The sequence below is a fragment of the Phascolarctos cinereus genome, unplaced genomic scaffold (genome assembly GCF_003287225.1).
Source record: "Phascolarctos cinereus isolate Bilbo 61053 unplaced genomic scaffold, phaCin_HiC Scaffold_4;HRSCAF=312, whole genome shotgun sequence".
Taxonomy (NCBI): Eukaryota; Metazoa; Chordata; class Mammalia; order Diprotodontia; family Phascolarctidae; genus Phascolarctos; species Phascolarctos cinereus.
The window spans coordinates 16,025,742-16,147,637 of NW_027555847.1; the positions used below are offsets into that span (position 1 = coordinate 16,025,742).

The 121,896-nt window shown below is 46.6% G+C and overlaps 1 protein-coding gene and 1 pseudogene across 12 annotated transcripts; one reads left to right on the forward strand and one right to left on the reverse strand.

Moving 5' to 3' along the window:
• Positions 1–2,651: 2,651 nt before the first annotated feature.
• On the reverse strand, positions 2,652–101,088 carry LRRFIP2 (LRR binding FLII interacting protein 2). Of its 12 annotated transcripts, XM_078152082.1 has the most exons (29): positions 100,815–101,088; positions 76,171–76,455; positions 68,946–69,094; positions 51,215–51,301; positions 50,435–50,485; positions 48,237–48,293; positions 48,097–48,141; positions 45,034–45,075; positions 43,535–43,600; positions 41,134–41,208; positions 40,564–40,611; positions 40,438–40,482; positions 38,820–38,867; positions 38,131–38,184; positions 36,193–36,261; positions 34,784–34,873; positions 31,663–31,707; positions 31,200–31,316; positions 29,637–29,708; positions 19,478–19,648; positions 17,921–18,013; positions 16,383–16,475; positions 12,526–12,627; positions 12,217–12,349; positions 10,769–10,818; positions 9,633–9,753; positions 5,559–5,638; positions 4,643–4,747; positions 2,652–3,542 (listed from the first exon to the last, which is right to left on the reverse strand). In XM_078152082.1, the coding sequence occupies exons 3-29, from the start codon at positions 69,033–69,035 to the stop codon at positions 3,432–3,434; spliced, it is 2,160 nt and encodes a 719-aa protein (XP_078008208.1). In that variant the 5' UTR covers positions 69,036–69,094; positions 76,171–76,455; positions 100,815–101,088; the 3' UTR covers positions 2,652–3,431. The 12 variants fall into 12 exon arrangements, with proteins under 12 accessions (XP_078008208.1, XP_020835194.1, XP_078008209.1 ...); XM_020979535.1 differs by lacking the exon at positions 76,171–76,455; XM_078152083.1 differs by lacking the exons at positions 40,438–40,482; positions 76,171–76,455.
• A 1,329-nt stretch (positions 101,089–102,417) lies between these two features.
• On the forward strand, positions 102,418–121,338 carry LOC110203084 (large ribosomal subunit protein eL36 pseudogene; annotated as a pseudogene).
• Positions 121,339–121,896: the final 558 nt, after the last annotated feature.

Consider the following 121,896-nt stretch of genomic DNA (forward strand, 5'->3'; position numbering starts at 1 on the left):
TAGCACTGTTGACCGTGCCATTTCCCTGTACACCACCCTTGGGCTTTCCTCCTGCGTGAGATCTCCTTGGCCTATTCTGCTGGTTTCTCTTCCCACCTGCTCACCACAGATCCTCCCTCTATCGGCTCTTCTTGATCTCATCAGCTACGCTTCTTTCTCTGAAGGTGACTAACTGGCTTTCTCTCCCTCCTGGCACATTGCAAACTGCCCCCCACCGTCTTGTACCTGGTTGAACCAAAGACTCCTCAGACGTGACATCTTCTGACCAGATCCTCTTCTTTCCCTACGAGTGCATCCCTCCACCGAACTCACCGGCTCCCACGGACGGCACCACCACCTTTCCGGCCGCCCACGTTGATAGCTTTGGCCCCCATTGCTCCTCCTCGCCTCTGCGCACACGGCCCTCTCCCTAACCTGTCATCACCTGGGCATCTGTACTAGCGTCCAAGTCGGCCTCTCTGCCTCCAGCCTCATCCCTCTGCAGTCTGGCCTTCTCGCAGCAGCCAAATTACCCTGAACGTCCAAACTTGACCGTATTTCTCCTGTGAATGTCTTCAGTGGCTCCTCTCCAAGCATATTCAAAGGTCACGTGGCCAGCTGGCTCGTGCTCACTGGATCTCTGGCTGGAAGAGCCTGCTGGCTCCTCCCCGTACACAGCCCGTCATCCTCCCTCCTTTGCATCCTTGAGACCCCACGCCTTCCTCTAGACCCTCAGGTGCCGTTTACTCTTGGGTCTTTTTTTCTTACTCCCCCCGTTTTAAATGCTCCCTCCTGGAAATTACACTGTATTTCCTGACTTGTGCCCACTAGAGCGTATGCTCCTTGAGGGCAGGGATAATTTTTGTCCTTGTTCCCCGTGTCGATCACATGGTAGGTGATTTGGAGAAAAAGGATTTCCTGAATTGTAGGTCTTACGTGACTTACCCAGGACCAGAAAGCTAGTAAGCATGGGGTCTGAACTTGGGAGGCTGGACTCCAAGGCCAGCACCATACCGTGGGACACTACTTTCAACAGTGCTTCTTCCCCGCTGCTAACCCTAGAAGGGCATACCTTCCCTCCCCTTTCCCTCCTTCATTACTGAACCCTTCTGTGGTGTGGACTCTGTCCTAGCATGCCACCAGGACCCCACTCTCTGTGGTCACCAGTGGCTGGATTTAGGGACCTCTAAGTCCCCTACCTCAGTGACCCCGAGTTCTCTCACCCTGATGGCTCCCCAATCAATCCCCTTCCACCCTTTCCTCCCTGGCCCTCTTCTCATCATGCTTTCTCTTGGTCGTCTCCTCCACCCCGATGGCCGTTAACTGACACCTCTAAGCAGACAGGTCCACATAACTTCTCGGACTCACCCTCCATCTCCAGCCGCCCACTGGTACCAGCACCGCAGATGAAACCTACTCGGTGCTAAGCACTTTTCCCCTTCCGGCTTCCTTACTCCTGTTGATGCTGGCCCCTGAAGAAGTTAGCACAGCCTCCCAACTTTCCCCAAAACCACTGGCAGCTCCCCTCCTGCAATGAAAAGCTCCTTAGCTTGACATTCTCGGCCTCAGCAACCCGGCTGCAACCCACTTTCTTCCCAGACTTAGTTCCCATAACGACTCCTTCCCACGTTCCTGGTATAGATGCGACTCCGTGGAGTTTCCCCAAGTCTGCCTCCTGAAATCTGGGATTCCGCCATCCTTCGTTCTCTCAGACCATTCTAACCCTGCTAAAGCAGTAGATCATTTCCTATCACATTTGTGTACATTTCACACCTTCCCTTCACCAACTGGATTTTAAATTCTGTGACGGCACAGACTTGTTTTTATCCAGTGAGAGCCTTGCACATGAGAAGTACTCACAAAACGTGGGACTGAATGTTCCAACCTTTACTCGTTCATTAAAAACGAGCTCATTAATTCTACCTAAATACACGATGGCTGTTCTAGGGCAGTTTGGGAGGAGCTCTGACAGCAGCTGTTACATTGGCCATAGGAACAGCTCAAGGCAAAAGGTTTTCGTCCTTTGGCGACCCACGCCCAAGGCTCCAGGAGCTGAAGTTTAAAAATCAGTGATTCTTACAGTAGCCACGTGTACATGGAAATCAAGATGATTGTCCCTTAAACGTCTCGTTAAACTGAGTCATGTTTCCCTAAGAATTCTTTCTATGAAGAGTCAGCTTATGGGTCACTTTAGTCCAGGGATGGGGTGAGTGTGTTCCAGAGCCCAGGGAAGGAGCGCTAGCTAGGGGAGGGTTGGTGACCGCCAGTACGTGTGTCTTAACAGAGGGGCCTTTCCCCTGAACATGCCTGGCCTCTCGGGGCACCACTGGCTCCTTGGTTGGGCTTCTCGAGAATAGCCCCACTGCTCTAATTCTGACATTCCATTAACCCAATCAAAGGGCTCATGGGTGCAAGACACGACGGATGCGCTGACGGTTCTTTTTCAAGTCACTCTTGTGAAACCACTGACGGTGTCTAAAATCTGAAGAAATGGCCACTGTTCTTCCCCCCAGGTGACAGCAAGTCCTAACCCCTTGCAATGGCCTTTGCTGAGGACGATGGACTTATATCTGAAAACAGTAATAAAGACAGTAAGCTAAAAGACAAAAGGTTTGAGGAAGGAGGGTAGGGTGGGCCAGGCAGGGTTCAAAAGAACGCAGCGACAGCCCTCATTGGTCTGGAAAGTGTCTGTTTAATAGCGTTTCCATCCAGATACCAGGCCCACCTGCCTGACCCCTCCCTCCCCACCACAATTCGTCAGCTCTCATCCCAAGAGTAAGCAGCAGATAAAATACAATTTACAGTGTACACCATCTTGTCCCTACTCTTCCGAGTCTCAGGCCTTGGACATCCCATGACAACAAACTAGGACCACAGGTGTGCCATCACCCATGCGATAAAGCAAGTTGATATACATTTAACATTTTCTGATATAAATTTAAATATTTTACAAAAACAGTTTCCCTTAAAACATACAAAGTTCACCGAGCATACTGCCCGAGCCCCACATGCGTCTCTCTTAAAAATATAAACGTTATTTGATTTCCAGGGTGCACCACGGAGAAGGCACTTGTGTTACAGGCTGTCTCGAGCAAGTCCAGAGGGAAGCAGGTGCAGGAGCAGCCTCCTCCTCTCCTCCTCTGGGCATCGGCGGGTCCTCCAAGCCCTCGGGCGGCAAGGAGGGGGATTGTACTGCAGTCAAAAAGTCACAGGGGTCGACCAGCTCTTCCTCTAGAATCAAACTGCTAATAAAAGCCAATTCGTTCACAGGTTCAAACCGCTTTCATTCTCTCATAAATTACACAGTAAAAGGATGCCACTTTCATCATCAAAAATAGTACTGGACAGCAGGGTATTCAAACGGTTGTGTCAATGGTGGGGGAAGAGCCTGAGCTCACCCACCCCCGGGGAGAGGCGCAGGTGGGCAGAGCCCCACGTGAGGAGGCTGCAGTCTACTGCTGGGACAGGAGGGCTGTCCGGTTGGCCTTCATCTTCTCCAGCCTCTTCACCAGGTGACTGTTGGTCATCTCCATCTCCTCGATCTTATCCAGCGCCGTCCGTAACTGCACAGAGAAACAGCACCGCTCAGGCGCCCACGGGCCAGAAGCCACCCGTGCCTGGGTTCTGGTGGGCATGCAAAGGCCGAGGGCCCCCCAGGAGAGAACACAGGAGGAAGGCCTCGTTCCCTCCCTTGCAAGTGCAGTGGGAGAGCTTTGTTGGGGGAAAAAAAGCCCCGGTGAAGAGGGCCCATGATGGGATTCTAAGGGCCCCCTCAGGGCTAAGGGGTCCATAAGGGGCAAGGGGCCTGGAAAGGCTGACTCGAGTCAGTGTTTGAGCCCCAGCTCCCTGGCTTCACCCTTGGCTTCAGGAACACAACTGTAGCAGGAGGAGGATTTGTGGAGCACAAGGAGGAGGGGAAGGCTCAGAAAGTCCCGAGTCTAGCTGGGAACTGTTGCCAGAGAAAGAGACAGATGCGAAAGGCATAGAGGGGCCACAGAAAGAGCGCTGCTTGTCACCTGATTGGTCACAGGAGGTGTGGGAAGAGCATGGTCTGGCTCCAGGACTGGGAATGTAGGTGCCAGGAATGGTGTGGGGACACAAAACAGAAAAAGGGAGTGTAGGGGAAGAAGCCTGCTTTCAAGAGAAGCTAATTCCATCTGGGAAGTGCTAAGTTAGAGATGCCATGGCACATCTGGACAGACATGTCCAGCTGGTGCAGGTGAAGGAGGGTTCGAAGTCAGGAGAGAGATGGATACAGGCTGGATAAATGGATCTGGCCAACAGGAACGACCAAGGGGGCTACTATTAGCAGGAGAAAACATTCAGGGCTCTGAAAATGGGGCCAAGGGCTCTGCTTGGGCTCTTGGGCTTCCTGGGCCAGGCTGATGCTGGGGAAGGCAGGGCCATCACCCAGTCAGGTGCACAAACGCTGGCCCATTCTGAGGGACTGGTGCAGCCTGTCAGGCTGACCCTGCAAACAGCCAAGGGCCAGGGCACTCAACCAAAGGACCTGTGAGACGTCCACCTCATTTGTCATTATGTGAATGATCAGCATTCTGTCTCCCTTCCCATTCCCTCCCGCTGTCCCAGAACCACACAGAATCTTGACCCACGGGCCTTCTCAAATGCAGGTGCCACCCCTCGGGATCTCTGAAGCAAGTACCTCGCGCTGAAGCTTCCTCTTGTCCGCTTTGAGCTCATCTTCCACTTTTTCTGCGTTCTCGGCCGCACTCTTGTACCTGGCCACCTGTCCTTCCAGCCTCCCGATCTGTAAGCAGGAGTCACCCATGAGGCCGCGTCTCCCAGCGTGCCCCCCCACCCTCTACCCCATGGAAAGCAGCTGGTGGCAGAACCAGCTGACATGATGGGAAATCCCTGGTGGAAACATCACATAACCAGTATCCGAGTGCTATACCAAGCCCACAGTCCCTGCCAGTGACTCATGGGTCGCCATTTATAAATCCAAAGCACCCCCCCCCCGGGATTCCAGCTGGACGGTCCTCAGAAGGCCAGGCCACTTCCCACGTCCACGTTTTGTGGTTACCCCTTTCTTGGGGATTGAGGCAATGTCATTCAAGGGGACAAAGAAGACAGAGTTTGAGCAAGAGCACAGACTTGTATCCCAAGGGATTTTCACTTGGACTAGTGGGCTGCTGATTTTCCCCCCACAATACTTGTCAAGTGGAGAAACTATGTTTTGAATCCCCCTACTAGCTTTAATAGCCAGCCACGGAATGAGATCCTGACAAATACTGAGGGGCTGAGGGGTGTCGGACAGCCCGTGCCCAAGAAGGCATTTGATACACCAGAGGAGGGTCTCTGAGCAAAGTCCCAGACGGTCATGGGATTGAGAGCTGACCATAGCAAATGGGACGAAATTGCTCAACCGAGGGCAGGGACTGGGGGCCACATGGGGATGAGGCGGGTGGGGGCATGGAATGGGGACCACGTGGGGATGAGGCGTGGGGGGATGTGGAACGCACAGGCTGGCACTGGAGGCTGCGACAGATGGCTGCAGTTCCCCTCCAGCTCCAAAACGATGGGATTCTGGGGACAAAATATATCCAGGAAGCACTTACGTTTTGCTCCATGGTTGCTATATCTTGTTCTGCTTTTGAAAGCCTGAATTTGTATTCACTAATTTGTCTGTTGGCATCTCCTGGAACAAAAGACAACAATGAGCACTCACACAGGCATCAGCAGCCACGGCCCCCAGGTCAGAGGGCATGCTGCCAGCTGGTCTACCTCCCAAGAGAGAGGCTCGCTATCTCCAAGGGCTGTGGGCTGGGATTACAAAGGGAAGCAGTACTGATGAAGCACCTACTGTGTGCCAGGCACTATGCTAAGGCCTTTTCAAGTACTAGCTCAGCTGGTCTTCACAAGAACCCTGAGAGGGAAGGGCTATAATTATTCCCGTTTTACAGATGAGGCAGACAGAGGCAAAGTGACTTGGCCCGGGTTCTACAGCTAGAAAGTACCCAAGGCTAAATTTGAACTCAGGCCTAGCCCTCTGTGCATGGTGGTGCCTTCTATGGGCCCACAACAGAAAACCAGGGCATCTCCACCTCTTCTTTGATTCACATAAACACAAAGAAAGATCCCAACCCCACATGCTAAAAACGGCCAGTTCCAATGCCCTAAATCACTATTGATTAGACAAATGCAAATCAAAACAACTCTGAGGTACCACATCACACCTATCAGAGTGGCCAACATGACAAAACTGGAAAATGATAAATGTCGGAGAAGAGGTGGGAAAATTGGGACACTAATGCGTTGTTGGTGGAGTTGTGAAATGATCCAACCATTTTGGAGAGCAATTTGGAACTATGCCCAAAGAGCTGTAAAAATGTGCATACCCTTTGACCCAGCAATAGCACTTCTAGGGCTATATCCTAGAGAGATCATACAAATGGGAAACGGACCCACATGTACAAAAATATTTATAGCAGCTCTTTTTGTAGTGGCCAAGAATTGGAAATTGAGGGAATGCCCATTAATTGGGGAATGGCTGAGCAAGTTGTGGTATATTAATGTAATGGAATACTATTGTGCTATAAGAAATGATGAGAAGGTGGTCTTCAGAAAAACCGGGAGAGACTTGTATGGACTGATGCTGAAGGAAGTGAGCAGAACCAGGAGAACACTGTACACAATCACAGCCACGTTGTACGATGACTAATACTGATAAACTTAACCCTTCTCAGCAATGCAAGGATCTAAGACATTTCCAAAGGCCTCATGATGGAAAATGCTATCCACATCCAAAGAAAGAACTATGGAGTTTGATGCAGATCGAAGCATACTATTTGCTCTTTTTTTTCCTTCTGTTCTGTTTTGTTTCCTCTTTCTCGTGGTTCCTCCCATTGGTTCTAATTCTTCCTTAAAACATAACCAATGTGAAAATACATTTAGTAGAAATTTATGTGTAGAGCCTATATCAGAGTGCACACTGTCCTGGGGAGAGAAGGGGAGAAAAATTTAAAACTCAAAAGCATATGGAAGTGATTGTTGAAAACTAAAAATGAATTAATAAAAAAAGAAAAATATGTAATTTTTAAGAAAATAACTCCATCTGAGGATTTTTGTGGCCTCTTAAGTTCAATGTGTGACATGACAACCAAGCTGCCCTAAGAGAGGCCAGGCTTCCTGGGACAGGCAGAGGGGGGCATCCTGCAATACTCGGCCCTGCTCAGATCACAGCAGTGTTCTGCTCTGTGACCATGTAAGGTCACTGAGAGGCTGAAGGGCAACCAGGGTCCTGGGGGGCTCTGACAGCTGTCTCCATGTGCGAAGGGCTGTCATGGAGTTTTCCTACATAATTTCTTGAAAGATGACATCTAGGCTCTTTTTTTTTTTAAATCATGGCTTTCAGGTAGTCTAATAATTTTTAAATTATCTCTCCTGGATTTATTTTCCAGGTCAGTTGTTTTTCCAGTGAGCTATTTCACATTGTCTTCTATTTTTTCATTCTTTTGGTTTTGTTTTACAGTGTCTTGATTTCTCATAAAGTCACTAGCTTCCAATTGCTCCAATCTAATTTTTAAGGAAGTATTTTCTTTAGTGAGCTTTTGGACTTCCTTTTCCATTTGTCCAATTTTTCTTTTTAGGGCATTCTTCTCCTCATTGGCTTTTTGGACCTCTTTTGCCATTTGGGTTAGGCTATTTTTTAAGGTGTTATTTTTTTTCAATTTTTTGGGGGGGTCTCCTTTAGCAAGCTATTGACTTATTATTTTTCATGATTTTCTTGCACCACTCTCATTTCTCTTCCCAGTTTTTCCTCTACTTCTCTTACTTGCTTCTCAAAATCCTTTTTGAGCTCTGCCATGGCCTGGGACCAATTCATATTTTTCTTGCAGGCTTTGGATGTAGGAGCTTTGACTTTGTTTTCTTCTTCTGATTGTATGTTTTGATCTTCTTTGTTACCAAAGAAAGATTCTATGGTCTGACTTTTTTTGCACAGTTTGCTCATGATCCCAGCCAATTACTTGAGTTTTAAACCCTTCATTAAGGTAGGGATCTGCTTCCAGTGTGGAGAATGTATTGTCCCAAGCTTTGAGGGTTTTGTGCAGCTGTTTTCAGAGATACTTCTAGGGATCTGTAAGTTTTCATTTCTTCCAAGGTGGTATGATCAAGAGCGAGGTGTTTACTCCTTTCCTGGCCTGGGGCTCTGGTCTATGAGTAATCACAAGCTCTTCTTTTCTGCCTTGGAACTGTAAGGAGGATTCCCTCTCTACTGCCACCACAAGCTCCACCACGCCAGCACTCCTCCTTGCCCCAGGACCACCACCCAGAGCTGTGACCCAAATCCAAGCACAGGCAAAGCAAGAGAATCCTGCACCAGCACCAGCAAAGAGATCCCTGCAATCCCCCTCTGATCAGCCACTTGATTACCCCTCAGTCTGTGGGCTGAGAGCTCAGGAAGCAGCTGCCGTCCCGGGGATACACTGGGACTGGGGCCAGACCGAGGCCCTCTCTCACTGTGGTCTGACAGACCTTTCCTACTGACCTTCTAAGTTTTCTTTGGTGTTTCTTGGTTGAGAAGTCTGAAAACCACCACAGTTCCCCTTGATTCAATACCCTAAGGACTGCTCTAAGTTCACTGAGGACTATTCTTTGCCTTTGCAGCCTGCGTGGCCCATACTGAACTGTGCTCTTCTCCCAGCCCAGCACAACAGACCTTTCCAATCAACCATCCAGGTTGTCTTGGGCTGGAAATTTGTTTCACACTGTCTTTTTGTGGGTTCTGCTGCTCTAGAATTTGTTTAGAGCCATTTTTTACAGGTATTTGGAGGAGTCTGGGGGAGAGCTCAAGCAAGTCGCTGCTTTTACTCCACCATCTTGGCCAGGGCTGTCATGGAGGAGAAGGAAGACCACCGTTGTCCTGACTCCAGAGGGCAGAAATGGGGAGCCGGGCTAGGGACTACCTAGAGGTTGGATAAAGTAAAACTCTCCACCACCACCAGGGGGAGGCAGAGCGGGAGGGTATATCTAGACACGTTGGTGTGGATGTACGTGAGTCTAGGTCAGGCGTGGGGAACGTGGAGCCTTGAAGCCAAATGTGGCCCTCTAGGTGCTCAAGTGTGGCCCTTGGACTGAATCCAAACTTCACAGAACAAATCCCCTTCAAGAAAGGGGACTCAAGGCTGCAGGCTCCCTACCCCTGCTCTCGTTTCTCGCCTCAACATGGGGAGGGGGATCTTTAATAAAAACCCAGGAAGGAAATGCGCCGGCTTTCCCTGACCACTTCCTTCAGCCAACACCATCTTCCTTTCACAAGTGAAAGGAAGACAGCCACCACCGCGCCTACTGTAAATTGATGATGAAAAGCCACTCCGTCAGGGAAAGGAGACACAGCCCCAAGGCCTCTGCATGGAGAGGGAGCCCTCCGGACTCCTGAGAGGGGAGCCTGGACACCCCAGGCCTCCGACTGAGCCCTTCCCAAGGAGAACTCGGTTTCTGACGGCCCGTCTGCAGCTCACCCTGTGCTGAGGGCCTCATGAATGAAAGCCCCAACAAAAAGCCCCTGAAATCCAGTGGAGAAAGAGCCTGGGGCTGCCCCATGATGTCCATCTGGACACATGAGAGGGAGGGACGCGGGTCGCTCTGGGGTGGGCTACCCCACCCCACGCCAACTCTGGTCCGATACATACTCTGCATCTCAATGAACTGCAGGTCTGAGCCATTCTCCAGTCCCCCGGGTTCTCCAAATGTGCCGTCATGCCGAGAGCACTTCTGTCTTTCTTCTTCCAGCTGCAGTTTCAGCTTTCTGATCTGAAATCAGGACAGACAGACATCGTAACACGAGGGCACACTGCCACCAAGCTTGCTATGCAAACCAACAGGCTGGCTCCGGGAGGGCCGGGCCGAGGGGCAGAGCATGAGCACACAGCCTGGCCAAGAAGCACCCGATCATCTTCTCCAAAATGCAAAGCCACCCCACTTTACAATCTGAGTCCTTTCTGAAGGGAGGGGAGTCGGTTTAAAAAAAAAAAAGACCCATCACCATTTTTAGGGGTGGTGTGGGTGTTCTAATCATAAATGTTCCCCACCTCAACAGCACCTTCACAACGAGACAAGGGGAGGGCGAGGCACGCTGCTGAGCTAGGCCAGAAGCCCCTCATCAGAAGGCGCACCTGGAGGCGGGTGCTCAGAGTGGCCCCAAGCTGGCTCTGGGACTGGCTTCCTCACTCATCGTAAATTTAACAGTGGTGGACCCAGCTCACGGACACACGACTCGAGGACTTTTTAAGTACCTAAAGCCCAGACTCTGAGATGAATGAAGGCCTAGGCAGCCTCTCTCAATGCAAGCCACCTTTCTGAGCATCTCAGTGAGGGTATGCTGCACCCACCACCCTGTCTGGGAGAGGGAGCTCCTGAAGAGACCCAGGGCACGTGGCTCACTGCCAACGAGTTTGCAGCAGGGATGGCTAAGCCTGTCCAACAAAGTACAGACAGGAAAAAGATGCCCATGTCTGATTAATCTTGGGAGGGAAATCAAAGAGGAAAGCCATGACCCTCCAAAGAAAACACCACCTTGCTTTATTATCCTGACTTCATAATCCAGGGACACTAGAGATGTTCTGCAGTACAGGCCCTTGGGGGGTCGAGCCCAACTCCCACCTTAGACAATGTGAGACAAAGGCCTCAGGGGTCCCGGGAACTTGTGACGGGGGCTCACACCAGTCCAAGTGTGGTAGAGCTGAGCTCTGAACCTAGGCCCCAGAACGCTTTCCTCTCCCCGTCATACACTGGCGCCACACGTACAGTAGAAGGACGCGGTCTTTACCTGGGACAGCAGCTCCTCTTTTTCTCCAGCAAGTTTTCGTAGCCTTACATCTAAGACAAACCAAAATACGAGAAAAAGACAAGGTGGAATTTTAATGACTTGAATTACCTTTTAGTAAATGATACCGCTCAGAATTCATGGCTAATCACAACACACCTGCTTAAGCACGTTTAAAGAAATGGTGGGAACACCAAAAGAAATAAAAGTCTGTATGAAAGATGCCAAGCACTTATCAAAGCTCCGCTCCTATTTCCACACCAAGACCCGGCAGGATCCCATGGTCAGGGATGCTTCATTTTAAAGCCAACAGGAAGTATAAAGGTGCCCATTTAAAACTGGCATGGCCCCATCAGGAGGAAGGAGGTTAACCCAATAACCCCGTGCTGACAATTTCCAAAGGAAACAGGCTCTACAATCTCAGAGTCAGACACACGAGAGACTGGGGCCTCTCACGGCTGCCGCGGGCAGCAGGGAACAGAAGCGGGGGAAGGGTGGGTCCAGCCCCACTCATCTGACCAGCGTGGAAGTAGCAGGGCATCCTGGCCCCCGACCAGACACTCGCTCGTGCCCCAGAATACTGGGAAGAATAACACGGGAGGCAGAGGGCTAGCAATAACTGTCCGCAGGCGCCTGACCAGCCCCTGCCGTGGGCTGCCCATGCCAGCCACAGATCTCTGAACTCCTCTTTGGTGGTAGCAGCCTGGTGACTCCTGGCCGGCGGGTACCGTGCCCAGGGCATCTTTCCTCCAAAGTATCAGACCTACACAGTGGCCTTTTTTCCCTCCTCCCTACCCCAACACAGCCCTAATTTATGGCTAATAATGCGACTGTTTTCAAAGGCTCCCTTCAATTAATTTTACCTGGCTGCACCTCCCACCTCCCACCTCCCACAGTCCCTGCCAAACATCTCTTGTTTCCCTATGAAGACTCCTAAAAGAAACCCAGAACTTCTTTGAAAAAACGATTGAGGGAATCTCTTTGCACTCTGTGTGAGTCTGTGTCAATATTCCCTTTTAGATATCCTACTCTGGGCAGAAGGGCCTCAGTCCTATCAATTACGATTGCTTCATGCTTAGAAAAGCTTATCTGGGATCAAGAGATAAATAAAGAATTAAAACATCTGCAACAGGTGCAGAGAAGTGAAATACTCTGTCGAGGAGGAAGTCTCAAATGCATGGGCAAGGCTCCTGCTGCCCCTGCAGACAGCATGCCCCTTGCTCACTCTTTTCTAAATACTGTGTGGACACCTAACCCACTTGTGTTCAGCTTCCTGATGGCTCATGCAGATACAGGCCCTTGACCATCTCCTCAGAGAGAGAGCCATCGTGAATGGTCAAGCATCTTTCTGATTCCATTCCAGGCCATGGTCCAGAAGAGCCACAGACCCCATACCCCCATGAGCAGGCAACAGAGACCCAACTCCCAGCAGCCCTTGGGCTCACTCTTACCTAGCGGCCCTTCCCCTGCGGATTCCAAGACCTGAGCTGCTTCCTGAGACACCACGGTGATGGCGCCCACCACAGGCTCATGACTGACATCCCCATTTGGAGTGCCATCAGGGATTATAACTAAACCATGCTTCTGAAAGACAAAAAAACCATCACAAATGAGAACACACAAGGAAATCCAACATTCGGTGACGCGGCTGCCCAACGGAGGCCCCAGGCCGGACACGTGCGAGGGCCATCAGACATGGAGGTGGCTCGCGAGCACCCAGCCCCCATCAGGGAGTGTTGGCAGGATGACTGCTCACCTACCTCTCCTGTCTCCAGGGTTTCCTTCAGCTCGGCCAACTGCTCTCTGAGCACATCTCGCTCATTCCTAATGCAGTCAAAGGACTCTTTCTGCCTCTCTAGGGCCTGGGGGGGGGCAGAGCCGCAGGGAAAGAAGAGAGAGTGTGACAGACAGCAGAGGTGCAGACCTCCCAAAGCCCAGCCAAGCGGGGGCAGAAAGCCAGAAGGATCACCACTCTTAGAAGGACGGTGCTCATGCACGAGCTCGCTGCTGAGAACATGCTCACACACACGTAAGCACCGAGCACGGACGCTCACCTTTCTCTTCCAGACTATGGATAAACAGGAAGAGGAAGGGGAAGATGGAATTAGACACATAACCCATTAAGTTTTTCTGGTTGACTTAACTAAGAGTCTAAAATTATTTTTTTTGGGGGGGGGTTGCAAATCAGATTAAATTGAGGCAGCTAAGTGGTAAAACAGAGAGAGCACAGGCTTGGAGGCAGGAAGCCTTGAGTTCAAATCCAGCCTCAGACACTTTCCAGCCTGGGCAAGACCCTTCAGCTCTGTCTCAGTGTCCTCATCTATAACATGGGGACGACAAGAGCACCCACCTCCCGGGGTTGTCGTGAGGAACATCTGTACAGTGTTTAGCACAGAGCCCGGTGCACAGCAGGTGTATATGTTACCTACTGTCATTACTGTTTAAAAAATCAAATGCACATTTGCCTGATTTAATCAAAAAAGACCACCAAACATCAGTTCGATTAAAGCAACCTAAAAAGCTGTTGTTTCTGGTGACAGCTGTTATCCTCCTAAGACAGGAGATCAAAAATGTCCCCCAGAGACACACGCACCTGGTTGAACTGGAAATACTCCCACAAGTGACCCCTCCTCCAGCAGGGCCTCTCACTAGTGGCTCAAATATTTTAACCTGTATTATAGTGACCTGGGCACATGCTCTCCTCCCCTACTGGACTTCAATTCCTCAAGGGCAGGGCTCTTCTGTTTCTCAGCTGGATCCCCAGGGTTGAGGACATGGCAACCACGTAGAGGTGTTTGTGGAATTTCATTAACTTTGTCCAATAAAATAAGCAAATCAGCATTGATTTTTCTAATGGAACTACAAAATTCATATGAAAAAATTACAAGACCACTGCTTCAAAGCGTATGATGCCTCCCTCGGCAATGCCAAGCTGAGACAGGCCCCACAGCATGACCAAGCTTACCGCAGAACCGTGGCCGCCCCGGCCGCCCTTTTCTTTGGTGCCTGAGGTGGGGCGCCCTGGAGGGGTCCTCACCAGAGCCTCCTGAGGAAGGCAGGGCAGGTCCTGGAGCCCGGCATCACAGATAAGGAGACAGGCCCAGAGAAATACCTGGGGCCCACCTTCTTACCTCAAGTCCTGTGTTCTTATCGCCACCCACCAAGAAGTCGCCACCCTCGACCTCCCAGCTTTCCTTAAGGCTGATGTAAACCTTAAATCTTAAAATTCACCCCCGTGTATAATCAAAACAACCTGAACTCTTTCAAATGCATCTGAGTCTAGCATTCCTGGCCGGGACTTACTCTTACCAAGGACATTTCTGGCTAAGGGTATCAGCACCAAAAAGCCAGCTGGGTTGCACCTCTCACCTATGTGAAGTCTCCTGCATCTCTGTCATTGAGTGAAGGTTGGATGGCCAAGAGCGAGGCTACCAGACCACATTTCACCACCAGCACACTGGCAGAAGAAATGGGCTAGTTCCTCAGCTAACAGCTCCATGGCCACTTAGCATCAGCAGAGCACCGGGAGAGATGATGGGAGAGACGATGGACAAGGACACAGGAAGCCTTCCCTCTGGCTTTCTCACATATCCAAGCGTTCACCAAAGCAGTCATTAGCGTTCAGAATTACACAAACACTGACATTCTTAAACACCAACAGCCTCCAAGTGTGAGCCTAGTGAATCGTGGGATGAGGAGAAAGCAAGGCCCACACTCTTCCCACTCAAGTCTTGCCAGTACCTTGCATACGAGAGGCACTAAGCAAACTTTTGTTAGTTGGTGACTTGAAGAGGGCACCATCTCAACAGTTTTCACGATGAAATGCACGAAGTAGGCTTCCGCATCTGCTGCAAGTCACCCACAATCCTGGCCTCAGCTGATAATACCTATGTGCTCAGCATCATGCAGAACATGCAATTCTGTGAACAGGACAACGGTGGCTAAGCCAACAACATGCTTTACTGAAACAACTCCTAAACAAAGGCTGTCTTCATGCAGGATTAATTAGGACCAGACCGATATGGAACCAGGAACAGCAGGAAAGCTCTGTCCCACTGGGGTGGTGGGCGTTTGGTTTGTTTTTTTTCTGAATGGACTTTCACTTTTCTCTTCCCATAATTGTAGATGGGAGCATAAAAAGACATCTGTGATACCCAAGCATTCTACCAGGAAGTCTGAAACCTCTTAAAATACTTCATGACGGAATCAAGTGAATTGAAACTGCCCTGACACACACATTACACTGACCATCACCATCACTGACCTTGTATTTGTAAGAAAACAATTGTTTTTTAATCTGAGTGTTTTCAAAATAAAATCACATACTTCTTGGGGTCTAATCTCCTTTTCCCAACATCAAACTCTATTATTATAAAGCTAGCAGAAGTCAACGTGCACAAGGTTTTCTAAAAGGACAGTCAAGCCCTGGGGAAGTCTTCCCACATGGAGGCAAAAACTTTTTCTCAAATAGCAAGACCAAAGCTCTCATTGGGCAGGTAGAGTGGGCAGCCTTCAGGTGGTTTCTGCAGCACAGAGCCAGCTGAAGGAGGCAGAGGGGCAATCTGAAGGGAGAGCTGGACTGACACTGAAGTCTGGCCCATGGACAGAAAATGGGCATAATATACTCACTAAGCAACTAAATTCAAAGACTGAAACTAAAGCTTCAGGCGTGTGTCTTGTAAAGTGGATTTATTGCTTCTTTCATGTGAGTAGGAACCCCCCACACCCTTCAGCACAAAAATTCCCTTGGGTTAAGAAAATCCATTAGTTAATCTTGATTGTCAGAGAAGACAGCCGCTTGCCCAGACCATTCTAGAGCTCAGGAATGCAGGGGCCGTGGGTCCTGATTCTGCCGTCACAGTAAAGCTCTCTAACGGAGGGCTCCCTTCTGGACAGGTGCCATGTTAAGGCACCAGCAGCCACGGCCCATGGAAGCACCAAAACCTGCCGGAGAAAGTTTTCGTTTTCCACCAACTGAATGGATTGGGCGCCAAGATCCCTTCAGTTCTGACGCGGCCCCTGACAAAACTGGGCAGGAGAAAACCTACCTAAATGCTGAGAAGTGTCAAAGGCAAAAGCCAAACCTCTCAGGCCCTCTCGCAGTAACACTGAGGCTTCAGATCTGCCTTCAGTAGTGGGAAGCCAAAGGATTTATGGGGTGTTAAACACTCCCCATTCTTCTGCCTTGTGTCTTTGCAGATCCTTTGGCCACAAGAGCGCTGGACTCCCCTCTGGGCCTGCCTGAAGTGGGCTCCTTGTGGGGGCAGGGAGAGGGAGAAGTCTGCTGATTTCCCCATTGATTCCCATTCCATGCTGACCAAATATGCAAATACGTTCACAGTGCACATTGGGGGTGGGGGGAATGGAAAAACTAATCCATATCGGGCCTGCCTGAAGTGTCATCTGCTAAGTGGTTCTTCTGAATGGAGAGGGGCTCCTTGTGGAGGCAGGGAGAGGGAGAAGTCTGCTAATTTCCCCACTGGTTCCCATTTGATGCTGACCAAATATGCAAATACGTTCACAGTGCACACTGGGGGTTGGGGGAATGGAAAAACTAACCCATATCGGTCTGTTCCAAATCAGCACACTTTCCCCAAAGCCCCATTTCTTCTCATACCCCAATTTTTTTATCTTTCCAAATAAGTGTCTCCTGGAGGTCAAACAACTCTTTGGTTATGGTGTCTACTCTCTGCTGCATGCATCGCTTCTCCTGCAGGGAAAAGAAATAACCAAGAAGCAGAAAGAAAACAGGAGGCGAGGGGATGAGAAAACCAGGGAAGGAAAGGAACCGCCAGGTGATGGAGGGAAAGATGCACAGAGCGGGAGGGGGCTGCCTTGCAGAGGAGAAGGTGGGCGGGCGCCTACGCCAAGGGGATTCGCCCAAGATCACCCAGCGACCGAAAGGACCAAGGTTCAACCCCAGCAAGCTCCCAGCACCAAGCTCCATCCATTGTCACACACTAATTAGTCTGCATGTCTCGAAAAAGGGGCCAGAGACCCAAGAGCACAGACGGGCCAGGGCTGTGATCCCATGACGTCTTCAAAACAAAGGAGCCCAGAGAACTGCTGGAACCATGCCCCTGTGGCAGGGGGACGGCAGAGCCCCTCACACTCCTGCCCCCTCTCCAGGTATAGTCTCCTGAGGCTGGCCTGCATGTCACAAAGGGCTCTCGGCTGTCGACTTCAAGAAGGATGGGCCCTTCTCGAGGAGAGACAATCGACAATCAAAGACAGAAGCACAAGGCCTTGTTACAGACTTCCATGGTCTGCACTCATCTAACCAGTAAAACGGACCCTTGTATACACTTCCCCACTAACCAGACACTTTCGCACCTTCCTGGAGAACATGGCACGCTGTCGTCCTGGGAGTAACACAATCAGTGAACCAGCAAGAGCCATTACAATCAGTGTTCATTAAGAACCTGAGTTCAACGTCCAGCAAGACAATGTAAAAATTAGAATGTGGCCCCGTCTACTCTCCCCCCTCCACAGCAGAGTCCTCGTTCCTCAGGGTAATTTCTGGGCAACTCCGGCTCCCCTTTGCTCACTCGTCGGCCTTCTCCGAACACCTCTCTAGGTCACCTGTGCTCCCTACCTGCCTGTACCTACGCCTGACCACCAAGAACAGAGCAGAAGAGGAAGATTCAGCTACGTTACACTGTCGTGATATGGTGCACAGGCATGAAGAAGATGACAATTCTATAAAGAAAAAACCAAAACAAGTATGCAACTTGTAGCTCACCCCCCCTTCCAAGCCACGGGCTTCTAAGGCACTCTGCACATGACAGAAATATCGGGGTGAGCAGAGTGGGTGTCATCAGCCTGCCACAGCTCCACAGGAAAGTCTCTGAGAGGGGCTTCTGTCTAAGTGAACCAGAGGGGCCTCCTTGAGGCTTCCCCAGACTGGCCCCCGCGGGGCTACAAGGAAGCAGGCATTTCAGCAGCAAACCCCACGAATGACCCAGAAAGAACAGCCTGACCAGCAGCCTGAGCAGCACACAAAGCTGACAAAGCCACTGCTCTCTTTAGGAAAGGAGGCAAAAGCAAGAGGAAGGCCAAAACAACGCTAACTGAGAATGGACGAGGACCTTCTCTGGTCCCTTCTGGGCCATGCCGGGAGTCCAGCCCCACCCCACCCCCCATCCCCGCCCCTACCTCAATAAGCTCGTCCCGCTGCCGCAGCCCCTCCTTCAGCATCTCCATCTTGTGCTGCAGCACGGCGCACAGGTGTTTCTGCCGTTCCAGCTCCTGTGGGCACACAGACACCATCCCACTCACCCACCAGAGAAGACCACGGACCTGGGCTACCCCCACTCTCAGCCCTCACAATGGTTATGAAACTTTAACCCTCAAAGCAGGCCGAGGAATAAGGACGCCCCACTGAAATCAACCTGGGCAAAAAGACAGCTTGGAGGGGGAGCGGCGCACTGAGTTCCTTCCCCTCACACTTGCTGCTGCTGCTGTGTGTGCACGCACGCCCAAGGCCCTGGATGTGAATGTGCTGACAAATCGGGCAAGACCACCCCCCGGGGACAAGAAAGCTCCAAATGACGGTGTTTGAAAGGGCTATGAATGCAGAGAAAATGTCCCCTGCCCAGGTCACTGCTTCTTGGGGGATGGCAACGGTCTCGAGGCAAAGTCAGGACTTCCAAATCAGCTTTGGAAAATGGGGTTAAATAAAAAGCAGATACTCACTTTGGTATAGGACTTAAAACATGTGCTAACAGGACAATGTGCAAGTATTCTTTTCACTTTAAAAGTCAAAATGAGGCAGTGAACAATTCTACCGAGGCAAGGGGGCCAGGAGCACAGCTCATCTGTAAAGCTCCAATGTCACTGGGCAGTACAGGATTCATATTCGAGAACAGGCCTCCCAACAGGATACTACACGACTTTCTCGTGTGTTTTTTCCAAAACACCAACTTTTCCCTCTTCTAACGGCCCAGGACAATTCACCATCCTTAACTGTGCTACTGGGCAGCAGCACTGTCCAGCCCGGCAGGAGGAGCCACAGCCTGGGGTCAGAGAGACTGTCATTCCCAGGCCAGGAAATCTGGGCAAGTCCTCTCCCTCCCCTTAAGGCTCTGTAAAATAAGGACCACACCACTTACCCTGCCATGCTCCTGGGGCATTGTGCTCAAAGCATGCAGGACCTGTGAATGCTAGTACTATAAACATGGGGGACTGAGGGAGCCACACTGGCCACAAAGAGGGGATGGGGGACAAACTCTTCCATGTGTCTCATGACAGGCCCCTTCAATTCTTTTCGAGAGGACTTTAACACGCTCAGGGGACAGACACCCTGCTTCTTTAACACTTAAATGAAAGCAGGCAGTGGACTTCTAGCAATGTTAGGTCCACACATGGTGGATTACTTCTCTTCTGTACTTTTTAATCATTCTATTCATAGGTTACAAACTCAGAAATCCAAACCTCTTGCCAACCTCCAGCCCCTCATTCATCTCAGATAACAGTCTCCTCTAACCAAGTGGGATGCCGCTTGGCTCTGTTATCAAACTACCAACAGAGTTTGTAGAAAAAGCTGAATTCATCAGGCCAGGACACTTAGAACGCTGTGGAACACTCCCAGTCACTGAAAAACCAGGACCAATGACCAAATGACGCCTCCGAGGCTTCCAATGATCAGATCAGTGACCTTGGACTAAAAAGGGAGCAAGGCAAAGCTCGGGAGGCTGCAGAGCAGGGTCTTACCTTGGATTTCTCCTCATTCTCACGGTAGAACTCTGCCATCTGCTCTTCCTGTCCCTCCAGCACATCCTTCAGCGTATCCACCTGGTAGATCAAATTGTTCTTCTCGTTGTCAAGCTGGGCATTAGAAACCATGGCTTTCTTGTATTTCTCCTCCACAGCCGCCAGAGAGTCCTAAGGGGAAGGCAAAAGGATGGACCTCAGGGCCGGGCAGGGCAGGCTCCCGTGGCCGCCACGGACTCCGGACTGGGGTGACAGGAAACACCACAAAGATTCATACAACACCAACGTTCTTACAGAAGACTGACATTTTAGGGGCTCACTCATTTAGTAACATGCACACACACACACACACACACACACACACACACACACACACTTCCATGAAACCTGAAGTCATTCCCGAGGTTTTACAGATAGAAAAGTAGCCCTCAACAAGCTGGTAACTGTCTAGGGGGGACCTATGATGGCCAAAGATGAGGCCATCCTCCTCTAACTACAGGGCAGATTCTGATCTCCTAAGAAGCAACGTGGACATCAGTATGCACGATTTGTAGAATGAAGTGCACTCACACTGCCAGTAGAGTTTATTAACTTCAGAAGTTTCGGTAACAAGCAGGCAGGACTCTCTCATCATGGCAAATTCCTAACTCTCTTGGAATTTGACCTGTATCCTTAATATTTTCTGAAGAATTTTCTGGTATGGATTGCGCACCGTCTTGGGGAGGGAGGTGGGAAGGAAGGGGGAGAAAAATTTAAAACTCAAAAGCTTATGGAAGTGATTATTGATAAATCAAAATAAATTAATTTTAAAAAAGAATTTTCTAGTACGGGCGGTTTTTGGATGAGGAAATTAAAGCCGTCTATAGTCATGAAAAAATGCTCTAAATCACTATTGATTAGAAAAGTGCAAATTAAAACAACTCTGAGGTACCACATCACACCTATCAGACTGGCCAACATGACAAAACAGGAAGATGATAAATGTTGGAGAGGATGTGGGAAAATTGGAACACTAATACATTGTTGGTGGAGTTGTGAAATGATTCAACCATTGTGGAGAACAATTTGGAACTATGCCCAAAGGGCTACAAAAACATGCATACCCTTTGACCCAGCAACAGCACTTCTAGGGCTGCATCCCAAAGACAGCATAAAAAAGGGAAAAGGACCCACATGTACAAAAATATTTAGAGCAGCTCTTTTTGTGGTGGCCAAGAATTGGAAACTGAGGGGATGCCCATCAATTGGGGAATGGCTGAACAAGCTGTGGTATATGAATGTGATGGAATTGTCCCATGAGAAACAATGAGCAGGAGGACTTCAGAAAAACCTGGAAAGATTTATAGGAATTGATGCTGAGTGAAGTGAGCAGAACCAGGAGAACGTTGTACATAGTAACAGCAACACTGAGACATGACCAACTTTGATAGACTTAGCTCTTCTCAGCAATGCAAGGATCTAAGACAATTCCAAAAGACTCAATGATGGAAAATGCTATCCACATCCAGAGAAGGAACTACGGAGTCTGAATGCAGACCGAAGGATACTATTCTCTCTCTCTTTTTCCTTTTCTTCTTTCTCATGGTTTATCCCTTTTGTTCTGATTCTTCTTTCACAACATGACTAATGTGGAAATATGTTTAATATGATTGTACATGCATAGCCTATATCAGACTGCATGCCATCTTGGGGAGGAGGAGGAAGGGGGGAAAATTTAGAACTCAAAATCTTATAAAAGTAAATGCCGAAAACGAACAACAAACAAATAAATAATTTAAAAAGGAAACAAAAGAATTTTCTGTTATGTTAGTCTCTCTAAATTGTATGAACTTATCTGCTAATAACTATTTCTAATTGTCAGTTAGAAGTTTCTAAATAAATAAGCAATACGAGTAAAAATATGGCTTCCTTTAAAATAATGAAAACTTTACATTTAAATCTCTCTGTATCAAAAGTTATATTATCCTGTTTTAGGTAAAATTTTTACTTGGGAGCATTTTTCCTACTAAAGCTAAGGACTAAATAAAGATAACTGATAATATAGCTGAGAATTATGCTGCCATCAACAGCAGAAAAATCAAAATCTGCCATAGCCAACTTTAAGGGTAAAAAGCCTTCAGATCATGCTCAGGGACCAGCTATTAGAGCTGGGAATAAAACATATGAGAAGGCTGGGTTAGCAAGCACATTAAAAATCAATACCTAAAAATGTGAGTCCATGGCAAGTACAACCATAGTGGTGTCCATTCCTTGACACATCCAAAGGGATACTGTTTATCAGAAGTATAAGAAACAACAGCTCATCATAACACAGTCTCACCAAAACCTATAAGATGAGGGAGGGAGGAGGTTTCCTGCCCTCTTGGTACCCTTCTAGGTCCATGATCTCACACCCTACGGGGCCACTGTGCTCCTGCCATACAGAGGAGAGAGTGGAGTGCTGTGATATAAACTAATGCGTCATAATAACTCTAATAATAAAGAGAAGGCTATTTCATAATGATGTAAAGAAGTCTGTTCCAATCTCTCTTTAAAATGGTAGCTGGAATATAACGGCTAGGTCTATATCCCAAAGAGATCAAAGAAAAGGGGAAAGGATCTATTTGTATAAAAATATTCACAGCAGCTCCTTTTGTGGTGGCCAAGAACTGAAAATCAAGAGGATGTCCATCAACTGGGGAATGGCTGAGCAAGCTGTGGTATATGACTGTGTGGTATATGATTAGAGAGTTACAATTCGCCTTTTCCACTTGGTGATGGAATATTACTGTGCTATGAGAAATGACAAGCAGGATTATTTCAGAAAAATCTGGAAAGACTTAAATGAACTGATGCAAAGGGAAATGAATAAAACCAGGAGAATGTTGTGCAGAGTAACAGCAATACTATACAACGAAGGACTCTGAATGACTAATGACCCAAGACAATCCCAAAGGACAAATGGTGAAGCATCCGATCCCCCTCTAGAGAAAGAATACAGACTGAAGCATGCTATTTTTCTCTTTCTTTCTTTTCCCAGTCCTCTTGACTTATAAGAAAGTGTTTTACATGATTGCATATGTGGAAACTAGAGTGGATTGCTTACCATCTCAGCAAGAGGAGAAGAAAGAGAAGGAGGGAGGAAACTCAAAACTTTTTTCAAAAAATGTTTAAAAATTGTTTTAACATATAATTGAGAAAAAATGAAATACATTTCAAAAATAAAATGACAGCTGGAGAACTGATTTTTCTTTCTTTCTTACTTATGATGTCATAGGGATACAGACATTTCTGGCCAGTTCTGATTGTTTCAAATTTACAGAATGGCCCAGTTACTGGCAACTTTTAATTAATGCATCTGCAGCTCAGCTCTGAGCCATCCCCACCTGGTGTTCCCTTATGCGCCTCACAAGTGCGTCCTTCTAATTCTTCCATCCATGTGCTTCCTGCTCCCTTTGCTTGCTCAGTACTCCTCTGGGGACTTGACTTTGAAGGTAAACTCAGGCTTCCAACCATCCTCTCCTCTCTGCTAACTAAGTCCCTGGGGTACAGAAGCCGCCACCAAGAAGGTCTTGCCAAGGACCACATGTGACTCAACAGTCAGGTCTACCAGTGTATCCGCGTACAGCGGTACATGGCGCACCGTGTACAGCGCTTTGTCCACATGCTGGCAGAGACATGAGAGGCAGGCAGGCAAGGCTGACGTCACAAGGGCTGAGACCAGGCTGGTGTCAGAAGAACTAGCAAGGAAGAGGCAAAGATGACAGAGGCTGAAGGAAAAACAGAAAGATCTGGAGGAAGAACTGAATGGAGGGAGGGGAATGAAGGGATGGAACTGTGAGTCTGGGCAGTATGAGGAAAAGGGCAGCACCGTCACAGGAAACTCAAGTCAGGAGGGAGAACCAGTTTGGGTTTGGGAAAGTAATGAGGAGTTTGCTTTTAACATTCATTCTGCTCATTTCCAGATGTTGCTGGGTCAAGCACAACTAGAGAAACGTCACCACAGTAGCACGTGCGCGCGCGCACACACACACACATACACACACACACTCTCTCTCTCTCTCTCTCTCTCTCTCTCTCTCACACTCTCTCACACACGCATACCCCCCAGAGCCTGGCAGAGTGGATGGAGCACTGCACTTACGAGTCCAGCAGACATGTGCTTGAACCCTGCCTCTGATACTGACTAGCTGTGTGGCAATGGAAAGATCATTCACACCACCTCCTCTCGTGGGGTTGTTGTCAGGCTCAAATGAGAGTGTACGTTTGACCCTCGGCAAACTTTAGAGTGCTTCAGTGTTTCTGTGGTAGTTCTTATTAAATGTCCAGCAAGCAGCCGAGAGCATCGGACTGGAAAGCTAGAAAAAGCTAATGCCTGGAGACATTAATACGGGAACCATCAACTTAGAATTAATAAAGCTATCGCACCTGGAGATCAGTAAGGTGGAGCTGGTAAAGAGAGAAAGACAATGACAAACCTGGGGGTAAGAGTCATAGTCAGGAAGGAGAGGAAGAAGAGAATGAGAGGAAAGGAGCAGTCACAACTAGGAAGGCCATGATGATGATAGAGTCTAGCGTTAGTCAAAGGGAGAGCCATGTGATCTCTGGACACACGTGTCAACATGACTAACGTGCAAATGTGTTTAAAATGATTGTAGTACGTGTAGAACCTATATCAGACCGCTTGCCATCTTGGGGAGGTGAAGGAGAGAGAAAAAATTTGAACTCAAAATCATACAAAAGAGAATGTTGAAAACTATCTTTACGTGTAATTGGAAAAAATAAAATACTATTAAGTAGGACACATGTGTCAGACTGGGATGACTTTTGCTGTTCTGGGAAGTTCAGGGGTCAGTAAAGGCACTCCACCACTTCCAGATCACTGCACATATGTCCCACTTGTTCAGGACACACGTTTATGAGGTATCCATTCAGACCTATGCAGAAATCTGGGCAGCAGGTAGGTTTCATCTATGGGTCTTTCCTATGTAGACAGACAAGCCAGCCCCTGAGTGTTGGCAATCAACAACGCCATCCACAAGTAAGACCTTCTGGAGAACATCGCCATTCAAAGGGAGTCCTCCCTCTCCCTATGGATTCCCTCCATCACAGTGGCAAAGACCTCTGGTGAGCACACAAATATGTCCTGCCTGGTGTTTATTAGCCCACTGAACAGGGTTACATCTGCTGTTCTATCCCTTCGGTGTGGGTACAGACAAGGCCGATGATGACTTTATATAAATGGGGGAGTGAGCCTATGGGCTAATAGCTGTTTATGCATTCTCGGTCGTCTTCAAAGTCCATGAAAATCCTGGTGGGCTTGAAAGCCATTCAGAAACTGGCCTCTTCCTGGTCTCCAGGCCTTGAATGTACTCTACAACCCAGGGACACAGGACACTTCCTCCCAATTCCCTGTCCTCTCACTGGCTGCCCCTGATGTCTGAAATGCTCTCCCTTCTTCCATCTGTCTCCTGGTTTCAAGCCTCACTAGGATTCTGCCTTCCACAAGAAGCCTCTCCGAGTCCCCTTCCATGCTACTGCCTTCCCGCTAACACTGCCCCCCATCGACACTGCTAGGACGTGTACAGCTGGGTTGGACGTCATCTCTCCCATGAGAATGGAGCTGGTTTTGACTTGATGTGCCCAGGGCTGGGCACAGTGTCTGACCTGACCTGATGGCAACAGAGAGGTACATGGTGGGGAAAGGCAGGCTGTAGCCTATACCCAAACCACAAAGAACTCTGGAGAAGAAGAGAAACAAAGGATGTCACTGAGTAACAGTATGACAGGAAGAGAAGGTCTGATCATGTGGCAACAGGTAAGGATGATGAGGGGGATGGAGAGCTGTGGGCTTCTCTGGTGGAGCAAACCCTCGGGAGGACATGGAGGAGAGGCTTGTGGGATGGGTGGGTATCAAAGGCTGTGACCTGAACTGGTGAAGGGGAGCCTGATCTGACAAGGCCACAGACACATCTGAGCAGACTTTAGGAAATGATGGGAAATGGTTAAGAAGGCACAGAAACCAAATCTCCACAGGCATGAAGCTGCCCCAAATGTTCAGTGGGGGCATGACAAACCTGGGGTACAGGTAAGAGGGGACTGTTCCACATCTACAGAGCCCTGCAGGACAAGGCCAGAAACTCTGCACCACTGTAGCAGAGGAGACAGAAAGAAAGCCAGAGTCCCAGGATTCTGGCATTACCCAAGGCAGGAGGGGAGGATGGATGGCTCCCCTCCCGCTGACCCTGACTCAGCCCAACCTTCGGGCATAGAGGGGTAAAGCAGGGCCTTGAGACTAACGTCCCATGATGTGGGGATGGAGCAGAGAAGGGGGCAAGTTAACTACTTCTGTCATTTCTGACTAAATCCAGATTTAAAGGAGGCTTAACAGCTCTCATCTGTTATAACACAATTCTTTGCTGCTAAGTTTGGCAAACATTAAATGCTTACCAAATCCTGAGTGCACGTCTTCCTCTTACAGGGAAAACCTAACTGCCAATCAGTCATTTCTCTTTTTCTGCTACTATACTTAAGAAGGATGCTTACACATTCTCCTCCTCCTCCTCCTCCTCCTCCTCCCCTGCAGGGGGTCACAGCACTTCAAAACTAGAAGAAGCCTCCAGCATCACGGAGTTGAGGTAAACTCCAACGTTTCACAGGCAAGAGAATGGCTGAGTGAGGACATCACGATAATACATGAGGACAGACAGACAAGCAACACTGTCTCCAGATATGCAGAGGTGCAGCTCAGAATAGGAGCTCTTCGGACACTAAATTCAGCAAACAAGAAATGCTTTTTATAAACAGTAAGAGAAAATATTAAGATGCTCAAAGCAAAGGCACTCGGGGAAGGCCACCACTGTTACGGAAATGGCAGTCATGTGCTCATATGCCAACCAGAGCTCTGCTAGGTCTGCCAGCTACACTGGTCTATGGCCAACACGCACCCAAATCAAAACAACCAAGGAATTTATAAGATAATCTTTATGACCTTTTTAGACAGGGGTGCTCAAATGGATTTATCATTTGACTGAGAAGAAAACTTTGTCTATAAATAAATTCAGGGCCAATGTTGGGTCCCAGGAATCCTCTTTAAACTTTATGCGGCCAAGCATCATAATAGAAATAATGAGACAATGAGAAGATTTAAAAAAAGAAACTCCTCCGTTATGAAATTATGTTGTGGGGGGCAGCACTTTGACAGGAACTTTAAAACTCAAAAGTGCAACAACATCTCTCTGAACGTGGGCTTTAGCTTGCTAGATCTTAGCCTGACTACCCATCCTCCCCTCCTCTACTGTGAATACTATGACCAAAGAACACAAGTATGTCACATGTTGGGCCTCTCTGGGTTGTTCTTCTAATAGCTGATATTCTAAGCATGATGGTACAGGAGACAGGGGTTTAACAGAGCAGATCCCCTATCGCAGCCTAGGAAACATTGCCAACACAAACTGACACAGTGCCGTGTGACTGCGGCTTCTGCCCTGCCCTCATTCATTCCTTTGCCATGATCTTTCTGCCTAGGTCTTCTCCTCCCATCCACCCCTGGTGGACATGTGTCCACAACAGTGTCCTTTTCCATGCTGGGCATTTGTGGATAGCTCAGCTCCTTCAAGCTTCACTAAGACAGGGGCCACGGCCTTGGGCCCCCTCTTGGTTACACAGCTCATCTCCACAGGCCCAACTCCAACACTCCCATTTAGAACAGTGACGAATGCCTGCACCTTTCTAGGCTAACGTGACCGGTAAGAAACAATGTCGATGCAGCTCACAAGGGCTAAGTGAAAAAACAACAAGAAAAAGACTGCCTCCCAAGGACAGTGCCTGGTGAGTCCCATGGCACTTTTATTCTATGAAGGATGAGTTGCAATCCCCTGTGACACCATGGACCACAGCACATCAGGCCCTTTTCTCCTCCACTATTTCTCAAAGTCTACCCAATTCATGTCCGTTGCTTCCATGACACCCTCTCTATCCATCTCATCCTCTGTCTTCAATCTTCCCCAACATCAGGGCCTTTTCCAATGAGGCTTGTCTTCTCATTATATGGCCCAAGGATCTAAGCTCCAGCTTCGGTACTTGGTCTTCCAGTGAACAGCCTGAACGAATTTCTTCAAGTCTCCTTGCTGTTTACGAGACTCTTCAAAGTCTTCTCCAGCACCACAACTTGAAATCGCCAACTCTGCGCCACTCAGTTTTCCTTCCAGTCCAACTCTCGGCCGCACACCGCTACTGGAAAAGACCTAAATTTGGCTATGCACCTTTGTCAGCGAGGTGACGGCTCTGCTTCTTGCTCTGCCGTCGAGATTTGCCCTGGCTTTCCTTCCAAGGGGCAAGTGCCTCTAACTTCCACAGCTGCAGCTGCTGTCTGCAGTGACCTGTGAGCCCAAGAATAGAAAATCTGACACTGCCTCCATTTCTTCTCCCTCTATTGGCTAGTAAGTGACAGGACCCATTGCCAAGACTTCTACATTAAGCTTCAGGTCAGCTTCTGCCTTCTCCTCTTTCACCCTCATCAAGAGCCTAATTAATTCCTCTTTACTTTCTGCCATCACTGTGGTATCAGCCGCACATCTCAGAGTGTTGATATTTCTCCCAGCAACCTTAATTCTGGCTTTCGATTCATCCAGCCTGGAAATTCTATTAACTGCCAAATCTTCTAGGAATGAATACTTTAATGGCCTCCTACAGAACATTATTTTCCAAATGAGCTTTCCCATTTGCTAAAATATTTAATTTCAATTCCTGATAAATGGACGAAAGGCTAACTTAGACAATACATAGAGTGAAAAAAGCACTAGATTTCTAGTCAGAAGACCTGCTCCTTGCCACCTGTGTTAAGTCCCTCTTTTCCCCTCCTCCTCCTCTCTCATCACCCCAGTGCCTTCTGCCAGTCTCTTCTCCCTCACTCCACTCTCCCACCAAGAGTGGGCCCTTCTCCTGACCAAGGCCACTCTCTCTCCAGGCACAAGTGATCCCATGCCACCCTGTCCTCTCCAGCAGACTGCCTCCTCTAACATTCCCACTCACTTACTCCGTATAAACAGGCCCATCCTCAAAAATATGCTCTCTTGACCCATCCAACCCCACTAGATATCGGCCCACACCCCTCTGCCCTTTTGGGCAGAATGTCCTGAAAAGACAGCCTACAACAGGGGCGTCCACTTCCATCCTCTCACTCCCTTCTTAACTTTCTGCTTTTTGACCTCTCTGCAGCCTCTGACACTACTGGTCTCCTTCTCCTCCTCCTCGACACTCTCTTTGCCCTGGGTTTTTGTGACCCAGCCCTCTCTGACTGTTCTTTCTCAGCCACCTTTGCTGGACCTTCATTCACATGACACCCCAAGCCTGGGGGTCCCACAGGCACAATCCACTGAATTTCCTCATCTGGGGCATTCTCACTGCTGGTCTCCTGTCTGGGACGTTCTCCCTCCTTCAAGTCCCAGATAAAATCCCACCTTCTAGAGGAAGTGTTTCCCATTCCCCTTATGGCTGGTGAATTGACCCTGCACAGAGCTGGTTTGTACAGAGCTGTTTGGATGGTGCCTCCCCCGTTAGACTGGGCGCTCCTGGAGGGCAGGGACAGGCTTTTGTCTTTCTTCTCATCCCCAGAGCTTAGCATAGTGCCTGGCACACGGCAGGTGCTTAAAAGATGTCTGACCTCGGACAAATCATTTACCCCCTCTGAGCCTCAGTTTCCCTATCTGCGGGGTTCGGAGTTCTCTCTGCCGTCTTGTCTAGTACTAGCGCTACTAGAATATGAACACTACTAATAGCAGCTAGGATTATATGAAGTCTGTTTTTGTATTTACCCTGTAAGAGTGCTGTTCCCACCCTGTCCTGACTCCATCAACGCAGAGGGAGCCCCCTGCCCGTTACTATCATAGTTCTTTCTTCAAAGACTGAGTCTCAATGAAAGCACCACATTGCTAGGCACAGGTGAAGTAAGTGACAGCCCAGGGCTCCAGCAGGGTCAGCGGCCTAAGACCTGAGGACAACGATGTCACCTCTGACCCCAGGGTGACCCTTCAGGGAAGGGAGGGAGGGGGCGGGTTAAGCACATGCTTCTGAGACAAACACTGTTAGTAAAGCTCTGTGCAGTGAGGGCAGAAGCCTCCGTGGACACCGGGGCTTTGTACAGAAAGCATGCTCGGGGTGAAGGCTGGAACCCCGGTACCTTGAGCTCCTTAAGGCCCTGCATGTATCTCCCTTCTACATCTTGTATCTGGTCCTTAAGATCATAGATATCCTGCGGGACATGAGAAGAAACTGTTGCAGAGAATCATGCAGAAAAATGATTTACAGCTCAACAATTTCCAAAGGAAATGAGAATTAAGCTTTGCCCATTTCAGACTGATATCAGACAAATGAAAGCAAGCCAGGCACAACTCTTACTCAAGATGACCAGAAAGGGCTGGAGGGCAAGCAGGAGGGCGAGCAGGTCAAAGGCCTCTGAGTCAGTCCTCGTGACCCTCTTCACCGCTAAGCTGGGGCTGAAAATGCTGGAAATTGCATCCCTTGTTCCATACTTTTCCCCACAACTTGAGAGCCAGTGACTCGTCCCTCCCCTGCTGGGCCCTAAGAGGTGCTCTCCCAAGGTGGCACAGCTAAGCCATGCCTCACTCACGGGCAGGTGCCGAGCCCACCCTTGCGGCCTCGGTGGCTTCAGAGCAGATGCCACAGCTTCGTTCTCATGGGGCCCATGAGGCCCGAGGAGCCCACAACCAACCGAATGACCACTCGAGACACACTGACTCCCCCTGCGTCTGGCTGCCAAACTACTGTAGTAAGATTACTTCCTTTAAAAACTCCCTGTCTGCAGCACAACTCCTCCCCTTAGGACTTGTAGAAGCAGCAGGCCAAGAGCGGCTCAAACTGCCATTTTAACACTGATTGAGGTCCATTCTAAAACAATGAGCACGCAGAGCCAAGCCAGCAGACTTCTCCGTGATGCCTGGTCACTGAGGGCGAGGGAGGTAGTGCTGGAGTCCTGACTTGTCGGGCCAAAGCTGAGGATGGCTGGTCCTTCGTGGAGGCAGAAGCTCATCCAGGATGACCACGGGGGCCAACCTGAGCATCAGTGGGCTGATGGTTTCTGCTTCTCTTCCCTCCTGGCGGCTGCCCTGACGCCATCCCAGGAGGGTCACGAGACAAAGACTGTCACCCCCTTCACTCCTATTCTTGCGCCCAGTGACCATGGAAATCACGGGGTGATGTGACTGAAGGATAGCTTAGTTCGGGGATGCTTAAGGCGGAATCTATGAACTTAAAAAAATATATTTTGATAACTGTATTTCAATATAATCAGTTCCTTTGAAATCCTACGTATTTTATTTTATTCATCTAAAACTACAATTTTGAGAAGGGATCCCTAGGCTTCCCCAGATGGCCCAGGATCCAGGTTTAGGGACTCAACACATTGAGCTGGGTTCCTGTCCCTCAGATACTGTCGGTAACTGAAGGTCCTTATTTTGGAGGAAACAATGGTAACATCTGCTAGGCTGCTCTGGGCCTCTGGGAAATGGCGGGCCAGGCTGGAGGGTCAGAAGGCTCAGTAAGCGCCCCCCGGCCCAGGAGAACAGCAGGAGAGAGGCGCTTTTCACTGCTCTGAAGTGCCTGAGCGGGACTGTAGCTCCAGAATGAGAACATCTCTACTGATTTCTTAGTAGGCCCTAAAACTATCTGCCAGAAAGGCCAGAGCTCTTTAAAGAAAGCACACAGGTTCTGCTCATGCCCTTACCCGTAATTCACTTAAGGAAGCGTCAGGGTCCACGAAGCTGCCCGTGTCTCCGCTCCCTCGACGGGAGGCGCTCCCACTCAGGGGTGTTGCTGCCGAGGCAGAATTTCGAGAAGAAGGCTAGGGAAGAGCACATGAGCGGTCACACCTCTGTTCTTGCTGGATGGCTTGGGGGGCTACGGAGGGGCGTGGGAGGAGGACAGAAGGTCCCCAGGAAGCCACCATGGTGTCTGTACCAGGGTAGGAAGAGTGGTCGTGGGCTAATATTTGTCATGATCATACTGTGGACTGCTTTTAAAAAAGACCTTCTCATGATTCAGGTTTGAAAGGAACTCTTCGGCAGAGAACCGACGAAGGCAGAGGTACCACAGGAGGGGTAACAGTGAGGAATTATGGGTGAGTCAGGGCAGGGGGAAACACATTTGATTCATTTTAAGAACTTCTTCAAGTCAGTTAATACACTCACCCTGGTATAAGTTTCAGCATACTGCTTGTCACACTTTTCATCCAACTGGAAAAGAAAAATGAAGGTAAAAATCAGGTAAGATTCACATCATGTTGATTTTAAATGAAGTTACATCTCATCTGCAGTGCTCCCCACTTTCTTCTAAAACAAACACATAAACCTAAGATGAAGTTTCAAAACCCTGCAAGATAAATGAATCAAACTCCATTTAAGTGAATCCAATTAAGTGAAAGAAGAAAATGAATTCTTGGCATCCTGAGCTTCCTGAGAACCAACAAAGTCGTGAAAGAAAACAAGAGTGACGAGCCACAGCTCAGTCCGAAGGCCACATGGATTTGTTAACTCTATACAGTACTAAGACAGAAAACTAGCGTTAGTGATGCCAACTCTGAGAAATCTGACTTTAATCTGAAGTGGGAAAACATTCTTCCTGAACAAATACTAGATGACACCGTAAAGAGCAGGCATGCTGGCACCACCGACCAAAGGCGAATGGGAAGGAAGAAGCCCTGAGTAGCCAGAGCCTCGTGCAGGGGTCACAGAGAGACTTAACCAAACAAACACAGCCAAACTGGTACCAGGGGACTGATGGGCCAGCCCAGGAGGAAGAGGAGGGATGGCCAGCCCCCCATGCACAGAAGAAACAACCATCACCTGGATTCTCCCCAGACCTGAGCTTTCAACACTTCAGTACTGAAGGAGGAGGAAAAAGAGAGACAAAAATGGGTTAAAATGTTTTACATACCAAGATATTGGCTCCAAGGAAAATCCCTCCAATCTGTATAATGAAATATGTCCATTTCTCTATTTACCACACTCATTTTGTCTCCATGGGAATGACTTCCAACTGACCTCAGCAATCCTAATGCCATCTCAGCCTCTAAGCCCTTCGACTTTGCTGCAATATGGGTGTCTCTAATTATTAGAAAGGCCTTAAAAACATTCATTTGGCTTCACTTTGATTCTCCAAATGTCCATGTGTCACCCATTACGTTCTGGAGGTCAATGGCGGTGCTGCACTTCCCTCCGGACACTTTGGTAACCTGGCCTCTGGAGCTCTCTGTCCAGAGCTGGCCACAGGACCACCCATGGTTTTAGGACTGGATAAATGGTTTTCCATGACAAGGAGCCCTTGCCTTTCACTAAACTCTCTTTCAAAGGAACACTTTTCAACTTTTTGTTCTCTGCACTCAGAAGTTTAAAACATTTTTTCCCAATCAACACAAACTCCTTCCCTAGCCTAAGTCCCACAAAAGAGAAACCACCCAGAGCAGCCCCTGAACCCACTTACGTCAGCGACAGTGAGCTGAGCATCGGCTGACCTGGGGACTCGGAGCCCTTCCACCTCTGAGGTGGCCTCGCCGGGACGTCACCGGAGCGTTTCTGCTGCCTTCTCCCTGACGCTGGCTCTGGCCACCGGACACTCAGCAGAGCCTGCGGCAGCAGTGGGAGGAAAGGCAGCAGAAACGCCCCCATCAGCCATGCCGCAGTCCAGTTACTGGGGCTGCAGTGACGTGGTTCCCACCAGGGGCCCCGGAGCTGCCATGCCTATGGCCTTTCTGTCAAGAAAAGCTAAGCCAGCAGAAGCTGCTCTCATCCTTGGATCCCATCAGGCAGCCGGGGCTCTCTGCCAGCTGCCCCAGGACGGTCAGGACCACAGAGGAGGCTCTGTGGCTCCAGGGAGGTAAGCATTTACTGAGCACCTATCTCACACTCAGTCCCTGGGCAGTCTTTGAAAACACAAAGACAAAAAGGAAACCGCCCTTGACCTCAAGGAGCTTACACTTGGGTAGAGGGCACACAACTATATACATACAAGTGTATACAGAGTCAATACAAGGTAACAGAAGGGCAGGAGACACGGCACCAGGAGCCTCCGGGACAGCAGAGCTAGGATGCCTGTGGAGGTCATCTTGCTGCGCATCTCCGGGAGGACCATGACAAACAGGCTCTTGACTAGAAGCCTGAGGCACCAGAAAACTGGACTGCCCCTGGCCACAGTCTGAGTCCTGCCAATGCCAAGACTTGACCGGGTGGAGCACACAGGAGGAAATCAACCCTCGAGAGCTGCATCGTCCACATTCTGGGTGGCTACACTGTGCTTTACTGGGTCCCAACATCAGTAACTTAATTCTGCACTCCAGTCCCCACCAGAGAGATACCTGAACTATTGCAGTAACTTGCAGGAACACAGGAAAACAGTGTAGGAACTGTGCACTACTCTGAGAGTGGGCAGTCAGCTAAGAAGCGACAGGAATTAAGCCAGCTAACAGAAAAATCTCTGCCTCTGATGTGGGGAGGGGATGCAGTGGATAGAGCAGTGGAATTGGAGGCAAGAAGATCTGAGCTCAGATCTAGCCTCAGACGCTTTCTAGCTGTGGGATCCTGAGCAAGTCACTTAATCTGTCTGCCTCGGTTTCCTCATCTGTAAAATGGGATTAAAAACCGCACCTGTCTCCCATGGAGGTGGTCAAGATAAAAAATGAGACAAACTTTGCCAAACGATTTGCAGGTATATGCTATGCAACTGTTGCCTGGGGGCATGGAGAAGGTAGGCGGCTTGCTCAGAGGCCACACAGCCAGGGTGGACTTGAACTCCAAGGCCAGCGGGCTCTCTAGGACCTGATAAGGCCATGAGGATCACTGGCCTAGCTCTGCTTGGGATTCCTCTTTGACTCAGACTCTTCCTCACTGATCTGGCATTCCTGCGAACTGGGAAAGCTCTGCTGGGCTCAACATGGATGAAATTCTGGGGCTAAGCAAGTCAAAGAGTAGAAAGGCCTTGGCAATCAGACTTTGCATTTCACACAAACTGTTTTAGTAAAACAAACACAAGTTCTACAAAATGCAAGTGGGCTTAGTGAAGTCAGATTCAGGCACAAGGATGGTTACAAGTCACACATTCCCAGAACCAGCAAGTGAAGGGTGGGGATGAGAACCCACCAGATGTGCAGACTATGGCTCTCTACCTGCTAAGCTTATTTCAAGACAGCTGTGTTTCTGATTTGAAAAACAAATCCTCTAAGGAGGCAAACTTCACTTAGTTAGTTTGGAAATGTCCACTGCAGGCGAGTAGGAGGCCCTGCCACACCCACATGCCCGGCCCACGCGATGCACTCACGCTGCTCAAATCCGGGATGACGACATCGTCCACATCAGAGACAACACTTCCCCTCCGACCTGAACGACTAAAGTAATCGGCAGCAGACACCTTCGATACCAGAAAAATCAGCTCAGTTCCTGACTGGTGAAGACAGGAGGGAGGACTGGGGCAGAACAGAACACTTGCAGGGAAGGTAAAAAAAGAAGCACAATCAAAGCCCAAAAGTTGCCGCTGATTACGTTCCACTGAGTCCAACAAGCGGAGACACACACACCCTAACAACTCACCCCCAAAGTGTCTGCCAGCTTTGGCCACCTTAGCCTTCTAGTACCAACCACTTCATCAAGAGACGCTTACAAGCAATATGCTAAGCCCTGGGCAATATAAAAAAGTTAAAACCAGCCCCTGTCCTCAGGGAGTTCACATTCTAATGGTAAACAGATACACATAAAACACGGATCTGGAAAAAGTGGGAGGTGATCTCAGAGGGAAAGGGCCAAGCAGCTGAGGGGACCAGGAAAGTCACCCTGTAGAAATTAAGATGTGAACCAATAAAAAGACCCCATTCCTTTCTATGGGAAAAGACTCCCTCGGGGAGACTGGATGGGTAAACAAGACCTGTACAATGGAGATCTGCATTCCCTAAAACACGTTCTCCGCCAAGTTGGCATCTTTGTGTCTCATTTCTGTCTCCACTGAGAAGCCCATGGAGGATGTCAGCACTGAATTATGAGCCAGGTGCTGAAGCTGCTGTCAGGCACGCATTCCCCAAAGTCCCCACCTGGGTTTTCCTTCTGCTTTCTTTATAAGCTCAATTCTATAGCAGCACAAAGGCCAGAAGGATGCACATCCCCCCCCCTTTTTTTTTTACTAGTAACTTTTCATGCTTGGCAACAGAAACAAACACAAAACATTTTTAAAAGAAGTAGGCACGTCACAGAAAAAATGTTTTGTAAACTGTGACTCATGTCTATCATGCCAGGAGTGTCCAGTTTGCCACAAGGGCCTCCTTGCCTTCTGCACATTGTATTTTTGACCACGATGCAAGGCAGTTCTTTGACGTTAATAAACAGCATACTGCACATGCATGACATGACAAAAAGTGATGAAAAGCTCAAAGACCTTGGTTTACAGCTTCAAACTCCAAAAAGGGACCAGAGGCCAAGCTACAGGACCAAAGCTGGTGAAGTCTAAGTATCACAACTGGGAAGGCCAAAAGCCTCCTCCACAATCTGTGTCTGAAGCCACGCTACAGACACAAGCTAACCTTGGCTTGTTGGCCATCCCACCATGTTGGTTAATTGGCAATAAATTCAACGTGATCCTGAAATACCATACTGTGGCAATTAGAAACAAAAACCAAAACCCAATGAGTGTGAAAAGCTGCTGCTCTCGGGGGGTTCTGCCAGCATGCAAACCACGCTCACCACACTAGCTCTTCGCCCTTGGCTGGCGTGACCTGAAGATGCGAGACTCCGGGCGTCATCATCTGAAAACTGTCCATGTTAAAAGGAGATGGATCATTAAAAAGTTCACTGGGCCGTGGGCAGTTGCTGGCGCTCCCAGCACATCACTCCTCTTAAGCAAGCACTCACACAACCTGGGTTGGGGCATGAACTGGGGGAAGAGTCTCAGCTGGGGAGATTCATTTCAAAATGCAAGGAGCATGCCCAGAGAGAGGCACAGGAAACAAAAACAAATATTTTGTCTTTCTTTTTTCTAACTTAAAAAAGGGAGGAGGCTAGGTGTGGTGGCCCAGGCCTGTAATCCTTAGAGTGGATAACTTGAGTTCAGGAACGCTCAAGGACAGCAGGGATAAAACCAGGTGTATGTCCACTCTAAGTCTGATGATATGATGAGACGCCAGGGGGCTGCCTATGAAGGGGTGAATCAGATTAAAGGTTCTTTACCCGGGTCCATGAACCTCACTATGGTCTATAGGTAGATTTCAGAGGGTCCATTAACCTGGGGTGGGGGAGAATTCATCTTTATTCTCCCTAACCTCTAAATGAAATTTAGCATTTCCTTCCATTTTGAATGTAGGCAACAAACATTTGATAAGGGATCCATAGATGTTACCAGAGTGCCACAGCTTTCCACAGCACAAGAAAGCTTAAGAACCTCTGCTGTTGAGCTAAAAGGTAGCCACTGGTAACGGGAATGTTGTCATGTATATGCAGAATACTTCTCTACCCTCAAATCTAATTGTTTCATCAATTATGGCAGTTATATGTGGCACATATAATAATCACATATAATTCTGCACAAAATAAAAATACTTCTGCCAAATAAATAAGTAAATAAAAAGAATCTCATACTGAAATACCATTTGCAAATATATGCATATATCAATCTATGTCTATCACACAACTAAATTTTCATCCAAACCTCTTCAGCTTATTTCCAGGGTAATAGACCTCATGTCAAAGTGAAGGAAGGACTATGAACTCCACTCCAAGATGAAGTACAATAGCCCAGCCACCAAAACACAAAGTTCTGCTGATGGATGGATGGATGGACGGACAGATGGACACATAGAGATCTGTCACATTTTAAAATGGATGGAAGGTATCAACCATTATATTTAAATTTCCTGAAAAACAAGTAGATTTGTGCCATGTGAGTGAAAAGAAATCTTTCCCTACATGTGAAAATTCTTTTAAAATTCCTATATTGATGCTAATTCCACTACTAATTCCTTGCTTAACCCAGGAAAGGTATCTGGCCATGGTGAAAGAAGAAGGAAAGTCTACCTGGAATTATTGTGCAAAGTTTTTTTTTTCCTACCCTATAGTGCTGATTGATGCTAACGAACCTATGTTTTCACCTACCTGAGTGAGAGGAAAAGCATTTCAGGTCCTCTACAAACCCAAAGATCATCCATTAATCCATGAAAAGTGGAATCGCCTCAACGGATCATCAGTCTACAGCTAGAAGGGAACTCTGGGGACCATCACCCAAGCCTCTCATTTTTCAGGTGAACAAGCCGAGGTCTAGAGAGGCTAAGTGGCTTGCCCAAGGTCATTCGGGTAGCAGGGGTTATCTTCTGGCTCCAAAGCCAGGCAGGGCTCTTCCCACCGCCTCCCACTGCCTCCTTCACACGCACAGGCTCTAGAGCTACATCAGAAACCTCTAAGATTACGCTCTCCACGCTCGGAGAAGGAGAAGACACAACTGTAAGAAGCGGCTTCCTGAAGACCAATTAATTCTCAGGTTAGCAGGCTTAGTTTTACTCGTGTGAAACTGCCACTCCATGCATAGGAACACCCAGTGCTCTGCACTCTGAAGGTTAGAAATGCGTCCCAGGGGGCTAGGCCACTAGGTGTTCACACTGTACAGAGCCAACAGGCAGCAACAGTTCTCACCACAGGGCTGCTCCGGGATGAACTTGCTCTCGACGAGTGACTATATTCCGACGGCTACAAAATTGGCAAGAAGAAAGGTTTGAAAACAGTGTTCGGCTCCTCTGACACTCTCATTAGTACATGGGCCTCGAAACTGGCCATTGATTCCTAAGAGATCTAAGGCAGGGCCCAGCCCCCGGGGGGGGCTGCTGCTCCCTAGGGAATCAGGTAAAGACTGAGTCCTTGCCACCCGGAGGAGCCAGGGCAGAGGGTTACCCAGAAGCGCTTCTGGGCAAAGTATCCTCATTCTATGGGGGCTAAAGGGAAAGGAGAAGGACAATCCATCTGCTTATTCTATTGCAGGATCGGCAGTCTTTTGTTCTTGATGGCACACAGCAGGTGCTTAATAAATGTTTGTTGACGTGAGAAGTATCACCAAACAAAGTTTTAGCCACCCTGCGAAAATGATCTGCCCCAAGGCCATAATTTGTTGTCTAGCCGTCTGCCTCATGTACAGGGCTGGTGAACGGTCCCAGGGAGGTGAGAAGATCAGAGGGGTACTTGAAAAATGGCACTTTCCCATCAGTGAAGTGTATCTCCCGCCTCGCGCACGCACGCACACACACACACACACACACACACGCGCACACACGCATGCACACATGTGCGCCACCATCCTCAAACTCCCCATTCCCCTGGTGAAGACTCACTGTCCGAGAACTGTACGGGTTGTACAATCCCACATCACCCAGCGATGCCTAGAGAACAAAGGAAAGATGTGTCCCTTCAGTGTCCGAGAGGCTACAAAAGGCCACGGTTTCCTGCCAGACAAATGCACATCAGCTGTCCACTTGGGGTCCAACCAGTTTGGAGGTGCTAAGGAACACTTCAATGTCTTCACCCCCTGCCCTGCCCTCACAGGACCTGGGCACTCTTCCGCCTAGCCCCTAAACATCAATCTGATCTGTTTTCGTCTCGCACAAGAGAGTCCTGAGAAATTAGGGTCATGCCTTTAATATGCTCTTACAATATTAATAATGGTTTGAGAGGTGCTGGGAGATGAAGTCTAGTAATGGAAACCAGAGTCCTGGTCACAGTGCATAGCAGAGAGAGAGCCTGCCCTGAAGCCAGAAAGACCTGGCTTCCAGTCCCACTGTGGACAAAACTGGCCACATGACGTGGGCAAGTCCCTTTGCTGCTGGGCAACCCAGACTCTCTGCTGGCATTTCTTATGCATTTCTTTGTGTACATGGTGACTACAAAAGAAGGTCAGCCCCTTGAAGGCAGGGGCTGTCTTCGGCTTCCCATCTTGGGCCTCACTGCCCAACACAGGCTTCTCCCTCCAAGGGTTTCACAAATGCTAAATGGTTATTCTGCATGATAGGAGGAGTTAACTCCAGCACCTGCCCTCCCACACTGGATCAAACAAGGAGGAGAAGTGGATTTGGGCAAATCTTAAAGAAGGAAGTGTCTTCGGAGCCTTTCCTCAATGACACTGGCATCTTACACCAACTATTGCTCCACTGGGGTCAATAACAGTTTTCTTCTAAAAACTCTGTGAGGGAGTGCAAGTATTATCGTCCAGATTTCCCAGACGTGAGAAGTGAGGCTCATGATGTGACAAGCGTCAGGGCCACGAGAGGGATGCAAGGCAAACCTGACTCCTTGGAAGATGAATCTGATTTCTGTGACCAGCCAAAAGCGATTCAGACCCAAATCTGCCGTTCTCATTATTAGTAAAAAATGAGCAATGACCATCAAATACTAATAACTTATTTTGTCTGTGGTCTATACATTGGCAAGGATCAATCTGCTTGATGAGACAGGTCACGGGGGAAGCAGATACAGAAAAAGGAAGAAAGCCTCAGCCAAGTGCAAGCACCAGATTCCAAGTCCTCAATGTCAGCCATGAGGCCATGCCACCTAAAGCCAAGGCTGCTTGGAGAGAACCTGCTGCGTCTGCTCTCATGTCAGTCCCCAGTGAGGTGCAGATGTGGCCACGTGGGCCAAGCCCCTCTCCCCTCTGGTCTAAAGCCAAGAGCATCAGTGCCAGCCCAACCAGTTGCCTCCTAAGCATGTTACTCCCCATTAGGGGACCAGAGAGCAGAACTGTGCAGTGACTCCCCCTGACTACACAGTCTAGGCATCAGGACTCTACATGACGGGCCAGGAGCACCATCTTCGGAGATGACAGATGGCACAATTATTTTATAGCTTGTGACAGCTGACCTAGGAGGCCTTGCTTTATTCACACGTATGCTGCCAAGTCACACCGTTAGGAGCCCCCCATCATGCATGATCGGGGGTGGGAGTGGGGCACATACGAACCAAACTGGCACTTCTCATCAGACCAGTGTCTACTGCACGAGAAACCTACAAAAAAAGGGTTTTTTCTAATCTGAAAAAAAGCAAGGAGGAGTTCAAACGACAACTCAGATCTCATACAGTACTAACCCTGTGAGTTTTAAAAGTCGCCAGAGGGTCACTGCACAAGGAAGAAGACTGTTTTAAAACAAAAAACAAAAAAGCCTGTTATCATGTGGCAAGACAAGAATTAAACCCACAACTTGTTACTTCACAATCTGGGATCAATTTTGGACACAATTACCCAAAAGCATAAAACAAAGTCATTAGCAATACTTCTCCAGGCTATTACTGAAAGCTTGAGAAGAAATGTATTTATTAAGTATTAAAAATATTTTTATACTTTAATGATCATTTAATACTGGTGTCAATAGATGAAAATAACAGAAAATTAGTAAAGACTCGAGTATCATGGGATATGGCAAAAATAACGGCCCTCTCCCTACTAAACCACCTATCAGGTTAATTAAAGCAGGATTCCCCTGTACAGGCATGGGCCACCTGTCATGTGTGCCAACACAGGACACAGTCAACAGTCACCCAGAAAACATGAACAAGTCACCAAAACACAATGTCCACGCATCGTCACCTCACACAGATTAGTTCTAAGCTAAAAGCATAAAAGACCCTTAAATGAGCAGAAGCAAGAGAGTAACAGACCCGAGTGTAGTAGGCAGAGGGGGACTTGCTGTGTCTGAGGCTGCTATAGTTCCTCTGGTCATAGTAGAGGCCTTTCTGCAAGAAGCAAAATGGAAGAGCATGGCTTAACGTTGACTCCATTCTAACAATGGGAATGAAACAAAATGAACAATACACAATAAATACTTGCTAAGGGCCTACTATGGGCCAAGCACGGTGGTGCCAAAGATAGTCCCTGACCTAACATGCAAACAAATACCCACAAAGCAAGCTACAGACAGGATAAACAGGTAGTCGTCCACAAAGGAAAAGGTTGGAGCAGGCTTCCTGCAGAAGAGGAAGCTGTAGTCGGGGCTTAAAGGAAGCTAAGGAGGTCAGTGGTTGGAGCAGCAGCAAAACAGTTTTCCAGGCACGGCGGACAGCCCGAGAAAAGGCCTGGGGCCAGGAGAGTGGAACAGCCAGGAGGAGGCTGGTGTCAGTGCATGGAAGAGTATGTGCTGAGGAGGAACGTGAAAGAAGACTGAAGAGGTAGGTAAGGACAGGTTAAGAAGGGCTTTGAAGGCCAAACATTTCCTCCTGGAGGTAAAAGGGTTTGACATGAGTGGACCTGCAAGGCAGGGAAATCACTGTAGTGGAAGATGGACTGGAGTGGACTCGAGACAGGCAGATACCCCCCACCCCTCCCCCACGCAGCTGCTACAATAGTCCAGATGTGAGATGAGGAGGCCTCGGACCAGGGAGTGACAGTGTCAGAGAGAAGGGGGTGTAATCTGGAGATGCTGCAGAGGTGAAATCAACAAACCTTGGCGACAGCTTGGATATACGGGGGGGGGGGGGAGGTCTGAGAGAGAGGGGTGGATGACTTCTAGGCTGGGAGCCCGAGGGCCTGGGAGCAGGGTGGTATTGCCTTTGACGGTAATGGAGAAGACAGAGAAAGGGAGGGTTTTGTGAAGCACAAAAGAGTTTATTTTGCTATTACCAAGGCTACTGTCCCCAAAACCCGCAGCCCAAAGTGCTGGAACATATTAAACCGAAGTCAGAGCAACATCATTAGCGTGTTGTCTCTCCCTAAAAAGGCAGACGTTAAACTGCTTCCAAACTCCATTCTTACCAGCATTTCCTTCTTTACAAAAAACGATCCTCAGCCAAAAGGAATGAAAATAAGTCATTAACTTTCAGGCCAGACTGATGAGGGTCCATGAAAATTTCATGCAAGTAAATAATGGCTTTTTTTCTAAAACCCATTTGGCAAAACCATTGAAAAGACTGGAAATTCCTTCTCTTCTGAGACCTCCCAACTCCAGTCCTGTGGTCCCATATTACAGATGAAGAAATCAAGGCCCCGGGAGTCATACAAAGAATAATCAGGGGAAGAAGTGAAACTCAGGTAAACCGTTGTCACAATCTTCAGTAACAGCAGGCTTTCTTTCAATGTCACAAAAGGCCAATAATTGTGCATCCCATTTTTGTTTAAGGAACCTCAACTAGGTCTATGACTGCCTATCTCAAGTTCTTGATAAGGCATAGCAAACATAGGCAGCGGCCAGACTCCAGGGGTCATTCCAGAAGCGGCCTCGTCCACAAACAGGGCAGACCTCTCTGACAAGCACAGGCACAGCTTCTCCCATCTCACAACATCCTTTCCCTCCTTGCATCCCCCTTCCGCTGCCCCCCAGCTCTGCCTGGACATCCCTTGGCAAGCACCCGGCCCTACCCATTGGAGACACTCCTGCCTTTCAGGTATCAGCACCGCACCACTGACAGAACCCAATCTCTCCATGCTGGCCCGGCCCAGCCCAGCCCAGCCTTGGGAATTACTACCAGTGGCCAGGGGCTGGGCGATGGCCCCCTCGGGCTCCCGGGTCAGAGATGTTCTTGGCATTGATCACTGCTGACCTGGACACATTCTCCCACAGAAAGCGGCTATGGTGAAGGACGCTTAGGAATTATCACTAGTGCTGCGGCCAGGCTACACCAGGGACTCAAGGTCTCTTTGCCGACCGGCCCAGTCACCTGACCACCACATACAATACACTGTTTCTATGAGAAAATGCTTTCCAACTTACAAAAGAACTGTGGGATCACAATCTCTCCATCACTGGGTACAGCCAGTAACATAAAAATTACTTCAGATACATACTTTCTAAAAGAAGGAAACGGGCACTTCCTTAATGATAACCTTGGAATCCACAGGACGGAACAGCCACTGTGCTGTGAAGAACTTTGTGAAGTCCTGGCAGTAAATATAACACTAAATGAAACCTCTTCAATGGGAATTCCAGCGTTACCAAGGGTCATGAAGGGCTTTAAGGATGCCGACTTGCCTCATCAGTTGAAGTGAAAGTCACATTCTGGGGGAGACGATGCCTTAGCACAATGTACGCGCACGCAGTGCCTACAAGGGACACACACCACTACTAACCAAGGGGTCTCTGTAGGAGCTAGAAGACCTCCTCTTCATGCTGGAAGAGTCACCATAAGCATGGCTCTGGAAGCAAATATGTTCATTAAATAAATACCAGGATTTTTTTAGACCAATCACCACAGTCAAAGTCAACTAAAATCCATGTTTAACCTGCTGAAGAGAATCCCAGACGAAGAGTGAGTTTGAGACAGCCTCTGTGCAGCCAACTGTCAATAAACCAAGGGAGGGGATTATCCACTGAGTCAATGGATACCAAAAGTCTGGCCTGAGAACTGGCACCCATCTTGTTCTATTCTGAAACTACTCAAGTCTGAGCACAGATCTCCCCGTGTAGGGTGCGGAGGGTTTCAGTCAGCATGGGCGTCTGAAGGGAGGGCTGAGGATACCCAGAGCTCTCTGCCTGAGGAGGGACGGCACAAAGAGAACGTTGCCCACAGTCACGGGGGTCACACCCCAGGTCAGCTGTCTCACTACGTGGCCACCCACGCAAAGGAACAGGAATCAGCCAAGTAGAACTCACTGCCTCCACTACAAAAACCGTCTGTGTGTGTGTGTGTGTGTGTGTGTGTGTGTGTGTGTGTGCGCGCTGGCGTATACATGAACATGTGTGTGGTTGTGTGCACGGACATGCACTCTCTACCTATGGCGGAATACTTCAGGGTCAGATGTTTAGGGGGGAAACATCTGCCCCCACAAAGGGCTGAATGACCATGTCTGACAGGACAACAGAGGAGAAACGATGTGGACACAAGGGGTTCTGGGTACATCAAGACCCCTTGTTCTAGGAGGACTTGTCTCTGTGCTTGGATCCAGTGATGACCTGACAGGTCTCTGGGATATGTACACAGGCAGCTCCATTCCAAAGTAAACTCTCAATACTAGAAGACTGATAAATGGTTTTGGTTTTTTTTTTTAAATCATTCTAGGTCCTCTTCCCTCTAGAAAATCCTAAGTGACTGGCTGCACAGAGGCTGGAAGTTGAAGACAAGCTCTAGCCACACTCAGCCCCTCACTTGCTGCAGCTCTCGGGTCAAAGTAGAATACCCAATCATGAGAAAAAGGCCTTTGGGGGCTGCCCGAGAGCCGGGCAGTGACAGACACACCATGCTCAGGGAAATCGCAGGCCACACCCATGAACCTGGCCCACTTCTGCTCCACATGCTTTCAAACTTGATCAGGCTAACATAGTTAGGAAAATTCATCATCAGGAACTTGCTATTTCAAGAAAAGACAGTGTTAGCAGCAATCTCTTAATTCTTAGAGGAATGGGGTTTATCTTTGATAGATTCTTGCAATTTCCAAAGGCAACTCCCCCCACCCAAAATGGTTAACTATTTCAAAATTTTATAATAGTATTATTTGCTTTTGGCTAGCCAAGCATTTAATTAAAATCATGGCATGCCGAAATACCAGCATATTGTCTGATTAGTAATGCCAAGAACTTAAAAAAATTATATTAATGATTTAACAGAGAACCATGCAAATGGACCACATACTGAAGATGAATGCTTCGTAGAGCGAGCCTTCAGAGTATCATACTGAGTTTCCAGTGGCGATGGATTTGGTCACATTTTGAAGGAAATGAGAAGGAAAAAAATCCAACACTTTGATTAGCACCATAAATTGATCGATTTTAAAAGCCAAAACACATTAAAGCCAAAGCAGCCCTGATGTGGAATTCAGAGACCTAGCTTCTAATCACAGTTCTGCAATGACAGGTGTCAGATCTTGGCACTGCCTACCCTTCCCATCTCTGGGCTTCAATTTCCTCAAGTGAAAAAGAAAAGGGGGGGTTTGTATGGGGACAGTGGTGATACAGAGAAATCTGGACTAAAGATTTTCAAGGTCAAGGTCAAGGATTCGTAACGCTGACCAAAAGTGGTGGTCCTGAGTGACCGCACTGAAATCAATGGGCAATGTTACAGGGCATGTGCTAGTGTGTGTGACTATGACCTTGCTTTTCTAAAAATAAACATGAAAAGTACATATGGAAAACTGTCTATGATGACGAGTGTGTCCTTAAAATAATGACTCTTGGGGGCAGCTTGGTGGCACAGTGGATAGAGCATCAGCCCTGGAGTCAGGAGGACCTGAGTTCAAATCCAACCACAGACACATAACACTCACTAGCTGAGTGACCCTAAGCAAGTCACTTAACCCCCAACTGCTTCACAAAAAAATAAACAAAATTGTTTTTAAAAAAATGACTCTCCAGTAGACTGGAGGTTTAGAAAGCAAATGTAAGGAAAAAAGATCAGGTAAAGTATCCTAATCATGCTAAAAAAGAGACCAAAAGACATCCCAGAAACCCAATTTGAAAAGCACTGCTTTCTATTACAAAGGGCTCAGCCTCAAACCTCAGCCTCAGGCAATTTACAGCCCACACGTGGTGCTTTCTCCTTCCAGAGTGCCCCACTCTGCCTGCAGTGGGTCTAAGACACAGCCAGAGTTTTTAAATGTTTTTAAATGAAATTAAGAGACAGTAATGAGTCACCCATTCATTAGCTCCTTCTGTATACAGGGCACTGTGCTTGGCAGGAGATACAGACCTGCCCCAGGCCTGTCCTCTATGGGAGGGACTCCGATTCGCACATCCTTCCAACATAAGGAGGTAGGAGGCAGGCAAGGCCAGGAGCAGAGATGTCCTCCCATAGTGTCTTTGGCTACTCTCCTTTCTTTCTCTCTGGTCATCATCTCAATGCCCATGGATGCCCATGGAGTCCACTGCATTTCTATCTGTCCAATCCCAAGCTCTCTGAAGACCTCCAGCCTCCACCTACAACCGCCTATTGGACACCTTAAACTCCACATCTCTAAAACTCTAGAGGTCATCCATCATCTTTCCCCCATCTGTCCCCCTCTTCCAAACTTCTTAGCACCATCATGGGCACCACTATCCTCCCAGTCCTCCAGGCCTGCACAGCCCTCTTGCCCATGCCCTCTCTCTGCCTTCACAGAGCAGACCAAAGAGGGCAGGTCCTCATCACCAACTGCCTGGACCATGGCAATAGCCTCTTCCTCGGCCTCCCTGCCTCCAGGCCATCCCCTTCCCAGCTGTCAAAGCTGAGATGCTTCTTAAGCATCCATCTAACCAAGTCCCTGCCTTGCTCAGTGAGCTCTATTTCCCATCAAACAGAACATCTTCTGTTCTCTTGTGTTCCTCACTTCACTCCCCTCACTATACTTCCTAGCAAAGCTACGCCTCACTGAGCTACCAGCTGCTCCCTCAATGCCACCCTGGGCCTGGAATGTTCTCCTCCCTCACCTCCTGAAGCTTCCCTGGCTTCCTTCCCCTTCTGCAGGAAACATTTCGGGGTGCCCCCAAGCTGCCAGCACCTTCCCTCTGAGATTACTGTCTATCTGCTCTGCAGTCATTAGACTGGGAGCCCCCAAAGGGCAGGGACAGCATCTTGGTGCCCCACATATCACTGGAGTTCACAGTGCCTGGTACACAAATGAATGCTTGTTGACAGACTCTCAGAAAATCCGGAGAGGGAGCACATGCTCCCAGCTAGGGACTACACTGAGGTCACAGACACTAAGTATATGAACAGTGAAGGGCCTAACTGTTCCCAATGAAAATCCAACTCCGCTGGCGTGATTCATTTTCTATTCTGGTTACTTTATGTCAGAAGTCTAAGAGGTCCACTGAGCACTCACAGAATCATCTCCTTAACTCAGCCGTTGGTCTAAATACGCTTCAAATAAGCATGAGCCCACGACGAATGCACTCAGAAGGCTTCTTTGCTGGGCCGACTGACAACAGGTTCTGCGTGTCTGCATGTCCCTCCTTCCCCCTTCACAAAGGGGCTGGTTTAAAATGACTTTAGCTGAACAGAGACATTTCTGAACACCAAAAGCAGGCCCCCTTGAAAACCAAGTGAACAGCGAAGGGCCTCCCAGACTTGTCCTGGGAATGGCCCTGCCTCACATACAAAGTTGTTCCTTTTTCCGCCTAGTAGGGGAATCTCCAGAATGCAACAACTACCTGGCAAGAACACTGTGGTTTTCCCCTCACTGCCCAGGAGCTTTCCACCACATCTGCCCCAAGAGAAGTGGTCCATGGGCTGTGCCCCAGGGAGTTCCCACACAACAGGGAGCCTGCCAGAGGGGCCTCCTCCTTCCAGACCACTTTAGGTCAAGAGCTTCCAGATCAGGAAGCTTCCCCTAAATTCCAAAGATCGTTCCAATTTTTTAAAACAATCAATTCATTAAAAAAAAAAAAGGAGGGGGAAAAACCCAGACATTCAGTTCCAATCAGGGCAACAGGTCTGATAAGTAACACCAATTTGCAATTACTTTACGAATTTTCCCAAAGCAGACATAATTAGACCACAGGACAGACACAAATGCTTACAGAAGATGGAAATGTTTGATGTGAAATGAGTTTACTTCATTACTGTTTTTTTCAATCACTGTTTGAATGACATTTTGATTGTTTCTCCACAATAGAAAAAATGGAAAACTGATGACCCCAGAGATCCTTCAGACACTGACTCTTCTGAAAGCTCACACAAACAAGTTTGCGCTCTCACCACAAAAATGGTACCCATACTAACCCTGTGACTGCCAATGCTTCGAGTGGACAGTACATCCTCAACTCCCTGATAATAAAAAGAAAATGGTGATTTGTCTGTGAACGGATTAAAGAGGCAAGTCCAAAGACTGAGAGAGAACATCAACAGACACTATTACAAACCAGGTGGGGACGATGGCGGCTGGCCCGGTGAGAATACCTGGCTCTTTCTACATCTTCCTGAGAAAGGAGAGAATATATGAAGAGTCAGTCACTGACGAAGAGCCCACAGACACATGCAGCAAAGCTAATCGAGCTCAAGCGCAGCCAACGGCCAACCATGTCAACACTGCCCACGATGGAAAGGTCTGGACAACTGAGCTCGGGGATCAGAGACCTTGGGCAGTGCCATCCAGCAACGAAAGGTTCTGCGGTTAAGGTCAACGGTTCTGGCAAAACACCACTCACAATCTGCCTTGCTCTGCAAACATCCCTTACACAGTACCAGGGACTTCAATAAGAACAAAAACTATGACCTTAAAACGCAACCACAAGGGGCTGGCCAGCCTTAGAAATAGCCGACTTAGCCACGAGAAGTAACACAAGCTGCCCTGGATGGGGAAAGGCTTGATTCTCCCACAAGCATATTTTTAAGAGAGGGTAGATGCCATCAAAACAGCTGAGAGGCCTGCTGCCACTTTTGTATCTGAGTGAAAGGTCCTTCATTTGGATGGACCTTAGAGGCAGTGATGTGCAACACTCAGACAGAGCTCTGATTCTGGAGGCCAAGGAATGCCCCCCCCCCACCACCACCACTACCAGCCAGGACTTCCATTCTCGTCTTGTCCCACACTTGGGGCATCAAGGGGGCTAGACGGCAAACTGTGAAATGCAGTCTTTCTCCCCAGGTAGAATGTAAAATACTGGAGGGCCAGTAACGCAGGAGATTTTTTTTTATCTTAAGTTGTGACCACAGATGCAAACCTATGTTTAATCCCACTCCTCGTTTTTTGTTTATTTGGGTGGGGGTTGGAACAATGAGTGCGTCAGTGTAGAGAATTCCCAGTGTGGAAACTCCCTCTACTAATGCAGATCTGTAATTTAGACTCTTCCAGAGCTGCCTAGGGCACTGTGATATCAAGAAGGTATGACCATGGTTATAAAGCCTATGATGTGTTACACTCAGGCCTGCCTGACTTCAAGACTGGCCCTCTAAGGAAAATCATCATACCGGCTTTCCTTCTGTTCTTCGTAGATTTACCTCTAATACTTTATCAAATCAGAAAAGATCTGGAACATTATTAAAATTCAAAGGAACTGATGAATGCTAGATATAAAAACTGTTAAAAACCAAACTTTTTTCTCACACACAGAAACTAGAATGCCGTGTTAATGAAGCAAATATTTGCCCACTGATAACTTGAAAGCCTCCAGTTAGCCCAAAGTGATATTCCAAAACAGTCATTCCTGGTCATCTGTGTGCATATGTGGCACTGAATCATTTCTCTTTTCTGGAATAAATGAAAATAAGAAAACATCAGAACACAGGCCAGGGGAAGTCCACTATTCTCCACATTCCAAACAGCTCCTTCTCTGCTCCACCTCCAGCAATTTCCAAACAGAGAGCAGATTTTCAATGTCTGTCACCTGGATCACAAGCCTGTGGAGCTTTCTCTAAAGAATATCACTCCTATACCTTTTGTTTTAGTGGAGGTTTTAGCTTATAAATAATTCTGCTGAATTACATTCTAGTCTTAATCAGTCTCCTGACTGTACTTTTTAATTGCCTGAAAAGACTAAACTGAATTCCAACAGAAACTTGTGTGCTACGAGCAGGGGCCGGTCAGGAAGTCTGCCCATCACACATTTTGATAGAAAGAGCTGGAAGCAGTTATTCCCAGCTGCCATTGGGAAGCCTCCCTCTGGTTCATGGCTTCCTCTTGTGGCATCCAATTTGGGGACATGGGCAGGGCCCTTGAACAAAGATGAAGCTAAGAAAGCTAAAATGACAAGATTAGCAAAATCCTCCAAGACATTTTTAGAAGAATGGTTTGGGTCATCCTTCAAACACATCCTGCCAACCTAGTAATTCAAGACCAAAAATACATTAAGAGACCAAGACCTAAAAAAAAAAAAAACACCACACTCACAAAAGGAACTCTAGTAGAAACAGTGTCCCAGGCCCTTCTTGCATAGGACTGTTCATGACACAAATGTGAGGTTACTGGACAAAATAAAACGGCTACCCCCCCCTCCCCCAGACAAACTCCAAACATTCTCACACAGTGGTGCATGCTGCAAACAATTAGTACATGGCCACTTCACTCCACTTTGTCAGGAAGTGCACATCCCATGCACGACGGTAGTCTTTCTGGGCCTACCATCCACTTCTGAATCTGGCCCCATTTTCGATCATAAGAACGATGGGAGGGCTAAGAAGGCAAAAACGTTATTTCACAAAACTGTGGAAGTGAGTGAGAGTCTTCCACGAGTAGTCCATTCACAGCACCGTCTACATCTTAGCAGTAACAAGACAGGTTACTGAACGTAAGAGGGCTACACAGGGAAAATTCAGTGTTAATTAGTCAAGGGTAGGCCAAGCATGAAAGAAGTAGTCCCACTGGTCTGAAAGGACAGATAAGAACTTGAGGGTAGCTGCTAAGCAATGGCCCCATCTGTCTCAGATGTACTATGATTTCCATGCGTAAAGCATAGGGTTAGATGATGCTGGGACAACAAAGGAGCTGTAAATCCCATTTCTTCAAGGGCATAATCAAGAGACCAGTCTCCAACATCAAAAGGAATCTTCTCCTATTACAGCCAGGATGATTTCCCCATCATAGAACATTTTGGTATATGGCATCAAAAGCTTTCTGAATATAGAAATTGCAGAGCCTGAGCCAAATGGAAGAGGAGGAAAATGACTGGTGAATTTCAGTAATCACCCCAATTTCCACACACCTCAAGATGAACATTCTGACTTCTTTCATGACATGGGCGACTTTCCAGAACATCCCTAATGTCCCATACCGTGTGCGCTCACGTGTCTACCTGCCAACCTCTACTTGGTGGTGTCTGTTCAGCTTTGGTCACGGGCTGTGGGACAGCTCTCCTTTTCTCGGGGCGATCTCCTCACGCGCCCTCCCCCCACTCCCTTTTACCTCTCTCTGCTGCCGCTCCAGCTCCCTCATCCGGATGTCTCTTGCTTCAGCACGGGCAGCCCGCTTGGCTGCCAGTCTGGCCTCAGCCTGGAAGCAGATTCAGAGAGAGAGCTATCAGAGAGTGACTGAAATGGGGGAAAGTATCGAGTCAGTCCTCAAGGTGGATACAGCAGGGAGCAGCAGGCTCGATGGCTGCTCCCGTACGCATGTCTTCCTTTTCCTTCTCCAAACCAACTGATTCAGACTACGTGTGTCCGTTACCGTGATGAGTTTTCCGGCCCCTTGAGAGATTTCTCTCTAATTCCAATAAAAATAACTAGTTAACAGGGACCACGAAAAGATAGCTGGTATCTCCCCTTGGACACCTTCAGCTAAGGGTACTGACTGACTAGCTCTGGCTAAGTGTCATCCTTTACCCCGACACTTAAGAAACAGACTAGATCTAGGTCTGCTCATTAGCTCCAACAAATCTCAAGCAACTGACCTTCTCAGGCTGATGTTTAATAGGCTCCAAATGAAAATGTATATTAAAACCAGTCAGATGAGTCACTTCAAATTGACTGTACCCCTCTTCTAGCCTTGGTTACCTACATTACCCCTTTTGGATAATGTAGTATTTGTTCCTCATTGCATCCGTAACAAGGAGATCTGCTTTCAAAGTCCAATGAACAGAACACTAATGCATTGTTGGTGGAGTTGTGAACTGATCCAACCATTCTGGAGAGCAATTTGGAACTATGCTCAAAGGGCAATAAAACTGTGCATACCCTTTGACCCAGCAACAGCACTTCTAGGGCTGTATCCCAAAGATATCATACAGAAAAGGAAAAGGACCCCAGCTTCTGGGATAAGAACCTACTCTTTGAAAAAAACTGCTGGGAAAACTGGAAAAGAATATGGCAGAAACTTGGCATAGACCCAAATCTCATACCATATACCAAAATAAAGTCAAAATAAAGTCATGATTTAGATATAAAGGCTGATACTATAAGCAAAGTGGGAGAGCAAAGGAATAGTTTACCAATCAGATTTATGGAAAACAGAAGAATTCATGACCAAACAAGACATAGAGAACATTATGAAAAGCAAAATGGATAACTTTGATCACATTAAATTGAAAAGTTTTTGCACAAACAAAGCCAATGCAATCAAGTTTTGGAGGGAAGCAGAAAACTGCGAAAGAATTTTTACAACCAGTCTCTCTGATAAGGGCCTCATTTCTAAAATATAGAGAGAATTAAGTCAAATTTATAAGAATACAAGCCATTCCCCAATTGACAAATGGTCAAAGGATATGAACAGGCAGTTCTCAGATGAAGAAATTAAAGCCATCTATAGTCATGTGAAAAAATGCTCTAACTCACTATTGATTACAGAAATACAAATCAAAACAACTCTGAGGTACCACATCACACCCATCAGATTGGTCAACATGACAAAAGAGGAAAATGATAAATGTTGGAGAAGATGTGGGAAAATTGGGACACTAATGCATTGTTGGGTGGAGTTGTGAAATGATCCAACCATTTTGGAGAACAATTTGGAACTATGCCCAAAGAGCTATAAAAATGTGCGTACGCTTTGACCCAGCAACAGCACTTCTAGGGCTATATCCCAGAGAGATCATACAAATGGGAAAAGGACCCACATGTACAAAAATATTTATAGCAGCTCTTTTTGTAGTGGCCAAGAATTGGAAATTGAGAGGATGCCCATCAACTGGGGGATGGATGAGCAAGTTGTGGTATATGAATGTAATGGAATACTATTGTGCTATAAGAAATGAACAGGCTGACTTCAGAAAAACCTGGAAAGACTTGTATGGTCTGATGATGAGTGAAGTGAGTGGAACCAGGAGAATGTTGTACACAGTAACAGTCACATTATACGATGACTAATATTGATAAACTTAACCCTTCCCAGCAATACAAGGATCTAAGATATCTCCAAAGGCCTCGTGATGGAAAAAGCTATCCACATGCAAAGAAAGAACTATGGAGTTTGAATGCAGATTGAAGCAGACTATTTGCTATTTTTTTCTTTTGTGTTTTGTTTCCTCTTTCTGGTGGTTCCTCCTATTAGTTCTAATTCTTACTTACAACATCACTAATATGAAAATGTTTAATAGGAATGTATATGTATAGCCTATATCAGATTGTGTGCCATATTAGAGAGGGAGGGGGAGAAAAATTTACAACTCAAAAGTTTATGGAAGTGATTGCTGATAAGTCAAACTAAATTAATTTTAATAAAAGAGAGGATCAGACATTTTATCCAAGTCTCACGGCCTCTCCCACCTCTCCAAAACAGGAGCTGGATACCATGGATTTTAACAGTCTCCATGACACACAAAGTAAAGATTCAATGAACTAAAAACAAAGAAGGCTAACCCCTAGTGCCCAACCCACTCACCAGCACTCCCTTCAGCACTGTCCACCTCACTCCCAGTAGAAGGCTGCACTGGACCCATCCACTTGCTGCTATCATCCCTGTTTTACAGATGAGGCAACTGAGGCAAAAAAAGGGTAAGTGACTTGCTAGTAAGTGTCTGAAGCCAGATGTGAACTTCCTGACTCCAGACCCAGCACTCCACTCCCTGAGCTACCAGCTGCCTGTAACAGGAAGACTATCAACAGATATCTTTCTACAGGTACACGAGGAGAAGTCAAAGCAGCTGCGTGAGCTTGGGTAAACCTCGGAGACCCACCTGCTCCTCTGTGAAGGGGAGGGGGGGCTAAGAAGAGCACAGAACACCCAATTTGTACAGTGCTTTGCAAGCTTTAAAGAGCTAGACAAATGAAGTCTATCACCATTATCATCACTGAGCCATAAGGAAAGATGGCTGAGAAGAACCGGAAGAACACAGGAAGACTTAAAGAAGGAAATGCAGACAGAGAAAGCGAGAACTGAAAGGATAATATACACCATGACCACAATAATGGAAACCATAAGGTCCAGGAGAGAATCGATGAAACTGGTCAAATATGACAGGCAACGCCAGTTCCATACCACCCAAATTAAAGGACGTTTCCATTCTTTCTGCTCACTTAACTTTTTTCAGGGAATGTATTTTATAGAAGGGTTTTAGTTGTTTGTTCGGAAGTAACAAGACAAATTAACCATTAATCACTTTTCAATTTAAATGAATAAAATATTTCTGAGAGTGGTGACTTCAGGGGAAGAAGGAAAAAAACACAACTCATGACCTTCCAGTTAAGTAGACAGAGCTCTGAGAGGCCATTCTGAATTTGGTACTGCTTGATAATTGCACAGTCGTGGCCATGGCCGCCTATGGATCAGGATGAGTCACTGTGGGGGCGGCAGCTCACTGAGTCAGCCTGCCAGCAAAGGTCTCTTACACAATCAATGCGGATGAATCATAAATATCACCCAGAAATGAAAAGGAGGAAAGCAGGTTGCCTCCCATCCCCCCTGAGGACCTGCCCAGTGTTCCAATGGTCTCAGCTCCCAGGAAGGGCAGCTGCTAATCACATATGCTCAAGAGCTTGACTCTCCTCTGGAGGGACTGACATGGGGCCAACGGGAGGGGGGAGAACTCAGAGAACGGTGGGTACTGAGGGGAGGAGTGAACATGCAGGGCGCCTCTGAAGGGGCCCAGCAGAGGTACTGTTCCAGGAACAGGTTGTCTTTTCCTTTTCCCACTCAGCTTCTGATTCTGTCAAGTTTCCTTGGCAACAGAGCACTTTAGGGCCAGAGAGGCATTCTAATCTTTGGATAATAATCTCTTTGAAAGATCATCTACAGTACCTTCCATTTTAAAGATGTCAGTCATTTAAGCACCAAGTACATGCCAGGCACTGGGCTGAGTGCTAAAGCTACCCCAGAAAAGGGCAAAAACAGTCCCTGCCCCCGAGGAGCTCATCACAGTCAAGTAAGGAAGGCAACATGAAAACAGCTCTATATAAAAAACATACTTACAGGATAAACTGGACATAATCAGAGACAGAAAGCACTAGAATGAAGGGGCATGAGGAAAGGCTTCTCCTAGAAGATAGGGTTCTAGCTGGGACTTGAAGGGAGCCAGGGAAACTAGGAGGTGGAGATGAGAAAAGAAAGCATCTCTGCACAGGGCACAGCCAGGGAAAATGCTGTAAGAGGCAGGAGATGGAAGATTTTGTACAAGTAACAGCCAAGAAGCCAGTAGACTACATAGGGCAAAGGAGGACTAGATCATGAAGGGCTCTGAATGTCAAAAGCAGGATTTGATACTGGCAGTGAAAGGGAACCACTGGATTTTACTGAGCAAGGGGGGTGACGTGGTCAGACCCGGGCTTTAGGAAAATCATTTGGGTGGCTGATGGAAGATGGCCCGGAGTGGGGAGAGGCTGGAGGCAATCAGCTCCCCCAGAAGCTATTGTAATAGACCAGGTGTGGGGTGATGAAGGCCTGTACTGTCTCTGGGGTGGTGAGTGACAGCATAAGAGGAGAAGAGGGGGCATATTCAAGGGATGTTATAAAGGGAAAATCAGAAGTTCAGCTTAAACAGACCCAAAACGACCCAGGTACAAAGTGACAGAGTCAGAAATGGCCCAAATCTTTGGGTTTCGAATCCACACCTCTGTCCACTTGAACCCGCACAGTTTCCCAGTTCCTTACATTGTTACCTTTTCCCCTGTATGCATGTTCCTATAACCTTCTGCATGCCCAAATCCCTGCTGAATCTCATTTCATTGGTTTTGGGCAACTCCAGTCTGTCCAATCTAACCCTTCCAAGTACGAGTCTCTCCACCCAAGATGGTCTCATTCACAGTCTGATGACCAAATACTTGATCTGCGAATCTGAACTAATCAACCTGTCCAACTGCAAACAGGTAATACAACTTCAAACAATTCCTGAATGCCTGAATCAAAACAAAATGACTACCCACTGGTACAATTTACAGCCTTCAGGAAAAAAGACTATGTCCAAAAAAGAAGACAATGAGGCATACTGTCATCAGATTAAAGCTATGCGATCTGGTCAGGTTTCTCACCCGGACTGCACAGCACAACTGGGGTCTTCATCACTCACAAGTCTGGCCTGATCCACACAGGAAAGACCAAACAAACACATAACATCTTTTGCCCAGATTACAACATGCCAACAGGTGGACTGAGGCTGTCCATCAGTGTACACAGCTGGGATAAACAGGACAAATGGATGAGATTGACCCAGAACTGCACAAACAGAAGATGAGGGGGCTGGACTGCCTTTAGGAAACTGCAAAGCCCCTTAAAGATTCCAAACTCTTCCCAAAACAACGACTCTTCTTTTTAATACCAACATTCTAACTTTACTGAATGGCTATGAAATGGGGAATACAAGGGTCTCTGGAAAACTGAAATCTGATGACACCGAGGGCAATGGCAAGACACACGGCAGGTGGGAGCACACGCAATCTGATGGCCAGAGTGGAGCTTCAAAGAACAGCATCAGCACCCACTTCCTAAGCACCTGTGCCATTCGGGCACCGTGCCAATGATGGGGATGCAGACATAAAAAGTGAAAACTCCCGACCCTCAGGGCTATATGACCTCTAAGGTCACTCATAGTTCTATACCCATGAGCCGACATCTTATGGCATCACATTAATGTCTGATTTAGAAAAAGAAGAAGAAGAAGAAGAAGAAGAAGAAGAAGAAGAAGAAGAAAAGAAGAAGAAGAGAAGAAGAAGAAGAAGAAGCAGCTGGGCTAGTCACATGAAAAGGCAAAGAGACAAGAGGCAGGCAGCTCGACTGTTGCCTTGGCAACCTCATGCTGGAAAAATATGAAGAGAGTCCCTGGGGCAAACTTGTAGGAAGACTGGAACATTTACTGCACAGGCCAGGTAGACATGGATTAATTTCAGTCTATGTCAAAGGAAAGATTAGCTGATTTAATGATATCACAGATTTGAGTCTTTTCTGGTTGTCGTCTGGTCGCTTCAGTCATGTCTGACTCTCTGTGACCCCATTTGGGGTTCTCTTGGCAGAGATACTGGAGTGGTTTGCCATTGCCATCTCTAGCTCATTTTACAGATAAGGCAACTGAGGCAAACAGGGTTAAATGACTTGCCCAGGGTCACACAGCTAGTGAGTGTCTGAGGCCAGATCTGAACTCACCAAGATGAGTCTTCCTGCTTCCAAGCCCAGCATGTTACTAACTATGCTGCCTACCTGAGTCTTTAACTAACATTCAATTTAATTGTTATGGCATTTAATTTAGCTGTAGGGTTTTTAGAGTTGGAAGGGACTATAGGGACAATCACGTTAATACTCTCGTTTTATCAACGGGGGGGACTGAGGGTGAAAAAAGAATGACAAAATGATTTTCCCAAGTCACACAGAAAGAGGATGAATTAGAACCACAGCCTCAAACCTTTTCAACTTAATATACCTTCTCAGCCTCCTCTTCCCCTGGTTTCCTTCCATGAACTCTTGGTTTCAGCCAAACGAGACAATTTAGCCTTCCTGAATTTGTCTGGTCCTCTCCCTAATTTCCATGCTTTGTTCACAAGTCCCTGCACCTGGAATGCCCTTCCTCTGCCAATCTTATAGGTACTTCCCACCCTTCAAGACCCAACTCACGATGTTTTCCATGAAACAAATATTTCCCTGCCCTGTATTCATCTCAATTATACTTTTCTACATTCAACCTTATTTGCAGAGGTGTGTACACTTCTCTTCTTCCCTACGTGACAATCTCTGTGGCAGCCAGGCCTGCACACTCTTCTTCTCTGGATCCTCTGTGGCCAGCATCTAAGGGTATTTAGTAATCATCTCGTCAGATCCACAGATTCAGGAGGGTGGAAGATAGGTCACAATCCAGAAATGGCAAGCTGCCCAGGTCGGGGAAGGAGGATGGGGGAGGGGGGGTAGCACACAAAACAGAGGATTAAGCTGATAAAAATTTGTAGGAAAATTGTTTCTAATGTAAATTCGGTGAGACCTCGATGAGAGACCACAAATGATGTTCTGGGTACCATCACCTAGGTGATACATTGGTTCCTACAAATCAGAAATCTGCACTGGCCACATTCTAGGAAGTAACTGTCCACATAAAGGAAAATGGCTGACCGGAGCAGGCAAAGCTGAGTCATCTCAGACCCGCAAGCGCAGAGCCCAGCTCAAAACAAAGAAGACACAACATCAAAGCCACAACATTTACTGTGCTGTCATGGTTTCTAAACTGAAAAACACACACACACACACACACACACACACACACACACACACACACACACACACACACACACACACAGAGCAAAATAAAAAAGGGGCATTACTCTATTTTCTCTTAACTTTTATTAGTTAAAAGATGCATGTATTCCTTTCTTAATTAAAAACCTCACTGGATTTTTTTGTGTTATTTCTTTATTCATTTTAAACTTAAATACAAAATGAGATAAGAAAAAAAAGAATATTTCCATGTACACAGCAGAATATGAGAGGATTCAATATAAAACAATAAATTTCCATTTCAAGAAAAATCTATGTAATAAATATTTTTCAAAGCTGCCCAGCTTTTCTTTGCATCCTTCTAGGTGTTCTTTTGTTCTCTGCTGTGCACTTTTTACTTTATCCCCTGCTCCCACCACCACCACCACAGAAGGCTACAATTAAACGCAGCCATATAAACCTATACACAGATCTCTATAAACATATACATAGAGATACACATACATAATGAATTGTTATTATTTTTCCTAACCCAATAAAATAATTTCTAGTAATTTAATTGGGATGGCCTTGAATAAATAGATTGGTTAGGTAAAATTCATTTTTTTATTATATTGGCTTTACTTACCCATGAACAATAAATATTACTCCACTTATTTAAATCTTTTTTTTTTGTATAAAAAGTGATTTATGTTTGTGTTCATGTAGTTGCTGTACCTGTTTGGGCAGGCACACTATCAGGTATTTTATGCTGTCTAATTATTTCAAACAGTCTAAAACATATTGAATAATATTGATGACACTCACCGAATTTTTTAAAATCACACTTAACCACGTTAAAACTTTTTTTTTTTAAAAGAGCCACAGCTATCAAAGACCCGGAAAATAAAGTACTTTTGCTGCCAAAGTCCTTCACGTTGTTAAAAGACTCAATATCAGAAATGGATATGGTTTTAGCAGTGAAAGTAACATTAAAAAGATGCACTCTAAGGACATCACATCTCACTTTCAGGCTTGCAGCTGAATCCTCTATATGTTGTCTCTTCTCTTTAGGAACAAGAACTATCTTGCTTTTCTATAGATATCTCCCAAGCTTTAGTACAGTGCTTTACACACACTAAGAGCTTAATAAATGATTTTTCATTCCTCCATTAGAATTAGTAGTTCAAACATTGGTTTTTTTTTTATATATAAAATGAGGACCAGACCATCCGATTTATTCCTATGGTACCTTCCAACACTCAATTCTAGAATCTCTATCTTTAAACAAGGTAAATTTGTTTAAAGATATTCCTTATTGAGATCCATACTCAACCTAACATTCCCAGATGGAACTGGGAAAATGCAAAATGCAAAGTCTACCCCAAAAGGGAAATAAAAATATTTATTCAATCCTTTTTAGAAGCAACAAAGCTGAAGTTTAATAAATGAATATACAAAGAACTGTGATTTCATTTGGAGTGGAACTCTAAGACTGTGCCTTAGTAGATAAATCCTAAGGAACTGCCCACGGTACTGAGCTTGAGTAATTTCCCTAGGATCAGACAGGGATTAAGAATCAAATACTCTGAGGTACTACCTCATCCCTATGAGATTGGCTAATAGGACAGAAAAGGTAAATGACAAATGTTGGAGGGATGTGGGGGAAATGAGACTTTAATGCACTGTTGCTGGAATTGTGAACTGATCCAAACATTCTGTAGAGCAATTTGGAACTATGTCCAAAGGGCTATAAAACCACACATACCCTTTGACCTGGCAATACTACTATTAGGTCTGTATCCCAAAAGAGATAAAAAACAAAAAAGAAAAGGACCTACATGTACAAAAATATTTATAGTAACTCTTTTCTAGGGGGGGAAAGAATTAGAAGTTGAGGGGATGCCCACTAATTGGAGAATGGCTGAACAAGTTGTGGTATGTGATTAAGATGGAATATTATTGTACTTTAAGAAATGATGAGCAGGATGCTCTCAGGAAAACGCAGGAGCTGATAAAAGTAAAATGTCCTGTGCACAAAATAACAGCAATACTGCAAGACAACTCAGCAGTGCAACAATCCAAGACAACTCTGAAGGAATCAGGATGAAAAACGCTGTCTCCCGGAGAAAGAACTGATGGAGCCTGAACACAGACAGAAGCAGACTTTTGCTTTACTTTCCTTATTTTTCTTGAGTTTTTTTTTCTTGTCTTTTCTTGTCTTTCACATCATGGCTATTATGGACATGTTTTGCATGACTACACATGTACAACTTACATCAAATTGTTTGCCTTCTCAATGGGGAGAAGGGGGAGGAAAGGAGAGAATTTGGAACTCAAAGTTTTAAAAATGAAGTTTTTACATGTAACTGGGAAAAAATAAAATACTGAATTTTAAAAAAGGATTAAGTACAAGATTTGACTCAAAGTCTTTCAGTCTCTAAGCCTACCATTCTATGCACTAAACTGCCTCCAGGTTGAATCATCAACAAGCATTTATCAAGCCCCTAAGAAGCACCAGGCACCACTCTAGAAGCTGAAGATACAAAGAGCAAGATGAATTCATCCTTGCCGGTAAAGAGTTACACTCTTGGGGCAACTAGTTGGCACAGTGCATAGAGCTCTGGCCCTCGAGTCAGGAGGACCTGAGTTCAAATCCAGCCTCAGACAATTGGTACTTACTAGCTATGTGACCTTGGGAAAGTCACTTAATCCCAATTGCCTAAGCCAAAAAAAAAAAAGAGTTACAATCTAGCCAGGAGAAACAAAATACATATATAAGGATATTTCAAATAGATATGAGATTTTTGAGGGGAAAGCATTAGCAGCTGGATTGGAGTGATCAGTTCAGGAAAGGCTTCAAATAGAAGGTGCATTAGCCTTGAAGAGCCCTAGGAAGAGGTGGGAGGTAAGTGAGATGGAAACTGGAAAGCCACATACCAGGAAAAGCAAAGCTTGTTTTGTTGGGCTATCGAGACTGAACAGGAAGGTTGGGGCCAAGTAGTGAAGGGTTCTAAATGGCAAGCATTTTCTATTTTAAACTTTAGGCTTTAGAGAACTACTGGAGTTCGCTGAATAGGGGAGAGAACTCATGGGATTTGTACTTAAGGAAAATCACTTTGGCAACTGTGTGGAGAATGGAATGGAGTGGGGAGAGAAGAAACCAGCTAGGGAGACTGGTTAGGAAGCTGCTATAACAGCGTGGGCAAGAGGTCTCAAAGGTCTCAACTATGGAAGTGAGTACACAAAAGAAGAGAGGGGGACAGATGCGAGAGATGTTGTACAGGAAGAAATGACAACATTTGTCATTGATTGTGGGATAAGAATCAGGAGCTAAAGATGACAACAAGGTTGTGGACCTGACTGGAAAGATGGCAGAGTTCTTGACAATAACAGGGAAGTTTGGAAAAGAGGCAGATTTAGAGGGGAAAATAATGAGTTCATCTTGGGGCATGTTGGGTTTGAGAAGTCTATAGATATCCAGTTGAAGATATCCAACAGGCAGTTGATGATATAGGCCTGGAGCTCAAGAGGGAGAAGAGGACTGGGCATATAAATCTGGGAGTCATCAGCAGAGAGATGATAATTAAATACATATGAGCTGATGAGCTCACTAAGAAAGAGAGTCCATAAAGAGAAGACAAGACAAGACAGAAGCTGGGGGTGCACTCACAGTTTGGGGCTGTGATATAGACTATGAACCAGCGAAGCAGCCTAAGCAAGAATGGGCTGACAGGCAGGAGAATTAGGAGAGAGCTGTCTCACCAAACAGAGAACTGAGTGCTGCAGGAAGAGAATGTGGTCGATATGTCAGATGCTGCACAGAAGTTAAGAAGGATGAGGACTGTGAAAATGCCATTAGACCCAGCAAGTCAAGCGGTCATTGGTAACTTTGAAGAAAGGGTGTCAGTGGAGTAACGAGGCTGGAGGCCACCGCAGAGAGCTGAAAAGAGGCACCAAAGGCAGAATTCTTTTCAAGGAGTAAAGGGAAAGGGAGGAAAGCTATAGGATGATGGCATGAAGGTATGCTATTCCCCGTACTAGTCTTGAACTCCCTGGAACATGTTATAGAGCACAGTGCTCAAAATAAATACCTTATCAATCAATTAACAAAATCAGAGTACTAAGATAATACTGCTAACAGAAAAATATCTCTCTCTCTCTCTCTCTCTCTCTCTCTCTCTCTCTCTCTCTCTCTCCACCCCCCCCCCACATCTGTATCTCTAAGAGATGCAAAGAATGGTGTTTACTGCTCACCAGGGAATGCTCAAGGAGAGCCAACTAACTGTACCCTCCCATATGGTCACAGCTTCTGAGGGACAATGCCTTTGTACTCTAGAGTGAAGGGGGAGCTATCTTACGAAGAACTTTAAAAGATCCAGCAAACCAAGTCCACAAAATACCTTGACAAGATGAGATGGCACCATGAATGGGAGCAAAATGAGGGCTGTCAAAAGAATGTTGAAAACTAGGATGTTTCTTATTAAGAAGTTATAGAGACCAAGGCCTAAAAGACTATTCAGCAGCTCTGGGCCTGTGCATCCTGAAAACTGTATTCAAGAAGACAGAGGGTAGGCACCAAACACAATCCTAAAAAAGTAACTGATTATTTCTTAACAACAGAAAAACTACTGGTCCAAGACACAGCTTTCATCACATAATAGCTAGGCACTGCTCACGAAAACAGTTAAGAGCAAAGGTCAAAGTAAATATATCAGAAAACAGGACAACGAGAGGACACTACCAGTGTTTACAGTAGCACTGACCCAACCTTGCTTAAAACAAGTCATCAACTCCAAAACACAGGAAATGAACAAAACCATAAATACATGACCATTTCTTACACAAGTTTAACCAATACCAAATAGCTGCTCACCAATTCTGGAGGGTGAAAAAAGCTACAAATGCCTTGAGTTAGTAAATGGTCTGCAGTCAAGATAGGCATGAGCTTATTGGCAAATATCTCAGAGAAAACTAAATGAAGGTCCCAAGCATATCACCTCCCCAAACATCCAAAGCCATGGAGGTGATCACAGTATGACTGCATCGGTTACCAGTGAGACTCTAGCAGGCATTAGTACATGCAAAGCACAATCCTGTGCGGCAGATGCTGTCATTGTAAAGGGAAGAGAAGAGTCAGCCAATCATTGGCCAAGCAGTTTGACTCTAACTCCTGGGAAATTCCAGAACAAAGAATTAAAAGATGGTTGGCAAACATCTAGGGATGCCAAAGCCTGAAGATGAGGCTGAGAAGACAACACAGTAAGCCACATCAAGGCTAAAGGGAAAGACAGGAAAGAGCCAACTGGAAGGAAGTGCAGCTTGGCTGGAATGCCCACTTCACAGCAGCAGATGAGAAGCTGAACTCAAGGCCAACCTTGGACAGTCAGTCTAACATGTGGAGCCTTGGACAAGTTGCTCATCCTCTCTAGGTCCCAATTTTCACATCTGACAAGTGAATGGTTTGATCCAGATGGCCCTAAAGGGTCCTCCAAGCACTGAACCTATTATCCTATGTTCCTACCCTAGGAGAAAAGACTGGAAAAGTAGGTCAGGGTCAGATTATGGAGCACTGAATGTCAACATAAAGAAATTATACTTTGTCACAGTAGAAAACCGCTAAAGGGCTACTGAATAAAGGAGTGACCTAAGGAAAGTGAATTTCAAGACTGCAATGTCCAAGATGGATTCCATGAATCAAGAAGACCAGAATGAACACACACATACACATGCGTATGTGTGTGTATATATGTACACATCAATTTACAAGTACTTATTAAGCACATAGTATGTGCCGGACATTACAATAGTCCCTGGGGATACAAAACACGAGTAAAACAATTCCTGTTCTCACTGGAAACAATTACATGTATAACAAACAATTACATACAGAATAAATATAAATCAACACAAGGCAGCTAATTACAGCAGTCACTAGCAGTTGTGGGGCAGCGGTCATCTTGAGCTGTTTACCTGAAAGAAGAGAGAGATCCCACAATGCAGAGGAAAGGAAGAAGCATGTTCTAGGTATGGGAGACGATGGGTTATGTGGAAAGAAGGAGAAGGCTAGTCTGGCTGGATCACAGAGCATAGGACAGGAAGTAACATACAATGAAGGCAGAAAAGATGGAACCAGATGTGGGGTCTGTATGTTTCTGCCTAGAACATAAATGCATATACACGTACACCAATGACAGGCATTGCAGGTGAACGAACCAACCGGTGGTGAGGAGGGATTAGGAGACAATGGTCAGGCCGCACTGCATTTGGCAAACTGCACCAAGTTTTCCTTGATGAATCCTAAAGAGGTTTTTTGCCTTGCTGATCACTTTTAAAATTGGTTTAAAAACAATTTAAAACCAAGTAATGGAAAAGCTCAGAAGACTCAAGACTACATGAAATTCACAGAAGACAGACAGACATCTAAGACGCCCAAGTAATCTGCACCGCGTGCCCAAATAGAGCCGGAGGAGCATCAAGGGCGTCACAGATCACCTGGACACCATGAAGAGAAAGGAAGAGCTGTTCAGGTACTGAGAAGAGCAGGGGAAGCCCCTAAAGTGTCCACTGGCATCCCCACGACAGGAAAGGAAGCAGAGAAAGTCTTCAGTGCACCCTCTCGGACAGATCCAGATGAGAAGTGCACCAAATGAGCAGTGTGGAGGCTTGTGAGCGGCTCCCCACCCCCACCTGTGACCCTCCGGCCCGTGAGGCCTCGGAGCTCCCGGGGGCAGGGCAGACATGCCAGTCTAGGAAGGTGGACTGTGGGGGAAATGGTGGCAAACATTAGGTGCAAAGAGACAGAATGAACCAAGGTGTGCTCCCAGGTCAAGCACATTTCCAAGGAATCGGGCACCCCAAAGAGGCCTGCTATGAGGGAGAAGCATGTGAGGAGCAGCAATCAGGCTACAGTGGAGTCTGGGGAAGGAAGCTTGGGGACAGTGGTCAAAGGCAGAGTGCTTCCAACCTCCGAAAACCACCATGTGAGGGGAGGCTCTCATCATCTCCCAGCCGGGCTGCTGCCAACAGCCTTCCAACCAGGCTCCCGACTGTCTCTCACTGCCCCAGTCTGAGACTCAGCTTCCAAAGGGATCTTCTTAAAGCACAGATCCGACGAGGTCAACCCCCATTCAATAAACTCCAATGGCTCCCTAGAATGAACTAGGGACTTCTGTGTTGGGCTTTTAAAGTCCTTCTCAAGCTGGCTCCAAACCGCCTTACTATGACTGCCTTTCATGACAGTCCAGCTAAACTGGACTCCTGTCTGTTCTTCACACACAACACACCACCTCCCATATTCACGCCTTTGCACTGACTATGCCTGATCCCTGGAATGCACTCAAACTTCACCTGACTCAGAATGCCCCTCTTCAAAGTATCACTGTCTACACAAAGGATTTCCCAATCCCACCAATGGTATGTGCTCTGCCTCCCAAAGAACCATGTGTTCTTTCCACATATGCGTGCTTCTCTCCTCACTCAGGCCCCCTGCAACCCCCCACAAGGTAAGCTCTTTGAGGGTAAGAACTGTTTCCCTAGCAAAGTCTCTGACACACAGTAGGCCCTCGATAAAGGCTTGTTGGCTGATTGGATCCTCTCAGTATCTGATCTAATTGTGTGAATGAGCAGGTCTTTTAAAGAGTCTTCCTTTAACCTCAGACTGGCTTGGTACTTAAGATGCTGACTTGTGAGCAGGATAACCCGATCCATGCCTCTCCTGTTACAAGTGAACCTCTGTACAAGGCTACCAACGGCAGCCGGTGCCTAACTGGAGCTCTGGAGATAAAAATAAAACCAGAAAGATCGGCTGTTGGGCTACACTGGCTGAAGCTCTTTCATAGCTGAGGCCAACAACACCCACACTCTACTCCAAGTCAAAGGGGACAGGGGCCTGGTTTCCAGGTGATGAGCAGGGGGCCTAGGCATCAACCAGCACCTGGCAAGGACAAGGTCCGTGCAGCTCTCTTCATTCACTGAAGAGCAATCACTGGGCACACAACTATAACTCCGTCTTCAGCTTGGCTCTTCACACATGTGTCTGAGAGAAGCTGTAAGCCTGACCAAGAACTTCTATTGAGGGACAGCCACAAACCCAGGTGTCTGAACAATTCTGTGTTAACCCTGAGAAGAATCCCTGAAAGCTACGACTTCAGCAGAAATCTGGACAAAATAACCCCAAATCTGCACTAGCATTTCTGGAGAGCTGGTTGGAAACAAATGTGGCCAGAAATGTCCTGTAACTGCAAACACATGTAAAAATTTTTCAATGTGCTCTTAAGCGGAATTTAACCACAAATAGCTTCTACAACTCAAGTGGGCAGATCAGGGCAGGCTTCCTACAGAAAGTGGCTTTTGAGCTGAGACATGAAGGAAGTTAGAGCTTCTAAGAAAAAGAGGCAAGGGGCAAGATGGACCACCCATGCAAAGACACAGAGACCAAAAATGGGACGGGGGGTATGGGGAACAGCCAGCTGACCCAATCGGCCACAACACATCTGTACAAGAAAGAAAGCGATGTAAAAGTACTAGAGGTGTAAAGCTAGGCCGCAGTCAGACTGTGCAGGCTTTTAGGGGGTGGGCATTTTATCCTAGAGAAAAGAAGTAAACTAATGGAACTTCTTAAGCAAGAGAATAACATAGATAGCCTTGCACTTTAAGAAAATTATTTTGGCAGCTGTGTCAAGAAGAGACTTGGGTCCTGAGCTGAATTAGGCCAGGTAGCTGCCTGTGAGTAAAAAGATGGTGAGAAATGCTAGAGACGTTACCAAACAGAATCAACTGTAGTTGGCAACAAATAGGAGGTGAGGGCTGAAGGAAAGGGATGGGTCAACGGTGATTCCAAGCTTGTAAACCATCGTGACTGGTTGAATTTCACAAAAGGAAATGTCAAGTTAGGAAGAAGGGAGGATTTGGGGGAAAGAATAGTAAGTTCTGTTTTAGATATACTGAATTTGAAATGTCAACAGGACGACCAGGTGGGGATAACCAACAGACAGCTAGTGAGGGGGCTCTGGTGTTTGCGAGAGAGATGGTGCCCGGATCATTTAGTGCCAAGAATCTTCTGCAAAGAGATGATAACCGAACCTCCAGGAGCTGATTGCTAAGAGTGAAGACCAAAGACAAAAGCCTAGGGTACCCTCAGGCAGAAGGATGGGACATGCACTACGAGGTCCAGCAAAGGCTCTTGGGAAGGAAAGGTCAGACAGGCATAAGAAGCAAAAGAAAGCGAAGCCATGAAACTCCTGGGAGCAGCTGCCACTGCCGGATGCTTCAGCGTCTTGGATATACCTTGGTTTGGGCCCAGGAGGAAGACAGCAGTCTGACTGCCTTTAGGGAAATGACCTCAAACCCCTCTGTGAAACAAAGGCAGGCCCATCTTTTTAATGTCAGTATTCTATAGGTATAGTGATGACTGCAATCTACAATCGCTACAAAATTCAAAATGATTATCAGGCAGGGGACAAGAGCAAGCTGCCAACATAGAATAAATAAGGAGTCAAAAAGAACTGGAGGAAAAGATGTCATCAAAGAAATGTAGGATGGGAAAAAAAAAAGGTCTGGTCATGTGTTGGGAAAAAGAGTTAACCGATGGACAGGCCACGTCTGACACTGATGTCCTCATGATTTCAAGAGAATCTGGGGAAGAGCTCTGGCCCCCCACCAAGTGAGGGAGATCAAACTATGGAAAACTTTAGGGGAGGGGATTCCGGACAAGCATCACATAGGATGGGCCACAGGAAACTAGTGCCATCAGGATCACCCAAGTAAGAGAAATCCCAGATCCATTTGGGTTCCCTGCTGCTGGAGATCATGACGTCCCTCGTGACATCAGGCACCAAAGCCTAATGAGAGGACGTTAAAGATCTCGCTGCAGCACCTCAAAAGTGAGAGGAAAGATGATGCATTCTCACTGACGGCTAAAGCCCTGTCCTACCAACCAGGAAGCCTAGGGCTAGGCCTATAGGAACTGTTGCTGAACTGCCTTTGAAAGGGCTTCCCTCAACCACACGTGAAGTTTGCTGTGAAAGTGTTCCTGAGCCAGACTTTCAGATACCTCTCAGCTCAGCTGAGAGCTCCAGCTCAGAACCTCTGAGGGGTGGAGAGCCTGCTGTCTGTGCTCAAGGGAGATACAACATTTGTGCCCCCTAAACTGCGCGCCTGCAAAGGGATGAGCATTTCTGGAACCCACCTAGAACCTCTGCAGCTGTCTGTGATCAACCTGCAGTAAAATAAATTTGAAGTACTGCTGTGTAAATACAAACTGCAGCCAATTAGAACAAGCACTTGAAATGCAAAACCACTCACGAAAAGAGTAGAAAGTACCCTTCAGATAAAGGTGGCAGGTACAAAAGCCAGACGGCCATTTTTATTCTAATGTGGTATTCTTGGAAATGCACTGTTTGTGATAATCTCCTAGCACAGGGAGCCTTGTACAGAGAAAGTAAGCAATATGCGTTTGCTGCAAAAGGCCTGCGTTTGGAGCCATCCGTCAGCTCTCAGGGTCTTTGTCCAGGGGAAAACACATTCCAGTTTTCCCAACACAACAACCCTGTTTGTGTGACAGTACATTGGTAAGGATTTTAAATTCACAAACCTCTCGAGCTATGTTGCTCAAAGCTTCATCTTCTGCAGAGAATCGATCTTTTACTGGAGTTCTCTTCCTTCCAGAACCAGGGGTCCCCATTTTGCTTTCTTGAATGTTTAGTGATTCTTTTAATTGAGAGTTATCATCAAGTCTTAACCCTGAAAGAGAACACAGAAATTATGAGTAAGCTTCTTCCTCCAGCGTTTAAGCTGACTCACTCCATTTTGTTGTCTATATTTGAAATAAAATTAACTTTCTTTTTCCAGAAGCCATTTTTATTCAAGTTAGAAGAGTATATAATTGTCTACTCTCTGACGGAAACTGTACTAGGGAGACAAAACCAGTGAAGTGGCTTATATTCTACTGGAGAGACAGGGGACGAGGCGGGGCACAGCCTGTACAGAGGTATTTATATTTACATCCAAGGTAACTTGAGGAGGGCAGTCAGATGGTACAATGGCTAGAGCACCGGAATCAGGAAGACTCATCTTCTGCGTTCAAATCCAGCCTCAGAACTTCCTAGCTCTGTGACCCTGGACAAGCCACTTCATCCTGTTTGCCTCAGTTTCCTCACCTAAAATGAGCTGGAAAAGGAAATGGCAAACCACTCTAGTATCTTTGCCAAGAAAACCCCAAATGGGGCCATGAAAAGTTGAACACCACTGAAAAAACTGAGCCACAGCTTGGGGAGAGAAAAGATCATTAACAGTGTGCGGATGAGCTCATCGCCGAAGGCGCCTGAGAAGGACTCCGATGAGAAGCCAGTACACGCCACACACCAAGAACGGGAAGAGACGGAGGAGAGCATTGAGAAGAGTCGGTCCGTCCGTCAGCAAGCACTGAGGAGCTTCCAGCGCGTCAGGTACAAAGGACACGAAGAGAGTGAAAAAGAGCTCCCGACCGTCCCTGCTCCCCAGGAGCTCCCATTTCAATGGAGGAAATAACACGCCAACAACCACATACACACAAGATATCTCCAGCGCACATGGGAGCGAACGTCCGAGGGAAAGAGCTGGGAGCTGGAGGGGACCACCGGGGAAGAGACTGGGAGAGGCAGGAGCCTGGAGGCAGAAGTGAAGAGGAAGAGCGTCCTGGGCAGGGGCGACAGCCAGGAAAAAGCACAGAGATGAGAGAGGGGGTCTTGTGTGCGAGGCCAGCGTCCCCACACTGCGGAGCGCGTGGCAAGTCAAGGGTAAGAAGAGCAGGAGGGCACTCGGAGAGCGCTTTCTGCTGGAGCCCGGAGGCCACAGGAAGCCCTTGGAGTTCAGTGAGTGGAGAGGTGCTGTGGTCAGACCTGAGCTCTAGGAAGATCACTTCAGTGGTTGAATGGATGACAGACGGGGGTGGGGAGAGACTCGAGCCAAGGGGGCCAACCGGCAGGCGACAGTCCAGATAGGCAGGGCCAAGGGCCTGTGCCGAGGCAGTGGCCGAGAGACCGGGCGACACCAGACGTGGGGACAGAAGAAATGACAAAATCTGTCAAGAGAACAGATACGCGTGATAGGAGTCAAGGACGAACCCAGGCTGCAAGCCGGGGGGGCTTAAAGGAGAAGGAGGAAGAGGTCATTTTTAACGCTGAGTTTGAGACGTCTGTGGGAAATCCAGTTCAACGTTGTTGTTGCTGCCCAGCCCTGTCTGTGACTCTCCATGGCCCCACTGGGGGTTCTCTTGGCAGAGACACTGGAGTGGTCGGCCATCTCCTCCTGCTCCAGCTCATCTGACAGATGAGGAAACTGAGGCAAACAGGGTGACGTGACTTGCCCAAGGTCACACGGCCAGTAAGAGTCTGAGGCTGGAGTCGAACTCAGAAGAGGAGTCTTCCTGACTCCAGGCCCGGCACTCCACACCCACTGCACCACAAGCTGCCCAAGAGGCAACTGGTGATGGCAGCCGAGCAGTCTGGAGAGACGTTAGGGCCGGATGAGCAGATCCGAAAAACATCTGCACAGAGATGGCAACTGAACCCATAAGAGCGGATGAGATCATCGAGATACGGTTAGTGCAAAGTGACCTGCAGGAAGATCCAGCACAGGAGACTGACGAGGCCCAGACGGGTCATCATAAAAACGCCTGGAGAGGGAGCACGTCCAGGAGAAAAGGCCGCAGAAAGGTGGAGAAGGGGGAGGATTGAGAAAAGTCCACTGAAAGGCAATTAATGTATGAAGAGCCACTGTGGACGGCTCGGCTCTTCTCAGCCACACGATGGACCACGATGATTCTGAAGGACTCGTGAAGGAACACGTTCTCTGCCTCCAAAGGAAGAACGACGGGGTCTGAATGAAGATCGAAGCACGCTCTTTTCCCCTTTCTTCATTTTTTCTTGGTTTTCTTTGCCCCTTGTGTCTGTCTTCTTTCACAACACAACTAATGTGGTAATATGTTTAGCATGACTGCACATGCATAAACTGTATCAAATTGCTTACTGTCTCAGGGAGGGGGGAGGTGAAGGAGGGACGAAGAAAATTTGGAAGTAAAACTTCTTTTAAAACATAAATATTTAAAATTGTCCTCACATGTAATTTAGTAGAAAAGTTAATTATCTGAAACTTTTTTGAAAGATCTGGCAATTACTAATAACAGCTAACATGTACATAGTACCTACTACACGCCAAGCACTTTGCAGTTACTGCATCATTTGACCCTGCACGACCATACCAGCGAGGCAGACACCGCTGTTCACTGTTTGCAGCTTTACAGAAGACCTGAAGCAAACAGAGGTCGATGACTTGCCCAGGGTCACACAGCTAGGAAGGAACTGAGGCTGCGTTTGAACTCAGGTCTTCCTGACTCCAGGCCTGGCACTCGACCCCAGTGAGTCACCTCCCCGGCACTCTATTGAGGGAACGACACAAGGTTCCAGGTTTGCTTTAGGAACGTCATTCGGCCAGGCAGGGAGAAGCATGAGGCAGGCCCACCCACCAGCAGCTATTGCAAGAGTCCAGGCAGGACGAGACTGCGGCTTGGACCAGGGCGGGGGGCAGTGAGGGAGCAGGGAAGCTTTCAGAGTCACATAGTGATTTGAGTTTATATTTAGAAAGGAAGGCAGGCTGCACACAGCAGAGACCTGCAGTTTCACAGGCAGTCCTCTTTTTATGTTCTATTACATATACAGAAATGTTTGTTTTCCTTGGTGTTTAAATTCAAAAAGTTTAAAAAGAATTAAAGGTAAAGAAAAGAAAAGGAAATGGATTGGAAAGGGGAGAGATGAAAGTCAGACCAACTGGAGGTTTTTATACTAATCCAGGAAGGATTCTAAGGGTCTGAGTGAAAACCATCTTTTCGAACAGTAAGCAGCTCTGGAACCTGCCACGGACCCCAGAACGCGGCGCAGTCGTCCCCTACACTGGGTACTGTTCGGGGAGGGGCCGCCTCCCTTCCTGTCTAGTCCCCAGCGGCTCGCACAGAGTCGGTACTCGATAATCGCCTGATCGGACTCAGGGAAGCATCCAAGGGCCAGTGCAGAGCAGCAGGACCGGTCAGAGAGTGGACAATGGCGCAGTGACACGGGGGGGCAGGAGGTACTCTGGGATGGAGCACTGGCACAGCACGAACAAGACGGAAGAGTTCAAGGGTGGAAAAGAGCATAGAGCTAGACGGCCTGGTCAACGTCAGGGGCAAAAGTCAAGCTCAGGGATGGCCTGGGAGAATGCCTGCAGCCCACAGTGAGGACAAAGAGGAGGAGGAGGAGGAGGAAGGCAGAGAGAGAGGCCGAAGGGAGCTCTGAGGTAGTCTAGTCCAGCCCCTGCCAGAAGAAACAACTCATCATCTCCTACCTGGCTGTTCACCTGCAGGGTCAAACCAGCTCGGAAACTCCTCTGCTCCTCAGCAGCACCTCCAGCCTGGGAGGGCACCCAGGGCAGACCGCTCATCATGCCCTGCCTGGCCGCAGGACTCCCTCAGCCCCTGCAAAGGGCGCTCCCGGCACCGCGCCCCCCCCCCCAATTCTTTCCTTCTGTGTCCTGGCTTCCTCCAGGTACATCAGGAGCTCCTGGAGGGCAGGGGCTCTCACCTTCCTTGTAGCCTCAGCACTTAGTACGGTACCTGGCACACAGCAGGCAGCTAATACATGTCTACTGACTGACTGACCCTCTCCTATACACTTGACAAGAAGGGGGAAACTTCAGAGTTCAGCCTACTAAGCGTAACAGTCAGGCACGTGACGTATCGAATATTTAAGACAAAAAGAATCAGGAAACTACAATGGACATGAAGTACAAGCTTCCCCCTTCTTCGCATGTCTATCTATAAGCCACCTATAAAAATTTATATGACGTCATTATTTCTAGAACACAAGAATCATCAGTAATCTCACTGCCAAGTTTACAAGCACCAAAAACGATTTCTAAAATCCATTCCTATTCACAAGAAACAGAGCCATTCCCAATTGATAAATGGTGAAAGGACATGAATAGGCAGTTTACCGAGGAAGAAATCCAAGCTATCAACCGTCATATTAAAAAAATGCTCCTAATCCTCACTAGAGAAATGCAAATTAAAACAACTCTGAGGAACCACGGCACACCCATCGGATCGGCTAAGATGACAGAAAAGGAAAATGACAAATGCTAGAGGCGAAGTGGGACGACAGGTACACGTACACTACTACGCTGCTGATGGAAAGCAATTTGAAACTACACTCAAACGGCTCTAACATATGCATACCTTTGACCCCAGAGTCCTATCATACAGAGATCAAAGAAAGAAGAAAAATACCCACATGGACAAAAATATTTATAGCAGCTCTTTGTGTGGTGGCAAAGAAGCAGAAACTGAGAGGATGGCCATCAGTTGGGGAATGGCTGAACAAGCTGCAGGATATGACTGTGGTGGAATATTACTGTGCTACAAGAAATGATGAAAGGGAGGGTTTCAGAGAAACCTGGAAAAACTTGTATGAACTGATGCAAAGTGAACTGAGGAGAACCAGGAGAACAATTCACACAGCAAAAGCAACATTGTACAGATAGTTCACGGTGAAAGACATAAACACAACGGAACCAACCCCAGCTCCAAAGGCCTCATGATGAAACATGATTTAGACATAAAGAATGACACCACAAGCAAATGGTATGAGAGCAAGGACTGGTTTATCTGTCAGATCAATGGAGAAGGGAAGAATTTTTGACCAAACAAGAGACAGAGAGCATTATGACATGCAAAATGGATCATTTTAATTATATTAAATTAAAAAGGGTTTGCACAAACAAAACCAATGCAACCAAGATTAGAAGGAAAGCGGAAAGCTGGGGAACGATGTTCCCAGCCAGTGTCTCTCATAAAGGCCTCATTTCTTAACTATGTAGAGAAGTGAGTTAAATTTGTAATACAAGTCTTTCCCCAAACGATAAATGGTTAAAGGATACGAACAGGCGGTTCTCAGATGAAGAAATCAAAGCTATCTATAGTCATTTGAAAACAATGCTCTAAATCACTACTGATTAGAGAAATGCAAATTAAACAAATCTGAGGTATCACCTCACACCTGTCAGATTGGTTAAGGAAAGGAAAATGATAAATGTTGGAGAAGATGTGGGGAAAAAAGTAATATCCATTAATGCACTGCCGATAGAGTTGTGAACTGATCCAGCCATTCTGGACAGCAATTTGGAACTATATTCAAAGGGCAATCAAACTGTGAATACCCTTTGATCAAGCTACTAGGTCTGTATCCTAAAGAGATCATAAATAAGGAGAAAGGGCCTGCATGTACAAAGACATTTATAACTACTCCTTTTGTGATAACTACTCCCCATCAATTGGGGAATGGCTGAACAAGCCGTGGTATGTGAACGTAACGGAATACTATCGTTCCATAAGCAGGTGGATTTCAGAAAAGCCTGGAAACACTTACACAAACTGATGCTGAGTGAAGTGAACAGAACCAGGAGAACATTGTACACAGTAACAGCAACACTGTGTGATGATCAACTACGAATAACTTAGTTCTTCTCAGCAATACGATGATCCAAGACAGTTCCAAGGACTCATGATGGAAAATGCTGTCCACATCCAGAGAAAAAGCTGATAGGGTCTGAATGTAGACCCAAGCGTACTATTTTCACTTCTTTTTTTGCGTGTGGTTTTCTCCTTTTGCTCTGTTTCTTCTTTCACAATATAACTAATATGAAAATGTTTTACATGATTGCATATTTATAACCTATACCAAATTTGCTCACTGTTTTAGGGAGGGGGAAGAAAAGGAGGGAGAAAACTTGGAACTCAAAAATTTTTTTAAATGAATGTTAAAAATTGTCTTTACACGTAATTGGAAAAAAATAAAATACTATTAAAACAGAAAGGCAGCAGCAGCAGCCTAGGAAGACTCACAGGCCTCCAGCACCATAGTCCCCCATGTCATCAAACTCACGGTCCATCGGCAGGACCAGCCCCATAGTTATCACTAACACCTGTGTTCCAAATTCACAAACCCACCAACTCCACCCCTTCCCCATCAAGGTGGCCAGATGCAGGGCTTCTAACGTCACTGGGGAGAAGCCACCAATTTCAAGTCTGCACTCAGAAGGGCTCATCTGACTTCTAAACTACAGTTTTCACAGCCAGGTCATCCTCATTCACTATTCTGCAGCAATATAGGAAATGGTGATACAAGAAGTACAAAGAATGAAAGCTGAACACAGCTCATTAGGGAACTGCAGCATCAAAGTAAGAGAATGTCCAGGCTGGGAGGACCCTTGGACAGCCCTTTCGGTCTGCAAGTGAAGAACTGAAGGTGCCACCCAACTCTCCACCTCGGGTTAGAGCCCTCTAGGAATCCTCATGGGAATCCAAGTTCCAGCCCCTTCCCTTTTCATGGGGTGAGTGAGCCTGGTGAGTCACTTTCCCTGGGTGCCTCAAGGAGGCAGTAGGATATAGTGGAATGAACCCACTGACCTTTCCACTGAACCTGGGTGGTGTCCAGGGCTGGGTCCAAACCTCGCTCTGCCACTCTCTGGAGGCCCTCCTTCTCTGGGCCTCAATTTCCCTGTCTCTACAGACTGGACTTGATGGCCCCGCGGTCCCTGCCTGCTGGAGGGGGGAAGGGGCAGGGAAAGCCGACGCTGGCGCAGTCAGCACAGACTTAGGAAGGCAAGCAGAGGAGGCTGCAGAGCTGGGGAAGGGAAGCTTCATTCCACAGGTCCCACGTGTGGCTCATTTCTACCTCCTCCTCCCACCCCCTCATCCCTGCTCCCAGAGCGACCTCCCTCTCCACAGAAGGGCCCTGATCAACTCTCACCTAGACCCCGATCATCGCCAAGCAAAGTGACACATATTCTAGAAGCGTAGCTCTGACCATCTCTGACCAATAAGCTCTGAATTCCATCGATGATCACATCTACTGTCTGCAAGTCCTTCACCACCGGGCTCCCTGGGCACCTGCGGGGTGGGTGCAGCGGACAGAGGAGCCGGGCCTGGAGTCAGGAAGGCCTGAGCTCAAATCCAGCCTCAGATACCTCTTGGCTGTGTGACCCTGGGCAAGTCACTTCACTCTTTTTGCCTGTTTCCTCATCTGTAAGACAAACTAGAGAAGGAAATGGTAAACCACTCCAGTATCTCCGCCAAGCAAACCCTAAACAGGGTCACAGAGAGTCAGAGGAGACTGAAGAGCAAGCTTCCCAGTGGTCGCCTCACTACACATGACTTCCTTTCGCATACTCTTTGGTCCAGCCACCCGCTACCTTCCTGTTCATCACACTTGACGCTCCATCTCACATCTCTGGGCCTTTGCCCAGGCTGGTCTTCATGCCTGGAACGCCCTCCATCTCCTTCTCCTGAGCCTAATTCAGACTCCACATCTAGGCCCACTAGAGGTCTTTCCTCATCTCCCCCACAAATGTCACCTATTTCCTCTGCACATACTGTTAGCCTGTTTACAAATGTCTGTGCTCTTGTCTTCACATAACAGGCAGGTGCTTACGGCTACCCAGCTCCCTGATTAGCTTCAGACTACACGCTAGAGGGGCAAGTAGGTGGCGCAGTGGATAGAGCACCGGCCCTGAAGTCAGGAGGACCTGAGTTCATATCCGGCCTCGGACCTAACACTGGACACTTACTAGCTGTGCGACCCTGGGCAAGTCACTTAATCCCAATTGCCTAAAAAACAAAAAACAAAACCAGACTATACACTAGAGTTCTTTGTCCCCTTAAAGCCTCAGCTCCTCCACTTACATAGCATAATGACTCCTCTGTTCTTGGGTGTTTCCCAGTGAGAAGGACTGAGGGAAAGACACCTTTAGAAAATCACAGCTCAAACAAATTCTCTACGGATAAATGATTTAAGCTAGACAGCGGCGTGTGGGGTCAGGAAGAGTGATAGAAATCACAACTCCCAAAGCACGGGCTGAGCCCCTTTTGTGGCCCAGCAAGAGGGGCTGATGGGAGCTGAACAGTTTCAGTCCCAGACCTGGAAGCCTACAAGGCTGAACCCCATCACCCAATCACCACCCACTTATTAGGCCCCATGGGCCCAAAGGCACTGCAGGAGAGGGCAGGGCCCCTCTGTGCAATGCCTGCACAGCCTTGTCCTGAGCCAGCAGGAGGGCTTTCTGGCACCATGACCAGCTGGTGCATCCAGCTAGCAGTAACACACAAAACTAACGGGCCCAGAGTCCACCCCAGTAGTCCCTGGAGGCTGGCGCCATGGGGCTCACAGATCTTTACAGCCACAGGGCAGGGGACGAGAGGGGTGCGGGAAGGGAGAGGCCCTGAGGCCCTTGCATCCCCACACTAGGCTCAGGAATCCTGCCAAGGGCAGCCAGCCCTCACCTGGTGTCACTGACCTCTGCTCCCCTCTCCTTCCCTACCTCCTCCCAAGGGAAGCATCACGCAGCTCTTTTCCCTGACTTCATCAAGCTTGGGGTCATCTCTGAGTCTAGGCTTGAGGGGAAGAGGGAGCAGAACAGGGTTGGATTCATTGATGTCAATCTTTTTTCTCAATTTAAAAAGGACAAACTGCCAAGATAGCATTACAATGAGTCACTAAGGGCTTTTCAAAAAAGTCTGTACTAACGGAATCTGGCTACACTGAAACTCCAGATGACTTGAGGGCAGTGGAATTTTCTTGATTAAGGGTAAATAAGATGAAACTCTTTCCCCTGCGCCTGTGTCCCACAAAAGCAGTTTCTTCAGTGATAGTGAAGGACATCCCCATCTCATCTGACACCGCCTCCTGTTAACCACGGAGCGGCCTGCCTTTCTATGTTTGTTTACCAGAATGAAGACACTTCACTACTCTGCTACAGAAAAAGAGATCTGGACAAAATGAGTCAAGGAAGTGTTTCAACGAATGAGCAACACGTGTGCTCGAAAAGCAGAAACTCACGATCTCCGGCCACAAATCAAGGCAATTTCTAAAAAGAGTTTGTAAAAGCCTCTGCTTGCTAGCAGCTGAATCTAAGATTACTTTTAATAAAGAGGAATGTAAATTCAAAAAAGTCAATTTTACAAATTCAAGATAGGGCTAGACAGGAAGTTCATCTGAAGAAGATCTGGGGGCTTAAGTGGACTGGAAGCGAGTACTCATTAACCAGTGGCCAAACTACCACATCCATCTTGGGCCGCACTGGGTAAGGCCCAACACCTAGGGCTGGAAGGGTACCCAATTCTCTGCCCTGGATGTCACATCTGAGAAAGGATCCTTTAGAAAAGCTCATCTTATAGTCAGCAAAACAAAAGGCCTCCAAGTCATGCCACATAAGGATTTACTGAAAGATAGAGCCTGGAGGAGACTCCATGGGAACATGGGCGCAGTCATCAAACGCTGACGGGCAATCAGTGGGGTCATACCTGGTCTTCTAGAGAACAAGGCGTAAAAGGTGAAAAGTGTGGATGTAAAGAAAACCACGCAAACAACCACAGCTGCCCCCAGAAGGAAATGGAGGGCACGGACACTGGTGGTCCCTGCCTCCCCGGGTTCTGTCCTGCCCAGGTGAGAGTGAGGCCCTGCTGCAGGCTCTGTGAAATCAGTCATTCCACACAAAGACAGGCAACCAGTTCTGGATCCAAAGGGCTTCTTTGTCAAATGTCCATTTCATGAAAGGCAGCTAGCAGGTCTGGAGTCAGGAAGACCTAAGTTCAAGGGTGGCCTCAGACACTTACTAGCTGTGTGACCCTGGGCAAGTCCCTTAACCCTGTCTTCCTCAACTTCCTCATCTGTCAAATGAGCTGGAGAAGGAAATGGCAGACCACTCCAGTATTTCTGTCAAGAAAACTCCAAATGGGGTCATGAAGAGTCAGACACGACTCAGACAACTGGACAACAACAAAACCATTCCGTGATGTTCTTTCCAATGCAATCATCAGACACGGTCGTTTCTCCGAACGTGTCCTCGGTTTATCAGTCGATTCGTTAATGAAGAACTAAAAACTCTCACTAAATGACAGGAACATAATTGCTTATGTGTCAACTCCTAGGGGGGTCCTGTCAATCATCTATTCCAACAACCTAATTAAAGGGATGTTTGTGAGTTTCAAAATGGGTCAGTTCTGAGGACACCACGCGATCCTGCCCAGTGCTACGGTTTCTCATCCCTTATTGATGCTGCACATAAAGACACCCCAAAGGCAGGCATTTTGCCTTAGCAATGGGAGCGCTTCAATCCCTGCACCTCTCACTTTCAGTGAGACCAGACTGGGCCCCTAATATCGACGTGTCTCATTCTAAAATACAGCCTACATTTTCTCGGGGCCTGCCTGGAGCTGGCTGGGGATCACTGCTCCCTTACAATTAAATGAATCCCACCTGGGTGCCATGCCCACCACTGCCTTCAGAATCAGCAGAAGGCACTGCACCTAGCAGGGCCTCAGTTTCCTCTGCTGTAATATGATCAGATAATTTCTATGGTTTCTTCCATCGCCTGTATTTTATGACATTCTACTGTTTGCTGGGAGGAGGCAGACATCTCCCAGTATCTTACACACACTGAAGTGTTAAGACTCCACACAATACCCAACAAATGTTCTAACAGGAATAATCTAGAACACTGCAATTTCTCCCATTACATTCTGGCATTTCATGGCCTACAAGAAAGTAGTACAAGGTATTCTGGAAAAAACAGTAAACTCCTTTGTCCACGAATCTTAATGCTTCTGCAGAATAAAAGAACTGAAACCTAAAAAAAAAAAGTTTCCCTGTGAAACTTTAGAATGACTTAAAAAAAAAAAACAGACTTTAGGGGCTGCTAGGTGGTGCAGTGGATAGAGGGCCGGCCCTAGAGTCAGGAGGACCTGAGTTCAAATCTGACCTCAGACACATAACACTCACTAGCTGTGTGATTCTGGGCAAGTCACTTAACCCCAACTGCCTCACCCAAAAAGCAAAACCACTTTTATAACTGGTCTTCCAGGCTGTCCACCACAGGAGGAAGTCATCTTTAGCGAATACCTTACTCTAAATTATCTTAAAGAAAACAACAATACTGACTTACAATAGAAGTAGAAGGAATATAAAAAACAGGCAGGTGAGAAAACAGACATCTCAAAGTCAATACATCCAAAGTTGAGCTTATCACCTCTGCCCCAAACCCTACCATCCAAAAGCTCCACACCATCCCACCGGACAAACAGGCTCCCACCTTTGGGAGTGTCCTCGACTCCTCATTCTCCCTCCCTAGACTCCTGAAAAGGCAACCACTCACCACAGCTCATTGGTCCAACTGCCGTAGCAACTCAGCTCTTCTCTCTGCTAATCCAGCTGCCACCTGGGTTCAGGCCCTCCCTTGGGTGAAAGGCCAGGACAGAGGTCTTCTCGTCTATTTCCCTGCTTCCAGCCTTTCCCTACTTCAGTCCATCCGACACACTGCTGCCAAAATAGTCTTTCCTTAAGCACAAATGTTACTTTTCTGCTCAAAAGACTCTAGGGGTTCCCGAATGCCTCTAGGATAAAATATAAACTCTTCCATTTCCCTCTTAAAACCCTCCATAAGCTAGCCCAGTCTACCTTCCTGGCCACAGAGAACAAGACTCCTCTGCACTAACACTATGGTCCAGTCCTACTGGCCTTGTCTCTGGTCCTCAGACACAATGCTCATCTCCCATCTTCGTACTTTCCATTCCCTCCTCACCTCCACTTCACAGAAGCCCTTTCTTATTTCAAGATTCAAGCACTACCTTCTACATTAAGTCTTTCCTAATTCCCACAACTGCTGAGACCTTTCTCCCAAACTGCCTTCTAATTTGCTACCTTGAATTGTTACATAGGCGCGCGCGCGCACGCGCACACACACACACACACACTATTTGTGAGTAGGGATTATTTCATTCTTTGTATTTCTATCTCCAGTGCTCTGTGCATCATAGGTGCAATAATAATCAGTGCTTACTGGCTCACTGTGAACTCGGAGAAGATTCTGCAAATGAAGTACAATTCAAAAACAAAGCAACCTTGTTGAGGATATGTCACTGTCATCTCCTGCGTGAAAAGACTCACTTAGCACAGTGCCTGCTACAAAGCCAGCACTTAACAAATGATTGTTGATTGACTAAATGTATGAATAAATAAATAATAAAAAAGAAACCATGCAGTGATGAGAGCCAGGTGCAGAAATTACTGAGGAAAGGAATGAAGTAAATGAAAAGACAGAAAATGAGTAGATCTGGCAAAGAAAGGAACTGAAAACCCAATCCCAAACTCCAAAGATCAGGCCACTCTAATACAGAAGACTACTTTTAGATTAATGGAAAAGTCCAGTGAAAAAAAATGATCCGTGAGGGAGGAGCTGTGGGAAGACAGGCAAGCTAATGCACTGTCGGTGGAGCTGAGAGGTGGCACAGCTGTTTGGAAAACAACTTGAAACGAGGTAAGAAAATGATTAACTACTCTTGCCCTTTGGCCCATCCCTCCCCCTACTAATTAGCATACCACCCCCTCCAAGTGTTCCACATGTCGCTGAGGACAGCCAGACAAGCTGTGGCATATGAAGAGGTTACTGAGCTCCCCGCAGGTAACAACAAACATAAAGAATTCCCAGAGGTGAAGACCAGACTTGCACCCGGAGGACAGCCGACTACTGGGGCGGAATGTGGCATCCCCCATCAGAGGGCCCAGGGTAGAAGGGAAGGCCAGGATTTACTCGTGTCTTTAATTTTGTCTTTTCTAGATGTCTTGGTTGAATTATCATGACTTACTGGCTGGAAGTCATTTTTACTGTATTCTTGTGATTAAATAAATCTAACAAAACATCACAAACAAAATTGCTACATTGGATATGAGGGACTGTATGATGGTATGAGTTCTTTAACTCGGGATTCCCCTTACATCAAACTGAGAGCTTCACTTTGCCTTTCTTTACATGTAGCCTTGGCATTTAGCAATGTGCCTAGCAGCAAGTAAGCCCTTGATAAATGCACACTGCAAAATGGGAAGGAAAGAAGCATTTATTATGTGAGGTGCTACCTCTTGCTCTGGGAACGGCGATACCGCTGCTTCTGAAAAGGCAGAACCAGCTGATTTCCCCATCGCCTTCCTCCCAATCCTCGTGATTCGCCGACCATACCCAAACTCCCTTCTTTGATCTCCACTCCCTGTCTCCCCCAATCAGAACTTTGTCCTTTTTAGGGGTCCCAGACTACCTTGTTCTTGTATCTGAATCCCTAATGTTTGACACAGTGCCTGGCCCATGGTGGTACTCATTCATAAGTGCTTTTTCATTCATTCAATAGTTAGTGGCACTATGAATAAAAAGTTTCCAGATAGAAACTGTGGAGTAACGTATTCAAAAAGTCTGAGTAAGAGAGGAAAATGGCAGAAAGTAAACAGGCGATGGTGTCAAAGGAGACAACAATCCCTTCCAACCTTGGTATCGATCCCTCACTCACTTCCCACAGCCAATCAGTTTCCATGGACTGTTTTTCCCAGCTTTGTAACAGATCTCAGCTGAGCCCCGTGCTTGGCTCTGACAGGACCGTTTCCTCCTCGCCTCACACCTGGACTACCACAGTAGCCTTCAGGTTGGCCTCCCGGCCAGTCTCACGCCGCGCCATCCTCCACTCAGCTTGCCAAAGCACAGCTCTGACCATGTACATCCCTCCCCAAATCAGCAAATTCCAATAGCTCCCTATCAGTGCCAGCGTGAAACAGAAAAGCCTCTGTCTGTCTTTTAAAGCCTTTCACGAGCTGGTCCCTTCTCACTTTTCTGGTCATGTTTCATTTTACTTTTTTTCCCCGCGGTGGCCCTGATCTCCTGGCCCTTCCTCAAACATCCCCCTCCATCTCTGGACCCAGGGCGTTCTCTCGGGCTCTCCCCCGTCCCTGGAAGGCTCTCCTTCTGCCCTCTCTGCCTCCTGGCTTCCTTTCAGTCTGCCTCCCTCTGAGACGGCCCCCAATCGAGCCTGCATGCATCTTGTTTGTCCAGTTCCTTCACGGCGCAGGGAGCTCCTTGGGAGCGGGGACTGTCTCTTGGCTTTCTTCGCCCCCCCAGGGCTTTGCACTGTGGTCAATTTATCTGACTTGACCTGGTTGTTCTGGTTCCTTTCTGGGCGTAAGCATCGGTCCTCCTAGCTAGGTTTCTCCGTTTTGCCAATGTGGGCATTCAGTGAAACGTCTGTCTCTGACAGCTGGTCAGGCGGTCAGACAGCCAGCAGTGAAGCCCAGCTCTGGCCGGGGTAGAGGACCGGGAGGATGGCGGTATCCTGGGCGGGAACGAGGAAGTCTTGTGAGAAAAAGAATGAGTTATGTTTTGGGCATAGTGAGTTTAAGAGGTCCGCTGGACTTCCAATGGAAGATGCTCAGTAGGCAGCAGGAAATGCGAGACTGAAGGCAGAGAGAGAGAGAGAGAGAGAGAGAGAGAGAGAGAGAGAGAGAGAGAGAGAGAGAGAGAGAGAGAGAGAGGTTAGAGCTGGATACAAAGATCTGAGAACTGTCTTCTTAGAGGTGAGAACTGAGTCCATGGAAGCAGAGGAGAGAAACGGATGAGAAGACACCCGCTAGCAGCTGACAAGGATGAAGACAAGGAAAGAAGCCTTGAGAAGAAGCAGCAGGAGCAGTAACCAGAAGAGAGAAGCGTCACAAAAACCTAGAGAGGGCATCAGTAGGAGCATCCACAGGGTCAGAGGCAGAAGAGGAGTGAAAAAGGATAAAGAACGAGCAGAGGCCTATGGGTGTGGTGATTAAGAGACCACGGGTAATTCTGGACGAAGCAGTTTCAATCAAGAGAAAACAAAGAGAAACAGCCAAGATCCGAGCAGAGATTAAGGAAGTAACTGAAAACAAGGCTACAACTGAAATGAATAAAATGCAGAGCAGATCATTTTGAAGAGACCAACAGACAAATGGTTAGCCCTCATCAAGGAAAGGAGAGAGAAACCCAACGACCAAAATGAGAAATGAAGAGAGCTCACAGGAAGACAGAGGGGCAGGGATACACAAGACACCAGGGATATAAAAAAAAATCGACACAAAACTGACCAAAAAATGAAGGGAGCTCATGAGAATAAAAGAAGTCAAGACATCATGAGACAGTATACATTTTGAAGTAAAAATATACTTCTGATACATCAATGGGTCAGTCATCTTGACGTGGTCAAAGCCTCCCACAATTCAGATCACAAATATCCTCTTTTCCTGTGGCATTCTTGGCCCATACACATCACAGGTTTGTTTGCAGTCTATTTGGGAGTATTTTATATTTTGCTTTTTACTTGGCCCATAAAACAAAAATATAAAATATATTATTGAAATATATTTTACATATAACTACATGAATTATAAATATATATTATTAAAAACTATCATCAGAACCAGGTAAAGATACCTCAAAGCCAGGAAATCAACACAAGACAGACCACAAGAGAAAAATAACATGATCCTATCATTACATTCAGAAAAAGCCTTCAATAAAACCCAACATTCCCTTGTCTTTTTAATTATTTTTTGTTATTCTGATTTCTCACAAACGCCAAAATGAACATTTTCATATTAAAATCAGCTTGTCTGGTCTTTCTCCCCTCTATGAACTTCTTCCTTTGCATTCTGCACTTCTATGCATTCTGAATGCTTCACTAACATTATTTTCTCTTCTGGGGAGGAGGGGATGGTAGGAGGTTGCTATCACTAACCTCCCTCTCCTAACCCTCTCACCCCCTCCAAAAAAATGCGAAATCTTTCCCTTGTAAAGCAAAACAAATCTACCTGTTGACTATGCAAATGTATGTCTCTGTTATGCACCCCTAGTCCACCAGAACTTCCACAGGTAGGCAACAGACTGCATCACTGGGCTTCTGGAGTCTCGGCAGGGCCATTTCATAAGTCTTTCAAAGCTGTTTTGGGGGGGTGGGGCAGAGAGGGGCTGTTTGGTTGATTTTACAGTGTTAAAGTCACTAGATAAATTGTTCTCCTGTCTCTACTCGCTTTATTCTGCAGCCCACCTTTTATCATTTCTTACAGCGCAATAATATCCCATTAATTCACATCCCATAATTTGCTCAGTCACTGATGGGCACTCTCTTAGTTTCCAGTTCTTTACCACAACAAAAAGTGCTATTAATGTTTGTGTACACCTGGGTTCTTCCCCTATTTACCTAATCTCTTTGGGGATAGATGCCAAGTAGTGGTATTGATAGGTCAAAAAGTAATTGTCATTTACCTTTTTCAGTTCATGGATGTGAGGTAGAACCTCAACTATTTGTTTTTATTTTATTATTAATGATTTGGAGCATTGCGATGGTTGACAGCTAAGAGCTAACATTTATATGGCACACACAGTAAATGTGCCTGCACTGTGCTAAGAACTTCACAGACATAATCTCATTTGATCCTAGCATTAACCCAGGGCCGAGGGGGGTTAGGACGGGGCAGGGGTGCTATTATCATCCTCATTTTATAGATGAGGAGACTGAGACAAACAGAGGTCATGTGACTTACCCAGGGTGGCGCAGCCACTTGGGTCTGCCCAAGTTCAAACTCAGCACTCATTCCACGGCCCCACTGGCCGCTCTGAAAACTTGCTTTTCTTGCATTCAAATTGCCTGTTCATTTAAGCATTTAAAGCATAGGGGAATGGTTCTTGCTCTGATATATTTACATTTGCTTCCTATCTATCTTAAATATAGAATCTTTATTAAAAAATTTGCTGCAGATTTTTTCCAAGTTCACTATCTTCCTCCTCACTTTCGCTGAACTGATTTTGTGCATGCATCTCTTTTCAGTTTGTTGTAATCGAACTGTTTTATCTTGGGTGGAACTCTCCGGTCCTGGTTTGGTCAAGCACTCTTCCCCTAGCCACGGCCTCTTCCCATCCTCATTCTCCTGACCTCTCTGCACAGTGCCTGGCACATAACGGATGCTTAATAAATGTCTACTGAACTGAACTGAACTGAAGCAGACTCTTCATTCTGCTGCAGGAGGGCAGGGCCTGCTTGATTTTCGTCAGAACGCAGCACCTGGCAAAGACCAGCTTCTCCGCAAACACACACGGGACCTCATCGTGGTCTTTCTCCAGCGGCCCTGTTGGCTGGTCTGGTTAAGTTCTGAGCCCTCAATGAAGGAAGGCTTTGGGAGCTATTTAATACTCCATGCTCCTGCCCTCCAGTCAGAGGCGGGAGGGAGCTGAGAAGGTGTGGAGTCCCTCTGACAGATGAGATTTCAGGCTACTGGAAAGTAAAGTCAAAGTAGATGCAAGAAAGGATGTACAAATGAGATAAACATAAGGTAGTCTTTTTTCTTTTGGGGGGCGGGGAGCAGGCAGACAATAGCACTGAGAAGGAAATGCATGCCAGGCACAAGAGACAGCCTTTGCAAAGGCAAAAAAAAACCAGGAGGTGGAACATAGCAGGAAACAGCAAGAGAGCCAACTTGGCTGTTCCATGGAGTGAGTGTGCGTCCAGAAGGAGATGGGCCCAGACACAAGAGACACGGGAAGCAGAACCAGCAAGGCGACTTGGCCACTGATTGAAGGGGGCGGAGATAAATAGTAAACGACCGAAGGGGCAACCGGGCCGGTGCCAAGTGAGGAAGCTCAGGAGGGGCCGGAGGAAGCATATGAAGCGCTAGCACAGGCCACGGTCACCCACCGGGGACAGAACCTTGGCGGCTGCACCGGGGGTGAATTCAGAGATGCCTGCAAAGACTTACGTGAACGGATGCAAAGTGAATGCAGTAAGCCGAGCCAAGAATGGGAATGGAAAGAACTAGCCAACACAAAAGCATCCAAACTGTACAGAACGAGCCGGCGACCCCTCCGTGGCGCCCTCTGCAGAGGTGGGGGCCCACACGTCCGGAACACCGGACAGAACATTTCACCTGCTTAATGCCTCACTAGGGTTTACTGATTTTCTTCCTTTCTTTTTTTTTAGAAAAACACTGTCATTAGGAATGGGAAGGGGGAAGGAGAGGGACACAGGAAAATCTTAGACATCAATAAAACTCTATTTTACAAACCTTTAAAGAGCATCTGAAGATGGGAATCCGGGCCTGCTACTGCCAAGCCCAGCCCCTGGCACTATGCCTTACTCCCCCAGACTTCGTGCACACATCCTCACAGACGCTCCTTCTGTGCATTATGACTGTCCATTGCTTCTACTCCTTCTGACCTGAAGTGCCCAGGGGACAGAGAACAGGTGTTACCTAACATTTCTTTCACCCACATACACCAACCCTCCCGGGCAACCTACAGGCAGGAAGACAGCTGATAACAGCACAGTGCAAAGAGCATGGGGTTTGCAGTCAGAGGACCTGGGTTTTGAATTCCAAGCGTCCTCTTAAACAAGTTACTTAATCTTTCAGGGGTTCACCATCACCTGCCAAAGAAGGCAACCGGGCCAGATGACCTATAAGGTCCCTTTAGCCCTAAATGTAGTCTATGTATCCTAATAGCTAGCATGTATATAGAATTTTAAGGATTTCAAAGCACCAGACATATATTATCTCACCACTCTGTGATGTAGTACTATCCCCATTTTGTTAGTGAGGAAACTGAAGCTGAGAAGTGAGTTGCCCAGGTCCTGTAGCTAGGACGGAGGCAAGGTGTGAGCTCTGGTGTTCCTGATTCCAATCCAGTTAGGGCCACCTCACTGAGGAATGTTTGCTGAATGAGTCATTGAACAAGGCTGATTTTGCCACCGTCATTCCTTCTAGTCCCCATTCCAGGTTTATCAAGGATCCTCTAAATGATGCCATTCCTGCCTCCAGGCCATCAGCCTGACACAATCAACCCCTCAAAATCACTGAACACTCTCCCCCTCTCAAGACTAGAATAACTCCTAAAATCCATCCCACAACTTTCACAACAAAATCTGAAAATGGAAGGCATTCTTCCTCATGCACCTTCACTCAGCAGACTACTCAGAACGCCTTAACTAGTAAATATTTAATCTGGATAGTCTTCATACTGGTTCCTGTATCTATAGTTTTCTCCCAATCAAAGCTCAGAGTGGGAAGGGACCTCAGTGGCAGGAGCCACAGCTGGACTCTTGAAAAAACCTTCTGGCTGGTCTCCCTGACTCCAGTTCATCCTCCACTCACGATCCGGATGCTTCCTACCTTCTTCTTCCATCCAACTCCCCAGCTCTTCCCCTAGGATACAGCGATCGGCCCCCCACACTGGCTGTTCTTCACGTAAGACATTCCAACCCTGCCCTAGACCTAGGGTTCTCTCCCTTCTCATCACCTACTCCTGACTCCCTGGTTTCCTCGGATTCTCAGCTAAAATCTGTTTCCTCCTTAATACTGGTGCCTTCTCTCTAAGATTATCTTTGATTTATCCTGTCTGTGGTGGGTGGGTGTGTATATATCTATATCTTGTGCATACCATGTTGTTTGCATGTTATAATCATCACCACCACCTACCCCGTTAGACTGGGAGCCCCTGGGAAGCAGTCTTTTGCCTTTCTTTGTCCTCAATGATTAGTACAGTGCCTAGCACACACACAGCAGGCACTTAATAAATGCTTCTTGACTTGACACCCAACGAGTGGTCACCCAGGTGTTGTAGAAAGACCTTCACTGAGAGGCAACACACTGCTAGAATGTATGACACACTGCTATTCAGTAGTTCAGTCACGTCCTACTCGTCAGGAGCCCACGAACCATAAAGCCCATGGAGTTTTCTTGGTAAAGATACAGGAGTGGTTTGTCATTTCTTTCTCCAGTGGATTAAGGCAAATAGAAGTTAAGCGATGTGCCGAGGGTCACACAGCTACAAAGTGTCTGAAGCCAGATTTAGACTCCAGGCCGGGCGCTCTATCCACTAAGCCACCCTGTTTCCTGTATGGTACATAGTAGGTGCTTATCAAATGGTTGTGAATTGACTGATTCTGTTTGACTTTGTCAACTCCTCGGTTGGGGACTGAATAAATAAAGTTCCTCTCACCCAGTGCATGGATATAGCATCAAGAAGTACTTCATCAGTGCTGTGATAACCAGGATTTCTATAGCACTTCTTCTCCCTTGCCCCCCCAAACAACTTCAATTTAGATCATTCGTTCAGAGAACGTGGTTTTAACTAAGATTTTATAAAGCAAGGGCTCTTAACCTGGGGTCCCTTAACGTGTTTTAAAAAATATTTTGATAAGTACATTTCTTAGTATCTGGCTTCCTTTGTAATGCTGTGTATTTATTATGCATTTAAAAGCATTACTCAGAGAAGGCAACCATGAGGTTTCACCACACTACCAAGGGTCTGCTGTGTAAATGCAGAAGCCAAGTTTTAATCCAGGCTTCCCAAACATACTCCAGTCCTGTGTTCCTCAGTACTCAAGACACTTTCCCCTCCCCTCCCCACCCCACCCCCCTCAATACGAAATAGAGATTAAGTTTTGCAACACCTCAAAAAGACAGCTGAGTTACTTACTAAATAACTCCGCACCCCCCCCATACACACACCCCATCCTCCCTAGACAAGCGTCTTGCAGCTCTTGAGGGTACGTGTACCCAGCACAGGAAGCCCTGGTTCACATGAAATTGTCTAGTCACAGTCTAGGGCAGAGCTAAAACCCAGAGACGTGACTTAGAGAGACAATCCACCCTGGCCACCTGCCTGACCCGTCAACCAGTCCACAAAACCAGTTCACTGGCGTGCCAATTTCAATTCCCTCCCTACACTTCCCAGTAGGTACAAACTGCTCCAGAAGGGCCCCTCCCAGCTTCTTCCCCACATTCCCCAAGTCTTACTCACTCCCTCTTCTCTTTCAGCTCTTGTATGTGTGTATGGGAAATATGGGAAAAGGTAGTAGTACTCAGCTACTCCGTGTGTGTGTGTGTGTGTGTGTGTGTGTGTGTGTGTGCGCGTGTGTGTGTGTGTGCGTGCGTGTGTGTGTGCGTGTGCGTGCGCGTGTGTGTGTGCATGTGTGCGCGTGTGTGCGTGTGTGTGTGTGCGCGTGTGTGTGTGTGCGCGCGCGTGTGTGTGTGCGTGCGCGTGTGTGCGTGTGTGTGTGCGCGCGCGTGTGTGTGTGTGCGCGTGTGTGTGTGCGCGCGTGTGTGTGCGCGTGTGTGTGTGCGTGCGCGCGCGCGTGTGTGTGTGCGTGTGTGTGCGTGCGTGTGTGTGCGCGCGCGTGTGTGTGTGTGTGTGTGTGTGTGTGTGTGTGTGTGAAGGCTTCAGTTAACTCAAATACCAGAGAGAACAAGAGACAGAGACAGAGATAAAACCATATCTATCTATAAATACAGATGTGAATATATTTATATAGCTATCTATAAGCACTGTATACATACGGGGTTTCAGTTCCCCAAAACCTTTACACATGCACACACACACACCCCCAGTGGTGGGCAGCATAAGTCCTACTCTCTCTATTTTACAGAGGAGGAAACTGAGGCTCAAATCTGTTAAGAGCCTTGCCCAGGGTCTCATTACCCATAAGTGGGGGAGGTAAAATTTGAATCCAAGCCTTCTGTGTCCAAGTCAGCTTTGAAAAGATTAAGCCCTAAGGTGAACTGGGGGTGAGATATGACCCTCTTTGTTCATTCCCCCACCACAGCCTAAACCACTGAAAATCACCCAAAAGTCTGTAATACCCTAATTCACAGAAAAGAGAATTCTTTTTAGGTTACATAACAAAATATCCCAAGATTCCTACTGTTTAAATGTGACTCCCCAAGGAAGTATGGGTAGAAAGTGGTCAAAGGAGTCTGTCTACCTAGAATATGTGACTTAGAGAGGAAATGAAGCCTAAAATGCCCCAAAGGTCTTGAGTACTTCCTGGCCACCTCCAAGCCTGGCCACCTGTGCCCCTGGGGGTAGGCCCCCCAAGCGCTGCCTGTGGCAGAGATCCAGGCCTCCCCCACCGCAGGCAGCTACTTCAGACACGTTCCACTCCTCCCTCTCACTCCTTTCCTTCTCTAGCTTCAATACGCAGTGACCAGATCAACGGTATCATCCATGCCTGTTAAAGGCCCGTCAGGAGTTGGCCCCATTCTTAGACTTGGCCTGGGCCGAGACCTCATGGGGTGCTGCCTGGCACAGAGTAAGTGATATGCACACATATACATACATGTACACACATGCATATCTAGAATATACAAATATGTGAGAGCATGTAAATTCAAACTCTAATCATCACTAAACGCTTTGCTCTTCATTCTGAAATCAGACCTAGTTTTAGTCCTTGACGTCCACAGTGAGGAAAGGAATTTTACAACCCTGATGTGACAGAAGTGAAGATGGAGAGCTGCAGGGTGGCAAGGCGTCCCAGGTCCTTGGGGGTACTCCCCATGACGCCCACCAGCCTCCTGCTCTCTTGCTGGGGGAAGGCTGGGAAGAAAAGCCAGGAAGGAGAAGCCCCTCCATTGCTTCTCACTCTCAGGAGGAAAGCAGGCCGAAGAGAGTCCAGAGGGAGCAGCCAAAGCCCACCCCAGGAGGAACTGAGGCCCCCAAAGGACAAGAGAAGGCTCTGCAGGAGGCAAGTTTCTGGGATGAAGGTTGTTTGTACATCGGACCTGGCAAAGGGCCTGCCCTGGCCCACGGCAGGAGCCCTGAACTTTGCTCCCTAAGAAGGGTGGGGCAGGGGCTCTCCAACTATTCTCCTCCCTCCCTTCCTTCCAGAGAGAACTTTAAACCAAGGTGTCCCCTTCTCTCTCCACACACTGGGCAGTGGCGCCAGCGCCGGACACACCTGGCTCTTGCTCGGAATGAGCTAAGCCAGCACCTAAAGGGAGCCGATTCTGCGGGGGGGTCAGTCAATCGCCAACAGGCAGGTTAAGCACTGCCCTAAGCAATGGGTCTAAGAGGAAGTCAAAACCAGCTTTGATCCTGGAGGGACTCACGTGGCACTCAGAATAAAAGCCAGCATCCACGAAGCGCTCTGCTCTAAGATTTGCAATGTGCTGGACAAGAAATCTTCACCCTATTTTACAGATACGAACTGAGGCAGAGGGAGGCTAGGTAACTTGCCCAGGATCACAAAGCCAGAGAGTGTTTGAAGCTGGATTTGAACTTGGGTTTCCCTCACTTCAGTGCTAGCACCCTTGCCTACTCATTGCTGGTCCCCGGCGGTCAGGACACAGCTTGCCAAAGCTCTGCACAAACAAGCCCGACATAGAATACACTAGGACAGCATCACTGGGCATTGGGAAAGGCTTCTGGCAGAAGGGAGATTTTAGCAGGGACTCAAAACAACTGAGGCAGCAGGAAGTAGAGCCCAGGAAGGAAGCAGGAGTCCCTCCAACGTGGGCAATCCCACCAGTACTGATTAGCAGCCTACGACTCATCATCAGTCTTGGCTTGAAGACCTCCCCTGAAGTGGCTCCAGGGTCAACTACTCCTCCAAGGACACTGGTACAGAGGAAAGTGGACTAATCCTGCCTCTGCCACTAGCAACTTTGTGAATGGAGCCTCTCTGGGCCTCAGTTTCCTCATCTGTAAAATAAAGGGACTGGGCCAGATGATCTCTAAGGTCACTCTAAATCTATGATCCTAAGGTCCCTACATTTACTCCATCGTGGTCACGAGAAGAGGAGCCGAAGTAATAACAGTAAAGCAAACAGCACCTTCCTTGTACTGCGCACAGGCACATATGTGTGTGTCTACGCATATATATATACATACACACACACACATATATGTATGGCATCTATATTTACAAAACAATTCACCCTTACAGGTGGTAACAGAACCTACATCCAGGTAGGTAAGGCTAGAGGACCCCCCTGCCACAACAAAAGGAAGAAGAGGCCAGACCTTGCTGTCAATGCAACAATCCCAGAAAACTTGCCTCCTGCCCTAGGGCACTGGGGGGAGGGGGGGGGGCTCCCCAGGTGCATACGCAGGGCTCACACTGGGACATCAGTTGGCCTTCTGGTGGGATTAGGAGTGAGGTGACCCGAGATGTACTGCCCCATCAGTCACAGGGGGCATCTGCCTGACCACCACAAACTATGTGAAAGAATCTGGATTTGACATGCTCAGTTCTCTTAGGATCACAGATTCAGAGGGCTCTCTGGTCCAAAGACAGTCAGGAGCCAAATTAAGGGGCCATTAAGGGGAGCCACTGTGCATAAAGTGTAGGATCTGGAGACAGGAAGACCCAAGTTCAAATCCAGCCTTAGACATTTACTAGCTGGGTGATCTGGTGACTGGGTAAGTCCCTTAATTACTGCCTGCCTCCGTTCCCTGACCTGTAAAATGGCGTTAATAATAGCACCGACCTCCCAGGATTGTTGTGAAAATTAAATGAGACAATCTGTAAAGCACTTAGGACAATGCCTGGCATACAGTAGGTGCTCTATCGATGCTTACTTCCTTCCATTACTCTAAGTGACTCGCCCAGAGTCAGAAGTAGTAAATGGTGGAGCCAGAAAGTGAGCAGAGGTCAGATGTGCAGCGACTGCAGAGCAAAGATCTTCATTCTCCCTATTCACTGCCCCCCAGCAGAGTCAGAAGGACGGCTCCCACGCAAGTCGGGACAGTCCAATATGGCCCATGACAGTCTCAATTGCATCTGGCCCGCATGAACTTTTAATCGAACATTTGATTTACACTTTTTAAAGTTGCCTCCACGGGCACCTGGCACTTGGCAGCATTCACAAGCTCCCTTCCTTCAAGGCCCAACTCAGGGCCACCTCCTACAAGTATTCTTGGCACCTCCCCCCTTTCCTCCAGACAGCAGGAAGCTCTCAGAGTAGTAGGAAGCTCTTCATAGTACTTTGTCTGAACTTTTCCTTCCCATTTACTTCACTATCCCTTAGATGAGTTTATTTGGGTATTTGTCTTCCAATTAAATAAAAATCAACAATTCATTAGGTGCTTTTCATTAGCCAAAGGTACAAAATCTGTGGCTGCCTTGGCATTCCTCTCAACACAGTGCCTTTCTCAGTAGCTTGGCCCCTCCTGGATGGACACTTCCCCAGCGGCACCAATTTACACACTCCACCTAAAGCCTGGTGTGATCAGCTTCTGAAGAGGCATCCTGGGCCTCAGAATTCTAGCATGCAATGAAGCTGGTGGGAGGGAGATGGGGGAGCAGCTCCCAAAGGATGGCCTAGGGGCTGAGATTCTTCAAAGGTTCTGAAAAGTGGAAACTCTATCTTCATCATCATGCAGATTTCTGATATGGTAAATATCAATCGATGTAACCCACACAAACAAGAACGCTTTGGGATCCTCAATAATCTTCTCGGGGTCCTAGGACCCAAAGGTTTGAGAACAGAGGAGGTGGGAATTTCTGGAATTCCAGAAAGGACATAAGTACTGGCTCAGCTTTAATTTCCTCTCATTCATTTGGGAAAGCATTCCATCAAGTTCCCCACCTAACAGGACAGAACTAAAGAACCTGGTATCACAACAGCACCTTTCAGAGCCACGACACGGGGATCCCTCAGCCTTCAGCGGTCCAATCTGCCTGTGAGGAGCAGCTGGTGTCTGTCATGAAGTTGGCTGGCCTGGCAGGGCGTGTGGGGCCCCTGGGACACTCAGAATTGGCCCTTCTGAGGACCCAGTTCTCCTCCAGGTAGAGCAGCTGCTTTTGTCTTTTTAAAGCTCCTCCAACTCTTGCCATTCCAAGCAGAACAGCTAACCACTGCAGCCAGGCAGAGTGCCTTGCCTCCTGGCCTGTGGGCCCTGCTCATCTCCCTACAAACACTGAGTGGAAAGGAAACAGCAAAGGCCCCCGAGGCACAAACGTGGCCCATTTTCACCGTCCTCAAGGCAGGCTCAGGAGGGCTCCCGCCCCCAGGCCACAGGCCTTCCTGCCCAACAACAGGGACCTACCAGATTACTGTGGTGGGGGTAAGGCCTGTCAGCAGCTCTTCCACAGCTGCCTCCAAAGAGCCCATGAGAATTCTCTGATAAAGGGCCAGGCCCAAGTCCTTAGAGCACTGTCACCACCAAACCTGACTTAATCACTTCTCTTCGGTCTTGTCAAAGATCCTGAAATTCCTGCTGGGGCACCCCACTGCCCTCTCTTTAACATTCAGTTTCAAGAGCGCTAGTGCCAAATGTGGGCAGATGCAGAGGGGTAGGGCCCGGCGAGCCACACACAGGCCCCGTTCTGCACCCCAGACCCCGCATCCCAAAGTCCGAGGCAGATGGGTTGTATCGGAGGTGGCGGCAAAGTAAGGAGGGAAGAGATCACGGCACATGCTCTATTAGTTATATAGCAGCATTCCTTCAACCACTCTATAAGCACTTATTAAGTCTCTACTGTGTGCCAGACACTGAGATACAAATATACCCCCCCAAAAAAGTCAATGCTCACAAAAGTGGCTTCGGGGCTCATACTATCTAACTCCTTCATTTACAGGTCATGAGGTTCAGTGAGTAGCTTCCCCTCAGGAAGGATTGAAACTCACATCCCTCCAGTCACTGCTGTTTCCACTATACAACACAGTGTCTGCTCTCAAGGTGCTGGCATTCTCTCCGAGTGGAGAAAACCACGCATCCACGAAGCAGACCCAAACCACAGACAAAGTGGGGGTGGGGAGGAAGAGATCAGGATCAGCTAACCCCTGGAGACAGCCTCGGACCTGGGTCTTAAAGGGAAGGAAGGATTCCCCTAGTAGACTTAGGAAGGAAAGCAATCCAGGTGTGGAGGGAGGACAGTCTGAATGATGCTCTACACTTCATTGGTCCCTTCATTTGGTCTTAATGTCCTAAGAAGTTTAAAAATAAAAGCACAATTGGAAGTCTGTGAATACAGTGCCTAATATGTCCATACTCTTTGACCCAGGGACTCTGCTGCTAGGCACAGATCCCAAGATAAGGAGAAAGTATCCAAGGAACCACCGAAAAACTGAGAGCTGCACTTTTGGTGGGAGCTGAGAATTGAAACAAAGTAGATGGCCCATCGAGGGGAGAATTGGCTATACAGAGGTAGGGAATGTTACTGTGCTGGAAGAAAAAGACCAAGAGGCATGGAAAGAAGGACATGAGCTGATGAAGACTGAAACGAGCAGAGCCAAGCAAACCCTCAACCCAAGACCACACAATCACCGGCAATGGAAACGCCGGCCGCCAAATGACTGACCAGGGGCGCGGCAGAAGGCACCTCTGGTGCAGGGGCAGAGGTCCAGGGTGGGACACTGCATCTCTTTTCCAGTTTGGCTGGCTGCCTTTTCTCTTCTTTTCTATTTTTTTTTCTTTAAAAACATTCTGTTATGTGAGATGGCTCTCTGATAGGGGAATGAGAGGGATACAGAAGGAAATCTAAAAGATGTAAAAATAACAAGACAGCACCAAAAATATTTTTTTAAACGAAAACATCCATGAAGTGTCCTGTAATTAAAATTACACCACTTTTTAAGAAGTGAGCACCTGCTTTAGAAAAACTGTATCGACACATTAACTGCAACCACCAGAGGCCACAGGGCCAAGTACTGGCTCTGGAGGCGGAAAGCCCAAGACTGGATCCCAGTTCTGCCAGCCTGGGCCCTTCTCCTCCCGGGCCGATCTGCTCATCAGTGAAGTGGGGGTGGGAGGAGGTGGATGAGAGGAGCTCTCAGGCTCCTTCCGACTCAAAATCCTATGAAAAGAAGTCTGTATTCTGGAAGGCATGACTGAGGAAATCACAGAGCCAACCAACCATTTTTTTTTTTATTGAAGAGGAGAAAGGTGAAGAATGAGAATCTATTCATAATGGCTGCCTGTCTCCAAGAGTACCGTGACAAAATCCAGGTAACACAATTTAGCTCACACTTGGTCTGAACCAGCCTTAAATAACACAAAAGTCCCTGGGCCCCAGTGTCCCCGCACTTCTCCTTCCTTGTCACGTTCACCAATCCCTTCCAAGCACCCCACACTTTTTTAATCTATTGCCTCCCGTGTCATCTTCCCAAGAGCACCTGAATGCTATCGCAGCAGATTCCCACAAATGCAAACAATGGGAGACAGAGCTGAGCAACTCTGCTTTTGTGGAGTGGCCCATTTCTTTGAAACTCTCCTGGGTTTCTTTTAGGCATCCGAGATAGGAACAGCGCAGCCTTCCACTACCTAAGGAGCATGTGTTAACCCAGGCAGGAGGGATCGACAACGACTTCCTAGAGAAGGTGGCACTGGAGCTGAGACTCAAGAAAAGAGGGAGTCTGCGGTGAGAAGGGCAGGGCAAAGGCACAGAGGTGGGAGATGGGGCCATGTGTTTAAGGAGTGGTTCGGCTGGGCTGAGGTTTCCAGTCTAGAGGGAAGCACTGCATAAGAATGCCAGAAGGGCAGGATGAGGCCAAACTGGGAAAGGCTTCGAATGCCATGCAGCAAGACTTCTACTGGATTCGAAGCAAGTGTTCGTCACTCTTTTTGTGGCATGGACTCAGCACAAAACTACAGGGGACTAAAAAGGAAGCCAAGGATAATAGAATGTAGAGACGAAAATGTACAAAAAAAGCAAGTTCACAGGTCCCTGCTCCAGAGCTGAGGGAGAGCCAGGGGAGCTTCTGAAGCAGCAGAAGGACCAGGCCCGCTGGGGGCCACACCGATCCTGTGGCCCTGGTCACAAGTTAGGAGAGAAAAAACAAAGGCAAGCAGGAGGGAAAATGGAATCATTTCACTCTCGCTGGACAGTTCTTGCTCAATTCCTTTCCCTTCAAGTAAAAATTAATTCTCAAGTCTGACTGCTAAAGTTTCCAAATGAGCCTAAAAAAACATAAAAAGTTGAGGAAGGACAATCCCCAAGGAGATCCTTCAGCCCCCAAGCAGTCAGAGTATTACTTAGGGCAGCTGGGTGGCCCTGCTGATAGAGCGCCAGGCCTGGAAGACCGAAGCTCAAATCCAGCCTCAGCCACTTCCTAGCTGGGTGACCCTTACTTGCCTCAGTTTCTTCATCTGTCAAATGAGCCGGAGAAGGAAATGGCCAACCACTCCAGCATCTCTGCCAAGAGAACCCCAAGTAGGGTCACGAGAAGAGTCGAACACAACTGAACACCAACACGTCAGAGTACTGCTAACAGGTCTCCATGCTTCCTCCTCATGCTCCCTGAACCCAAATCACACAGGCTTCTCCTGATGAGGCTTCTCTGAAATGAGAGGCAGCAGAGTGCAGTGGCTTCAGAGCTGGCCCCGAAGCCAGAAGGACCTGGCTTCCAGAACCGTCTCCCCTGGGCACCTCTGCAGTACCCCAGGCTACTCTCAAAGAGACTAAATTGCCAGGTAGGTGCCAGCACAAAGTGGACAGAGGAATTTTCCACACCCACAAAATCACAAGTTCACAAGTCCCTGGCCCACGAAATGTTTATCAGGATGGAGGTGGGGAACCTCCTTTCCAACAGTTGTGAAACGGTGCTGAATATTCCTCTTCCTCCCCATGGCACTCCACAGAAGGGAACCAGGGAGTAGCAAATCACTTTCTTTTTCTAAGACTAATGCTGCTTTGTCAAAGACCAACCCTGAAGAGTTCTCTTATCAAGCACCTCCCAGGGAAGAAAAACTCGTTTGAAGTCTGTTAAAAAGGAGCACTGACACTGCTGAGCACGTCCTGAAGTTCTGAGCTCCCTAGTTCATTCATCCTCCTCAGAGAGCATTCCTCATGTTGTGGGGTTTACACCAGGGGACTTCTTTGTGGGGAATCCCTCTGCTCTTGAGGAACCGAGACTATGGGCAAAAGACTTAAAAGCCACATTAGTAAATGCATCCTGATGGAATACATGAATCATCCCTGACAAGCCAAAGGAAACAAAATACCAAAATACAACCAGAAAGAGAGCCAGCAAGCTCAGCTAGAAGAAACTTGCTCTTGATTTGTAAACTTTCTAATTCTCCCTACACCAGTGAATGTAAAGTGAAATAAAGTGACCGTCACTAGACAGGACAAGGAAAACACCCTCTCCAAGCCCGGCATCAGGAGAGCCCAGCACAAGCGATGCCAACAGACCTTCTCAAAGGACGATTTCACAACGTGGGTCAGCCTTCCTACCCTCTTGACCTCCAACAATGGACTTGGGTCCTTTTCCAATGCCCTTTCCCCTCTCATCCTGATATTTGTCCTCATTTTTCAACAGCAGGCCTTTTTGCTCCCAATTGCACCTATTGCACCTGGGGGGTAAAGACTCACTTAGCCCAGTTCAAACCAAGGAGTGTTTATTAATCACCTACTCTGTAGGCTTGTACCATTGCGGCAAGGAGGTCCTGCAGTTGGGGAGACCCGGCCCCAAGTGCAGCCTTAGACACGTCCTGGACAAGGGGCACCAGCCAAAGGCCCCCAGGAGCCCCCTCAGACTAGTTGAGAAGTAGTTGTGATCTGCACCGGTAGAGGAAGTCTTCTCAGCAGGAGCTCCCCGTACCCATGAAGTCACAAAATGTCAAATCCCTTGTGAGGGGGCTGACACTCTGGAGGGGATATCTTGGGTAAACTTCTAAATAAAAGCCGAGAGGGGAGAGAAGAGAGCACAAGAAATCTGCCCATCCGGAGGGGGTGGTGGAGACTCTAAGAGGCAGAGATGTAAAGCAGAGCATCACAGAGCTAGGGGGACAGTCTCTACAAGTATCGGAAGCGGGGAAGGGAACACCGAGTTTGGAGAAGAGGACCCAGAGCAGGCTGGCTGGAATGTGGTGTGTGAAATGTGTCTGTGAAGGCAGGCAGGCTAGGCTGGGATTGTGGGAGGCTGAGAAGTCTGTTCTATCCCAGAGACACTGGAGCAAGAGTTGGTAAAGACCAACTTTCTCAAAGATAAACTTTTTGCTCCTAAATCCCAAAACAATCTGAAAGCTGCCGACGCAAACTCTCCTTAAAGCCCAGCGGCTGGAGTTTCTCCTCCCCCCCAGCCCCCCCAGAAGGGTCGATGACCCACGGGAGGCATTGCAAAGCCAGGCACGCTGATGCGTCCCCCGGCCCTCGTCCGGCGGGGATGAGTCACGGGCTGAACCAACTTCCCCAACTCTGGCCCTGGGTCTGCGATGACACCGGGACGCTCGGCGCAACGGCCCGCGGGGGGTCCGGGGCCCCCTCCCACGTCTGGATCCCAAAGCACTCGCCAAAGCAGAACAAAGACGCTTTTCTGAACTTTTTAGACGGGATCGCGCTCTTGCACAACTCTCGGGCTGCGGGACGGGACAGTGCGCTTCTCGGGGGGCCGTTCCCCGGAGACCCCTGCTCATCCAGAGCCGGGCCCGCGGGCCTCCCCCTCCCCACAGGGCAGCGCAGGGGCTGCGACCACCCACCCGGGGCGCAGAAGTGGGCCGTGCCCCCCGGGGGGCTCCACACTTGCCCAAGGGCAGACCTGACGTCCCCCCGCCCCAAATGGGGGCTCAGGGTCTTCCCACACCTGCCTCGGGGCCAGCACCAGGTGCCTGCGCCCCGCCCGCCCACGACCCCCTCCCCAGGCAGGGTCCCGGGCTGCAGAGGGGTCTCCCAGCCCAGTCGGGGCTCTCGCCCGGGGAGGCCGGGGGGAGGGGGCGGCCCGGGCTTCGGACCCCAAAGCTCCGGGCTCCGAATCCTGAGGCCGGTGTACGGGGGTCTGGCGGGGGCACGGCGAGGGCAGAAGCCTGGAGGCTGGACCAAGAACCGCGCCGGGCTGGGGGCTGCGGCCCTTACCTGAGGCGGCGGCGGCGGGTGCGGGGCAGGAGGGGCTGCGCCCCGGCCCGGCCCCTGCCCCCGCCCCTGTCCCGGCCCGGCCCGGGCCCCAGGCGAGCGGACTGGCGGCCCCACGGTCGGGGCGGGCGGCTTGGGCGCAGGCGCGGACACGGGTCCGAGGGTCCGAGCGTCCGGGTCAGGGGCCGGGGCTCCGGGTCAGGCGAACTCGGCCTTCCCTCCCTCCTCCGGGCAGCGGCGGCGGCGGCGGCGGCGGCAGCGGGAAGCCGGGAGCGGGGGCGGGGCCGGGCCGGGAGGGGCGGGGCCGGTCAGGGTCAGGGGCGGGGCCAGGACGGCGCGCTCTAGCCCAGGGGTCAGCGGGGCAATTACCCGGATGCACTCGCGGCCCCGCCCCCCCCCCACCCGGCCCGGAGGGGAGGCGGGGAGCGCAGGAAGGAGGAGGAGAGGACTGAGTGCTTGGCCGGAGGGGCGGGGCGGGACCAGAGGAAGGGAGGGACAGAAGAAGGGAGGCCGGGGCCGGGAAGGGGGCCCCCTAAGGGTCAGGCAGAACCGGGAGGGTCCCGACCTCCGTAGTGACGAGGGAGGGGGAGGGGAGCCCCGCCCTTTCCCTGATCCTGCTAGGGTGTTGGTTACCCCCCTCCCCCCGCAGTGATTGTCAGCTCTCTCTCCTGCCCCTAGGTCGTGGGCACACAGCTGTTTGCCTGTTGTGCCCTCCTTAGATTGGAAGCTCCCTGAGGGCAGGCACCAGGTTTTTGCCTTTCTTGGTTCTCCATGAGCTGATGCCACACTCTCTCTGCTATTTTAGCTCATGTCACCCCTCTAAAGCGCCAAAATGACCAGTTTGCCATCGCCTTCAAACACAGCTGCCTGCGATGCCCTCGCCCACCCATGCACCCATTCTCCACACTGCCCGCTCATCTAGAACGCTCTCCTCTCCCTTTCTCTGACACGTGCCAGAACCCAGCTCCAGTCCTCCGCCCACCCAGAAACCTCCAGTGCCTCTATCAGTGACCCGCCAGACTGGCGTCAATATCTTACATCCTTGTCAATATCTTACATACCCCAGCCAGCGCCCGGCGTAGCGCCTGGGACGCTGATTGTGTAAGTGGTTGGTATACAGGAAGTGCTTCATAAATGTTGGTTAACATGAAATGGAGTGACCTGACTGCCTGACGTCACATACGATGTTACAGCTTCTAATCCCTCCAGACACACATAATAGTGTGTATTCTAGCTGTTGATTGGCATCTCCTCCTGCTCCCAGGCTGTTAGTTCAGAGAAAACAACGACCAGGTCTTAAGTAAACTTTCTATGTCGTGAAGCATCCTAGCGCAGCGCCCCTTCATAAGTACTTGTTGAGTTAATGAGATGAATGAATGAAAAATGGATTTGCTGTCAAGAATTTACTTTGCACCTTGGTTAAGTGGGTTGTGGGTTATGAGCCGCAGCTTTCAAACTGTCTCTAGAGCTGTGGCGGCAGAGAAACTTTAGCAAAGCCAGTCCTCTCTTTATGGTTTAAAGAAAAAGAAAAGGCAATTGGTTCAAGAGAGAAGTATGAAAAATTATCTTTCCCAGCTGTGGTTAGGGGAAAAATTCCTAACCAGCCATGACGTAAGTGAAACTATAAAAGACGAAATAGATTATTTTGGTTATGCAAAATAAAAAACTTTGCACAAATAAAAGCAATGCAGCCAGAATACCATGAAAAGATGGGGAGTGGCTAAACATTCACATTAAACATCTCTGATAGAAGAGGGACTTTCAAAAATCTACAGTGAACTGATACAGATTTATAAGATCAAGAGCAACTCTCCATTAGATACAGAGTCAAAAATTCTAAGACAGTTTTCGAAAGAAGAAAACACAAACTATTAGCAACCATCTGGGAAAGCTCTCAAACTTGCTAATAATCAGAGAAATTAAAATTAAAGCAAGTCTGAGATTTCATGTAACATCTATCATATGGGAAAAGACGAGGAAAAAAATCTAGTTTTGATGGAGCTATGGGAAAACAGGCATACTCATTCCCTGCTGTTGCCACTGTCTTCAAAAATGTCTAGGTTCACCAATTCTGAGCCAATCTCAAAGCATCTATTAGGATCTCTAAAAGCTACATTGCGTAGTTTTTTGAGATATATAAATATATGTGCTTTTGTTCAGTTGTTTTCCGGTTACATCCGACTCTTCATGATTCCATTTGAGGATTTCTTGGCAAAGATACTCCAGCTCATTTTACAGATGAGGAAAGTGAGGCAGAGTTAAGGGACGTGACCAGAGTCACACAGCTACTAAGCGTCTGAGGCTGGATTTATGAGTCTTCCTGACTCCAGACCTGGTACTCTATCCACTGTACCACCTAGTTTCGTGTGTGTGTGTGTGTGTGTGTGTGTGTGTATACATATATGCTTACTATATGCCAAGCACCTTACTAAACACAGAGATTACAAGTAGAAACAAGAAAGAAAGACAGGCCCTGCCCTCTAGGAGCTTATATTCAAATGAGGAAAGATGACATAGCAGAGTCCAGAAAGGACTGAAGGACTGAACATGTCTGGCCTGGACACTTTCCTTGAAATAGACACCCTGAGACTAACTGATCAGTGAGAAGAAGGGAACTCAGGGGCAGAGTGACTGTCCAGGGTGAGGAGGCCACTAGACAATGGTGAAGAAGGCAGTCCAGAGACTTGGGAACAGAGTGCGGAGAGGAATAAAGGAGTAAACATGGCTGGCCTGTGGCCTAGGCACTTTCCTCAAAATGGAGGTTCTGGAAAGAACTGACCAATCAGAGGAAAGGGCTTCAAGGGCAGAGTCATCTTCCAAGGTGAGAAGGTTATTGGGTCTTGAAGAAATGTGGAAAGGCAAGAGCAGAGCCCAGAGGGGAATAGAGGAGTGAACATACAGCCAGTGAGCCCGGCTTGAAGGGCTTCACCATGATTCTACAGAGCTGGGTAACTTTGAGCCAACCAGGCAATGCTGAGCCCTTCGAACAGAAACAGAATTATGCTGCCTCTGGTCCCTGCATTAGAGAGACTCCAGTAATTGCAGCCAAAGAGCAATGTCTATACATAGGAAGTTCTAAAAAAGGACCTACTTTAAAATACACAAAATCAGGCAGTCTGCTTCCTCAGTGGATCCGTGATCTCCACTGGTACACAGATCCCAGCTGATCCATGCCTTCTAGTCCACATGGGTCAGGCCCATGCCTTTTCACTTAAACTCTGCTAGTATCAGAGCCAAGACCTGAACCCCATAATCACGATGAGCTGCTTTTGTCTAGAACAGGGCTTCGTTACCTTTTTGGCCAGTTTGTTGAAAACTATGGACCCCTTCTCAGAATAGTGTTTTTAAATGAATGAAATTCATAGAATTAAAAAGGAAACCAGTGATACAAGGGTGTCCCAAAAGTATCAGTGCAGTTTTAAAGTATTCAAATGTAAAACTGCACTAAGACTTTTGGGGAACATTGTATCTAAGTACACTTATGAACATATTAAAGCAAAATGTGGACATCAAGTTGAGAACCCTTGATTTCCAGAACATTTTCAAAATTTGTAGCACTTTTCATTTCCTGTTTGATAATGACTAGTTAAATGGGGTTAATCATATTTGCCAACAGATAGGAACTGAAACTCATTTCCCATTTTTTAACTCTTGTAGTTGAGTTGTGTCTGATTTTTCATATTGACCCACACTGAAATGACGTTTCTAATAAGTTTAACTGTTTGCTACTAACCCCAGGAGTCTTGAGTGGCTCATTAACTTTTTGAGTGGCTTCACGAACTTGAGCAGCTAATGGACTTCTCAGTCTAGTGTTTAAGGTCTCCCGCTAGTCTACCTACTGCCTGCTCTTCAAGTTTTATTTTGTATCATTCCCTGTCAGCGGTGGCTCCGAGAAGCCGTAGAACGCGCAGCAGCCAGGATCTGGTAAACCGTCTCAGCAGACAGGCTAAACCAGGCTGAGGTAACCAACAAGTCTCAAACATGTCAGTGAGTTAGGGGGATGTCTGCCCCAAGCATGTGAAGACTTCCTCCCGTGAAATGGGTGGATGAGAACAATTTGTTCCAGTGACCATGAAGTCGACTGAAGCAGGCTCTGTGGAACACTTAGAACTTAGACATCAAAGCAGACGCCAGGGTCATCATTTGCAAGCCGGTCCATTGCCAGTCATCTTGACTTTGTCTTGCCCCAGGAGTTCAATGACTCTGGAAGAGTCAGACTGATGACTTTGTGCAGCTCTGCCTCACTTAAATCCAATTCACACCTAAGTCAAGACATCACCCTGTAAGGTCATTGGTCCTTTTTGAAAACAAAAGACAAATAACATGGAGCTAAGTTCTCCTAGAGAATCCTAGCACCCCCTAACTGGTCCTCTCAAACAAATTGTTTTGCCTAGTTTTCAAAACAATGATGCCATGCTGGTGGAATATTCTTATTAGGGCAACGTCAATCAAAGCACTGAGTATATTCACAAACCTGTTCACTTTAACTCCCTAATACAGAGCAATATAGAACCATACAAGAAAAGTTGTAAAATTGCCCATACTTTTGAACCAGCAATCCAGCTATCTGTCCTAAATCTCAAGAAGGTTTTTTATAACAAATATGTGTGTGTGTGTGTGTGTGCATGTGTGTGTGTGTGTGTGTGTGTGTGTGCAAAATTATTCATAGCAGTACTATTTGTAATAGCAAGAAATTAGAAACAAACTTTTTTTTTGTTCAGTGGTCGAGGAATGGCAAAATTAAATGTGGTACATGAATGTAATGAAATAGTATTGAATTATAAAAAATAATAATAAAAATAAATAGCTAGTGTAGCTGCTGTCCCAAAGTCCATCAATGTGGGATTCTCTCTTTATTGGTGGAAATGAATGCACTGTCCTGCAAAAGAGGTGGAGCGGAGTTCGTGAGAGATGAGAGCTTTAGTTCTCAGTGGGTTCCATTTTGGGGGTTTTCCAAGCAAGAGTCTTCTTTGAGTGTATTTTCCAGTTGCTTCTAGGTTCAAAAGAGAAGATGGGAGAAGCCAACACCTCTTTCGGTTGCTAAAGGAAAAGACCTTGGAAAAACATGAGAAGAGCTAATAGTCTTTATCATGTCCCTATCCCCACCTTGCTACACTAGAGACTAGGGGAGTTTCCCCTTAGGTGAACTGAGTTATCTCAATCCCAATGAGATAGCTCCTTTACTGTATTTATTGTCTGGTATACACTCTCCTATGTATGCTTTCTCTAATTTCTGTTTTTGCTATGATTTGGATAAATGAGTGTCTTTGCTATTCTCTGTGTGTGCTCATTTGGGAACCGGTATTGGGGGAAAGAGGTATTGGATATTCCCCTGGATTCCCCCTTCCTCAAAGGAGAAAGTCACCAAAAGGTAGATGGAACTCAATCATATCCCCTAGACAAAAAAATCTTTGAGGGAGGCAGAACATACACCTCTAGCCTCTTCTCCCCTTACCCTTGTCCAAGGGAGAGTTTGCTTTATGTGTTGTTTCATTCAATCCCCATGACAACCCCTTACGGTAGACATTATTATTATTCCCATTTTACATCTGGGAAAACTGATTCTGAGAGACGAAGTGACCCACCCAAAGCTACAAAGTTAGTATGGGTCTGGGTCTGAGTTAGCATTTGAACTCAGATATTCCCGATTCCAAGTCCAGCACTCTAGCCACTGTACCACCAAGCTGGTGTATAAGGGGGATACGAAGAATTACAAGCAACACAAATAGGTGTATAAAGTGCTGTCCTTCTTCTTCTTCACACTTGACACTCCATCTCCTACCTGTTGCCTCCCACACAGGCTGTCCACCCTGCCTGGAATATACACACCCCTTCCTAACCCTCTGTCAGTGATCAGATCAAGCTTCACCATCTATCCCTGCCCTCCCCGTCTGCCAGCGCCTCCGCACCCAAACGGCCTCGTACTTCTTTTGTATGTATCTTGTGTATAGTTATACAAGAGGCACCATGGCATGGTGTACTGAAAGTTGGCCTTGGAGCCAGGAAATCCTGGGTTCAAGTCCTACCCTTGACATGCTGGCTTGTGACCTTGGGCAATTTACTTAACCTGCCAGTGTGCTAGAAAAACTCTTTAGGATTAGAAGTTACAAAAAAGGGACTGACTAGCATTGGTAGAGGGAGTTTTCTCACCCAGGAATTCCCCGTATCAACAGAATCAGAGGTCTAGGCCCTTTGCCTATTCTTATTCCCTTTCCTGTTCCTATTTCTCTTCCTATTCTTATTCCTTATCCCTATGTCTTGTGTATAATTATGTATGTACATGGTGTTTCCCCAGATAGAAGGGGTGTTCCTTCAGGCCAGGGATTGTCTAAATACGATGCCAGTCAAGTAAGAGCTTACAAATGCTTGCTGATTAATTGATTGACAGACAGTCACAAAAGCAGAGCCGAAAGAATGATGGACACACTTACTGTAATTAGGCAAACAAGACATTAACCAGTAAAAAACACAAGACAAGTTAAATACAGTGGATGAGGTTGGCACTTACTTTGTTAAAAGACACAACCTTCCTTTCTGTTTACAGCAGTGCCCCCTCACCCTACTACTACCTGACTGCCCAGATGAGTTTTTCCAGTATAATAAAAACACTCTTTTTCACCTCTGAAGTAGTATCAAAATATATGTAATTCTCTTTATCTCTTTGTTAGCTCTGGGCCTCCAGCCTGATATTACTTCTGGCAAAACACCCTAGTGTTTAATCTATCTCTGTCCATCTCTCTTTGATTCACTCAAGAGAGTAGTGCTCACCTCATAAAATACCCTTTTTTATGATTAGGTCAGAGCTTTCAGAGACTATTCCTTTGTACTGCTAACAAGTGGCACATTACAAAAATATCAAGATAAATTTTTTTGTGTTGTTGGCTTAATCTTTTGCCAGGGAATCATAAGATCATAGATTTAGAACTGAAAGAAACTTCAGTGGCTTCTTTTTACAGATGGGGAAACTGAGGCCTGGGGCTATTAAATGACCTTTGCCCAAGGTCATACATGAAGTAGATGTTAGAGTCAGGAAGCTTGCTTCATTTTTCATTTTTGCATTTGTATGTTTTGCTAAAAGGCAAAATTTATCAATTTTCTAAAAGGAACCAATTAAAAAATGTGAAAACATGCGATCAAAAATTATTTTAAAATATATATCCATAAACTCTAACAACTGCTCTTTTCTTTGTTATTGATCCTCTCCCTCCTTATGCCTGATCTCTCCCCTCCCCACCCAAACTAAATTGATTTTTCACAGTACTGGGATTAATTGGTGATATCATCTCTGCATAGTTTCTTGATCACAGTTTCATATGTGATTTCATGATCTTTCTTTTCAGCAGTGGGAGATTATTTCCCTCAGAATGAAACAGGTCTTCAAATGATCACACACACATCAGCAGATCTTCTAGTGTTTCATTATTGTTTTTTCTTCCCCCATCTAATTCTATGTCATGGTAAATAAGTAAAGATTCTTTTCTCAGGACTAAAAATGGTTTTGATCCTCTAGTGAAAATTACAATCTCATTTCACTTGAAATTCACTGAAGTTCTAATGAAGAACTGATAAATACAACCTTAATTTCTGTGACAATAGGTTGTGATCTCCTTTTGGGATTAATAACTTCTTTTGATAGGCCAGATTCAGCCCCCCAAAAAAAAGCCAGCCTATAAGGGAGAGACAGAGAAGTTATTGAAAAATGGAGTAGCCCAACTACAGGCCACAATGGGACTTTCAGTGAAAGACTCCCGTTGAGAGGCCCGGCCACACCAGATCTTAAATTGTATTATAAAGTAGCAGTCATCAAAACTACTTGGTACTGGCCAAGAAATAGAGCGGGGGATCAGTGGAATAGGTTAGGTACACAAGACACAGCAGTCAATGACTATAGTAATCCACTGTTTGATAAACCCAAAGACCTCAGCTTCTAGGATAAAAACTCACCATTCAACAAAAACTGCTAGGAAAACTGGAAAAGAGTATGGTGGAAACTAAGTTATAAACCAACACCTTACACCTTATACCAAAATAAAGTCAAAATGGGCCCATGATTTAGATATAAAGGCTGATACTGTAAGCAAACTGGGAGAGAAAGGAATAATTTACCTGTCAGATTTATGGAGAACAGAAGAATTTATGACCAAACAAGAAACAGAGAACATTATGAAATGCAAAATGGATAATTTTGATTACATTAAATTGAAAAGTTTTTGCACAAACAAAGCCAATGCAACCAAGATTAGGAGGGAAGCAGGAAACTGGGAAAGAATCTTTACAACTAGTATCTCTGATAAGGGCCTCATTTCTAAAATATATAGAGAACTAAGTCAAATTTATAAGAATACAAGTCATTCCCCAATTGATAAATAGTCAAAGGTTATGAACAGGCAGTTTTCAGATGAAGAAATTAAAACTATCTGTAGTCACATGAAAAAATGCTCTAAAGCACTAGAGAAATGCAAATCAAAACAACTCTGAGGTACCACATCACACCTATCAGACTGGCCAACATGACAAAAGAGGAAAATGATAAATGTTGGAGAAGATGTGGAAAAATTGGAACACTAATGCATGATTGGTGGACTTGTGAACTGATCCAACCATTTTGGAGAGCAATTTGGAACTATACCCAAAGGGCTATAGGACTTTCCCTTTGACCCAGCAACAGCACTTTTAGACCTGTATCCCAAAGAAATCATACAAATGGGAAAAGGACCCACGTGTGAAAAAAATATTCATAGCAGCTCTTTTTATGGTGGCAAAGAATTGGAAATTGAGGGGATACCCATCAGCTGGGGAATGGCTGAACAAGTCATGGTATATGAATGTAATAGAATACTATTGTTACATAAGAAATGATGAGCAGGCAGACTTCAGAAAAGCCTGGAAAGACTTGTATGGACTGATGCTGAATGAAGTGAGCAGAACCAGGAGAACACTGTACACAGTAACAGCTATATTGTTTGATGACTAACTTTGATAACCATATCTCTTCTTAGCCATGCAAGGATCCAAAACAACTTCAAAGGCCTCATAATGGAAAATGCTGTCCACATCTAGAAAAAAATCTATGGAGTCTGAATGCAGATTGAAGCATATTATTTACTCTCTCTTTTTTTTTCCCCCTTTTTTGTTGTTTCTTCTTTTTTGTGGTTTCACCCATTCATTCTAATTCTTCTTTGCAACATGACTAATGTGAATATAGGTCCAATATGAATGTGTATGTAGAGCCTATATCAAATTGCATATTCTCTTGGGATGGGGGAAGGAGAGAGATGGGGAGAAAATTTGGAACTCAAAACCTTATGGAAGTGAATGTTAAAAACAAAAAAGACTCCCATTGAGAAGTATTGTAGTATTTAGCTGAATGACTAACATTGAGACTATCTGGTTAATGTTAGGAACAGATTTTCGACTTTTAATTCACTTCTTAACCACTCATTTTGGCTGTCAAGTCAGCTAATATAGTTCATTTTGGTCTCTTTAGTCAAAAGAACTGTGCTCTGATAAATAAAATGATAAAGGGGGGGGAGAATAAGCTAGCTAAGGCAGTTAGCAAATTTCTTTTCTATGTTTCCATAATAAAAAATATACTTGTAAGTGAAGCAATATATTGTTCTGATAAATCATTTATCACTTCTCTATCTATAAAAGGGAGATAATATTTGCCTGATATTTAGTGCACCCTTCTCCCTTCCCAAGATCTATCTGTTTAAAGAATAAGTTAAGACTCATAAAACTATTTGAGTTTTTTCAGTTGAAATGTTTCATATAATGCTGACGTCAAGAATTACCATTAGAAAGCAGATCTATCTGTTTAAAGAATGAATAAGTTAAGACTTATAAAACTAATTGAGTTTTTTCAATTGAAATGTTTTATATAATATTGACGTCAAGAATTACCATTAGAGAGCAGATCTCAATTAAGGGCTCTCTGAGCCAGCTCCTGTGGCTCTTGAAATAGCTTCTCAGCATGCTCTCCCCTTTCTCTGTACTGTTAGGTATTATTTTAAATATAATAGTTCAAATTTGGCCCTTTTTCCTTTTCTTTCTTTTTATGGGGGGTCTGGGGATAGGTGGAGAGTGAGTGGGAAAAGTGATTTGTTTTTCTGCTAAACACAGTGTTCCCAGCCCTTTGTGGAATCTTTCTGATGTGTGAATGCCCCAGGTCTGTGTGGGCTGGCTGCTCTGGGGACATGTTAATGGATGGAGGAAGAAAAAATCTGTAGTTATATTGGTACATTTCGGGGGAATGAGGTGTGAGGATTGAATATAGCTTTGTTCCCTTCGTCACAAACCTTACGCATTTGCTCTTTGATGCATCAAAGAAAGCAAAAAGCTTCCTTTCTCATCTATTTGTGGCTTCCACAAAATTAATTCAAATTTCCCTTAGGAGACATGACAGTATAATTGAACTACAGCCTACGACAGATCTCTGACAAACGGGAGGCTATGTTTCCTTTTGTTCGAATCCTAACAGTCTTCTTAACCATATTCTTTGAGTTTTGAGCATCCGTAAAGAACTCTCACTTGAAATACATCCTTGGTTTGCATGCAGCTCACATTTATTGAATTATCAGAGAGACAGCATAATGTTCAAATCCAGTCTCAGACATTTAGTAGCAGTATGACCCTGGGTAAGTCACTTAACCTCTCAGCCTCAGTGTTCTCATCAATAAAATAGGGGTAATAATACTACTTACCTCACAGGGATTGTGAAGTTCAAATGAGATAATGTGTGCAACTTCTTAAGGCACTATATAAATGCTAGTGATGATGACAGTATAGTGGATGGAACACTGATTCGGGAGTCAGGAAGACCTGGATTCAAGTCCCACCTCTGACATTTATTTGTTATTTGATCCTGGGCAAATTGTTTAACCTCTCTGAGCCTCCATTTCCTCATTGTAAAATTATGGATTTGGACTACATGGTTTCTAAACTCACTTCCAGCTGTAAATATGTGCTCCTATTCATGTTTTTGTTGTCTCTCCCAATTAAACGCAAGCCTCTTGAGGTCAAAAATTGGTTCACCTTTGTCTTTGTATCTCCAGTACCTAGCATAGTGCTTGGCATATAGTAAATACTTAATAAGTGCTTACTTATTGATTGGTTAATTCCTGGCAGAATTCCTAGGTAATTCCTAGGTAACTCATTCCTAGGTAACTCATTACCCAGAATAGTTACTTACCCTACAAATGAAGGCATATGATATGCCAACTGTCATTCAGGATAGCAGCTCTATCTATTGCTTTATGATTGAAAAAAAAATTCATTTCCCTGCTTTGAATTTATAGCTACATAGATGTCGATATGTGGGGGGGGGGGTTTGCCCATATAAAAAGAAATTATCATCATTCCTTGTTTCTCATAGAAATTGTGGAATGTCAGAGCTGGAAGGACCTGAGAGCTAATCTCATGCAATGTTCTCTATTTAGAGACGAGTAAACTAAGATTCATGGAGAGAAGTTTATAGAGGAATGGTTTGTTAGTATTGTTCTTAAGATGACATCTTTGTAAATGTCTTTGAGATAATTGTGCATACTGGCTGACTATTAAAGGTATCCTTTGGAGCTCATAAGCAATGGTTTTTGAAGGGTGGACCCAGAGGGTACCTTAAAAACACCCCTTGAGTGACCTGCTAGGGTGAGATGGGGAGGGAAAAAAGTGAGGTAAACCTCAATTTTCAAAGCTAATGTACATTTTGCTATGACTTCAATTTTCAAAGCTAACATAAATTTTGCTATGACTTTCATCTAGAATGATGAGTTTATTAATACAATGTTCTGGGTAAACACAATGGAAAGTGATTTACATTTAAGCCTTTTGCCTTTTTGTACTTGTATAAGCTCATGCCATGCTATCCAAATAAAGACATCCATTACCTTAGTGCTTACAGAATGTATATTTTTTGCAGACTGACCTCTATGGTATTTGCAAGGTTTGGGTATTTAGAGAAAAGGAAACACAATGTGTGGGCTTCAAGTTTGGATGAAAAACTCTAAATTTCTACTCATCTAAAAGGCCCCAAGTGAGAATATCATCTGTCAGTTATTCAAGATCAAGTACTCACTTCATGGATCATTTAGGCCCTTTGCTACCCCTCCTTTCCAAGACATTTCACCAGAAATACCACCATAGGGGGAGTGGAGAACTTAAGAAGAATTAACAAACAGGAGCGCTCAAAAATATGTAAGTAAAGAGGATTTTCCTATGTTTTAAAATTATTTACCTCCCAAGAATGATCCTCGGACTAGAAAAAACAAATAACAAACCTTAAATGGCTAACAGAGTTGAAGCCAAGGCTATAGGATAGCAGGATCTAAGGACCTTAGAAAAACATCTAAACCTTTCCTCACTAATCCAGTTGTAGCCCATGGAATTTAAGTGACTTGCTCAACATCACAAACATGATAAGTAGCAGAGCCAGGACACAACATCATATTGCCTCAAAAATGCAAAAGGATATTAAAACCTAGCTGCCATCCACAAGTTTAAGGCAAGAAGGCCGGACAAACCAGAATACTGAAAGAACTGGCAGGTGTGAGTTGGTGAGCTTTTGAAGATCATGGAGAATGGGGGAGATGCCCCAGCATTATAGATGATCCGATATTGTCCTTTTTTTCCCTTTTTTTTTTTTTTTAGAGCAGAATAGAGTCTACCAACTCTAGGCTAGTAAGGTTCCTGGTAAAACTCTACGAGATGTTAAAGGGATGGTCTGTTAAGGTTTAGAAAAGGAAGCCACAATCACTGAGACACAGGATGAGTTCATCTGGAACAGGCCATGCCAAGTAAGCCCATTTCCCTTTTCGAGAAGGTAACTTAAAGAATGCTGCAGGGGTAATTTACCCAGATTTCTTCAAAGAATTTGGCAAAGTCTCTCTATACTATTGTAGAAAAGAGGGAGAGATGTGAACTGAACAAAACCATAGTTAAGTGGAATTGGAATGGGCTGAATGACTGGAAACTGAGTGCGATCATAATGGGTTGGTAGCAACTTGGAGGGATCTATCCTTGGCACTGTAATGAGTGCTTGACATTTTTATCAGCAACTTGCATAAAGGAATAGATGCCATGCTTGTCGAATTCCCAGGTAACACAAAGCATGGAAGTATGGCTTATACACGGGATGATGGAGTCAGCACCCAAAAGGACCTTGGCTGTCTAGAATATTGGGCCAGATTGAATAAGATGAAATTTAGCAGAGATAACTGTAGGGTTCAAAAAATGAACTTCATGAGTACGAGATAGGAGAGTTTTTGCTCTCTTTGCTCAAGCCCTTCTGGGATAAGAAAAGCCCAAGCAAAAGAGAACACCACAGGAAATGTGGGATCTCTGATGCTACAGGATATAGGGAGTTGTTGAAGCTTGCAAACTAAAGAGGGCACCCATGAGTTGAGGCCTGTCCTAGCTGGTGTGAAAAATGATGGGCTCTGGGCTACAAAATAATAACGATAATGACAATAATAGTGGAAAGAGTACTGGCTCAGGGGTCACTGGGATCAAATCCTACCTCTGACCTTGATCAAGTCATTTAATTTCTCCGTGCTGAATCAGTTTCCTCATCTGTAAAATGAGGGGACTGGACTAGATGTCCCCTAAGTTCCCTTCAACTCTAGACCCAGGATCTGATAAGCAACAAATATTTATAACACCCTTTAAGGTCTGCAGAGCGCTTTACGTGTGTTGTCAGTAAGCCAACTAGTCTGAAGAAACACTAAAATTGCATCATTGATTATCTGTTGCCGTTTGTAGCTTTTACTTAGCCTTAGCCCAGTCTTCCCAAGTAGAGTGTATGTTCCTTGAGGGAGAAATCAGACTCCACATTGCTATGCCCATTTTTTTTTTTATCAAATGTGTAATTTCACCAATGTTGGGAGTTCCTGTCAAAGAACTTCCTCTCCCAGTGCCAGTTTCTGCAATTTGTACTCCTGGAGAATTTCCTGGATCATTGAGACATTGAGTGGCTTGACCAAGGACATCTAGCTAGTTAGTGTGTGTCAGAAGTAAAACATGAACCCAGATCTTTCTGGTTCTGAAGCCAGCTTTCCATATACTCTGCCAACCTGCCTCTTGCTATGTCCATAGCCCACATTTAATAAATGCTTATGGATTAATTCAGCCTTGAGTGTGGAGTTAGAGGACTCTCAAATATACCACTTACTATCTGAGTGATCTTAGACAAGTCACTCAGAGGTCCCCCTAGACCTCCATCTCTTCCTCTGTAAAATGAACTGGTCAGATTAGAGTGTTGAGTCCTCTCTAGCTTTAAATATATGATTTCTGGAAGAGCGTTTCTCCAGGGAACCATTTGAGTACTGGGATTTTTATTTTATGAGATCGTAGATTCAAAGGCAGAAGGGACTTGAGATGTGTTCTGTTCCAACACCTCGGTTTTAGAGACAAGGAAGCTGAGACCCAAAGAGAGGTGGAGGTCCCCTCATCCCTAGATCCTCAGCCTCCAAATTCTGTGCTCTTTCTTCTGTTCTTTCCAAAGACAGTCAACAAATCATGAGAGCAATTGGGATATGGCTAGAATTCTCCCATGTGTTCTATATGCAGTGACTGCTTAATACATATTTGCCAAATTGAATTGAATCCTGTCACATTCGGTTGCTGTCCTGACTCATTTTGCAGGAGGCTGCCAGAGAATCTCTAGAAGAAAGTATACCCCATTTTGTGATTGCTGTGTAATTCCAAGTGCAGCATCCCCTCTGGGCCCACTCTTCCAACCAGCACCAGCACTGGCCAGTGGTCCCTGGAGTGGTGCTGCTACCTCAGGTTAGAGGGGTAACCCTGTGGCTGACAACCTGCAGCATTCTGGCTCACGAGCTCCCACCAGTATGCTTCCTCTGTGCAAACAGGATAAATTAGAGATAATCAATACTCTGTTGAATATGTGAAGACTCCTCAAGCTCTCCCTCCAACTTTCAGTGAGGGAGAGAAGAATCTTTCTCCTCTTCCCCCTGTTGCAGGCCAACGGCCACTATGACTCCATGGTAGGAAGACTATGCGTTACTTGCCTAGGGGCACCTGAAACTTGACCTGAGGTTACTCTTCTGATTTGTGTTTCTGCCCATGAGCATAGGTGACCAAAACAATCATCCTGAGATTGATGTTTATAACGTTGGTGGTGACTTCGTAATCACAAGAGTGTGGGAATTCCAGAAGCAGGTGCCATTTGCCCAGCGTGAGGTGCTTCCCGCTACCATGGGAGTTCTAAAAAGAGAATATGACTATGGAGAGAAAGATGAGCCATCTGTGCCTGACTGGCCAGAAGAGATCCAAAATGAGAGTAAAATATCTATTCAGCAGTCTCACAAAATGGGACTTCCATGATAAAATTTCTTTTTAACACAAAGTGATTATTAATTTACTTTTAGTATTTTTTTCTTTTTACATTTTGAGTTTCAAACTCTCTCCCTCCCCACTCCCATCCACTGAGAAGGCAATATCAATTGTACAAACTTTCATGTTTTAAGGATCAGACTCCCAGGACAGCGTAAGACATGGTAGGTGATTGTATCATTTTTTTGAATACATGTTATTGTGAGCTTCTTAGTGTTTTAAAAATATTGCTTTTAATTTGGAACTATGTCCAAAGGGCTATAAAAATGTGCATAGCCTTTGACCCAGCGATAGCACTTCTAGGGCTGTATCCCAAAGAGATCATAAAAATGGGCAAAGGACCCACATGTACAAAAATATTCATAGCAGCTCTTTGTGTGGCGGCAAAGAATTGGAAATTGAGAGGATTCCCATCCATTGGGGAATAGCTAAACCAGGTGTGGTAAATGAACATAATAGAATACTATTGTGCTATAAGAAATGATAAATAGGCTGACTTCAGAAGAACCTGAAAACACTTGTATGGACTGATGCTGAGTGAAATGAGCAGAACCAGGAGAACATTATACATAGTAACAGCCATGCTATGTGATGATCAACTATGATAGAATTGGCTCTTCTCAGCAATGCAAGGACCTAAGACATCTCCAAAGGTCTCATGATGGAAAATGCTAGCCACATCCAGAGAAAGAACTATGGAGTTGGAATGCAGATGGAATCATATTATGTACTCCTTTTTTCTTTCTGTTTTGTTTTGTTTCCTCTTTCTTGTGGTTCCTCCTATTGGTTCTAATTCTTCCTTATAACATGACCAATGTGAAAATATGTTTAATAGGAATGTATATGTAGAGCCTATATCAGATTGCACACCATCTTGGGGAAGGGAGAGAGGAGGGGGGAAAAAATTTAAAACTCAAAAGCAAATGGAAGTGATTGTTGAAAACTAAAAATAAATTAATGAAAAAAAATATTGCTTTTGTGCAGGAAATAAATAATTGTGCCACACCCATTCTCCTTGGTTGATTAACAATTGTAGGTGAGGATTTGATGAGACAACATACGTACAGCACTTTGCAAGCTTTAAAGCACCATATAAATGCTAGCTGTCACTGCTGTTACTTCATCCATTGAACACCTTTCTAAAATGGACCCTGGGGGGGGCGGAGCCCAGATAGTGGAGTGAAAGCAGTGACTTGTTTGAGCTCTCCCTCAAACCCCTCTAAATACCTGTAAAAAATGGCTCTAAACAAATTCTACAGCAGTACAACCCACAAAAAGACAGAGTGAAACAAATTTCCAGGCCAAGACAACTTGGATGGGTGATTAGAAAGGTCTTTTGTGCCTGGCTGGGAAAGGAACACAGTCTGGTGTGGGCACACAGGCAAAACAGGCCTCAGTGGACCTGGAACAGGCCTCAGAGGACTGAATCACAGTTAGCTGTGCCGGTTTCCAGACTTCTCAACCCACAAATGCCAAAGACAACTTAGAAGGTCAGTAAGAAAAGTCTGTCTGACCACAGTGAGAGAGAAGTGTGGTCCCAGCTCCAGCCCTGGCTGTAGCCCCACAGCAGCAGCTGCTTCTGGAGCTTCTGGCCCACAGACTGAGGGGGAATTAAGTGGCTGATCAGAGCAGGATTGCAGGGATCTCTTTCCTGGTGCTGAGGCAGGATTCTCTTGCTTTGCCCGTGCTTGGATACGGGTCACAGGTTTGGGTGGTGATCCTGGTGCAAGGAGGAGCGCTGGTATGGTGGGGCTTGTAGTGGCCGTGAAGAGAGAATCCTCCTCACAGTTCTGAAGCAGAAAAGAGTGCTTGTGGTCACTCACAGACCAGAGCACAGGCCAAGAAAGGAGTAAACAACTCGCCCTTGATCATACCACCTTGGGAGAACTGAAAACTTACAGGTCCCTAGAAGTATCTCTGAAAACAATTGCACAAAACCCCCAAAGCTTGGGACAGTACATTCTCCACATTGGAAGCAGACTCTTACCTTAACAAAGAGTTTAAAACTCAAGTAATTGGCCAGGATCATGAGCAAGCAGCGCAAAAAGAGTCAGACTATATTATCTTACCTTGGTGACAAAGATCAAAATATACAACCCAGAAGAAGACAACAAAGTCAAAGCTCCTACATCCAAAGCCTCCAAGAAAAATATGAATCAGTCCCAGGCCATGGAAGAGCTCAAAAGGGATTTTGAGAATCAAGTAAGAGAAGTAGAGGAAAAACTGGAAAGAGAAATGAGAGTGATGCAAGAAAATCATGAAAAACAAGTCAACAGCTTGCTAAAGGAGACCCCAAAAAATACTGAAGAAAATAACACCTTAAAAAATAGCCTAACCCAAATGGTAAAAGAGGTCCAAAAAGCCAATGAGAAGAATGCCCTAAAGGCAAAATTGGCCAAATGGAAAAGGAAGTCCAAAAGCTTACTGAAGAAAATACTTCCTTAAAAATTAGATTGGAGCAATTGGAAGCTAGTGACTTTATGAGAAATCAAGACACTGTAAAACAAATCCAAAAGAATGAAAAAATAGAAGACAATGTGAAATATCTCATTGGAAAAACAACTGACCTGGAAAATAGATCCAGGAGAGAGAATTTAAAAATTATTGGACTATCTGAAAGCCATGATCAAAAAAAGAGCCTAGACATCATCTTTCAAGAAATTATCAAGGAAAACTGCCCTGATATTTAGAACCAGAGGGTAAAATAGAAATGGAAAGAATCCACCAATCTCCTCCTGAAAGAGATCCCCAAAGGAAAACTCCTAGGAATATTGTAGCCAAATTCCAGAGTTCCCAGGTCAAGGAGAAAATATTGCAGGCAGCCACAAAGAAACAATTCAAGTGTTGTGGAAGCAATCAGGATAACAAAAGATTTAGAAGCTTCTACATTAAGGACCAAGGGCATGGAATATAATATTGCAGAGGGCAAAGGAGATAGAATTACAGCCAAGAATCACCTAATCAGCAAAACTGAGTGCAACCCTTGAGGGGAAAAATGGATATTAAGTGAAATAGAGGACTTTCAAGCATTCTTGATGAAAAGACCAGAGCTGAATAGAAAATTTGATTTTCAAATACAAGATTCAAGAGAAACATGAAGAAGTAAACAGGAAAGAGAAATCATAAGAGACTTATTAAAGTTCAGCTGTTTACATTCCTGCATGGAAAGATGATATTTGTAACTCATGAGACTTTTGTCAGTATTAGGGTAGTTGGAGGGAAAAAGTATATGTATAGATAGATAGATAGATAGATAGATAGATAGATAGATAGATAGAGGGCACAGGGTGAATTGAAGATGAATGGATGATATCTGGAGAATAAAAATTAAGCGGTGAGAGAGGAGTATAATGGGAGAAGGAGAAAAGGAGAAGGAGAATGGAATAAATTATCTCACATAAAACAGACAAGAAAAGGCTTTTACAGTGGAGGGGAAGTGGGGGAAGGTGAGAGGGAATGAGTGAATCTTATTCTTATAGGATTTGGCTTAAGGAGAGAATAACATACATGCTCAGTTGGGTATGGAAATCTATCTTACTCTACAGGAAAATAGGGAGGAAGGAGACAAGAGAGCAGGGGAATGATAGAAGGGAGGGCAGATTGGGGGAGGGGGTAATCAGAAGCAAACACTTCTAAAGAGGGACAGGGTCAAAAGAGAGAATAGAATAAATAGGGGGCGGGATAGGGTGAATGGAAATATAGTTAGTTTTCCACAGCATGACTACTATGGAAGTGTTTTGCATGACTACACATATGTAACCTATATCGAATTGTTTGCCTTCTCAATGAGGGTAGGTGGGGAGGAAGAAAGGGAGAAAATTTGGAACCCAAAGTTTTAAAAACAAATGTTAAAAAAATTGTTTTTACATGCAACTGGGAAATAAGATATACAGGCAATGGGGTATAGAAATCTATCCTGCCCTACAGGAAAATTGAAGGGGAAGGGGATAAGAGAAGAGGGGAGAGTGATAGAAGGGAGGGCAGATTAGGGGAAGGCGTATTCAGAATGCATGCCATCTTGAGGTGTGGGGGAAGGACGAGATGGGGGAAAATTTGAAACTCAAAATCTTGTGGAAGTGAATGTTGAAAACTAAAAATAAATAAATAAATCTAAAAAATAGAATTTAAAAAGCCATAAAATGAATGCTCTTAACCCCTTTTGGGAAGATATCTCAAGCTTGGTTTACAGGTTTTTAGAGGTTTTCCCCAAGCAGACGCATAACTAGCCAAAGAGTGTCAGAAAAGCCTGGTGCCCCTTCCTTAGGGGTGGGAGAACACAAGAAACCCTCTGTTCCCATCTACCTGTCCCTTTCTTTTCCTACTTCCCTTTGTATGTTCTCCATTCTAGCTATGTTGGCCTGCTGTTTGTTTCCCATACACGTTTCATCTTCTGTCTCCCTGACTTTGCACAGGAGGCTCCCTCCCATCCTCACTCCTCTTCAGAATCTCCAGATTCTTTCCAAGCACAGCTCAGGGCTCCTCCTTCACAAACCTGTCCTGACGCCCCGTTGATTAGTCTTTCTCCTTCTCAAAGCCACTTTGTACATGCTTTATATTTGTTTTATCCCCCTAGGAGGGTATAAACTCCCTGAGGACAGGGGATGTTTCCCTTTTGTTTTTGTATGACAGCTCCTAATGCAATATCTTTTACACAGTAAGCACTTCATAAACATTTGTAGAACTCGATCAGATTGGATTGGATTGAAGGCTTCATCATCACATTTATCATCCTGTGTACAGTTTGGTATTCTTGTCCATTCGTCTTCCCATAAATTGTGAACTATTTTTATCCAATTCTACAAAATGTTTCAGTGGGCTTCCTTCTGCTGGCTGCCATTGGGCCTACAGTAGTGTCACAGTCACGGCCATCTGGTACCCCATGGCCGTAGGACTTCACAAGGTCCACAAAGTTACCCAAAACGTTTCCAAGCCACGACACTGCCACAGCCGTGGGCGCTTGACCAAACACACCAAGTCTGTGAGAGATAGGATCCGGGAGGTGTGCGGATTTGCCCCTTATGAGAGGCGGGCCATGGAATTGTCAAAGGTCTTCAAGGATAAGCGAGCCCTTAAGGTCATCAAAAAAAGGGTGGGAACTCACATCTTGGCCAAGAGGAAGAGAGAGGAGCTCAGCAACGTCCTAGCTGCCATGAAGAAGGCTGCTGACAAGAAAGACTAAGCTGGACCCTGCCAACCTTCCCCACTTACTCAATAAAGATTTGATAAATAAAAAAAAAAAGTTGCAGTGGGATTTTAATTGGTATGGTGGTAAGTGTATACATAGGGCATATGGTTGTCTTTGTTGTATTTACATATAAATGTTTCTAACCTGAACACAAAAAAGCATCCCTCTCCATTTGTATATCTTACTTTATTTCTCTCATTAACATTTCCCTGATGTAGGTCTTTGCGTGTTCTACGTTAGGTTAATATTAAAATTTGTAAATTTTTTGTTGCTATCATGTCTGGGAATTTTAAAAAATTCATTGTGTCTACTAGCATACCCATATCTATATGATCATATATAACAGCCAGGTGGCATAGTGGACAGAGCAGTGGGCTTGAACTCATCTTCATGAGTTCAAATCCAGCCTCAGACACTTCTTGTCTGTGTGACCCTGGGCAAGTCCCTTAACCCTGTTTGCCTCAGTTCCTTATCTGTAAAAATGTGCTAGAGAAGGAAATGGCCAACCACTCCATGGAGACTTGGGCACGACTCAATAACAACAGAGATATT

Excerpts from the sequence above, each read along its gene's own strand:
- LRRFIP2 (XM_020979535.1), bottom strand. The coding sequence starts at position 69,035 with ATGGGGACCCCTGGTTCTGGAAGGAAGAGAACTCCAGTAAAAGATCGA. Across the intron at positions 41,209-43,534 it reads GCTCCTACAGAGACCCCTTG|AAAGGCCTCTACTATGACCA; the intron begins GTTAGTAGTGGT and ends TGCTTCTTGCAG. Across the intron at positions 16,476-17,920 it reads AGCGGGACGAGCTTATTGAG|GAGAAGCGATGCATGCAGCA; the intron begins GTAGGGGCGGGG and ends TTTTCCCTGCAG.